Source organism: Plecotus auritus (genome assembly GCF_963455305.1).
Source record: "Plecotus auritus genome assembly, chromosome: 3".
Lineage (NCBI taxonomy): Eukaryota > Metazoa > Chordata > Mammalia > Chiroptera > Vespertilionidae > Plecotus > Plecotus auritus.
Window position 1 is genome coordinate 95,720,295 of NC_137772.1, and position 121,896 is coordinate 95,842,190.

General features: G+C 43.3%; 1 protein-coding gene across 3 annotated transcripts; it reads left to right on the forward strand.

Annotated features, from left to right (window-relative positions):
• The first annotated feature begins 7,391 nt into the window (after positions 1–7,391).
• On the forward strand, positions 7,392–118,549 carry FAM124A (family with sequence similarity 124 member A). 3 transcript variants are annotated; one of them, XM_080659553.1, is made up of 5 exons: positions 7,473–7,682; positions 32,378–32,409; positions 53,516–54,261; positions 117,536–117,632; positions 118,184–118,549. In XM_080659553.1, exons 1-5 carry the CDS (start codon positions 7,618–7,620, stop codon positions 118,243–118,245), a joined length of 1,002 nt encoding a protein of 333 aa, XP_080515679.1. In that variant the 5' UTR covers positions 7,473–7,617; the 3' UTR covers positions 118,246–118,549. The 3 variants fall into 3 exon arrangements, with proteins under 3 accessions (XP_080515678.1, XP_080515677.1, XP_080515679.1); XM_080659551.1 differs by lacking the exons at positions 117,536–117,632; positions 118,184–118,549 and adding an exon at positions 83,035–86,745 and having other exon boundaries at positions 7,446–7,682; XM_080659552.1 differs by lacking the exons at positions 32,378–32,409; positions 117,536–117,632; positions 118,184–118,549 and adding an exon at positions 83,035–86,745 and having other exon boundaries at positions 7,392–7,682.
• The last annotated feature ends 3,347 nt before the right edge of the window (positions 118,550–121,896 follow it).

Sequence of the window (121,896 nt, forward strand, 5' to 3'; positions counted from 1 at the left end):
AGATTTCTGACCTGCCCCTTGCTGTCTGTTTGGTGAACTCTATTTGCTCTTTATGCCTCAACTTTTGTTTTCTCTTTGTTAAATCAATTCCAATCAATTCCTCCTTCCCCCCTCCCCTCTCATCCTACTCAAGATCTATTGTTGCCTCCCTTACACTGGCTCTAACAGCATCTTGTACATGTTTCTAAACTGAATCACAAACACATCTGTCATAACATTAATGACAATGTATTGAGGTTTGGGGTTTACTTGTCTGGATCTTTCACTAATGACTGTTACCATTCAAAGGCAAAGTATCTTATTTGGACCAGATCCAGCCGGATACCCAATATCATGTTGAGGATTGAGGAGTTCATGTAGAAAGGGTCAAGAGCATTTAGATCGTAGATACAGACTTGTGAGAGCACATGAAGAGAGATATAGGTTTGGAAGCTGACTGCAGAGTGAAATGATAATATCCAACACTTCTCACATGCCAAACACTATCTCAGCACTCTATGTATTAACTTCTCAGTCCTCACAAAACCCTTAGAATGCCAATGATACAACCAAAGAAAATGACTCTGAGAGAGGTTGAGTAACTTGTCCCAAAGATCACAAACCTAGTGATGGAAAAAGCGTTTGAATGCAGACAGTCTGGCCAGCATTAAACAATCAGTCTTGTCCATGATACATACTATCCTTCCACTTATGTGAGACTTCTTCAAAGACATTGTTGTGGGCTAAATTGTATGCCTCAAATTCATATATTGAAGTCCTAACCCCCAGTACCTAAGAATGTGATTGTATTTGAATGTAAGTTCTTTCAGGAGGTAATTAAGTTAAAATGAGGCACTTAGGATGGGCCCTAATCCATTATTGGTATCTTTATAAAAAGAAGAAATTTAGACACACAAAGAGACACCAGAGATGTGTTCTCACAGAGGAAAGACAAGCAGAGAGGCCTCAGGAGCAACCAAACCTACCAACACCTTGATCTTGGACTTCCAGCTTCCAGAACTGTAAGAAAATGAAGTTCTGTTGTTGAAGCCACCAGGTCTGTGATGCTTTGTTATGGCAGCTCTAGCAAACTAGTACTGGCAATTAGAGCTGTAGAAGACTGGTCCCTGAAGTCACTGAAGGGAAGTGTGAGAATGAGAGGACAGAGGGTAAGCCCCAAATCTAGAGGAATAATATGATGATAAGAAGGTAACCCGGCCACAATTCCAAGAAGGCATGAGCATCCTCACAGGAGCCTAGAGGGCAGTGTTGTGGGTCTAGGATTTCACTGTATTCTTAAATTTCCACAGCACTTTTCCAGGGTTCTTTCTCATTCCGTCTCATCTTTCTCCCACCACCCTGCAGTTGGGGAGGTAACCATGGGCACATGGTCAGATGTCTGGTCCTGGTCTCCAGATCTCATCCTTTAAACTGCAGGCTGAGAGTTCTTGGATAGGCTCCAAGGCAGGACCACTATCTCTGCTCTCCCTTATCGAAGCAGAGTCATTTATATTTTAATGAGATTATTTTCCAACTCAACAGTTTATCTTTAGTTTCATTTTCCCTTTGCCATCTGGTCCCCTTATGCTTGCATGTAAGGCTAGTGGCTTTCTTTGTCTAAGTAGATTTGTCAATAGTTTATAATTTTTTCTTGTCATGATCATAATATTTATTTTTCACATCAGACAAACTCTTCTGGAGACTTGGAAGAAAAAGGGTTTTTGTTGTTGTTGTTTTATTATGCCTCTATTTAACCTGAAATTTTTCTTTCTAGGAAACATGTTTTTTAAAACAAAGTATTAAATAAAAATGAATGAATAAAACTTCCCAAGCCAACGTATCTTTGAGTTCTAACTGCTGCTAAATACCCTAAACTAGTACTTCATTTAAAGAACTGTAACAGAGCAGGTGGCCTTACAGCAAATGGTTCAGAAAGGTTAAACTCAGGCAGAGGAAGTGGCCTGCCTTCTTCCCTCTAACTTCAAACTAAATCCAGGAAAATCCCATGCCTAGGAGATTTTTATTTTTATCTGTTGTTGTTGTTGTTGTTGTTTTAATCTCTAGGCCTTTAAATTCTTATAAAGCTGCTTATCTTCTGTTATTCAAAACCCTTGGCCCCTTCCCTATTACTTTTGGCCTTCTTGATTACTAATCTTTTTCAACATCAAAATTGATGCTCTTGCCGAAACCGGTTTGGCTCCGTGGATAGAGCGTCGGCCTGGGGACTCAAGGGTCCTAGGTTCGATTCCGGTCAAGGGCATGTACCTTGGTTGCGGGCACATCCCCAGTAGGGGGTGTGCAGGAGGCAGCTGATCGATGTTTCTCTCTCATCGATGTTTCTAGCTCTCTATCCCTCTCCCTTCCTCTCTGTGAAATATCAATAAAATATATTTAAAAAAAAATTGATGCTCTTTATTTACCATCAGATTATCTTGAGATTTGTTTTTTCTTCAGTAAAGGGCTTTGATATTCCAGGTTTACCCTAATGGCCGATGGCACTGTGCACATGACAGGTACCTGGTGGGCCTTAAGGAGCCCTCCCAGGAAGGTTAGGCCTAGTGGGGGGCCAGGCCTGCCCGTGAGACCTAGAACATAATAAACTGACCTCAAAAGCTCCATTTGGGCCCTAAGCAATGTGGCTCAGTTGGTTGGAGTATCATCCCTTACACCAGAAGGTGGCCAGTTTGATTCCTGGACAGGGCACATTCCTAGGTTGTGGATTCAATCTCTGATTCGAGGTGGTCATGTGGGAGGCAACCCATTAATGTTTCTCACTCACATGGATCTCTGTCTCTCTCTCTCTCTCTCTCTCTCTTTTCTTCTTCTCTCTGAAATCAATAATAATAATAAAAAAGGCCAGTCACTGCCTCTGACCTGTTCCCCAATGTGCCCTGGCACCCAGCCACTGCCTGGCACATTGAGTGCTCAATAAGTAAGTGGATGAATGGTCTTGTATTCGTAATACCAACACATGCAATAGCATCAACAAAGACTGAAAATAGTACTGTGGTGAAATAAAATATGAGTGTTGAGACCTGGTTGAGAAAAAGTGATTAAAAAGTCAGTGACATCTTATATTCATACTAGATGCTTGGTGCATGAATTCGTGCATGGGTGGGGTCCCTTGGGGTGGCCTGCAGAGATCAGTCCCCAGCTCGCACCCCCAGCCTCGCAGCCCCGTAGCACCGTCTGGCAACCCGCCTTGGCCTGGCACCACCCCTGCACCTGCTCCATCATCCGCCTGTGGGGCGATTGGTTGGGGCCGGGCCCCCCACACGGCTTCCCCAGCACCTGGGAGCCCAGCGGCGGCCCCACCCCCCCACCGCCGCCACAGCTGGTCACTGTCTGTGGGGCAATAGGCTGAGCGATTGGGCCCCTGCCTGCACCCACCTTGGCCTGGCGCTGCCCGCTCACCTGCTCCACCATCCCACCACGGTCCCGCTCTCATCAGGGCCCATCAGGGCTGGCAGCGCCTCCACTGCTGCCCGCTGCCAACGCTGTGTCGCCAACGCCTGCCATGTTCCGTGCCACGCCCTGGTGGTCAGCACATGTCATAGCGAGCAGTCGAAGTCCTGGTCTCCCAGCCTAACCATCCGTCAAACAACCGTCCTAGGGGACAATTTGCATATTAGGCTTTTATTTACAGGATGTTTCATAGTTTCTAGACAGATTCGAAGACTCCATTTTAAGGATGATGGGAGCCTCAAAGGTATTTTTGAGGATTAAAGAGATCGTGTATGTAAAGCCCCTACCACATGCCTGACATGTAGTAAGAACTTTGAAAACAGCTGATGGTCTACCCTTTTCTTCTAGTGACGTGACAAATTCAGGTCCAGAGGTCAGGTTTCCCATTTTCTGGCCTATCACACTTCCCCGCTTCCTCAGTGTTCCTCCCACACTGTTCTCAGATTCTGATGGGATCATCTTTAGGACAGCAGGCAGGGCACCCTAAGCAGACCAGTGACACTCCTCTGCTGCCATCTTACAGGGGGTGTGGGGAGAGGGCATCGCACCCTCCACCATTAAAGTGATTGATGCTAAATAGCTGTAAGTAGAGCCTGGGAACCATGCAAAGTTTGGACAAGATATCCTACTGTGATCACTACAAAATCCCTGGACTGATTCCCTGCCGACAGCTCTATTTCTGAAAAAATAACAAATAAAGTGAGGCTTCTAAGACTCAATGACTGAAGTGAGAACCCACACAGATCCACGATATGTCTGCTCAGAGGGACAGTAATTACCCTTCAAACTTTTCATCCAAATAATAAATGCATTATGGAGTTGTCGTTAGATGCTGTGCCAATGATAAACAACACTGTGTCCCTGTGGTCCAGGGGATCTGAATCAAGTGCATCATTCTGAGATGTGGCCCAGGCTTTTTGTCTGGATATTTAAAAAAGGGTGAAATAATTTAAGTAGCATCTCATTTTCTACTGTCCTCCTTCTAAGGGCCATGCTAATTTCATTCTTTTCTTCTCTGACCTTTGTCTTAATGCCATCTTGCTGAGGGTGCAGCTGGCCCATCCATAAGCCATCCAGGTAGATGACATGAGCTCCATTGCATTTAAGGGTCACCTGGCTCCTCCTCTCACTCACTGAGTGGCCTGGGGCAGGCCCTTGAATTCAGTGGGGTTTAGTTTCCTCTGCAGAAAAATGGAAAAATATACCTACTTCACAGACCTTTCTTTGACAAATATGAATTACCTATACAGAATAGACAGAGATAGTTTCTTTCGTGGCTATAAGGATAATAAGATGGTAGAATGTTCAATATACTTACCTATTTTCCCACTTTTATCACTCCCGTTCATCTGGTTTCATTGACAATGTATTTGTCCTTCTGTTTTACAAATAGGCTATAATTGTCTATTGATTTCCTGGAGATGTCATGTTTATGTACTAGTAGACATGTCTCACTATCATCTTTGCCATTTTGGGTTCTTCTGGTCACCTAGCTTTCCTTCACTCCCCCTCTAATCAAATGCTCAGTGCCCTCTACCTCTTGCTGGTCTCCACCTGGAACACTCTCCTCATGTCCCACCTTCACCTGGGGGCTGCTTCCCTTTCATTCACTTTTTCAGAAGAGAAGAATAGAAATGCAAACTCATAATTGAGAATTAAAAAACAGGTAAATGTGCCAACCCCAAATCTTAACTGAATTGTCCTTGCTGAGTATTAAATTCCTTTTATACAACACAGAAATGGATATATTTATTTATTGCTCCAGGTGTTGGGTATATAGCAGTGAATAAAACAAAGTCCCCACTCTCATGGAGTTGGCATTTTTGGGGTAGAGTTGGGGATGGAAGAGCAGGTAATTAAAGAAATCTATCATATGCCAGATGCTGGCAGAGTTACAAGAAGGAGTCGAGAGGGGTAAGAGGATTCTGTGGTGTGGGATTAGTTGGGACGGGCTCTCTGGTGTCAGGAGTCTTGCAGGAAATCTGGAAGACAATATCCCAGGGAGAAGGAACAGCTCAAGTGCAAAGGCCCTGATGCAGCAGAAGGCTAAAATATCCCTTTCTGAGAGAGCTCAAATTTAAATTGTGTTCTCTTTTTCTCAGGGCACACTATTCTTTTCCTTCAAAGATTTATCTCCATTTATGTTATACACACACACACACACACACACACACACACACACACACATATATATGTGTATATATATATATATTTAATACATATAATTTACTTAGTCTGGATTATAAGGTCTCTAAGGGCAGGCATCAATATATCTGTTGCTGTTTTCTCTCATTTGTACATTCAGAATTCACCCTCCTGTCTGGTTAAATAGTTATTGAATCAACTGATACCTTTAAAATGGTCATTAATGGCATTGTGTAGTAAATCACTCACCGAGTTTCTTTTGCCTCCTGTGAGAATTTTCTTTTAGAAATCAGTACATGGGGGTGGGAGGAAATCCCCCTTGACTTGCTCCATTATTTCCGCTAATAAGCACAAATTGAGTAGAATATATCCATTTCTGTTTTGTGTAAAAGGAAAATTCAGTTAAGATTTGGAGTTGGCATATTTACCTGATTTTTTCTGATGATAAGATAGCTCTCTATTCTTTCACTAATTGGTTTCTCTTTTGTGTAATTTAAATAAGAGTCAGAAAGGCGTGATCTTTAGGTAGGTACATGGTAAGGAAGAAATAAAGAGAAGGGAGAGGGAAAGAAAATATATTCCTCTTCATCCATATCACTTGTCATCCAGAGTGACACTGCTTTGCAAGTTGAGATTGGGATGTAATGACAGCTGCCTCTGACTAGTGCTTGGCATGTATTAAGGCCAATGCTAAGTATTTTACATATATGAACTCATTAAATTCACAACACACTATAGGGTACATATAACTAGCTCTATCTTAAATTCACAACACACTGTAGGGTACATATAACTAGCTCTATCTTATAAATAAGTAAATTAAGTCTTAAAGATGTTAAATAGCTTGCCTCCAAATAGAAGAAAGTAGTAATGAGTGCCTTTTAATGCTTAGGTCAGAACTGTCAGAATTAAAACCCAATTGTTCTGATCTTCCCTCTCCCCAAGCTTCCATCTGGCCTCACCCTCCAATAGTGATCATTAACTCACCTTGAGTCCTTAAAGTGGTACTTTACAAACATCAATTATTCCCTTACTACAACAATTCCTGACTGAAGTACAGCCCTGGTTTTTTTGTTTGTTTGTTTGTTTGTTTTTTTGTTTTTAAAAGCAAAAGAATGCAAGATGCCAATTGTGAACCGACAAGCTGGATGGTGGGAAGCCACTCAGACCTGTGCTAAGAGAGGTGATAATGAATTCAGTGTAGGCAATTCTGACGAAAATATAAAAAAACACCTAGATGTTCCAGCTGATCACAGAAGTGAAACAGATCCCTCCTTGCTTTCATGGTGCGACCGGGTATTTCTCCATGCTGCTCGCACCAGCGCAGGGCTCAGGAACCGTGAGGCTGGGGAACCGAGGGGGCAATGCCTGGGTGTCTGACTCACGGACTGTGGACCCAGGGGAGAGGGCAGTCCAATGCGCACGCATATACACGCGCACGCATACTTACACTCACACACCACACACGGTTACAAGCGGGCACAAGAGCAAACGCGTTTGACACATACACAGAAGTGTGCACCTACAAATACATACTCACTCGCCCACCCACAACGCACCACAAACACAGGCGCACGCGAACTCACACACCTCTCCCGCTCATGCACGCACACCACACACAGGCGCGTAACACGCGAGCTACAAATGCTCTACGCGCACACGCTTACATCCCGTGCACACACCCTCTTGCGCACGCACACATCACCTTGCACAGGCACGCACCGCGCGCACACGCTCACACCCCGTGCACACGCCCTCTTGCGCACGCACAGACCCTGGCGCGCACACGCTCACGCGGCGAGGGCGGGGCAGGGAGGGAGCGGCCGCCAGTGCCCAAGCCCCGCGTGGCCAGGAGAGGGCGCGGTGCGGAATACCGCGGGCGGTGCCGGAGTTGTTTGCTGGAGCCGGGACGGGGAGACGCTGGCAGCGAGCTTCACCGGGTCCGGCTGCGCTGGGCTGGGCGGCCCGGAGGGAGCGCGTCCTAGGTCACGCTGGTGCCCGCGAGTGGAGCGCGGCGGGGAGCGCGCCATGGACCCCAAGGCGGGCGGCGGCGAGGATGATGATTGTGTGGACTCGGGAGCCGAGACCGGAGGGTGAGCCGGGCCGGGCGGTGGGTGGGGGGCGCTCTGTGAGTTGCGAGGCAGCTCTTCTCTGGCCTGAGACCTTCCGGGACCCCGCGGCAGAGCCGGAGCCGCTTCGGCTGAGCGAGGGGGCCCGCCCTGCCAGTCCCGAGCCCACTTCTACCCCAAAGCCGGAGGGGCATTGGTGAGCCCTGAGGGCACGTGGTTCATGGCTGCCCCGGACAGGACCGGCCCACCCCGGGGGAGGAGGAGAGTGAAAGGTTCAGAGTACCCCACAGCCCTCACACCAGCCCCTCCTGCACTCCGTTATCACTAAGATGATGTGGAGTGCCAGACAAATGTAGTGTCCCCTGTGATCGTCGTTAGAGAGACAAGAGATGCTCTTGCACCTGTTTCGACCTTCCATGAGGACTTTCTTGTGGCTCAGGAGCCCCCTGGAGTCCGGGATGGGGGCTCCTGGATGAGGAAAAGAGGTTAGGACACCTGGCACCTAAAAGTCTTTCAGAAATCGGCTAAGGGGATGGCATTTTTAATTTTATGGCTTTACTGTGCTTGCTGAGACATTCTCCCCTTCCCCCAACTTTTCCACTCTGCCCCCCCCCCCCACACCGCCGCCGAAATTCCTCACCTCTGTGTGTACCTGTCCTACCCGCAACCTTTTGCCTTGGGTACAGGTGGGATGAAGATGGCGGGATGAAGACATATTTAAAGCAATGTCCTCACTTCAACAGACTATTATCCCAAACCTTTGGAGACTAACTAGCCCTCTCCCAACAAAACCGGTTTCCTGAATGTCTTTAAGGAGATAAAAGTCGTTGTAAAGGTTCCCACCCAGCCCCTATCTCTTGAGGATTTCCCTGTGCAGAGTCAGCCCACATCCAATGTCCAGGATGCAGTACAGACCCAGGAGGAAAGGGTGTATTTTCCTATTTGGAGGAACCCTGGGGGAGGGCTGGAGCTGCTCAGACAGCCTTTATCCTGGAGTTTGGGGAGGTTTAGACTAATCTCAGGGGTTGGCAACCAGGTGAGGGCGGGAAGAGAGTCCAAGCCCAGAATGGACATAGGGTTCTGACCTGACCCCAAGAAGGGCTCCCTACTGGCCTCTCCTTCTTTGCAGTCCCCACTGCCATTGCTAGCCCAAATCTGGGATGTTACGCCCTAAAGCAGGGGTCCTCAAACTTTTTAAACAGGGGGCCAGTTCACTATCCCTCAGACCGTTGGAGGGCCGGACTATAGTTTTTTTAAAAAAACTATGAACAAATTCCTATGCGCACTGTGGGCCCGGGACGAGTCCGCTGCTAAGCAGGACAGGCAGCGGCACCTGGCGGGCCGGATAAATGTCCTCGGCGGGCCGCAGTTTGAGGACCCCTGCAAAGCATCTACCCTTCAATGGTCTTCCAAACTTGTGATCATCTATGGTTCACTACAGAACCCAATGACATTCCAGTGTAGTAACCTGAGTCCGAATATTGAACTCCCTTGCTTCCCCCCCACACACACTTTGTATATGTGGCCTTTATCAACTTTAATTGAAGATCCTTGGCTTTTTTCTCCCTAGTGCCTGTAGTTAGATGGACCATGAATAGAAGAAAGCAAGTAAAATTAACCAGTGCATTATCAGCTGGGTTAAATAAAGCACTGACTAGTCCATTTGTTTTCAATTTGCAAAGCTCACCTAAAACATTTTTTCCAAAGGCTCTCTCTTGAGAAGACACTAGAGAGGAGTCTCTAACCCTCTTCACCCATTTAATACCACCCTGGGATCCCAAAAGCAGCATCACAGCCAGGGCTCCTGGGAGGGGCTTGCTGAACACGCTGATACCAGAGCTTCTGTTCTCTGCCTGTCATGAAAGTGTGCAGTTGTAACAGGACATGATTGTTTAAAGAATTCTTATAGCCTCAGTAGCAACCTTAAATTGAAGATACAGGTAAAAATGCCCTGTGTTTAAATAAAATAGTTTCTGTGTACACTGTTTAGTCTAGTATCTGCCTACATATTCACATATCCCTTGAAGTAGTTTAGTTATCAAAAAGCTGTTCATAATTTCCCTGCTTTTCCAGAGCTTGCCCCCTCTTACCCTTTCTAGCTTCTTATAGCTGCCTGTTGAGACTATGTATCAAAAGTTGAGAAAGCACTCAATATGTTTGCTATAGTTGTTTTTGAAGTGCGAATCTGGTCATGTCTCTTTCCCATTCAAACTTTTAGTGGCTCTGTCATCTATAAAAGGCAAAGAGCTCAGCATGCCCTATAAGTCTGATGTTATGGCATTCCTCTCTCTCTGGCCTTGTTTCTTGGCAGGTCTACCCTTATTTTTTTGCTTAGACATTGTCTTTTGCTTGAAATGCTACCTTTGCTGTCTGACCCATCTAATACAGGCCAAAACTAAACGCAAACTATATTCTTCTGTGGTGATTGATGTCATTTTGAAACTCCCATTTTCCTATTGAAAACCAGCCTTGTGCTTTTGTGTACTTTTTGTTAGAAAAAACTGGCAGGTCAGCTGTTGACAGTTGTGAACTATCTTAAGAAATAGAATTCCTTAATAGAGGGACAGGCAATGCTGTAAACCCAAATAAAAGACAGAATAAGCAAGACAGTCTCTCTATATATATGTATGTATATGTGTGTGTGTGCGTGTGTGTGTGTGTGTATATATATATATATATATATATATATATATATATAACTCTAATATGCAAATAGACCGAATGGCGTAACAACCAACCGAACATCCAGTCACTATGACGTGCGCTGACCACCAGAGGGCACGCGCGGAACATGGTGGGCATCGGCAGCAGGCGGCAGAGCGTGGAACATGGTGGGCGTTGGCCATGGTGGGATAGTGGAGCAGATGAGCAGGGGTGCCAGACCAAGGCGGGGTGCCGATCACTGTCATTGGGGTGAGCCTCTGGTGGTTACTAAAAATTCTTTACTCCATGTGCCACGGTCCCGCCTGGCGCTCGCACCCGCTGCTAGCACCAGCTCTAATCGCTAGGCAACATCAGCGAGGGTGAGTGGCGGCTGCAGGCCCTGATAGCCCCTCAGGGCTCCTCTAGCCTCTTTTGCTCCTGAGGGGCGATCGAGGAAGCAGCTGCTGCTCGCACCCCCTGACGGTGTGTGAGAGCGGTGGCGGGAGCGTGGCTGCCGGCAGACAGGGGACCAGGGGCCGTGGTGGGAGGGGCCGGGTGGGGTGTGGGTGATGGGCCAAGACCTACCCCTGTACCCACCACAGCTTTGCAGTCCACAGTTCCTTTCAAGGTGCATGAATTCGTGCACTGGGCCCCTAGTGCTTTATAATGGGTGTTTCATTAGTGATAGTCTCCCAGATTCAGCCTATAAACCACTCTTCCAAATACGACAATACTTGATGGATTACTTTCATTCAAAAGTTTGATCTGACATTAATGAACTTCCACTTAACAGTCAGTTGGCCCCAAGCTTCTGGAAATATATGGCCTGTCAATGAAAGGATATCCAGCCTAGGAAAAGACTTGTAAGAGATTATTTGAGCTAACTGATGACAATTGTCAGGAAGCAAACTCTCAAGGGATTAAAAAAAATGCTCAGGAGAATAGCAGTTTTGTGGCTTATTTTATACATCAAAATCAAAGGAGGACACATAGGAGGGTTACATGAAATCCATTCGGTAGATTTAGGGGGCTGGAGAAAGCAAAGTGGGGAAATCTCTGAGACTGGATAAAAAGCAAAATGGAGAGACACATACTTCTTTTACATTGGTGGGTCAGGATAGTTAACATTTACAGCACATAGAGATGTTATGTGGGGAATAAGATAACAATGTGATCTTGTGCTGGCCTTTGTGCCTTCCAGAGGTTTAGAAAAGAAAATTACTCTGACATTTTAAAGGTATGTTATCTTAGATCAGGGGTGGGGAACTTCCAGATCGCAGGCTGTATAAGGCCCTCGGAATCATTTGATCTGGCTCTGCCCAAGGCACTATGGGTGAGTTGTTTGACCAAATATAGCAGACTAACTTTTAAGTTGATAATTTTGTATGGCCCACAAATGGTGCTATAAATATCCAAATGGCCTTTGGCAGAAAAAAGGTTCCCCACCCCTGTCTTAGACCATAGACAATTTCAAAGGTAAAGATTTACGTTTGACAAGGAAGCTACAGGCCTAGCACATGACTACCTACCATGACCCACTTTTACTTAGGAATTTTTATGTTCAAGCCTGTTACTGTTGTAACTAGCTAGTTGATATTAATAATAGGAAAGGAGCAAAAGGGAGGCCAGATATTATAAGCACAGTCATACTCCACACTCCCCAGGGAACAACCAGTCCCTTCCCTACAGATCACTAGGAGAAAGGGAAAATTGAGGCATGTGCAGTAAAGTTGGGGTGATGTATGGAAGATACTTGCCTGTCAGTCTAGCCTAGAGAACCATGGATTCGCTAGAGGGGATGGAGACACTGCATTTTAATCTTATAAGATTAAATTCCCAAGGACAAAGCAATTCTCTCTTTCATTCCTCTTGCTTCACTCCTGCTTCCTTGCACTTGCCCGTGTGCTAGCCTGCCATGTGGACCCCACACACAATGGACTGCAGCTGGAAATACAAGCTAAGCTAGCCTGATGCTGGACTGGACTGTGCAAATAAGGGACAGAAACTCTGGACAATGGCTTTAACCTTAGCTCTGCTGATAACACACCTGAGCTTCTTCCTTGGCAGAATGGAGGGAGATGGGACCTTGGAAACTCATGGGTTTAATTCCACACAAATAAATGTCACCCATTCTCTTTTGTGAGTCTCAGAAAATTCCTTTTCTCATGACATCACAAGAAGCCCACTTCCATCAGCAACAGGTGGGACACGAGGAGCACCCCACCAATAGCAAGCCCATCCTGTGTGATTACTTTCGGTCTCTTGAGTTTGTAAGGCCTTTCATGTAGGCCTCTGCTGAGCGTGTCAGGTTTGATTTGTTGGTCCTTTTTCGAAAGCCACGGGTAATACAGATGCAGTTGCAATAATCGGGTTATTATCTACAGGAAAGAAGCAAAGGGGAGATCAAATAATATAGACATGCCATTTATACCACTTTGCCAAAAAGCTGCATTTAACACTCTCCAAGTCTGTTCCCTGCTGATTGATGGGGGAAGGTGTTGGAGAGTGGGAATTTTTGAGCACTCCAGAGAGGCTGTGGACTATGCCCAGATAGGGTTGTCAGTGCTGACACCAGGCCAGGCCTTGAGATATGGTCTCATGGCCCCTTTCCCCTTGCACCTCACAAAATAGCCTTGCAAGATAGAACACTGTCAGCTTTCTAAAGAACAGGATAACCCTGTAAATGACATGGTCATCAATAGCATGGCCCTGACATTATTTGGGAAAAACTGTTTTGTCTTGGGTTACTTACTCTGCAAAAACAGGATGTGGTTAATGTGCTTAAAAGTGGTCTTGCACAAAGGGTTGGGGCTGCTCTCTGACCTCCCCCAGGAGAGAGGGCAGTTGCCGGCCGGCAATAAAGGCTCCCTAAATTTTAATTTGGTCTGGACTCCAGTGGTCTTTACTCCCGTTCGCTCCACAACAAAGGAACTGGACAAAGGCAGTTTACCAGCCATGGGCAAACTACGGCCCGCGGGCCGGATCCGGCTGTTCTATCCGGTTCTCTTGCTCTCCCCTCTGCTCCTTTACTTTGAATTTATATTAGTTCACACAAACACTCCATCCATGCTTTTGTTCCGGCCCTCCGGTCCAGTTTAAGAACCCATTGTGGCCCTCGAGTCAAAAAGTTTGCCCACCCCTGGTTTAGACTCATACCCAGTAAGGTCTGAGTGCCATGGGAAGGTGCCTACCTGTCTCCCAGTCACACCTGGGATGGGCGTGGCCTCTGCAAGTAAGCAAAACGTGAATACTTAAACTTCTAATCAAAAGAGCGTTCTCTCTTGTAGGGAGCGGATATAGGGTTAAGCCTCCGACTGACCTGCTGGCAAAGCCGCAAACAAGTTCCAGCTTAGAGGGCACAGCCCTCTTAGCATAATTAAGCTTGATCTTGTGACTGCTCCCTAGATCTTTCCTGGGTAGCTAATGGGCTGTGGTGCTGCCAAAACAAGTGAAACTTATAAGAACATTGTAAATTACCTTGTTTACCTCTGACTATAAAATAAAGCATCAGCTTGCTGTCTGGATCTGTTCTGTGATCTCAGTCAGGCACAGAAGATCCCCCTAGACCAGTGGTCGGCAAACTCATTAGTCAACAGAGCCAAATATCAACAGTACAACGATTGAAATTTCTTTTGAGAGCCAAATTTTTTAAACTTCAACTTCTTCTAATGCCACTTCTTCAAAATAGACTCTCCCAGGCCGTGGTATTTTGTGGAAGAGCCACACTCAAGGGGCCAAAGAGCCACATGTGGCTCACGAGCCGCAGTTTGTCGACCACTGCCCTAGACTCAGCTTATTCTCTTTGTCTTTTCTTCATCCTTCGCCAGCCCTCCCTCAGGCTCGCCGAACCCTTGGCTGTGCTGGCACGGTTCTCTCTCTCTCTCTCTCTCTCTCTCTCTCTCTCACTCTCTCTCTCTTTCTTTCTCTCGGTTCCTCTGACTCATGTGGTCCTGGCCATATGGGACTCCACACAGTGGGCTTAAATGCACTTAGATGCTGCAACATGGAGCAGAAGCTCTGGACACTGGCCTTGCTTTTGGAACCCCAGCTGTACCTCTTTCAGGACTGGTTAAGGGGCATGGGACATTGCAACCCGAGGAATGTCACTCCACACAAATAAAGCCTCTTGACACATATCATTCTCTTGTGGGGGCTTCTGAAAATTCTTATTTCAGGGGTACCCCAAGAACCTTGCTCTCATGAGCAACAGGGATTCTCCAGTAACAATACCCTGCCCTTTATCTTTGGGTGCCCTCTGATTAATACTTACTGTGATTTAAGAGGTAGCAATTCAGGAGTCTAGAGTTTATAAACAGGTGGATGAGCCCTAACTGGTTTGGCTCAGTGGACAGAGCGTCGGCCTGCGGACTCAAGGGTCCCCGGTTCAATTCCAGTCAAGGGCATGTACCTTGGTTGTGGGCACATACCCAGTAGGGAGTGTGCAGGAGGCAGCTGATCGATGTTTCTCTCTCATCGATGTTTCTAACTCTCTGTCCCTCGCCCTTCCTCTCTGTAAAAAATCAACAAAATATATTTAAAAAAAAACAACAGGTGGATGAAACAATAGGGGAAATACATTTTAAAATGGGACAGGTTTAAAGGAGATAAAAAGAAATCTTGTATAGAAGACAAGCTTGACCTATTATCTTTGTGTTCAAGGTGGAGCTAGTTAATTAAATTACCATGGCATCTAATTCAATGGATTGAGTTAACAGATGTGGTCCATGATGCATTGAACTGATGTTTTACAGAAATGTCAAGATCAGTTTTACTGAAATGCCAAAATCAATTCTTATGCCAAGATTTTCCTGGAATAGAGAATTTAGGAAGGTACCCATTATATACATACTAGAGGCTCGGTGCACAAAATTCCTGTATGGGTAGGGTCCCTAGGCTTGGCCAGTGATCAGGGCCAATCGGGGCCTTCTGGCTGCCGGCCGGGGCCTTCCTTCATTCCGTGCCACTCCCTGGTGGTCAGTGCACATCATAGCAAGCAATTGAACTCCTGGTCTCCTGGTCAAACTCCCGAGGGGACACTTTGCATATTAGCCATATATATACATATATATATATATATGGCTGCTAACAGTGGTAAACTATTTTAAGTGCAGATCTTTTTATATATGATTCCTATATGTATAATTATAATTAAAATACAGTCAAGGGATTGCATCTAACTTTCTGTTCATTATTGGCACAGATACTAAAAAAATGTAGTATTTGGAAATCCGTCCACTGTATGTGTCAGGTATGTGAAAATATATAATCCTTGTATTAATATTCTGCTCATCTGTATTATGTGTCTATAAATTTTTCATCCAAAAATTCATAGATTCACCTTTCACGCTTTACTCTGGCAGAGTTGAAGGTGTTATGCAGAGCCAGCTGGGTAAATTCTTAGGATGTTATTCCCAAGATAGGTGCCCTATTGCTGTTCCCTCTTCCTCTAAAAAAGCTTGGGAGTACATAGCCCTCCAGAGATTGAAATTGTTTGAACCTACTTAGTATGCATAAACTTGTTTTAAGTTTTACAGTTTGTCTTTCATTGGCAGTATTTCCAGTAAATAACTTTGTAGGGTATTTGGACTGTATTTTAAGAGCTATACAAGGTTCATGCCTTGATTCAGTCCCTGCTCTGCTTCATGATAATTTTCCTAAGGAAAAGAAGTATCAAGTTGTATTATAAATATCTTATTGCTGGTGTGCTTTGCAAAATGAACAATCAGGGACAATCATATAGCCAACAAGAGAGAAATGGTTGATTAAATTATAGTTAATCACTTTCTCTAAAATTGTAACTACAGGAACTATGCAGCAGCAGCACGCTATAAGAGTGTTCAGTGAAAAGAGCAATTTAAAATTGTATCTCCAGTACTATGGCAACTGCATACAAATTACATGAACAGGACCAGAGGCTGGAAAGCAGCATGAGAGTTTAGGTGACCTTGTGTTGATTTCTGTTTTGATGGTGGACAGGAATGGAAGATGGGGTGATGAGTGAGACTGCAGAGCAGGGCAGGGGCCATCAGTAATGGGAAGAGGGGTTTATGCTATATAATATATCAAGCTTGAACTTCATCCAGAGAGATACGTGATCAAATTTGTACTTTGCAGAGTTTCACTGACCTAAAGGGTGAGAATGACAGTCAAGCGACTGAGCAGTGCCAGGCAGGCCTGACCCAAGCAGTGCCTTTAGACATGAGAAATATGGGAAGGTTCCTAGCAGGGGCATTAGGTATGCTAGCACCTGTTCTAAAATTCTGTTGCACTTTAAGATTCTTGAAATGTGTTTCAAATGTAAATTTCATTCTAAATACATTTCCATCTGTATGCAGATCTTTAAAATGTATGCATATGTGAAACGCATCTGCCTCAGGAGTATTTGGAAATCCTAGCTGAAAATACTGACAAATTTTTAATAATAAGGTAAATAGCCCTATCACACATTCTTATTGAATGTTTTATTTGAGTGATCATGAAATTTCTTTAAAATCTGTCCATCTTAAGATGATCATATTATAATGGGATTGCTTTTCTGTTGTATCTACTACAGTGAATGTTTGTTGTGTATCATTGCATTTATACAGTGTTATATTTCTAAGTATTGTCCTAAAGTTTATTTATAACCTGCCTGATTCCAAAAAACATGCAGTGCACCAATACTGGGGTTCCAGATCCTAGGTTTCAAAAGATTCCTGATCCTTGACTCTCCTTTCTCTTTCATTTCCCTTAGCCACTGTGTTGCCATGCCCTAGCCAATTCCTCTACCTTCTAACTTCTTCCTTCCCACCACCCTGCACACATAGTTCAAGCCCTTATCATTCCTCGCCTCCTGTTCTCCCTACAGATAGTATCCCTTTAGTTTCCTAATCGGTAATATAAAAAATTGGATGAGATCTAGGAGAATGCAGTTAGTAATATATAAAGAGATATGCAAATGTTAGTAGTTTGTTATTCTTTCCAGTTTTAGAATTCAGTGATTCTATGACTAACTGTACTTTTTTTCTTCTATTTTCTTCCTCTACCAGTAAGTCAGTGCATCATTTTGTGTGAGAGATGCAGGTTATTTTAACTAGTAAGGCGCATGCTCCTTATGTTTTTTAAAAGTTTTACATATACTGTGCTTTTTTAATGTGCTAAGAAACTCAGTGGAGTGAAAATTGGATGATTCAAGAAGGACACTATGAGACTAGTAAATAAAAGGAGTGCAAATCTATAGAATGTAACATAACTAATCACTTAATTTGCATAACTATGTCCCCTAGTTACCACTTAGCAGAATAATCCCTGCATGCCTGAGAGATTAATTTTCTACTGAGAACAACTTTGGGATACTGGGGAAAGAAAACTAATAGCTTCTATACCAATAAGTTGCCAGAGAGGGAAGCCTTAACAGCCATATAAGTAGGGCAGAAGTTTAGTAGAGAGTAAGCAGGCAGGTCCTTGGCCAGATGCCCATTTGCACAGAGGCTGAATGCCAGCCGCTGATTTCTTAGCATAGAGACTGATGGCTAATTTCACCCTGGCCCTTAACCCTGCCTTTTCCTTTCCCCAATCACAGCCTATATCCTGTTACTGTACTGTGCAGCACGAATTGTCCTTAGATGGAACTGAAATCAGTCAGACATCATGTGCCTTTGTGTTTCCTGATGGCAGGCCAGACCTTGAACATGGAAGTCCTCACAGCCAGCGTCCCCACTTACACTCCCCAGGGTCCACCATTCCTATGCACAGGAAGATCTGTCCAAGGTGTGGTGATAACATTTGAAGGGTATTATTTGCAGTGGTTTAAACTTCTGGGGAGTCATGACCCCTTTGAGAATCTGTTGAAACTTTGAGGCTTTTCCTTAGTAACATAAGTGTCCATTCAAAAATTTGCCAGGAAATTTAGATGGTCCAGAATCTACCGGATCTCCAGTCTGGGAGAGTCACAAAGCCAGTATGAAGGACCCCTGATATTTTTTCTTTTCATTACAGTTGACATTCAATATCATATTAGTTTCAGGTATATAGCATAGTGGTTAGACAATTGTATAATTCACAAAGAGATCCCCATCCCTCTCCCCCCATAATTCTAGTACCACCTGGCACCATACATAGTTATTACAGTATTATTGACAATAGTCCCTATGTTGTACTTTACTTCCCTGTGACTATTTTGTAACTGCCAATTTGTATTTTGTAATCCCTTCACCTTTTCAATCAAGCTCCTGCCCCACATCTGACCTGGCAACCCTCAGTTTATTCTTTTATCTATAAGTCTGTTTCTATTTTGTTTGTTTATTTTGTTCTTTAGATTCCACATATAAGTGAAATCATATGGTTTTTGCCTTTCTCTGTCTGACTTATTTTACTTAACATAATATTCTCTAGGTCCACCCACATTGTGAATTGTAAGATTTCATTATTTTTTAAAAATATATCTTTTTATTGATTTCAGAGAGGAAAGGCGAGGGAGAGAGAGATGGAAACATCAGTGATGACAGAATTATTATTTCGACTGCCTCCTGCACGCCCTGCACTGGGGATTGAGCCCACACCCGGGCATGTGCCCTGACCGGGAGTCAGCCATGACCTCCTGGTTCATAGGTCGACACTCAACCACTGAACCATGCTGGCTGGGCAAGATTTCATTCTTTTTTATGGCCAAGTTGTATTCCATTGTATATATCTTCTTTCTCCAATCATCTATTGATGAGCACTTGGGTTGCTTTTCAGATTAGTGCTTTTAAAAAAATTTATCTTTATTGTTGAAAGTATTACAGATGTCCCCTTTGTTTTTTTTCCCCATTGACCCCCTCCACCCACACCCACCTTTTGATTTCTTCCAATATATATCCAGAAGTGGAATTGCTGGATCAAAAGGTAGGTCTATTTTTAATTTTTTTAGAAACCTCCATACTGTTTTCTATAGTGGCTATACCAATTTGCAATCTCACCAACAGTGCAGGAGGGTTCCTTTTTCTCTACATCCTCACTAGCACTTGTTGTTTGTTGATTTATTGATGATAGCCATTCTGGCAGGGGTGAGATAATATCTCATTGTGGTTGTAATTTGCACTTCTCTGATGATTACTTGAACATGTTTTCATATGTCTGTTGGCCATCTGTATGTCCTCTTTGGAGAAGTGTCTAGTGAGGTTCTCTACCCATTTTTTAATTGGATTGTTTGTTCTTTTCGTGTTGAGTTGCCAGCAGTGGGTGCGAGTGGCGGTTGCCGACCTCGATTGCCCCTCAGGAGCTGGGGAAGGTGGAGAAACCCTGAGGGGTGATCGGGCCGGCAGCTGCTGCTCGCATCCGCTGACGACGCTGAGTGATCGGGGCTGGTGCCGGGCGCCAGCAACGGGTGTGAGCAGTGGCTCCAGAGCTGGCAGTAGGTGCGAGTGGGGCCAGCGCTGGCAGCAGGTGTGAGCTCCAGGCAGGACCGCGGTGCACAGGAGCAAAGAATTTTCAGTATCCACCAGAGGCTCACCCCGATGACAGCAACCAGCAGCCCGCCTTGGTCTGGCACCCCTGCTCACCTGCTCCACCATCCCGCTGCGGCTGACACCGCCATGTTCCGCACGGGCCCCCTGGTAGTCAGTGCATGTCATAGCGACCGGTGTTCTGTTGTTCTGCCGTTCAGTCTATTTGCATATTAGCCTTTTATTATATAGGATCTTATATTTAAAACTTTAATCAATTTTGAGTTTAATATGATGTAAGAAGGTGATCTAGTTTCATTTTTTGCATGTATCTGTCCAATTTTCCCAACACCATTTCTTGAATAGACTATCTTTATCCCACGGTATGTTTTTGCCTTGTATATCAAATATTAATTGGCCATAAAGGTGTGGGTTCATTTCTGAGCTCTCAATAATGTTCCATTGATCTATATGTCTATTTTTATGCTACTACCATGCTGTTTTGATAACTACAGACTTATAGTGTATTTTAGGTATTAGGTAGCAGGTATTTTTCCTCAGAATTATACTAGTGGCTATTCAGGGTCTTTTTTGGTTCCATATAAATTTTGGAATTATTTGTTCTAGTTCTGTGAAAAATACCATTGGTGTTTTGATAGCGATTGCATTGAATCTATTTAGATTGCTTTGAGTAGTATGGGCATCATAACCATGTTAATTTTTCCTATCCATGAACATGGTACTATATATGCTTCCATTTATTTGTATCTTCTTCAGTTTTTTTTCTTCCATGTTTTATAATTTTCTAAGCACAGGTCTTCTGTCTCCTTGATTAAATTTATTCTTAGGTACCTTTCTGATGCATTTGTAAATTGGATTGTTTTTTAGTTTTCTTTTCCAGTAGTTCCTTATTGGTGTATAAAAATGCAACCAAATTTCTGAATATTAATTTTGAACCCTACTACTTTACTGAATTCACTTATCAGTTCTAGTAGTTTTTGGTGGCATCCTTTGGGTTCTCTACATACAGTATCATGTCATCTGCAAATAAAGACAGACAGTTTTACTTCTTTCTTTCCAATTTGGATGTCTTTTTATTTTTCTAGTTTCATTGCTGTGGCTAAGACTTCCAGTGCTATGTTGAATAAAAGTGGTGAAAGTGGGTATCTTTGTCTTGTTCCTGATTTTAGCTTTTCCTCATTGAGTGTGATGTAAATTGTGGATTTCCATATGTGGCCTTTATTATGTTGAGGTATGATCCCTCTATTCCCATTTTATTTTATTTTTTTATTTTTTATTTTTTTTATTAAGGTATTATATGTGTACATATCTTACCATTGCCCCCCCCACCCCACTCCCATACATGCCTCACCCCCCAATGTTTTGCATCCGTTGGTTACTCTTATATACATGCATATAAGTCCTTCAGTTGATCTCTTATTTCCCCCACCTCTCCCTAACCTTACTGCTGTAATTTGACAGTCTGTTTGATACTTTACTGCTTCTTTATCTATCTTTTTGTTCATCAGTTTATAATGTTTTTCATTATCCCCAAATGAGTGAGATCATGTGGTATTTTTCTTTCATTGACTGGCTTATTTCACTTAGCATAATGTTCTCTAATTCCATCCAGGTGCCTACAAATGGTAGTAATTCCTTCTTTTTTATGGCAGCATAGTATTCCATTGTGTAGATGTACCATAGTTTTCTGATCCAGTCATCTGCTGACGGGCACTTAGGCTGTTTCCAAATCTTAGCTATGGTAAATTGTGCTGCTATGAACATAGGGGTGCATATATCCTTTCTGATTGGTGTTTCTAGTTTCTTAGGATATATTCCAGGAGTGGGATTACTGGGTCAAATGGGAGTTCCATTTTCAGTTTTTTGAGGAAACCCCATACTGTTCTCCACAGTGGCTGCACCAGTCTGCATTCCCACCAGCAGTGCACGAGAGTTCCTTTTTCTCCGCATCCTCGCCAACACTTGTCGTTTGTTGATTTGTTGATGATAGCCATTCTTACAGGTGTGAGATGGTATCGCATTGTCGTTTTGATTTGCATCTCTCGGATAATTGGTGACTTTGAGCATGTTTTCATGTGTCTCTTGGCCCTCCTTCTGTCTTCTTTCGAAAAGATTCTATTTAGGTCTGTTGCCCATTTTTTTATTGGATCATTTATCTTCCTTTTATTAAGTTGTATAAGCTGCCTGTAGATGTTGGAGATTAAACCTTTATCAGTGATAACATTTGCAAATATGTTCTCCCATACAGTGGGGTTTCTTGTTGTTTTGTTGATGGTTTCTTTTGCTGTGCAAAAGCTTTTTATTTTGATGTAGTCCCATTTGTTTATTTTCTCTTTGGCTTCCATTGCCCTAGGGGCAGTATCAATGAAAAAGTTCTTTTGGCATATGTCTGAGATTTTGCTGCCTGTGGATTCCTCCAGTATTTTTATGGTTTCCCATCTTATATTTAAGTCCTGTACCCATTTTGAGTTTATTTTTGTGTATGGTGTAAGTTGGTGATCTAGTTTCATTTTTTTGCATGTATCTGTCCAATTTTCCCAACACCATTTATTAAAGAGACTGTCTTGACTCCATTGTATGCTCATGCCTCCTTTGTCAAATATTAAATGCGCATATTGGTTTGGGTCGATATCTGGATTCTCTATTCTGTTCCATTGATCTATATGTCTGTTCTTGTGCCAGTACCAGGCTGTTTTGAGGACAGTGGCTTTGTAATACAGCTTGAAATCTGGTATTGAGATCCCTCCTACTTTATTCTTCTTTCTCAGGATTGCTGTGGCTATTCGGGGTCTTTTTTTATTCCAGATGAATTTTTGGAGAGTTCTTTCTAGGTCTGTGAAATACGCCGTTGGTATTTTAATGGGGAGTGCATTGAATCTATAGATTGCTTTGGGTAGTATGGACATTTTAATGATGTTGATTCTACCAATCCATGAACATGGTATGTTCTTCCATCTGTTTACATCTTCCTCTATCTCTTTTTTCAGTGTCCTGTAGTTTTCTGCATATAGGTCTTTTACCTCCTTGGTTAGGTTTATTCCTAAGTATCTTAATTTTTTTGGTGCGATGGAAAATGGGATTGCTTTTTTAGTCTCTCTTTCTGTAAGTTCACTGTTGGTGTATAGAAATGCCATAGATTTCTTGGTGTTAATTTTGTATCCTGCTACATTGCCGAATTCATTTATTAAGTCTGTTAGTTTTTTGATGGAGTCTTTCGGGTTTTTTATGTACAATATCATGTCATCTGCAAATAAGGACAGCTTTACTTCTTCCTTTCCAATTTGGATGCCTTTTATTTCTTCTTCTTGTCTAATTGCAGTGGCTAAAACTTCCAGTACTATGTCAAACAGGAGTGGTGAGAGGGGGCATCCCTGTCTTGTTCCTGTTCTTAGGGGAAATGGTTTTAGTTTTTGCCCATTGAGTATGATGTTAGCTGTGGGTTTATCATATATAGCTTTTATTATGTTGAGGTATGATCCTTCTATTCCCACCTTGCTGAGAGTTTTTATCAAGAAAGGGTGTTGGATTTTGTCAAATGCTTTTTCTGCATCAATTGATATGACTATGTGATTTTTATCTCTCAATTTGTTTATGTGATGTATCACATTTATTGATTTGCGAATATTGAACCATCCTTGCATTCCTGGGATAAACCCTACTTGGTCGTGGTGTATGATCTTTCTGATGTACTGCTGGATCCTATTTGCTAGAATTTTGTTGAGGATTTTGGCATCTACATTCATGAGGGATATTGGCCTGTAATTCTCCTTCATTGTGTTGTCTTTATCTGGTTTTGGTATTAGGGTGATGCTGGCTTCATAGAAGGAGCTTGGAAGTGTTCCTTCCTCTTGAATTTTTTGGAATAGCCTGAGGAGGATAGGTTTTAGTTCTTCCTTGAATGTTTGGTAGAACTCTCCTGTGAAGCCGTCTGGCCTCAGGCTTTTGTTTGCCGGAAGCTCTTTGATGACTGCTTCAATTTCTTCCATAGTTACTGGCATGTTGAGCTGTTTAGATTCTTCCTGATGGAGTTTTGGAAAGTTATATTTTTCTAGGAATATGTCCATTTCCTCCAGGTTGTCCAATTTGTTGGAATAGTGTTTTTCGTAGTATTTTTTAACAATCCTTTGTATTTCGGCGGGATCTGTTGTTATTTCACCTCTTTCATTTCTGATCTTGTTTATTTGGGTCCTCTCTCTTTGCTTCTTGGTGAGCCTGGCTAGAGGTTCATCAATCTTGTTTATCCTTTCAAAGAACCAGCTCTTGGTTTTGTTGATCTTTTGTATTGTTTCTTTGGTCTCTATGTCGTTTATCTGTGCTCTGATCTTTATTATTTCCTTCCTTCTGCTTACACTGGGCTTTTCTTGTTGCTCTTTTTCTAACTCTTTGAGTTGTTGGGTTAGGTAATTTATTACCCCTGTTTCTTGTTTTTTGCAGTAGGCTTGTAGAGCTATGAACTTCCCTCTCAAGACTGCTTTCGCTGTGTCCCATAGATTTTGGATTGTAGTGTTTTCATTGTCATTTGTTGTCATGATGTTTTTTATTTCTTCTTTGATCTCTCTGGTAACCCAGTCATGGTTTAATAGCATGCTGTTTAGTCTCCATGTGTTTGATTTCTTTGGGTTGTTTTTATTGTAGTTGATTTCCAGTTTTATGCCACTGTGGTCTGAGAAGATGCTTGATATGATTTCTATCTTCTTGAATTTGAAGAGACTTTGCCTATGTCCCAACATATGGTCTATCTTTGAAAATGACCCATGTGCACTTGAGAAGAATGTATATTCTGTGGCTTTGGGGTGAAATGTTCTGAAGATGTCAATTAATTCCATCTGGTCTAGTGAGTCATTTAGGATTGATGTTTCTTTGCTGATGTTTTGTTTAGAGGATTTGTCCAATGGTGATAGTGGGGTATTAAAGTCTCCTACTATGATTGTATTGCTGTCAATCTCTCCCTTGATATCCTCCAGGAGTTTTTTTTATGTATTTTGGTGCTCCTGTATTGGGTGCATATATGTTTACCAGAGTTATTTCTTCTTGTTGGATTGCTCCCTTTAGTATTATGAAATGGCCTTCCTTATCTCTTGTTATGTCCTTCAGTTTGAGATCTAATTTGTCAGAAATAAGTATTGCTACCCCAGCTTTTTTTTCAGTTCCATTTGCCTGGAAAACCTTTTTCCATCCCTTCACCCTCAGTCTGTGTGCGTCTTTTTTTCTGAGGTGGGTTTCTTGTAGACAGCAGATATATGGGTCGTGTTTTCTTATCCAATCCATTACCCTATGTCTTTTGATTGGGGCATTTAATCCATTTACATTTAAAGTTATTATTGATAGGTACTTATTTGTCTCCATTCCTATTCTTTACCCCTGTGTTACTTCTTCGCTTCCTGTTTCTTTCTTTCTTTTTTTCTTTTTTTTTTTTTTTTACAGCAGACCCTTTAGCATTTCTTGCATTGCTGGTTTGGTGGTAATAAATTCCCTTAGTCCTTTTTTGTCTGTGAAGCTCCTGATTTCACCTTCAATTTTGATTGACAGCCTTGCTGGGTACAGTATTCTTGGATTCAGACCCTTCCTTTGCATGACTTTGTATATTTCATTCCATTCCCTTCTGGCCTGATGAGTTTCTGTTGAGAAATCAGTTGCTAGTCTGATGGGGGTTCCTTTGTATGTAACTTTCTGTCTCTCTCTTGCCGCTTTTAAGATTCTTACTTTGTCGTTGGTGTTTGCCAATTTAATTATAATGTGCCTTGGCGTCGGTCTTTTGGGGTTCATTTTGCTTGGGACTCTGTGAGTTTCTTGGATTTGTGTGGGTTTTTTCTTCCCTATATCAGGGAAATTTTCTGTCATTATTTCTTCAAAGAGGTTTTCTATTCCTTGCTCAGCTTCCTTTCCTTCTGGAACCCCTATTATGCGGATGTTGTTTTGTTTCGTGTTGTCCCAAAGTTCCCTTAGGCTCTCCTCCTGCCTTTTAATTTTTTTTTCTAGAAGTTGCTCTACTTGGGTATTTTTTTCCATCTTGTCTTCTAGCTCACTGATGCGGTCCTCTGCTTCTTCTAGTCTACTCTTGATGCTTTCTATTGAGTTCTTTACAGCAGCGATGTCATTTTTCATTTCTTCTTGGTTCTTCTTCATTTCCTCTTGGTTCTTGCTCATATTGTCGAATTTGTCTTCCATTCTTTTCAGCCACCTTATGACCATTTCTCTGAATTCTTTCTCTGGAAGGTTGCTTGCCTCCATTTCGTTTACTTACTTTTCTGGTGATGCCTGCTTTTCTTTCATATGTGGGCTGCTTCTTTGTCTCCCCATGGTCTCTCTTCTCTGGGTGTCTGGTTATGTAGTTCTCTCTCTCCTGGGTTGATTTAAAGGCACAAACTACAGCACTACCAGGTACAACTCACAAGGCACTGAACAGGAATGTATTCACGATATTAATAACCTCCAATATAGGTGACCACCAGAGAAAGGCAACTTAGGTGATAGGAGAGAAAGAAGAAGAGGAAAAAAGAAAGAAAGAAAGAGAAAAAGAAAAAAGGAGTGTGAAAATGAAATTGGAAAAAGGGAAAGTAAAGAAAAAAAAAGTAAGAGAGACAAGAAAGTGACTAAGAGAGAAAGGGGAACAGACTATATATATTGGGGATAAAACTCCAATAGAATAATCACTAATAACAGCAAATGCCAGCAACATGTGCCTGGGGATTAGTATAAACTACAACACCAACTATTATGGAGTGAGGCAAGGGAAAGCTGAAGCACAAAACAAACAAAAAAATAAACAAAAGAAGAATAAGCAGAACAATCTCACAAAAAAGCATAAAAATTCGATATAATCTACATTCAAGCAAACAACAACAAAAGGACAGAGAGAAGGACAAGTTTATGGATAGCTCAGACAGCGAAGGGAGAGGTGTATGTGGACTTGGAGCAGGGGATTGGAGATTAGATATGTAAGTAGGGTGAAATTTTAACAAGGGGTAAACAGAAAGAATAGGGAAAATCTAAAGCAGTAAAAGGGTAAGATAAACAGGACACTGAAAAGGGGGAGGTTAGGAAGAGAGTGATGGCCTAAAGGTAGAGTTGAGATAGAGTAAAACGATGCTAAAGGAAAGATAAAAATAGAATGTAGAACCCTAATCCCAAAATAAAATGAGGAGAAAATAAAATGACACTTAAAAAAAAAAAAAGATAAAATAGCAGTAGTAATAATACAGATTGAAAATAAAAATGTAATAATTAAAAAGGTAAAGTCAAGTGATGAAAAAAGGAAAAAAAGTTTCTTGATTAATAGATGCAAAAAATGAAAATAAAAAAAATAAAAGGTAAAAATAAAATGTGGAGTAGTGAAGGTCATTCACTTCCTCTGTTTTTCTGTTTGGCACGCCTGTTTCTCAGTCTGGACAATATTGCAGTTCCCTGCGTTCCACTGCTCTTCAGTGTTGTAAGCCAGTCCTGATTTTAAGCAGGCGGTGTGTCTTAATTTCTCATATTCCTTTATTTTTGATTACACAAGAGTCAATTTGTGATTCAGCCCCTGGGTGGCAGTGTTTCTGGATTGACTTCCGGGTCTATCTATGGCCTCTCTAGGCAGTGTTAGAGCCTTCTTTCCCTGTGGCACTCACTACCGGTTTGTGGGAGTGGGCTGCCTCAGAGCTGACTCTCCGATGGTCACTCCCTGCTCCGATCCCCAGGTTCCAGAAAAACAACTTTCCCCTGCAGTCTCCCAGGGTGTCCCCAACTGGGTGATCCTATGTATTGGGCTTAGTAATCAGAAGCAAGAATTTCAAGAGGAAAAAGCCCTGTTGTGCGAACTCCGGGACTGCGCGTAAGCCCAGGCACCCAGGGAACGCAGGGGCTGCGCGTAAGTCTGGACTGCCTGAAATTCTTAGGGTGTCCCTGCACGTCAGATCAAAATGGGTTGCTTTTTAGAGTGCCCTTCTCTTAGCAGCTCTGAGGACCCCTTTCCACAATCACAGATCACGCCAGCCCCTACAGCCACAGATTTTTCTAGGCACAGACTTCCCTGGTCCTCCAGCTCCCGCAAAACGCGCGTTCCTCTCTCGTGCTGGGACCAGAGACCTCACCTTATTCCAGGCGAAATCTGACCTTTCCGTGGTGGAGTGTAGAGCTCCTCTGAACCCGTGTGTTTGCGCCAATTGGGGAGCGTTGTTCTGGGGCTCGCAGTCGTTCCTTGGGTGCCGCAGTTGTGGATTCTCAGGCTTCCAATAAGCTCCACTTTCCGGATCAAGATGGCGCAGACTCCGCGTCCAAGCCAGCAGCTCTGGGAGGGGACCCAGCCGCAGTTGGTGCTGCCAGGTCAGGGGAACCCCGTTTAGCAGTCCCCCACCTCCTTCTGGAATTCAGCTGTCTCCCAGCCAGCCAACAAACACTCCTTGTGCAACCCTCAGCTGTTCTTTCTTTCTGCTCCGGGACAAGGCTCGGAACACGTCTGTCTATTCCGCCGCCATTATTCCCTCCCCTCTATTCCCATTTTACTAAGAGTTTTTATCATAAATGGATGCTGCATTTTGTCAAGTGCTTTGCATGTATTGATATGATCATATTTTTATCTTCCATTTTTATGTGGTATATCATATTAATTAATTGGCTGATATTAAACCCACCTTGCATTCCAGGAATAAATCCCACTTGATTGTGGTATATGATCTTTTTAATGTATATCTGAATTCAATTTGCCAATATTATGTTGAGGATTTTTGCATCTATGTTCATTGGGGATTTAAATCTATAATTTTCTTTCTTTCTAAAGTCTTATGGTTTTGGAATCAGAGTAATGCTGGCCTCTTAAAATGATTGGGAGCCTGTAGTCCTCATGAATTTTTTGAATAGTTTGAGGAGAGTTGTTAATTATTATTTGAATGTTTGGTAAAATTGCCTGGCTAATGTTCAGTGGTTGAGCATCAATCCATGAACCAGGAGGTCAGGGTTCCATTCCTGGTCAGGACACATGCCTGGGTTTCAAGCCAGATCCCTAGTGAGGGGTGTGCAGGAGGCAGCCAGTCACTAATTCTTTCTCATCATTGATGTTTCTCTCTCTCCCTCTTCTTTCCTCTCTCAGAAATAAATTTAAAAAAAATTTTTTTTAATTTATCTGTGAAGTCATCTAGTCTATGACTTTTATTTATTGGGAGTTTTTTTTTTTTTTTTTACTGATTTGATTTCATTGGTAGTAATTGGTCTGTTCAGATTTTCCGTTTCTTCTTTTTTTAAAGTTTATCTTTGTTAAAACTATTACAGATGTCCACTTTTCCCCACATTGACCCCTTCACTCCAAACCCCCCAGGCCTACTGCACTCTTTTCTGTGTCCATGGGTTATGCATATATGCATAAAAGTTTTTTAGTTGATCACTTTCCACCCACCCTCTGCTGTCTTCCCTCTGAGATTCCACAGTTTCTGGATCGTTTTATTCATCGATTTATTTTGTTCATTAGATTCCACATATGAGTGAGATCATGTGATACTTGTCTTTCTCTGACTGGCTTATTTCACTTAGCATGATACTCTCCAGGTCCCTCCATGCTGTCTCAAAGGGTAAGAAATCCTTCTTTTTTTACTGCTGCACAGTACTCCATTGTGTAAATGTACCACAGTTTTTTTAATCTATTCATCTACTAATGGGCACTTGGGCTGCTCCCAAATCTTAGCTATTGTAAATAGCACTGCTATAAACATAGGGGTGCATATGTTCTTTCTGATTGGTGTTTCAGGATTCTTAGAATGTTTTCCTAGAAGTGGGATCACTGGGTCAAATGGCAGTTCCATCTTTAATTTTTTTAGGAAACTATACTGTCTTCCACAGTGGTTGCACCAGTCTGTATTCCCACCTACAGTATACTAGGGTTCTCCTTTCTCCACATCCTCACCAGCACTTGTGATTCATGTTGTTCATGGTCACCATTATGGGAGGTGTAAGATGATACCTAATTGTCCTTTTAATTCGCATTGCTCTGATAATTAGTGACTTAGAGCATTTTTTCATGTGTCTCTTGGCCATCTGTATGCCCTCCTTTTTGTTTTTAAATCTTTATTGTTGAGAATATTACAGATGTGCCCCTTGTTTTCTTCCTTTGCCCCCCACCACCTGGTTTCCATCCCACCCCAGGTCTTCACCATCTTATTGTCTGTGTCCATAGGTTATGCATATATGTATATGAAGTTCCTTGGTTAATCTCTTACCTCCCTCCCCCACACTCCTTCCCTCTGAGATTCGTCAGTCTGTTCCATGTTTCCATGACTCTAGTTCTATTTTATTCATCAGTTTATTTTGTTCATTGGATTCCTTGTTCATTTTTTATTTTAGATTTAATTATTGATAGATATGTATTTTATTCATATTTTTATCTCTTCTTCTTCTTCAACTGCTTTTCTGTTGCTACTTTTAAAATTCTCTCTTTGTCTTTAACCTGTGGCATTTTAATTATGATGTGTCTTGGTGTGGGCCTCTTTATGTTCCTCTTGTTTGGGACTCTGCATGCTTCCTGAACTTGTTAATCTATTTCTTTCACCAGGTAGGGGAAGTTTTCTGTCATTATTTCTTCAAATAGGTTTTCAATATCTTGCTCTGTCTCTTCTCCTTCTGGCACACCCATAATGCAAATGTTGATACACTTGAAGTTGTTCCCAAGGCTCCTTACACTATCTTCATATTTTTGGATTATTATTATTATTTTTTTTTTCTCTTCTGCTTAGGTGTTTTTTGCTTCCTCATATTCCAAACCCTTTATTTGATTCTCAGACTCTTCTACTCTACTAGTGAATCCCTATAAGTCATTCTTTATTTCAGTTAGTGTATCCTTCATTTCTGACTGGTTTTTTTCTATGTCATTGATGTTCTCACTAAGTTCCTTGAAGTTGTCACTAAGTTCCTTGAAGCTCTCATTAAGATCCTTGAGCAATCTTATAACCATTGTTTTGAACTTTGTATCTAGTAGTTTGCTTGCTTCCATTCCATTTAGTTCTTTTTCTGGAGATTTTTTCTGTTCTTTCATTTGTAACATGTTTCTTTGTCTCTGCATTTTGATTACTTCCTAATGTTTGTTTCTATGTATTAGGTAGAGCTGCTATGTCTCCTGGAATTGGTAGAGTGGCCTTGTATAGTAGGTGTCCTGTAGGTCCCAGTGGCTCAGCCTCCCCAGTCACCTGAGCTGGGGCACTCACTCTAGGTGCACCTCTGTGTGGGCTGTGTGCACAGTCATGTTGTAGTTGAGCCTTGATTGCTGTTGGCGTCACTGAGAGAAATTGACCTCTAGACCAATTGGCAATGGGATCCCTTTTTGATTTCTTTTGCTGTGCAGAAGCTTTTAGTTTGATGTAATCCCATTTGTTTATTTTTTCCTTTGTTTCCCTTGCCCTTGGATATGTATCGGCAAACATATGGCTATGATAGATACGTGAGATTTTGCTGCCTATGGTTTCTTCTAGGATTTTTATTATTTCGTGACTTACATTTAAATCTTTTATCCATTTTGAGTTTATTCTTGAGTATATTGTACCTGTCCAGTTTCCCCCTCACCATTTATTGAAGAGATTGTCTTTACTCCATTGTATCCTCTTGCCTCCTTTGTCAAATATTAATTGAGCATAATGGCTTGGGTTGATTTCTGGGTTCTCTGTTCTATTCCACTGATCTATATGCCTGTTCTCGTGCCAGTAGCGGGCTGTTTTGATTACAGTGGCTTTGTAGTATAATTTGATATCTAGTATTGTGATCCCTCCAACTTTGTGCTTCTTTCTCAATATTGCTGCATCTATTCAGGGTCTTGTGCAAATTAGATAGGGGAGTGTCTCAGGAAGTCAGGGTAGAGCTAGTGGAGTTCAACTGGCTAATGTAGATTCAGCTTAGGCTGTGTGCAGGGCGGGCTCAAAATAGGAAGAGTGGCGGTCGTCCCTCCAGCCCTTGCCCTGAAGTCATACAACTAACTTTCTCCCTGTATATCTGTGGCACTCCCCAATATACTGCCCCTTCGTGAAGCCCAAGTTTAGTGCCCTGTGAGTGAGTGAGAGTTTGTGCATTGGCCCTTTAAGAGGACAGCTTTCCATCTCCCTCAAAGAATGGAATCCCTGCTGATTTTCACAGCCAGATGTTATGTGAGCTACTCTTCTGGCACTGGTGTTCCAGGATAGGGACCTGGTGTGGGGCTGAAGCCCCTTGCTTCTAAGGGGGGACCTCTGCAGCTGAAATATCCCTTCAGATTCTCAATCACCACAGATGGGTGCAGGGCCAGCCTGTTTTGCGTCTCTACCCTTCCTACCCGTCTCTATGTGGCTTCTGCTTTATATCCCTAGTTATAGGATTTCTGTTCAGCTCTTCTTCAGGTGATTATACAGATTGACTGTTCTATGATTTGGTTGTAATTTTGATGTGGTCATGAGAGAAAGTGAGTGCAGCATCTACCTATTCCACCATTTGGGCCAAAACCTAAAAGACCCCTGATTTCTAAAGTGCCTTTCAAGTTTTGCTTTCAAATTTAGACTTAAATGTATTTTGCACAAGCAATGCTAGCACTATAGTTTTTAATTTGTGGCATTTCTTTATTAGCTAGATGCTACTTGCCACTGACTTTAAAATTCTAGCTTGGAGAAATTATTTGGGTAAAGAAAATTTTTTTAATCCTACTAATACCAAGGTTTTGTGTTTCAGGTCTGACTACAGCCACATATCCTCCACCAGCAGTAAGTATGGTTTCAATGCCCTTCAGAATTGTTTTCACGGTCCCTCGGGAGTCAGTCCCATCTATGCATGTAGAGAAGGTCATCTGTGTGACCCTTGTTTTAATAGTAGGACTTACCAAAGGTATTCTTAACAATAATACATCCTCTAACTCTAGAAGTGGAGACTTTCTCTGGAGAATTTGTTTTTTTCTTGGTTGCAGGACTAGATATGCCACTACTTTCCCTATGGCAGTGGTCGGCAAACTGCGGTTCGCGAGCCACATGCAGCTCGCGAGCCGCGGTTTGCTGCTCTGTTGACTAATGAGTTTGCCGACCACTGCCCTATGGGAATTCAGCCTGGAGGAACTAGCTCAGGCTTTATTAGCACAAATGCTTCTAAAACATCTCTGAGGAATCTGAGGCAACCCATTCATTTAACAAACATTTATCGAATACCTGCTCAGAGCACATTTATTGGATCCAGGGGGTGGCCCCAACTCATCTGTTGGGCAAATTTCCTCAGATATCATAATTATTATATATGGTTAAAAAATGATTGGGACTTTGTCTATAAATACATTCTGAGTATAGAAAAAGTTGCCTCTGTATTAAATATTAAATCATAAGTGTGAATCTATTCATAGGAAATTAGGCCTTGAACAATTTACAGTGATTAAGATCACTGTATAAAAGACCATAGTCATTCAGACTGATTAAACACTTATTTTAAAATAACAAAAAGGATGTTTTATGGTAAAATCCTGATCTTTTTAATCAGGACAAAACAGTTCAGTATTTATTATCTCACTATCCGGTTAAGCTCTCGATTCTAAATAGTTCCCAACTGAAAACACACTTAATTGGGTTATTCTTTTTACTGATGTTCTGGCTTAGCTTTCCTTTGCAATAAGAGACTGTGCAGAAAGCTGTATATCTGAAATTATATTTAGTGTCAAGTTATATTAGTTATTAGCATGGATACAAGGAGCAATTTTTGATTGTTTCAGCCAACTGGAGACTCAGAATTGCCCCTTAGTTATTAAGAACCATTAGTAATAATGAGAATAATGCTTTGGTGATTTGCATTTACTCCCTGAAGCTTTTGCATTCCTAACATCAGAGAATGCTCTCTTGAACTCTCAGAGACTATATTTTTTTAAAGAATGGTTTGTATAAAACACTTGCCCAAAGCCTTTTCTCAATTCATAGCTCTCAAATCAGTCCTCTGGGTCACAACAAAGCACCTCTCTTGTTAGGGAAACAGGTAATTTGTTTTGGGATGTTTTCCTCTCCGTTATTTTTATTGCGATCTCTGAGCTGAAATTTCTCTTAGTGCAACTGGGATCAATAGCCTTTTATTAATCTTTCTTTTCTCTTTAAATATTCCATTATTTCACTCTCTCAATGTCAGGGCTCCTTGACAAGTGAGGATGTATATTTATGTGTTTCATATTTTAGTTAGGACATGTATCTGGCTACAGATAATAGAGGAAAACAAAGCCTTGAATAAATAGGCGTTTGTTTTCCTCTAACATTAAAAATAAAGAAGTCCAGAGGATGCGGTGCCGGTGTGGTATAGAAGCTCCTTCAATCATTATTCTACACCATCCTTAACTTTTGGCTTCCATCCTCAGGATTGCCTCAGTCACAAAACGGCTGCCTCTAGTATAGCCATCACATCCTTGTTCTGGGCAGGAAGAAGGGGTGAGTGCATACAAGTAGCCCCTGGCTGTTTTTGCCCAGTATGTGGCCTGGCCTGCATTTCCTCCCAGCCAGGAACATAAATCCTGGCCAGACCCATACTCAGAAGGCCCCTTAAGCAGTCAGTGAAAGATAATAGAGTGGACCCTTTCCAAAAAGAAAAAAAAAATTTAAGTCTACAGTTTTAAATCTATCCTTTAAAACATAAGTTCAACAGAGCTGCAATAATAAAAAGTTCCTTCCAAGTAGATTTAAAACATAGCATTTCTCACCCTGGCCAGTGTAGCTCAGTTGGTTAGAGTATCGTCTCGTACACCAAAAGGTTTGATTTCCTTCCCATCAGGGCACATACCTACCCTGTTTCCCCGAAAATAAGACAGTGTCTTATATTAATTTTTGCCCCCAAAGACACGCTAGGTCTTATTTTCAGGGGATGTCTTATTTTTCCATGAAGAAGAATACGGTACACATTTATTGTTAAATGAAAATAAAGGAAATTTATTACCTGTATACGGTACGGTAGTACAGTAGTTGTCAACACAAACCAGACAAACTGTGAATCCTACAGTATCAAGAATTTACTCATTTATTCAATGACAATCATGTCATCATCTTCTGGAACATCATCATAACAATCCAATTCCTGAATTTCCTGGTGAATTTCTTGTGACTCCATTTCTTTCAGAAACAGTGGACCAAATCTCTCATGTTTAGCAATAGCACTGTCTTTAAATGAGTACTTCTTGTCAAGGTAGCCTGCTCGCAGTGCATTTGCAATGCAACTGTCAGTGATTTTCTCCCATGAATTCTTCACCCAAGTCACAACTTCTTGCAGTTTAGGTTTCACAAAGTTTCCATGCTGATTTCTCTCCATTCTATTTTCAATGTAGTCATTATTTTCCATGTGCAAGTTGTCTTTGAATGGCTTGTTTATTGCAATATCAAGAGTCTGGAGATAGGCCGTCATTCCTGCGGGAATCATTATCTGATCTATTTTTCTTTCGTGAAGAAATGTCTTCATGTCTTTAGCGCGGTGAGTGCTGGCTGCATCCCAGACTAGCAGACCTCTTTGGCTCCCTCGCATAACAAGCGGCAGCATTAAATCGACCCACTTCCTTATAACTGCTTGTGTGGCCCAGGCCTTTTCAGTTTCAAGAATAAAAACGCCCAAAACACGTTCAATCTTTTCCTTCTTGCCCTTAGAAATGATTAAAGGTGGGATTTTAGTGCCATCCAGACGAATTGCCAAAATACAGGAAACACGTGCACTTTCGTAAGCAGTGGAGGGAATGTACGCCAAGGAGGCACCCCGCTGTTCAATTGTTGTTTGAGATGATTGGCCCATAAACACTGCAGTTTCATCCATAGCAATCATGTTGGAAAGATTGTATTTAGAGAAGTCAGCATCATCAATAAAGGACTTGAATGCAAGTGCTCGTTTAATAACTTGAGTATCTTCCAACCTAAACAATGTTGTAGATCTTCTTAAAGACAGTTCACTTCGCTGAAGGAAATTATCCAGCCAGTGTTGTGATGCTTTGAAGTCTTCGGGGGCTATGTCAAACTGTGGTGCCATTGCAAGGGCAAATTCTTGAATCTGAGCCCTATTCACAACCAAAGCCTTTGCTCTCCTGTCAACAACCCATTCACAGATCAGGTCTTCCAGCTTGGAAAATAATGGTTGCTGACCTGATCCACACTTGCGCTTTTTAGCATTTCCCTTGTCCACTTGTTCAATGAGGTTACCATACTCTGCTCGCCATTTTCGGACCAATTGGATACTCAACATCTTCTCTTTGCAGAAAGCAGTAAGATTTTGGCCCCAATAGTCTTCCACGATTTCTTTCTTGTACTCCACGGAGTAGCTTTTTCTTTTTGCGCTCATTTCTAGGGGTAAAAAAAAAAGGATTTGGGGTATCAAGGTGCGGGGAGGGGGATCACTCAAAATGACACAGGGGGGATCAGAGGGGGGATTACCATTTTAGTAACACCTTTTGATCCTCCTGTGTCATTTTGATTGCCCCCTCTGATACTCCTGTGTCATTTTAAGTGATCCCCCTCCCCCCACCCCTGTGCCACTGAATACCTTCACCAGTATCCCCCCTACCCCTTTATCAGACATTTACCCCCTGGGGCCTGCCTGGGGACTGTCACTGGGCTTGCTGGGGCCTGGATCTGGGCTGGAGCAGGGTCTGCCACTGACTGAGAACCTTCAGTCATCATAAAGGCGGCCGCGAGCATCAGGTAGTGTCACCAGAGACAGACCAGCACTCACCACCTTCGCCGCGTCCCGTCCACTCTAATCCTCCTGTTCTTCTACACGCATCTGTGAAAGTCTTCTCCTCTCTCCCGCCCTGCGCTCACCGCTCACTCCGACCTCCGCTCCGCCTCCACACAGCAGTGACGTCAGGACTCTGGGTAACGTCACTGGTTGCTAGACGCCAGTTGGGGCGGCCCTAGCGACCAGTTTACGGTAAATTAATTTTCATTCTGAGACAGAGCCTTGGGCCTTATTTTCGGGGGGATGCCTTATATTTCACTCAGAAGGAAACCTGTAAGTAGGTCTTATTTTCGGAGGATGTTTTTTTTTTCGGGGAAACACGGTAGGTTGTGAGTTCGATCCCTGGAGGCAACCGATTGATGTTTCTCTCACATTGATGTTTCTCTCTCTCTCCATTCCTCTCTCTAAAAATCAATAAACACACATAGCATTTCTCCACAAACTATATAATCACACTCAGATGACTAAATAGGGAGAAAATTAATATGTTTAGTATCTATCCTGAATGTTTCCGTTCCAGGGTCACTTTCCCTTCACAGCTGACTTGGTGCCTGTGCCCTGTGTGACCAGTTCCCACTTGTCAGTCCTGTGAGCAGCTCCTGCATCTCATTGTCATTCCACTGTCCCCAGTCAGCCTCTCTCCACCCAATGGCTTGTTTCTGGATAATTCCTGATTCCTGACTGGGATTTGAGCATTGGTTCTGACCATTCACTGTTAAGAAATGAATTTTTCTGTGTCTGCAAGTGGTTCTTACTCAATATTCCCATGATTCCTTTCCCCATTTGTTCCTGAGGTCACAGGGACATAAATGCTTCCTTGGGGAGAGCTAGGGATAGAGTCTGTGTCCCCACAGTTGGTTTTCGTCCTTACCAGAATTGTCAGAAAAGCTTCGTCCAGTAACACCAGTCACTCTTTAGTCGTCTTTTGCTTCAGAATGCAGGGGCTGCTTCCTCATGCTGCCTGCCCCTGGTGGGAAAAGAAGAGAGATCATCACCAAGACAAAGTACAAGAGCAGAGGTGTAGATTTCAGTGTCCTAGGTCTTAGTCCTGGCTCCACCCTGAGTGAGCAGTGTGCTCTCAGACAAGTCAGTTACCTTCTCTGGGCATCTGTTTTCTCCTCTGTGGAATGAGGCTAGATGCCCTCTATGGACAGTTTCAGAAGCTCCAGGATGCTAAGATGTGAATGTCTTAGAAACTCCTCTAAACAGAGAGAAAGAAGAAGAGGAGGGAAGGAGTCAAGAATCGAGGAATCTGTACCTTTTTTCTTTGACCCTGAATAGAGTCTAGGATGTGCACTCTCTCCGATGGCCCTTAGCATTAATATCAAATTGAGGGGCTGTTTAGACTGAACCTGACCTTCTGTACTGTGAGTTGCTTGTAGTTGGTAGCAGTAGAGACATTATGGTGAGGGGCGGTTGCTGCTTTTTAATCCCCCTCCCCTAGAAAAAAATGGACAAGGTATAGGGTTGGGAGGGCACATGGAGAGCCAGGCATCCTGTTTTTCCTCAACCTCATGGATCATGGAATTGCATTACTACTGACTGTGTCTGATTTCACTTCCAACTCGGGGTTGGGGAAGTGGCTGAGGGGGCTTCTTTAATGGATGATTTGTTTTTGTGGGGGTGAATTTTTTTCTAGTTGCAACTGGTCCATTTGCCTTTTTAGATTGATGGGGCAGGCAGGTTTTTCCTTTATGCTTCCTGCAAAACTAAACACACCGTTAGCCCTCAGGAGATCTCAATAAATCATATTTCCCAAGGAAGACGAATTTAATTTAAACTCAGAATTTTAGATTGTTTGTCCAGAATCCTGGTAAGAAGATCATGAAGCCACTATGTACACTTTGCATTCTTTTTTTTTTTTTAGTGATTTAAATAAAAAGGGGAAGTTTTATAAACAGGATAAAAGGAAAAAAATAATTATGCCAGGGGAATAAAATCAACAGTGCCACATAATGCTAATGAAACTACTATCACGTATGACTGACTATTTACATTCAAATAAAGATTGTAATCATACTTGGAGAACTACTCTTAGAAGATGTTGGGAGCTTTAAAATGGTATTTTTAGGAGAGTATAACATTTCTTGAGTCTCTCTAGCCCCAGAGTGATGCCAATAGAAGTGGTCAAAGAATGAATGAGTTCTCTCTATTTGAGACTGCTCTCTATTTGCCCTCCTCATGTATGCCCTAAAACTGTTCCATCTCAAAACTCAGCTTAGTCATTAACCGTACCTGGCCCTTATGAACTTTGGTGCCAGCAGGTATGCCTTGCAGTTTTGTATCCCTTCATACTTTTCAAAGCACAAATGATAAAAAAAATCAGTTGAAGTGGCATAGGGCCCTTGTCATTGCCCTGGGAAATTCTCCCAGCCTGAAACTGTAGAGAAATGGCCATGAAGAGTGTGTTCTGTGGATTTGAATTCAGGAGCACCTACCAACCTGTGCCAGAAGGACACACAACATGCTGTGTGGGAGTCCCTGAATCTTCTTTAACCTGCTCAAGCTCAGATTCCTGCTTTTCTATTTTTTTTTTTAAGAAAGTTGGCTTTTTTTTGGGGGGGGGGAGGCGGCGTTCAGGAACTCGTGGTGGGGCAGGCCCACCTACTCTTCACCATCACGGGCTTCTAGCCTCCCCGGATGGCACTGGCTCTGGGGATGGAGGCCGAGTGCAGGTGACAGCGGTACTTGATCTTGCGGATCGTGTGCAGGATGCTGCCTAGGGTGGCTGGCACCCTGGTTGATGGTGCTTTGCATTAGGAGGTGGCGGCTTTCACTGGCCCATTTCTGCTTCATGACAACCGCCACACCTTGGCTTCTGGCCGCCGGCTCCATGCCCACAGTCTTTCGAGGAAGGAGTTGCGGGCCTTCAGATGATTGGGTTCCGTGTGTACTCGGGTTGTTCCTCTTGATCTCGAAACTGGAGCAGCTCTGAATGACCATCCACTGCAGGTGGGCGGGCACGTGGGCGGCAGCTCCTCTCGCTGCTGTGGCCGAGGACAGAAAGCCCACCTTCCTGTTCCCCCCTAGCTTTCTTTTCCTTGTTTCTTGGCCTGTCTTTCCAGTGACTCAAGTGGCTTCTTCATTTTTTGCCTACTTCTCCCTGCTGGCCCCGAGCTTCCACAGTCCAGAAGTCCAGTGGAGTTCTGTCCCTTCCTTGTTCTTAGGGTCAGCGACCTACCTTTGAGGGCAGCCCAGACTAGGTCCAGCTGGACACACTCTAATATCGAGGTTAAAAGGGTTAGGTGACTTTCAAATAGGAAAGACAGGTGTCTTGGTTAATTATAAGGCCCTGTAGCTGGTCAGAGCCACCATAGGGACTTGTCAGTTCTGCCTTGCTGTCTGTCTGGGAGAACCTCATTGCTTCCTGAAGCTGCCTTTTTTAACAGACATATCTTTCCACATACATGCTGTCTTCTCCCTTTCATTTCTCAGTAGTTTCATCATTTCCTTGCAGTTTCAGGATACTGAAGAAAAATATGTCTTGGTTGTATCTTTGGCCACATCTGTGCTTCCCCTCAGCATGGAGGAAAAGATAAGCCCTTGTGATTTAATTTATAAACAAATGTAAGGAGTTTTAAAAGCAGCACATTGAAAAGATATGATCACATACTGAAGAATATGACTGATGGGGAATATTTGAATATATATGATCTGTGTCTCAATATCTAAGAGCTAAATTCAGATTTGGGATAATGAAATAATATTTTCTTTCTGTTTTTATTAGAGGAGATGATACTTTATTGACAGATATTATTCATTTTAGAGCCAGTATTATCATGTCACTAAAAAAGGAAGATCAGGCCTGGCCAGTGTTGCTCAGTGGTTGAGCGTCAACCTGTGAAACAGGAGGTCACGGTTTGATTCCCGGTCAGGGCACATGCCCGGGTTGCAGGCTCGATCCCCAGTGTGCAGGAGGCAGCTGATCAATGATTCTCTCTCATGATTGATGTTACTATCTCTCTCTACTTCTCCCTTCCTCTCTGAAATAAAAAAAAAATTTTTTAAAGGAAGATCAGTATTTTGGAAGAGGTGGTAGTAGCCAATTAAACTTTGATCCACTTGTAAACTTCATAGTTTACACTTTATTCTTCTGTGTACAGTACCTTCCTCATTATGATTTTTAGGGCAAATACTCTTTCAGAGTCTTACTCCATAAGATTTAGCAAAACTCAAGTCTATTCATTAACCCTTATGAAGAATAATTTTAGCCATTGAGCATGCTTAATTTTGCGATTAGCACATAGTTGGCAACTTAGAATATAGCCTTGTAAACAAAGGTAGCTATGGATAGTAATACAGTCTTTAGGGACAGACTAGACAAGTATTTTAAGTATCTCAGTTCAGGTCCATCACTACTTATATTTTCTACTTCCTCAGTTTTCAAAGGGCTTATTAGTAATACTAACGATGTTGTTTGATATACTCTTGTAAACCCAACAGGCAACATTAAGCAAAGCAAAACATCAGGGAAATGGTATACTTATTTCCAAATGGAGGAAAATTTAGGATTTTGAATTTCCACTCCACCACTCGAGCTGGGAGCACTTGAGTGTGCAACTTCCAGGAAATGAACCCCAAATAAGAACTATTTCCATTTTTGTTATGTTTAATATCATGTTTGGCACAACAGTCATGTTCACATACAGAACTGTTCTCAAAAAAGATTCAGGGTGACTGTGGCACAGCTGGAATGACCCTGCAACCCTAGCAGGCTCTTCAGGATCAGCCTTGTGTGGGATGATGTTGTCACGGACCTTCTTGATGTGCAGCCATAACTGCAGAGATCCATCACAAACCACTAAGATGTTGTACATGTGTATGGATCAACCTGATTTCCTTGTCCGATCTGTCCTCCTTTGTGTATATCAAACAACATCTGCCTTCCAAAGAGACTGTAGGATTAAAGTTTTTACTCAGAAGTACCTTTCCCATTCCCTGGCAGGGGGCTTATGGTACACCTACAGCTGCTGCTCCTTTGGCTGTGTGGGGAAGAACTCTTAGGGCTGCTTCCCTCCTCCTCGGAATGCTCTGGCCTTGTTCCAGCTTTCCCTAACCATGGAGAGACGGCCCTGCTGTCAGTGTCTCTTCCCATGCTCCTAATCATTGAAGCTTTCTGTGGCAAGTAAGGCTTCAGGTTTGAGACTGGTATTCCTGGACCTTCCTCTTAGTGCTGGAGCCATTTAGCTTATAGCTTACAGGTGACACTAATAAAAAGTCCTGAGAGTGTTATTTTGGGTAGGTCTGGGAGGGCTAGTCACAGCCTGAGAACCACAAAATATCAACTGGTGCAAGTTGGGGTACCTGCTCACTCCACATTTCGTCAGCTGCCCGGAAAAGGCACTCCCAGCCTGATAGAGCACATAAAGCTGCTACTGGAAAACTTGCTACTCAGTGTGATCCAGGGACCACCGCATAAACATCAGCCTGGAGCTTGGTAGAAATGCAGGTCCCCAGCCCTGCTCAACACCTCCTGAGTCAGGTGAGCTGCTTGTGCTGCAGTTTTGAGGAGTAAAATTGCTCTTAAATCATCCCTAGTAGATGAGGTTCATCCAGATTTTATACTTTTAGAGTTTAATTTTCAATGGTGTAATTTGTAAACTCTAGGATTTGGATAATGTCTAGAGGAAAAATATATTCACTTGATAAATATTTAAATTGTTCTATTAATAATTTAAAAGAAGAAAATTGTGGTTTATCTTAAAACATGGCAATTGTCCTTTATCAGGCAAGCTAGAGGTATTTGTTCGTTTGGGGCTTTTTTGAGAAGAGGTGTCAGCCTTATGTATAAGATCATGGAAGTAGCAAATGAAACCTCTCATGGAAGTAGCAAATGAAACCTCTGAGATGAATGAAACTACTGAAGCTGAAAGTGTAAGTGCATGTAGACTTGGTGGTTTGGGTTTATAGGTTCAGAATCCTCTGAATGGGAACTTGAAAAACTAAAATATATTGCTGTTTCATAGTTGATAAGAAAAAAGCAATAACCAAAGATACGCATCAGGAAATCAAAGGCTGTGCAAGCATACCACACGGACAACTCCTTCGATGCTTTGCTGCTGTTTCAAAAAAATATATGGTGTAGTCCTTCTAGCTTTAAAGATGGGATTTCATTGTGTGACTTCAACTACATAGAGGGTGTCGATTTCTATCCAGGATATGAAAGAGAAATGAAGGCAGATTTCTTAGACCATATTTTCCCTGAGCAGCTTAAGTGACATGGTCTACCAGGGTTGTAAGGACTCCCCAGAGAGGAACAAAAGCGAGAAGCTGCCACGGCGTATTCCCCTGACAAGCCTGGTTTTTTCTCAATTTCAAATAATAATTATTATCCAAACAATGTATGCTCAATATAGAAAAATCAGAAAATACAGATTAGCAAAAATAAGAAAACTCAGAATCCTACCATCCAGAAAGAACCAGTATTTATAATTTGGTGTCTACCTTTATAGGCTTGTTTTTTCTGAGTATCTATAGTCATATAGACATATATTATTATAAAAATATGGTATGGTAAAGTTTTATAATCTAACTTTCTCTTTTTTAACTAAGTATATTGTGAACATCTTTATGTATCAGTAACTTCTGTAGTAGTTTGAATATCTCAGTACTGCATTAAGATCTTTCTGCACCAGACTTTATTCACCAGTGCCCTATTGTTGGTCCTATAGGTTATGTTCATTTTTTCACTATTAATAAACAGCATTGCCAGGAATATCTTTGTACTAAGTCATTGTGTATATCCTTCATCATTTCCATAGAATAAATTCCTACAAGTAAAATTGCTGATCCCTATGGCCAGGTCATACTCCAAAGGTACCATTTCATGCTCCCACCTCAGGAGGCAACATCAGCCACAGCAAAGTCATCAATGCTCTTCACAGGCTTTGTGGAAAGTATTCCCCACTCCAGTAGACAATTTCTGTGTTTCTTTACCGTCAATATTGTTGCCATTTATCTCTGAGGGGTAACATGTTAGAACAGTGGTCGGCAAACTCATTAATCAACAGAGCAGCAAACCGCAGTTTGCCGACCACTGTGTTAGAAGTATTTGGGGGATTCTGTGAAAAAAAAGTTCATATCCACTAAGGGGTACAATATTCAGAATAGACTAGAAAGATGAAGAGGATCCCATCAGTCTTCCTTCCTTCTTTGTAAACCTCTCCTTCCTCTGCATTTATTAAGTTTGTTTTGTACAATACACTGCATATAGAATGGAAAGTATGTTCCACCTGCTTCCCCTTTTATTTTTAGCTCACCCTTCTATCTTGTGACATTGTTATTGGTACAAAAAGGTAGTGAAGCTAAGCTGTTCCACCTGTGCTTGGAAGACTGATTTTTCCTTCTTTGTAACCAGAATAGTTGTGAGAAATCTTTCCTTTGTCTACTATCAGGAGAATTGGGCTTTCTCTGTAGTTCCATATTTAACATTTCAGGCTTGAACATAGTTTGGCTAAAATATGTGGGGATCACAGATAACCTAGACTCAGAAGTTGGAAGTCTTTCTGTGGAATGGCATGCTTAAGGGATCACCATCAATGGGATTATAACATTTAATGCTATCCATGGAAAACTCTGTAAGAGTCTTCACAGTCACATGCTCAGGTATAAAACTAGAACTGCTATATTTCTCTGTAATTGAGCTGAACTTCAATCTTGAGTAGGCAGCTCACCCCTGGCAAGTGGAGGCCCAGAGCTGCTATGCTTCGGGATCCTACCACTGCAGGGTTCAGCCAGGAGAAGTCCATTGCATGATCATTCCTCAGAAACCTCTGGCACCCAGACTTTGGTCAGGTCCCTTCCAGTCTTCTTCTTGCACCGGAAGCCCAAGGTGGACATCTCCTGAGCTGGAAGAGCTGCCCTTGCAGCATCACACATGATTCTGCATTCCATTCATGGACTGAACCTTCTGCTCCAGGTTTTTGGCTCAGAAAGCCTTTCTGTCTCCCAAACCAAGGCCTTGCAATAGAGAGTCTTCAAGAGTGTTTCTTCCACTCTGATTTTAAAAGTACAGAAACTTGACCAATGGGACTATCTGCCCCCACTCTCCCTGAAGCAGTAAACAGCCCAGACTCAGCGGGTGGAGGGCCACAGGCAATAAGAAAATTGTGGGAAAGGGGAACTTTGGTTATTACCTCTGACATTCATCCACTACATCCTTTAGAACTTAACATCTCCCATTTTACGTTTTTCCTATATTTCTCGGGTGTGAATGAACACCTTGCTTCCTCAGCTAGGCTGTGAGCTCTGGAAGGGACCATGTTTCCTCCTGCTTTGCAGTCCTTGGACTGTCAGCAGGACTAGGCACTTCAGAGCGAGGGGCAGCCCAGGTGCAAAGGGGAGAGCCCCACGTTGGGAGTTGGGAGATGTTCATTCTCTTTCTAGACCTGCCACTAACTGGTTGACATGGGCAAGTAGTCTGACCTCATCTGTAAAATGAGGAGCTGGACTAAATTCCTTCCTAGTCATGTTCAGTAAGCTTGTTCTTCAAATAGGCTGCATGGTACATATATTCTATGGAAACAAGGACCAGGGACTTGTCAGTGTCATATTCAAACTGGCAAAGCATTTGAATATTTTGTTGAATTTTAGCTCCTCCCCCCAAAATGAGCCCAGGGACTCCAGTCCCTCCATTGCTAGCACTGATTACTCTGCATTCCAGGTATGCTTTATAAGCATATATGGTGTTTTTTTCCTAGGAGGGTTGTAATAGCGAATCATTGTTAATCTGATGTCTCAACATCCTGCCAGAATAAATCCCATTTAAAAATAAATGTTAATTACTGTAATTGTGAGGATTCCTCCTGCTAGTTCTAGTGTAAGACTGAAAAGTCTGGAGCTCCTTGGTGAGCAAATCCTTGGAACAGGTTTTGGCTAACATCCTCCTCTTGTGTCTGTTTTGCTTTGATAAATGCACTTTACTTCTTAAAACAAGATGGAAATTCTAATCCTGTTGTTCAAAAGCCCTGCTGCCTCATGTCCAAATCTACAGAATTTTATTGAAGTCCTGGCTCTCTTAGGATGCTTTGCTGCTGATGAAAATGACAAGATATAACGTGGTTTAGAAAGATGCACAATTACGGAGTAGAAGAAAGAATTCTGTGTAAAATACTAGATACTTTAGTCATTTTGAACCCTTTAGCTTTTATACACAAAGAGTCTTAGAACATTATTAAGCACTGGGCATTGGTGTGTGTCGGGCCTGTGTCACCTTCTCATAAATTTTCAAAATCGTTATATTCCTAAATACTTAAATAACTATGGTAGGTATGTTTAGTGTTTCTAGCTGCATTTATATATTCTCCAACTAATAACCTGTCAAACTCCTGGTCCTCCTCCATAATTCAGGTCTAGCTGTCTCAGGATTTAAAGTGTCTTTGTCACTACTCTCTGATTCATGCTTCCTTCCCCTTCCTCTTCTCACCAGAGGTTTGTTTCTGAATGAAGCTTGGAAATACATTTAAAGTAAAATGAATGTCTCATTTCTAAATGGGAGAAAATGCAGAGTATCTGAAGTGTCTGCCTTCATTTCTATAGTATTTTGTTCTTAAAGTGTCCTGGATCCAGAATGAGCTCAAGAAAATCTAGATCCCTGACATTGTTTCCACAATGGTGATGGAAATTGAGAGGGAAGTCCAATAACCACAGTTACAGCAAAGCCATGCTTTTTCCAGTAGCTTGAGAGGGGGGCCAAGGAGCAGAAAGATTTCCATATTCTCCTCTGTCAAATGAAGATACAGGTTTGGGTCTAACCATGTCAGCTGATATTCCATTCTTCAATTAGAAAAAAGTTCTGTGAATTCAGACTGGGAGAAGAGAACCTTATTTTCTACATGACGAACACAGTTTGGATCCATTATATTAAAAACTCTGCATATCACCTTATTGCCCCAAGATTCCCACTATTTCCAACCCTGCATCTAACTTGGACTTCACATTGGAGCTAGCACTGGGACTTTCACAGCCCAAAGTTGCAGGCCAACCAACAGCCTTGTCCAAGATATAAAATTACTAAGAATTAAGGAAGTCTGAGATTTCATTTAAGTATTGGCAGGGGCAAAGGGGATTGCTTCATCCCCACTGCGCCCCCTTCCCCCCCCCCCCCCCACCAATTAGTCCAGAGGTTCAAGGAACTGGCTTTTAAAAAACTGCAAAGAAAGAGATGAAGGCAGGTTATTCATTATATTCCAGATGAAGACTCTTGGGAAGAATTTGAGAGCCCCTTTCAGAGAGCATTTATTTCGGGCATTCTGGGAAGGCAGCTTCATGGGGGAGGTTGGCCCTCTTAAGGCATCTCACAAAGCAGTGGGTTTGTGTTCATTGTCATTCTGAGGTCCCTCTCCCTCCTGCTTTCTAACCTAATCATTCTTCACTGTGTCAGCCTGTGCCCTGGGCATGTCTGTGTTGCATATCTGATCCTCCATCTCACCTGGGTTTACAGCCAGTGGGTCTGGCTGACAGGCCAAGTATCCAAGCCTCTGAACTGTTCAGTGCCACAGAGTGGGGTATCTTTATAAATGCAAATAATTTTATTCAACCTCTAAGGAGTTTGTTAGACCTCATGCATATGAGCTTCCAGGGTCTCAAGCCAGGCTCCAGGGCCAAATTCCCCAAACCAAGCATCCTGCAGCAGCTGGAAGTACCCTTGTTCAGACTCTGTTAGCTTCCTTAGGGGACACCAAAGGTGCTGGCGGTACTTATGGCACTGAAATGCTACTTAGGAATGTATTTAGTTGACAGTAAATGGTTATGTCTGCTGCCTTGGAAACCTCTTATTACGCCCATATTGAACATGGGTCCATCTAGTAAAGTGTCTCTTGCACTCAGCTCCCTACTTCATTTTATATATTTGTTTGTTTATTGTCCATCTTCTCCACTAGATTATACGTTTTAGGAAGGCAGAGATTCTTTTATTCATCACTGTATCCTACAGTGCCCAGCACATAGTAGGTTTACAATAAACATTCCTTGATTAAATAAACCATTGCATCTGAACTGCAAATTCTCAGTGATAATATTATGGATAAAATGACAATGACATCAGTCATTGCCCAAAAATTCTAGAAAGAGGTATCTGAGCTTGTCCTATGCTGAGACTTGGTGAGGCATTCCCTTTGGAATGAGAGATTTGGACCTTGGATTAGCTATGCCTGCTGTTTGGAAGGAAGTGTGTTTGGGGATATACCAGTTTGCCAATTCTTGGAGGAGGGCCAGTCTGGCAGGCACCAGACAGCTAGAGACAGCATTGTAGGCAAGGATGGTGTGAAGCCCCAGGATGCAAGAGTGATGGCGAGGGGTTCCGGTGCAGGCAGCATTGAGATGCTCAGTGCAGATCCAGCATCAGGATGGCAACAGGCAGAAGGACCTCAGTCTCCTACACCATACTCAAGCTTAGGATGTCCATGTAGGCCAGGGATTTCGAACTGCCCAGGCATAATTGTCAGTCCATTCACAGCAGAATCTCCCTCCCACATTGCCTGAAAGAGTTAAGTCACAATTTCAGAGCCCAACCAAGCAGCCTGAGGTTCAGGTCAGGATGGATATAAAGAGGGCAGACTTGAGAGGTGGGAAAGCACACTGGTGCAGAGAGAGACCCCAAATGGCCTTTGGCAAATCAGTTTAACATTTCACCTGCATCATGGTGTGTGTGTGTGTGTGTGTGTGTGTGTGTGTGTGTGTGTGTGTGTGTGTGTTTGTGTGTGTGTGTGTTTGTGTGTTTTAATATATTTTTATTGATTTCAGAGAGGAAGGAAGAGGGAGAGGGAAAGAGAAACATCAATGTTGAGAGAGAATCATTGATCTGCTGCGTCCTGCATGCCCCCAACTGGGGACCAAGCCCACAACCCTAGCATGTGCCCTTTGACCGGAATCAAACCCAGGACCCTTCAGTCTGCAGGCTATTGCTTTATCCACTGAGCCAGGGCTCATGGTGTTGTTTTAAAGATTAAGTGAGATAATACATGTATTAGAATGGTGTCTGGCAAATAATAAGAGCTTAATACATGGTTGTTATTGTCTAAATTATTTTCTGCTAGACTTAAGAGACCAAAATAAAGGATATATAGGAAAAGTGAAATATTAGCGGGGCGGGGAGAGGGGGGAGTAACAAATACTCAGATTGACAGTACACTTTCTACCTCATAGAAGGCCTGAACTCGTGCAGTACTTAAAGTTGTTTTTGTTTTACATTATGAAAGGAAAATCTAATTATGTATAATCACATGGGAAAGTCTCTTTCTTGTCCTCTGGGGAAGCGCAATCTAATTTGAAAGCTTTTTAAATATTGTGTGGCCAGCTCTTGTCCTCTAACCAGCCCTGAAGAGGTCTGTCTGTTGCCCAGTCATTTTTGGTCTGTCTTGCTCTAACTGAACATGTGCTCCCTGAGGGCCCTTGAGAAGACATGTAATAGATATGATAAAGGCAGAGCACATCCCACAGTCATGGAGTCTCTTCTTCTCCAAGGAAGCGGAGAGGCTTTGCATGACAATTAATTATTCACATTTTCTCTCCTTCTCCTCAAATGCTTGGTTTCCTATCGAGCTCCACGGAGGCCAATTTTCTCTGGGGCGCGTGTAACCTAGCACCAGTGACAGTTTGGTGCTGCGTTCTGTGGCTCTTAGAGCCTGTTTATTTTAGGCTCACATGCATTGGGCACATGCTGGCGATGGCTAGGGCATACCAATGCCACTACTCATTCTCCTTCTTCTGGGGCCGGGTTTTAGCCACTGACACGTCCCTGGTTCTTACCATGCAAAGGCAGGAGCTCTGGAGTCGGGTCAGTTGGCTGCACCTGGAACTGACCAGGCTAGAGCTTGAGCTGGTGCTTGGCCCAGTGCCTTTCAGCCCCACCCTCTGCTCTGAGGCTGGGCATCCTGCCCTTTAGTAAAGCTGTGAACATTCACTCATCCGTGCAGGCTCAGTGAGGCCTTTGTTACCATTCTCTGGGAAACCTTTGTGCAGCTGATAGAGGCAGTGCGGCACTGAGCTCCCTGACAACTCTTGGAGACTCAGAGGCTACCTTACTTACCCCGGGTCTCTTCACACCCAGGCCGCTCACACCCGTCTGCAGACTTGCTCTGTGTCACTCTTCTGCTTTCCTTTCACTGTTACACCCACCTGCAATGCTAGCCTGTTTCAGTTTCCCTCAAGGGCAGTGTTCAGATCTGAACACTTAGGCATGTGCCATCGGGGAGGTGGTTTCTGGATAATCTTTCTCAGAAACCCAGGGCCAGAAGAAAGAGATGTAAATGGCTGTCCAAGGCATGAAGTTATTGGCTGGTAGCCAAGAAGCCAACTGGTTAGAAGGAAGTAGGGGAGCAGTAGAGAGAGGTGAAGTAGTAGCAGTGTGGCCAGAGATGGCGGGAGAGTGACAATGGCTCATTCTGCTGTGAAATGAATACCGCAGAGAGCATGAGCATACCTCTCTGCAGAGCTGTGGGGTGACTGTGCACACAAAGTCAGATGCTGGGTGACTGGGAAAGGTTACTCTACATCTTTGAGCCTCAACTTCCTGCTCTCTAAAATGGGGAGAATAATTGATCCCCCCTCTTTAGGGTTATTGTGAAGATTAAATAAGTTCATACATGTAGAACACTAAAAAAGTGCCAGCCCACCCACAGTGAATGTCATACAAGTGTTAGCAAATAGTGTCACCACAGGTACATGGCCACATGCACCCCTGAGTGTGGGGCAGGATCTTTTTTTTGGGGGGGGGGGGGGTGGGCAGGGGCAGGATCTTAATAGGACTGCCTGACTGCTCTGACAGCCTCTTTTCCTAAACATTCTTTCTGCAACATGTATCCTTTTTTCCCCTCACAGAAATCATCTAATTTTCTCAAATAAATTTCATCCTCAAATTGTTCTAGGCCTTTCTGCCCCTTTCCATCTATATTGAGCATTCAGTAATGTTTGGCATAGTCAGTGTCTCCGCTGTTGGGAGATCAAGGCACCATGGGAAAGTGAAATGTGCATTTAGATGATTACTGGAGTTACTGACTGATGGAAAATTTCAGTGGTTTGCATTTCACTACTTTTGTTTCTACTGCAGTTCTGCTGATAGCGATGCTAATAAAGTTCAATGAAACAGAAAGTAGCCAGGTGAGCAGAAAGAGCAAGCAAAATAAAGAACCATAATAATTCATGAATTTAGATTGTTTTTTAAGCCATCATGATGAATTTTTCCTGATTCAAATGAATTTGGGGGCACACACTTATGACTTAACTGCATAAAAATAGGAATTTATACTAAAGGCAACTGGCCCATCTTTAAATTCATCCCATTACCTCAGCAAAACACAGGTCCAGTTACCAACAAGACATTTCTCCTAGAAGTCATTCAGACATCTCAAGCCGACATGGGCAAAGTGGAACTTATTATCCTTCCCCACAAACCTACCCTGCTTCTAAATATTTCTTAGTTCAGTTAAACATCAACATCAGACCACTTGCTCAAGTTGGAAGTATCAAGGTATACACTTCTGCTTTTCCTGCTCCCCACCCCCATGCACATATGCCTCCTAAATAGCTTCTGAATCCATGCCCTTCCGTACACCCAATGACTCTGCCTGCATTTATAATATTCCTGTGTAACAATCAACCCAAACGGTGGCTTAAAACAGCAGTCATTTATTATTTTCCATGTGTTTTGGGTCAGCTCATACTATGTGTCTTTGACCAAGCTTAGCTGGTGGCTCATACTATGTGTCTTTGTTGTCTGAGGTTGGCTAATGTAGGTGGGCTCAGCTGGGGTGCCTTTGCTCCACGTATCTCTCATCCTTCTTTCTGGCACCAGTGGGGTGGCTTGAGTATGTTTTTCTCATGGAAATGTCAGAAGCACAAGAAGGCAAGCCAAAACATGTCACTCTTGACTCTTTCTGTTGGCCAACCTAGATATATGGTCTAATCCAAAATCAAAGGGTGAAGAATCACACTTCACCCACTTAGTGGGAGGAACTACAGAGTCACATGGCAGAGAGCAAAGGGACAGGGCAGGATAAAGAAAATGTTTTTTAGAGGACTACTGCCTGTGCTTGTGCAGATCATGCACTGTACAATTCTGAGGGTGCTCTGTTCACACCACAGTCTATGTAAGTGGACTTCCATAGTACTCAGTGGCACCAGCTTCCTTATCTCCCCAGTGCCTAGTACATATAAATTGCTCAAGAAATGTGTGAATGAATGAGTAAATGAGAAAGAAGGTAACAACAAATTGAACTAACTATTCCCAAGTGAGATATCTGATAGTCAAAGTTGGGATTAAAATTCAGATAGCTTTTGATCCAACAAAATTAAAACCATGTTATTACAGGTGCATATGATAGAATGTATCTGTAAGCTAACTTGGAATGTCTTGTTTACCTACAACAACAAAAAATTACCTTTCATTTTGTGAACTAATCAAGATTATGGTTCCTTAAAGCACATCACACTTCTTAAATGCTATTGACTGCATAAATGCCCTATGCATAACACCCTAGGGGACATTGTGAGACGTGTATGAAAACTGGTCTTGTTCTACATGACTCTAACCCCCCAAGTCACAATAGAACTAAAGATTTCTTTAAAAAAAAGATTTCTTGATTGTCCTTGGATGAGTCATAAAGCTTATATAAATGCAAATAGAACCCATATTTTAAAAGAACAAGACTTTTATCAGGTAATTTGATAAAATATGCTGAATATTTGTGAATTATAATTATGCCAGTGTGGCCAGCAAACTGTTCACCCTGTGGGAAAGTGTTGCCACGTTAAACAGTCAACTTCATACTTAGAATCTGAAATTTCCCAATGTTCTGCCAGAGGACATAGGGAGGGTAACTGACCCAGTTAGGATGTATGGGCTTCTGGGTGGACATGGCATGAGGAGAGGCCCAAAAGAAAGCATTACACGGGCAGTAATGGTCCTACCTCTAGTCCCCCACTCCTAACCGTAGCCCCAGGAAGCTCCAACAGAGGACTCTGTGCTTGTCCCTGGATTGCTCTTCCCTGGGTTTACAGCAGCAAAGTGATCATGACCAGGCCACCGTCAGGACACTGTTGGCAGGATGCCTCAGTTAGAGTAGGTGCTTAGCACAGCACCCAGCATAGGGCATGAAGAAAGGATTCCATAAATGTTTGTTAAATGAGTGAACAAAATAAACCAATGAAATAAGCAAACAAAGGGAGTATCCTATCTAATAAAGAGGGAATATGCTAATTGACTGTTACACCCTCACAAAGATGGCAGCGCCCACAGCCAATAAGGAGGGAATATGCTAATTGACTGACACGCCCTCAAAGATGGCGGCGCCCATAGCCACAAGATGGCAGCTACCAGTCCCCTCAGCCCCCCAGCTGCCCAGGGTCAGCCCAAGGTGCAGGCAAGCTTCGAATGGCGGCTGCACAGCCACCCAGGGCCGGCCCGAGGTGCAGGCAAGCCTTGGATGGTGGCTGCCCAACCAATGCCCGAGGCACAGACAAGCCTTGGATGGCAGCTGCCCAGCTGATGCCCGAAGTGCAGTAAAGCCCTTGGATGGCAGCTGCCCAGCCGCGCAGGGCTGCCCGAGGCTCAGTTAACCAGGGCCAGCTGAGGCTTGTGCTGCGGACAGTGGCAGCATCAGAAGTGTGATGGGGGCGTCGCCTTCTCCTGATCGCGGGGTCGCCTCCCGCCCCTGAGAGCTCCTGGACTATGAGAGGGGGCAGGCCGGGCTGAGGGACCCCCTCTCCAGTGCATGAATTTTCATGCACCGGACCTTTAGTAATGGTATAAGGAACATTTGTGGGGTAAGGTACTGCAATCAGTTCAGGAAATACTAAATGGTATACACTTAAGGCTACTGGGCCTGTTATCCCTTCCAGGTCAATGGGGACTTGACTTGCTACTGCCTAATACATTTAACCTGACTAAGTACAGCACCACAGTTCTCCTAGTACTGCCCAGCTGGGGAACCATTCACAGCGATAAGTTCTTCAGCTTTTGGCAGCTAGGGTATTGCAACAGTGGTTTTTGCACATGAACCTGGGATCAGAAAACCATAACTATTGTGGAGTCAGTTCAGTTAGAACTTAGCGTCTCTTCCTGCCAAGGCTTTGTATGTCATCATTGCAGGACACCAGGAAATAGTCACAATTTGGGGATTTCTTTTGTTTTTCTTTTTGTGCTCCCAGGTGAGCTCTCCGTAGAGGAGGCACAGGACCCTTTCCTGGTTAGCATCCACATAATCGCAGACCCAGGGGAATCCCAGCCCCTGCAGGAGGCCATCGACAGGGTCTTGGCTTGGATCCACCCAGACCTGCAGCTGTTCCGGGTCTCCGAAAGGAGGGCTTCCCGGCGGCGGAGGAAGGCCCCGAAGGCGAAAGCGAAGGCAGCGCAGCCCGCCCTCGCGGTGGTTCTCTTTCTGCAGGAGGGGTATGGCGACGAGCCCATCCTGCAGCTGCATCAAGCGCTGCAGCGGCCACCCTGGCGCCACCACCACACGGAGCGCGTGCCCGGCAGGCTCCTGCCCTACCTGCCCTGCAGCCAGGACTTCTTCACGCTGGCGCCCGGGACTCCGCTGTGGGCCATCCGGCCTGTGCACTATGGCAGGGAAATCGTGCGCTTCACCATCTACTGCCGCCATGACAACTACGCCGACATCCTCAAGTTCTATGAGCTGATCCTCAGGCGGAGCCCCAGCCAAAGGAAGGTGGACTTCTGCATCTTTCCCGTGTTCTCCAGCCTGGATGTGGACATCCAGTTCTCCCTCAAGAGGCTGCCCTGTGACCAGAACCCCGTCCCCACCGACAACTCGGTGCTGGAGTTCCGAGTCAAGGACATCGGCGAGCTCGTGCCCCTCTTGCCCAACCCTTGCAGCCCCATCAGTGAGGGGCGCTGGCAGACGGAGGACCACGACGGGAACAAGGTCCTTCTGCAGGTACCTTGGGGGAAGTCTGTCTGTGTCTGTGTCCCTGTCTGTGTGGGGGGCACAGAGAAAAAGTGGGTCGGCCCTGCCAGAAACCCTATCTGTTACAGAGCAACGAGTTAAGAAAAAGGAGGGATCAGTGACCCTCTGTCTGGCCTCAGACTGTGTCAAGGAGTTCATACAATACCTAAGCAAGAGGAGGGCTCTTTCTGGTGGTTCTTTTCATTTTACTGTTGTGGCCATGTGCCTCAGGCAAGCAATGCCAATTCCTGCCCTGCTGCTTCACCCACCTGCATTTGAGCACCCACTGAGTGCTTGTGGCTCCTGGGGATTTCAGGTGTGCTTATATCCCAGGGAACTTGTTAGTAAAGATTCCGGAATCTGCTCCCTCACATTTAGGGAGTTTTACCAATGTATTCTTCAGTCCCACAAAGGAACTTAAGGAAAACCCATCTATTGTGAAATATGTTACATTCAATAGAGAAACTATGTTTTCTTCTCCACTCTGGCGCCACCTCACCCAGCCTTCCACTGCTGGGCAGTAGGTTGTTAAAATTTAGTGATCACTTGAAAAATGACTTTCTTATACACATTTTAATGAGTGAGTGATGCCTTTAGACCAGGGGTGCGCAAACTTTTTGACTCGAGGGCCACAATGGGTTCTTAAACTGGACTGGAGGGCCGGAACAAAAGCATGGATGGAGTGTTTGTGTGAACTAATATAAATTCAAAGTAAAGGAGCGGAGGGGAGAGCAAGAGAACCGGATAGAACAGCCGGATCCGGCCCGTGGGCCGTAGTTTGCCCAAGGCTGCTTTAGACCTTGTGGTTTCATTAAGCTTGGGAAAGAATGAGTGAATGCCTTTTAAGGAAATGGATGCAGGAGACTCTCCTGTTCCTTCCACGGTCTGTGTCTTTGCTCAGTTACTGGACCCCTTTCTCCTCTCCACCTTCTGATGGGTGTCCAGCGCTCTTTCAAGATCATTAGTTATACCCTAGAATTCAAAATTCAACATACAGTTTTAAGAATGTCCTACACCTGGCCCTGCCTGATAAATGCTTTCCAAACCTAGGCTTTCTTGAATCAACATGTAAATCAGTTCAAGGAATATAGGAATTTGTTTTTCTGAAAATCCTCTTCTGTCTCAGTTTTCACTTTTGGTTACCTGCAAGGAGAAAGTTGATAGTAAATTAGGGGCCATTGTCTTGAAAGGTGCTGTTTGTAGTTACTTGAATCACAGGAAAAGTTTCAGTTTTTGTTGGTTTTGGTATTAAACTGTAATCCACATATCACAAAATGAAGTGAGAACTTGGCATGTGTCCGATAACTGATTCAAACGACAGCCAGGACACCATTGCTCAAGTTGGAAAGGTCACCTTGAGATAGTTACTATTTATAGAAAATAGAGAATTTTCAGAATTTCCTTTGAACTGTACAGATAAGTAAATAATATTGCTCTTTTATTTGGTGAACTAAAAGCTGGCTAACATTTTCTCTATAATCCCTTTTGAAATGTTAGAAAAAATTTTCTTCTGTTTTGAAGACTTCCAATTCTTTATGCAGAATATAATGCAATTGAATAAGTAAAAGTTAAAGGAAAGTTTTGCTTATACAAAAAAAAACACAAACACGAATTTTGATTGTTTCTGAAGGACCTCTTGCTTTTTATAATCATTAGGATGTTTTTTCTCTTGATCCCTATAATAACATAAGTGACAGAACAAAGTGTGGAAGCTTGGCCTGGACTCTGCTCAAAGGAACCATTGAAAGAATATTTCAAAGAGGATCCACACATTTAAATGGTAATAAAATTGTACAGGTACAGGCTTTTGAAGTTACATCATCAGAGTGTGAAAAGGGTAAGAAAAAAGATTTGTATCTTGGGCCTCAGGAATGCAGGCCTTTATTCAAAATAGTAGTGTATTGAGGAGTTAAATTAATGTGGGCAGAAATGACTAATAGCCCCCTCATAAATTTTGATTATGGCCATTTGAACAGGTTACTATTACTCCATCACTACAGAAAGCAACCTTCTGCTCTAGCATGAAATACACACCTGCCCATCTCTTTAAGTAACTTTTTAAAGTAAAAATTTATGTTTCAGTCTTTAGCAAAATTAAGATATTTAGATCATGGGGGAGGGGTGAAGTTGAGAGAGCTCATTTTTATCTACATTTTCATTAATGTATATATTTCCCGAATTCCATGTTTAACTATAATTTTAATTAAATGCTTTTGTTTGATTGGGTAGAATTATACATTGAAGAAAAATCTTTGTTGGGTAGTTTTTAATTACTTCCTTAAAATATAAATTGTGTTTTATTTCCTCATCCTGCCTCACTGATTTAACATTCCATATTTCAGAGACTTCTTCCTCCCATTTAATTCCCCTGGAGGAGAAAAGCTGAAAGGTGATTTTCTGGGAGCTACTCACCCTCTTACAAGAATTTGGAAATGTTTTTACTGAGATATGATAAGATAGAAAGCAAGCCTTCCTCCTCCTGAAACTCATCTCTCCATCTTTCTTGGCATTGCTGGTTCAGAGGAATAGGCAGGAGGTGGCAACAGAAGTTGTCTGAGATCCCTCTGAAAAAGGCATCTTAGAAATTTGCATTAATACCTGATGATACTAAACTGTAGTTTTCTAGAATCAAGGTCTGTGTTTGTGAATCCACATCTCCTAGAACTAAAATAACATTGACTATAAACATAATAGGTTCTCTTTATATGTTTTTCTTTACTTTTTATTGAAGGGTAATATAAATTTTATCATATAGAAAGTGTACATATCATAAATATACAGCTCAGTGAATTTTCACAAATTAAACATTTGTGTGAGCAGAATCCAGATGAAGAAACAGAACAGGCACAGAGACACTCCTGGGACTCCCTTCCCTTAAATCAGGGGTGGGATACATCCGACCTGAGGACCATATAAGGCCCTCAAAATTGTTTGGTCTGGCTCTGCCAAGGTATTAGGGGTGAGTTAATTAAATGTACTATCAAATGTCGCAGGCTAATTTTTAAGTTGATAATTTTGTATAGCCGGTGGATGATGATATGAATATCCAAATGACCCTTGGAAGAAAAAAGGTTCCCTACCCCTGCCTTAAATGAACATATTAATTTATGTTGCATTAAAGGTGGGGAGAAGAACCTAGTCTAAAAAGTTGGGAATATGGGTATGTTTTAATTTTTTTTTGTACTTGTAAGTAGATCTCACATTCTTAAAACAAGATTTAAGATGGCTGACAAAGATATAAACCACATAAGAAGTTTAGTAAAAATTATTAGATACCCAAGGGATTTGAAGTAGAGGAAAATATTGATAGGAAAGTAAGATAAACCCAGTGTGACATCCAAAATGCATGTCATTTTCTATATGCTGTCTAAGGCTGTGCTGTAAGTTGGTAGTCACTAGCCATGTGTGGCCATTTAAATTTAAATTTTAAGCTAATTAAAAGTAATAAAACTTAAAATTCACCAGACACATTGTAAGTACTCAGTAGCTGCATGTGGTTACTGGCTAGCATATTGGATAACACAAATATAGAAAATTTCCATCATGAAAGAAAGTCCTCTTGGACTATGTGATTCCAGAAATAAGCCCCAAATTTGAGTTTTATAGCAGCAAAAGCAAAATGGAAAATCATCAGTGATATGATTTAGAGTCTGTGAGGTAAAAATAAACATGGATGCACAAGTATCCCTGGTTCTGAGTGCTGGAGTAGTATTCCCACAGCTTCTCATGTTCGTAGTGGTGTCAACAGCCAACCATCAACCATACCTCTACAACTACAGCAATACTCACAAGGCTTTTCCTTGGATAGTGCCTGCAGTGTGGGCCAGGGTGCCCAGCCAGGGGTTAGTGCAGAAGAGCCACTGCCCTGAAGGAGGCTGGGCAAAACAAGATGGTCCCTCCTGCAGCTCCTAGGGGCTTAGCTTAATCCTAGAGCGAGGGATAATCTCCCAAAATTTGTTTCTCTCAGTCAAGCTTTCGGTAGATAGTGAATAACAGTGAGCTTGGCTTTTTCATTCCGAGCCGAGGACCTGCGGTAGACCTGTTCCATGTAGCTGGTAAAGAACAGAGTCATATGTCCTGTGACTCAGCCAAGTTGGACTATATGCTGACATCTTCTTCGTCCTGAGGAGCCTGATAAGTACAAGGGCCTGAATGGAAGGCCACTCTCCTTTGGAGAATTGCCATGGGAGTGTCAATTTAAAAAAGCTGTTCCATTTTCATTTTTTGAGGAAACTCCATACTGCTTTCCATAGTGGCTGCACAAATCTGCATTCCCACCAACAGTGCACAAGGGCTCCCTTTTCCCCACATCCTTATCAACACTTGTTATGGATTTAATGATGGTAGCCATTCTGACAGGTGTGAGGTGATATCTTATTATAGTTTTAATTTGCATCTCTCTGATGATTAGTGACTTAGAGCATTTTTTCATATGTCTGTTAGCCATCTGTATGTCCTCTTTGGAGCAGTGTCTATTCAGGTCCTTTGTCCATTTTTTAATTTGATTGTTTTGTTTTTCTGACCCCACCCTGACTGTGCTGCCCTCTGTCCTTTTCCAATGAACCCAGTAGTGACCTGGGCAGTGCTTCTCAAACTTCAGCAGGTATAAAAATCACAGGTTCCCGCCAAAACCGGTTTGGCTCAGTGGATAGAGCGTCGGCCTGCGGACTGAAGGGTCCCGGGTTCGATTCCGGTCAAGGGCATGTACCTTGGTTGCGGGCACATCCCCAGTGGGAGGTGTGCAGGAGGCAGCTGATCGATGTTTCTCTCTCATCGATGTTTCTAGCTCTCTATCCCTCTCCCTTCCTCTCTGTAAAATACCAATAAAATATATTTAAAAAAACAAAAATCACAGGTTCCTGGGGCCCACCTTCAGAGACTGATCCGGGAGGTGCGGGGCCAGGCCTGAGACCCTGCATTTGTAGCCAGCTCCCTGGTGCTGCGACCTGAAGCACACTTTCTGCATGTGCATCAGGCACAGGATATGCTAAGGCAGGACTACCCAGTCATTGCTTCATGTTTTATACCAATGTCTAGGGCAAGTTCACTTTTAAAGTATATTACAGTTGTACTTAGTAGAAGGTTTAGGACAGAGCATCAAGAGTACAAGTCACAATATTGTAGTGATCATAATACTATATATATATAAACGTTGTACACTAAAACTAAAAAGTTTAATGTCAATTACTTTCAATTAAAATAAGATAAGAGTACAAGTTGTAAGAGGATGAGCAGACCTTCCTGAAACTGTTTTACCCTGTTCCCAGTTTCAAGCCTGATGTCCATTGCACAGCACCTACTCAACAGACATTAGCTTGTCCTTCCTCCCCCTTGGGCTCTGGTATCGCAGGGCAGGGTCCAGTGACCATGGGTTAGGGCATCCACACATGGAAGCAGGAAGATACTACATGAGCAGGAGGCCACTGGACATAGCAGCTTGCTCCACCTGCCCAGGGTTTGTGGCTCCCAGTACAGAATGAAGAAAATGGTTGTTTCCCGTAGATCGCATTGCACACGCTGGGCTAGTTTACCTGTACAGATTACCCAGGTGCTTGAAAGTCGCCCCCAGGAAATCATTTCCCAAAACATTATCTGGGTCTGATATTCTTGCAGAATGTGTGTAAGTGACATTATAGCCCTTTCAGGCCTGAAAGGAAGAGGCATCTTCTTTTAGGAAGACAAAGAGAACTGTTTTTATAAGCCTTGGTGGGACCTGGAATCAGACCTTGAGGCAAAGGGAGGAAAGTGAGGAATTTTAAGCAATATTTTCTGCTCTCAGTTCTGAGAGCATCTTCTCCCCTGGGCCTGCCTGTCTCATTCAGCTTACTTAGTATGGTCTGAATAGGGCTCTACTTCCGAAGAGGTCATGTTGGCGGTAGATCTGGAAGGAAGTGTTGCTGTGTCTGATTGTGGCAGGTGGCTCCCAGCAACCTGGGCCTGTCTCCTGCAGACTAGCCAAACTATGCCTGTGAATAAACTGCAACAGAAATAGACAGTCCAGCGCTTTCGGGAGCCATTACAGTCAGCAAAAACTGAATATCTCCTCTCAGCCAGACATAGTACTGGAGTGTGACAAAGATGGACAACAGAGTCCCTGTGCTCCAAGTCCAAGCTGGTTTAGATCATTCCATGGGTTATGACATGTGCGAGCCATGGTACAGGAGAATGGGGTGCAGTGGGTGTGCTCCAGAGGGACCCCTCCCTCCAGGGATGGGAAACCAGGAGACTAAAGCAGAAACTTTCTGGAAGCCAGCAGATGGGAGTTTGGACCTTAGGTCCCACAGATCCAGATCAAATCCTGTTTGGTGACCTAACAGCTCTATCAGGTTGGCCTAAACTTAAAACATCTGGCGAAATAACTCAACTTTAATTTCCATTGAGTTTTCCTCCCATGTTAATATATTTTTAGAGAAAGAAAGAACAGCTGAGGGACGCACAAGGAGTGTTTGTTGGCTGGTTGGGAGACAGCTGAATTCCAGAAGGAGGTGGGGGACTGCTGAACGGGGTTCCCCTGACCTGGCAGCACCAACTGCGGCTGGGTCCCCTCCCGGAGCTGCGGGCTTGGACGCGGAGTCTGCGCCATCTTGATCCGGAAAGTGGAGCTTATCTGAAGCCTGAGAATCCACAACTGCGGCACCCCAGGAACAGCTGCGAGCCCCAGAACAACGCTCCCCAACTGGCGCAAGCACACGGGTTCAGAGGAGCTCTACACTCCACCACGGAAAGGTCAGATTTCGCCTGGGATAAGGTGAGGTCTCTGGTCCCGGCGGGAGAGAGGAACGCGCGTTTTGCGGGAGCTGGAGGACCAGGGAAGTCTGTGCCTAGAAAAATCCGTGGCTGTAGGGGCTGGCGTGATCTGTGATTGTGGAAAGGGGTCCTCAGAGCTGCTAAGAGAAGGGCACTCTAAAAAGCAACCCATTTTGATCTGAAGTGCAGGGACACCCTAAGAATTTCAGGCTGTCCAGACTTACGCGCAGCCCGTGCGCTCCCTTTGTGCCTGGGTTTACTCGCAGTCCTGGAGTTCGCACACTTGGGCTTTTTCCTCTTCAAATCCTTGCTTCTGATTACTAAGCCCAATACATAGGATCACCCAGTTGGGGACACCCTGGGAGACTGCAGGGGAAAGTTGTTTTTCTGAAACCTGGGGATCGGAGCGGGGAGTGACCATCAGAGAGTCAGCTCTGAGGCAGACCACGCCCACAGGCCGGTGGCAGTGCCACAGGGAAAGAAGGCTCTAACACTGCCTAGAGAGGCCATAGATAGACCCGGAAGTCAATCCAGAAACACTGCCACCCAGGGGCTGAATCACAAATTGACTCTTGCGTAATCAAAAATAAAGGAATACGAGAAATTAAGACACACCGCCTGCTTAAAATCAGGACTGGCTTACAACACCGAAGAGCAGTGGATCGCAGGGAACTGCAATACTGTCTGGACTGAGAAACAGGCGTGCCAAACAGAAAAACAGAGGAAGTGAATGTCCTTCACTACTTCACATTTTATTTTTACCTTTTATTTTTTTATTTTTTTATTTTTTTTTATTTTCATTTTTTGCATCCTTTAATCAAGAAACTTTTTTTTCTTTTTTCATCACTTGATTTTACCTTTTTAATGATTACATTTTTATTTTCAATCCGTATTATTACTACTGCTATTTTATCTTTTTTTTTTTTTTTTAAAGTGTCATTTTATTTTCTCTTCATTTTATTTTGGGATTAGGGTTCTACATTCTATTTTTTATCTTTCCTTTAGCATCGTTTTACTCTATCTCAACTCTACCTTTAGGCCATCACTCTCTTCCTAACCTCCCCCTTTTCAGTGTCCTGTTTGTCTTACCCTTTTACTGCTTTAGATTTTCCCTATTCTTTCTGTTTACCCCTTGTTAAAATTTCACCCTACTTACATATCTAATCTCTAATCCCCTGCTCCAAGTCCACATACACCTCTCCCTTCGCTGTCTGAGCTATCCATAAACTTGTCCTTCTCTCTGTCCTTTTGTTGTTGTTTGCTTGAATGTAGATTATATCCAATTTTTATGCTGTTTTTGTGAGATTGTTTTGCTTATTCTTCTTTTGTTTATTTTTTTTGTTTGTTTTGTGCTTCAGCTTTCCCTTGCCTCAATCCATATTAGTTGGTGTTGTAGTTTGTATTAATCCCCAGGCACTTGTTGCTGGCATTTGCTGGGATTAGTGATTGTTCTATTGGAGTTTTATCCCCAATATATATAGTCTGTTCCCCTTTCTCTCTTAGTCACTTTCTTGTCTCTCTTACTTTTTTTTTTCTCTTTACTTTCCCTTTTCCCAATTTCATTTTCACACTCCTTTTTTCTTTTTTTCTTTCTTTCTTTCTTTTTTCCTCTTCTTCTTTCTCTCCTATCACCTAATTTGCCTTTCTCTGGTGGTCACCTTTATTGGAGGTTATTAATATCGTGAATACATTTCTGTTCAGTGCCTTGTGAGTTGTACCTGGTAGTGCTGTATTTTGTGCCTTTAAATCAACCCAGGAGAGAGAGAACTACATAACCAGACACCCAGAGAAGAGAGACCATGGGGAGACAAAGAAGCAGCCCGCATATGAAAGAAAAGCAGGCATCACCAGAAAAGGAAGTAAACGAAATGGAGGCAAGCAACCTTCCAGAAAAAGAATTCAGAGAAATGGTCATAAGGTGGCTGAAAAGAATGGAAGACAAATTTGACAATATGAGCAAGAACCAAGAGGAAATGAAGAAGAACCAAGAAGAAATGAAAAATGACATCGCTGCTGTAAAGAACTCAATAGAAAGCATCAAGAGTAGACTAGAAGAAGCAGAGGACCGCATCAGTGAGCTAGAAGACAAGATGGAAAAAAATACCCAAGAAAAGCAACTTCTAGAAAAAAAAATTAAAAGGCAGGAGGAGAGCCTAAGGGAACTTTGGGACAACACGAAACAAAACAACATCCGCATAATAGGGGTTCCAGAAGGAAAGGAAGCTGAGCAAGGAATAGAAAACCTCTTTGAAGAAATAATGACAGAAAATTTCCCTGATATAGGGAAGAAAAAACCCACACAAATCCAAGAAGCTCACAGAGTCCCAAGCAAAATGAACCCCAAAAGACCGACGCCAAGGCACATTATAATTAAATTGGCAAACACCAACGACAAAGTAAGAATCTTAAAAGCAGCAAGAGAGAGACAGAAAGTTACATACAAAGGAACCCCCATCAGACTAGCAACTGATTTCTCAACAGAAACTCATCAGGCCAGAAGGGAATGGAATGAAATATACAAAGTCATGCAAAGGAAGGGGCTGAATCCAAGAATACTGTACCCAGCAAGGCTGTCAATCAAAATTGAAGGTGAAATCAGGAGCTTCACAGACAAAAAAGGACTAAGGGAATTTATTACCACCAAACCAGCAATGCAAGAAATGCTAAAGGGTCTACTGTAAAAAAAAAAAAAAGAAAGAAAGAAACAGGAAGCGAAGAAGTAACACAGGGGTAAAGAATAGGAATGGCGACAAATAAGTACCTATCAATAATAACTTTAAATGTAAATGGATTAAATGCCCCAATCAAAAGACATAGGGTAACAGATTGGATAAGAAAACACGACCCATATATCTGCTGTCTACAAGAAACCCACCTCAGAAAAAAAGACACACACAGACTGAGGGTGAAGGGATGGAAAAAGGTTTTCCAGGCAAATTGAACTGAAAAAAAAGCTGGGGTAGCAATACTTATTTCTGACAAATTAGATCTCAAACTGAAGGACATAACAAGAGATAAGGAAGGCCATTTCATAATACTAAAGGGAGCAATCTAACAAGAAGAAATAACTCTGGTAAACATATATGCACCCAATACAGGAGCACCCAAATACATAAAAAAACTCCTGGAGGATATTAAGGGAGACATTGACAGCAATACAATCATAGTAGGAGACTTTAATACCCCACTATCACCATTGGACAAATCCTCTAAACAAAACATCAGCAAAGAAACATCAATCCTAAATGACTCACTAGACCAGATGGAATTAATTGACATCTTCAGAACATTTCACCCCAAAGCCACAGAATATACATTCTTCTCAAGCGCACATGGGTCATTTTCAAAGATAGACCATATGTTGGGACATAGGCAAAGTCTCTTCAAATTCAAGAAGATAGAAATCATATCAAGCATCTTCTCAGACCACAGTGGCATAAAACTGGAAATCAACTACAATAAAAACAACCCAAAGAAATCAAACACATGGAGACTAAACAGCATGCTATTAAACCATGACTGGGTTACCAGAGAGATCAAAGAAGAAATAAAAAACATCATGACAACAAATGACAATGAAAACACTACAATCCAAAATCTATGGGACACAGCGAAAGCAGTCTTGAGAGGGAAGTTCATAGCTCTACAAGCCTACTGCAAAAAACAAGAAACAGGGGTAATAAATTACCTAACCCAACAACTCAAAGAGTTAGAAAAAGAGCAACAAGAAAAGCCCAGTGTAAGCAGAAGGAAGGAAATAATAAAGATCAGAGCACAGATAAACGACATAGAGACCAAAGAAACAATACAAAAGATCAACAAAACCAAGAGCTGGTTCTTTGAAAGGATAAACAAGATTGATGAACCTCTAGCCAGGCTCACCAAGAAGCAAAGGGAGAGGACCCAAATAAACAAGATCAGAAATGAAAGAGGTGAAATAACAACAGATCCTGCCGAAATACAAAGGATTGTTAAAAAATACTACGAACAACTCTATTCCAAAAAACTGGACAACCTGGAGGAAATGGACATATTCCTAGAAAAATATAACCTTCCAAAACTCAATCAGGAAGAATCTAAACAGCTCAACATGCCAGTAACTATGGAAGAAATTGAAGCAGTCATCAAAGAGCTTCCAGCAAACAAAAGCCCGGGGCCAGACGGCTTCACAGGAGAGTTCTACCAAACATTCAAGGAAGAACTAAAACCTATCCTCCTCAGGCTATTCCAAAAAATTCAAGAGGAAGGAACACTTCCAAGCTCCTTCTATGAAGCCAGCATCACCCTAATACAAAAACCAGATAAAGACAACACAATGAAGGAGAATTACAGGCCAATATCCCTCATGAATGTAGATGCCAAAATCCTCAATAAAATTCTAGCAAATAGGATCCAGCAGTACATCAGAAAGATCATACACCATGACCAAGTAGGATTTATCCCAGGAATGCAAGGATGGTTCAATATCCGCAAATCAATAAATGTGATACATCACATAAACAAATTGAGAGATAAAAATCACATAGTCATATCAATTGATGCAGAAAAAGCATTTGACAAAATCCAACACCCTTTCTTGATAAAAACTCTCAACAAGGTGGGAATAGAAGGATCATACCTCAACATCATAAAAGCTATATATGATAAACCCACAGCTAACATCATACTCAATGGGCAAAAACTAAAACCATTTCCCCTAAGAACAGGAACAAGACAGGGATGCCCCCTCTCACCACTCCTGTTTGACATAGTACTGGAAGTTTTAGCCACTGCAATTAGACAAGAAGAAGAAATAAAAGGCATCCAAATTGGAAAGGAAGAAGTAAAGCTGTCCTTATTTGCAGATGACATGATATTGTACATAAAAAACCCGAAAGACTCCATCAAAAAACTAACAGACTTAATAAATGAATTCGGCAATGTAGCAGGATACAAAATTAACACCAAGAAATCTATGGCATTTCTATACACCAACAATGAACTTACAGAAAGAGAGACTAAAAAAGCAATCCCATTTTCCATCGCACCAAAAAAATTAAGATACTTAGGAATAAACCTAACCAAAGACCTATATGCGGAAAACTACAGGACACTGAAAAAAGAGATAGAGGAAGATGTAAACAGATGGAAGAACATACCATGTTCATGGATTGGTAGAATCAACATCATTAAAATGTCCATACTACCCAAAGCAATCTATAGATTCAATGCACTCCCCATTAAAATACCAACGGCGTATTTCACAGACCTAGAAAGAACTCTCCAAAAATTCATCTGGAATAAAAAAAGACCCCGAATAGCCACAGCAATCCTGAGAAAGAAGAATAAAGTAGGAGGGATCTCAATACCAGATTTCAAGCTGTATTACAAAGCCACTGTCCTCAAAACAGCCTGGTACTGGCACAAGAACAGACATATAGATCAATGGAACAGAATAGAGAATCCAGATATCGACCCAAACCAATATGCGCATTTAATATTTGACAAAGGAGGAATGAGCATACAATGGAGTCAAGACAGTCTCTTTAATAAATGGTGTTGGGAAAATTGGACAGATACATGCAAAAAAATGAAACTAGATCACCAACTTACACCATACACAAAAATAAACTCAAAATGGGTACAGGACTTAAATATAAGACGGGAAACCATAAAAATACTAGAGGAATCCACAGGCAGCAAAATCTCAGACATATGCCAAAAGAACTTTTTCAGTGATACTGCCCCTAGGGTAATGGAAGCCAAACAGAAAATAAACAAATGGGACTACATCAAAATAAAAAGCTTTTGCACAGCAAAAGAAACCATCAACAAAACAACAAGAAACCCCACTGTATGGGAGAACATATTTGCAAATGGTATCACTGATAAAGGTTTAATTTCCAACATCTACAGGCAGCTTATACAACTTAATAAAAGGAAGATAAATGATCCAATAAAAAAATGGGCAACGGACCTAAATAGAAGCTTTTCGAAAGAAGACAGAAGGAAGGCCAAGAGACACATGAAAACATGCTCAAAGTCACTAATTATCCGAGAGATGCAAATCAAAACAACAATGCGATACCATCTCACACCTGTCAGAATGGCTATCATCAACAAATCAACAAACGACAAGTGTTGGCGAGGATGCGGAGAAAAAGGAACCCTCGTGCACTGCTGGTGGGAATGCAGACTGGTGCAGCCACTGTGGAGAACAGTATGGAGTTTCCTCAAAAAACTGAAAATGGAACTCCCATTTGACCCAGTAATCCCACTCCTAGGAATATATCCTAAGAAACCAGAAACACCAATCAGAAAGGATATATGCACCCCTATGTTCATAGCAGCACAATTTACAATAGCTAAGATTTGGAAACAGCCTAAATGCCCATCAGCAGATGACTGGATCAGAAAACTATGGTACATCTACACAATGGAACACTATGCTGCCGTAAAAAAGAAGGAATTACTACCATTTGTAGGCACTTGGATGGAATTAGAGAACATTATGCTAAGTGAAATAAGCCAGTCAATGAAAGAAAAATACCACATGATCCCACTCATTTGGGGATAATGAAAAACATTATAAACTGATGAACAAAAAGATAGTTACAGAGGCAGTAAAGCATCAAACAGACTGTCAAATTACAGTGGTAAGGTTAGGGAGAGGTGGGGGAAATAAGAGATCAACTGAAGGACTTATATGCATGTATATACGAGTAACCAACGGATGCAAAACATTGGGGGGTGAGGGCATATATGGGAGTGGGGTGGGGGTCGGGGGCAATGATAAGATATGTACACATATAATACCTTAATAAAAATTTGAAAAAAAAATATATATATATATATATTTATTAGAAAGAAAACCAAAGTACCCCAAAATTTTTTGGCAATTAGAATTTTTTTTAAATCACTCTACTACTACCACCGTAACAGCAGTTTAGTACATTTTCTTCCACTGTTTTTGTCATATAAATGTATATGTCAGTTTTCTTAAAAATTTTTTTTCACTTTTTCTTCCTCATTTATCCCCAAAAAATGTACCAAAGGAAACTTTTCCTAAATGGGCTTCAGACTTTTGATCAGTTTTCTCTTTCCCATCACCAGCCTTCCACCCTCCCAAATGGAAGGCCAAACATTACTTTGACTTTAAGGAAATTTTCACCTGACTTTTGGCTTCATGCTGAGAGAATGAGCCCCGGACCCTCTGGAACATTATGTAAAGGGGTTCTGTCCCCCACATTGTACTCAGATATAGCTGTGCCCCCCCCCAAAAAAAAAAGTCTAGGTTCCACTAGTTTGGACAAATTGGAACCCATGGGGACAAATTGGAACCCAGGTTTGTCTGTCACCACCTCACCTTCCTGCAATATGGTGACCTGAAGAGAAGCTGGCATCCTTTGGCATAGACCTAAAGCGCACCTACCCAGGTTCACTTTGCAGAGACAGTTTTTCACCAGTCCAACTGGCTTGGTGTTCTGGATGTTTCACCTGATAATGTTCTCGGGCAGATGGGGCTTGCAGTCAAGGTCTATTTTGGGGTGGGGCCACTTCCTGGACTCTGAGGTTGGGGGTTAGGGGTGGTGACAGTGGCTGAGAATAGTTGGATAGGACTGTTGGCTTGGTTCCCTGTCCAAATGAGGCTGTAGGATTTGTTTCATGGTTGTCTAGAGTCTCTGGTCAGGCTTCGTAGACATTGGTGCCTAGGTACTATACTCAGCAGTAGGCAGGGCAGGAAGGAGCTCCTCTGCACTGGTGGTTCAGCAGAATGTCCTTCCAGACCAGATGGGCCACCAGTTTTGCTCTGCAGATGGGAAACCCCATGCTGTGATCTCTGTTCAGTGCCACTGCCACAGCAGCTGCAAGATGGGCTGCACAGCTTCCTGTGTGCTCCCGTAGGTCTTCAGGATGGGCAGGCTAGAGATTGTCTTCATCAGTGGTGGGGCTGCAAATTAGTTTCCAAATTGGTTTTTGCCCACATGGGCCCCAGACAGGCCCCAAGGCTGACAAGGCTCTTGTTTGAGGACCAAATTAGGCAAAACTATGCACCAAATTCCCAGGCCTGACAGGTGAGTAGGGCTGCTGGCTGGGTTTTCCACTTGTGTTCCACTATTGCAAATGGGCTCCCGGAAGCTCTGGTTAGGTTTCCAGGTCAGATTGGGCTGGAGGATGTATTGAGCCTTGGGTATAATAATAGATTACCTTCCCTGCATGGTTAGAGCTGCAGAACAGAACCCAGGGCCAGCAAAGCTCTTTATTTCACTATCAAGTCAGACAAACATGCACACTAAAAGCTCCCTCCTGGACAGACAGGGCAACCATCTTGGCTCTGCAGACACAGAGCCACTGATCAGGTTCTCCATTCAAATGCTGCTGTAATCAGTGCTGCACGGTGGGCTACCAGGATGCCCATGAGTTCTGGTTTGATTTCTTGCTTAGCAGGGTTAGAGACTATATTCAGCAGTGGGTAGAGCTATGGATTAGCTTCCCAGCCGTGGGGTCTTGCACACATAGGAGGCCCCAAAGCTGACAAGAACTCTTACTTGGGGAGCTAATCAGGTAGACCTGTGCACCAATCTCTGTCCAGACAGTCACCAGCTTGTCTCTGAAGATGAGCAGAGTGACAGTAGATCTAACAATGGAGATGGCTACTAAGTGTGGATATACTGGACGAAGGGATGACTCATGTCCGGGAGGGAGGGAGCTGGATAGCACGAGAATTCATCATGCTACTCAGAATGGAACACAATTTAAAACTTATGAATTGTTTATTGAATTATTTATTTTTGGAATTTTCCATTTAATATTTTTGGACGACAGTTGAGCACAGGTAACTGAAACCATGAAAAGCGAAATCGTGAATAACTGGAATACTGTAGTTGTTAGATGTTCTCCTTGTGAGGGAAGCGAAATCAGGGAAGACCTGTGTCCTCATCTTGGTGACATCATTCCAAGAGACAGGATCTAGAATAGTAAATCCTAGCACATAATAAGGTTATTAAGTGCTGTTTGCTGTTGCCCTTGTTATCATCATTACCATTATCATCACCACCACCATCATCACTACAGCTACTATACCACTTGCCCCAGGCCACAAAGCTAATAAATGAACCAGTAAGGGTTCAAATGCACAGAGGTGGCTCTACTATTAGCTAAATTTGGTGACTGCTAAGGGCATCCCAACTTCAGGGGCCTCTCTCCAGACCACAACAAAGCACCTTTGTGCCTGAAACCAGAATTCATGGTGCTTGGTTGGTACATGTAAGCGTGTGCCTATCTCATCCACATAGGATTTATTAAATTATTCTTAGGAAATGCAGGTTGAAATATGGAGGAGTAAAATGTTAGGAAAGCCACAAATTGCTTTCAGGTGGTTCAGCAAAAAACTATATATCGATTCTATTACATATAAGCACTATTATACATATATGTATACATATAAATAAATGAAATTATTTAAAATGGTATAAATGTATAAAATATATCTATACATATGTAGATAAAGGAAGTAAGACAAAATAATTGTGTCTAAGCTGATCCTTGTACTATTCTTTCAACTTTTTTATATTTAAAAAGTTTCATAATAAAACATTGGAGAAAGGTATACATATTTCCAGCCATTTTCAGTGTTAGGTACCTTTCATCAGTAGAGTCCATTGCATAGATATTGTCAGATTTTTACCTAGAATACTAGAGGCCCGGTGCACGCATTTGTGCACCAGTGGGGACCCTGGCCTGGCTTGTGGGATCGGGCCAAAACCGGCTCTCCAACATCCCCTGAGGGGTCCTGGATTGCGAGAGGGTGCAGGCCAGGATGAGGGACCCCACCAGTGCACAATCAGGGCCCGGGGAGCAACTGTAGGAGGGCTCCAGGGAATGTCCAGCCCATCTCAGTCCCGATTGGGCAGACCCAGCAGTAAGCTAAACTACCAGTCGACTATCTGCCCTCTGGTAATCAGTGCACATCATAGCAACTGGTCGACTGTCTGCCCCCTGGTGATCATAGTGAGTGGTTAAGCGGCCTTAGCATATCATTAGCATATTACACTTTGATTGGTTGAACAGCCCACCAGCTGACCAGACACTTAACATTAGGCTTTTATTATATAGGATATAAAAACTATCATACACTAGGTAAAATAGAAAACAAAAACAATGCTCTCTACTCCTAAATTGGGTATCTACAGCTGCATTTTAATATGCATTAGTGACCAGGAGTCCTCCCATCTGACCCCAAAGCCCATTGAGTTGGGGGGCTCAGTAATGCTCCAAGGAAGCACGTACAGTTTTTTGTTTACGGCAGAACTTGGCAACTAAACTTTAGAAGAAGGTGTTAAGGCCCTTATGGGCCATGTGGAGTAAAGATTTGCAATGCTGTAAGTTTAAGGCCATAGTAAAATGTCTGCAAGTAGGAATGAAAGTGGTATGGGCAGAAACTTGAGTATTATCATGCTAAAAGACAGGGCCACCTACTTGGGAATAGTACGGCCTGCCCCCTGTGTTACCCATTCCTTGGCCTCTGCTCACACAGGCGCTCCGGCTTCCATCATATGCCGCTGTCCTCATACTGGCACTGGGAATAAGAAAAGTCCTTCAACAGCATTTGCTACTATAATTAGTCCTTCCGGCAGTTGTTGACATCAACACGCACCTATAATCTTTAGGTAATGGGGAATTTATATCATGCCTAAATTTAACCAGTTGTTCATTCAGGCAATTTATAGAGTGCTCATAATACAGCCAGCAGCAAGCAACACAGACAGAAATCCTGCCCTCGTGAAATTTATATTCTAGCAGGAAAAGTCATATAATAAATAATAGATGTAAAAGTATTATATAGTATATTAGGCAGTTCTATGAGGAAGATGAAAAATTGGTTCAACCTGCTTTTTTAAATCTTGGACTATGAGGCTAAATCTGATTCTCAGAGTACTTTTTATTAAATCTTCAAAACCTAAGGATTTTCAGTTACTTTAGTTAAGCATGTGCTAAGACACACAGACGAAAAACATCTAGAAACATGTAGATAAACCTTGTATGGAAGAAATCTTACTAGTTTTTTAAGTGCATTCCTCTACTTTTGCATAATATATATTATAAAAAATATGTATAGGGTTTTTTTTTCTGAACCATCTGCATGAGAACCACTTATACAGCAGCCCCTCCTTGTCTGTGGAATAATGTTCCAAGACCCAGTGGACCCTTGAAACTGTAAATAGTATTGAGCCCTTTAATAAGTTTTTTTCTGTACATACTTAACCTATGATCATGTTTAATTTATAAATTAGGCACAATAAGATTAACAACAATAACTAATAATACAATAGGACAATTATGTATAACAATATACTGTGGTGGGAACCGATCACATGTCATGAACACACCCAACTGGGACCTCGGGAGGCAGAGACCTGGAGGCCTGTGGACCCACCAGTGGCCACAGAAGGATGCCTTGTGGTAGGGCCCTTGAAGCCAGTACATGGGGTTGCTTTCCAAGGTCCCTTTAGGTCTAATGATTTTGATAGTTATGAGCAGTTCAGCACCTCTTTGCTGAACCTACCTCTCTTCAGTTGCCCAGCTGCTTTGTAATCACTCCTTTAACACCAGATTCACATGGGACTTTTCAAATAGCTTGGCTAGCTGCTCTCTTCCATGAACCTAAGAAACACCTGGTTATCAGAGGACTGCAGAGGCACAAAGCCTTGGAAGATGCAGATTCCAGTGAGGTAACATGTAAATGTCTTAAGCTAAACAAAAACATGAAGAGCTAATGAAACAGTGATGGAAGTTAGCCACAATTTGAGAGAAGGTTTCAGAAGTCGGTTAGTGGAGAGGAATAATATAATGATTTGACTTAATCCAGGGAGATGGTCCATGTGAACAATTCCTTTAAGTTTGGGAATGCTTGTTATAGCAACTACAAAAGAGGGCACTACTTGTCCCTCCTGGTTGGGATACCTCCTGACCGAAATAGCTGTCCACATGTAACCTCAGTCAGCTAGAAAACAACCCCAAATTGTTTGAAATGACATAAGTATCTCCTTAGTGGATGTTTTTGTTTTAATCCCAGAAAAAAATTAAAATTATGTATAGAAATAATAAAGTAAAACCTATAATATGTATTAAACATTTTGTGTTAAATTTAGAAATAATTTGTTCATGTTTGATATTTTAAGAATTTGTTGTGTTTTAGAGACATTGGTCAACCTGAGCTTCCAATTTAAAATGTAGTTTAGAATTTATTTGCAGTTTTAAGTTGAGGAATATAAGGTTAAGTTTTAGTAGATTTGTAACATTGAAACATTTAAGAGGATTCAATATTTGCCACGTTGATATTTTAACTAATTAGATTTACGAAAGTTACTTAAGTGCTTAAAGATTTTGTTTATCAAACTACTGAATGACTTAAAGAAAATCAATGATTAAATGCATAAATGCAGTTTAAGATGTTAAAGGAAATTAGCTAATTAAGCAGAAAGAGCCCTTTTAAATGTGTTAATTGCTAGATTAGTTAGTGGAGTAATAAGATTTGAGAGTTGAACTTAAATTAGTAAGTTTAGAAAAAATGGGCTTGAAATTGGTAACTATGTAATTGGTATTAATTTTTCAAAAGTAGCTTTTGGATATTTTTCTGTGCAAAAAGCAGAGCAGAAACCTACATTGGTACTCATATTTTAACTGAGTAACTAATGGAAGGTTTATTTAATTCCAGCCAGAACTCATCCACATATAAGCCAGGTCTGGTCCTCAAGATAGTGGAGGGTCCAAGGAGCCAGCTATTGAACTGGGTGAGCTCAGGACCAGTGAGACAGTTCTGAGGGCTCACTCTCACCCATGGTGTTCCAAGATAGGTCCTCTTTACTCAGAGCTCTCCCAGATCCCATGGAAATGGGGGTCTGTCCCATCACCTCAGTGGTCGTCTGCACCTCCAGGGTGAGCCCCACCTAAAGCAGTGACGCCAGACCCATATTCCTCCTTCTCCCGATACTGCAGCCAATTAAAGTGGTTAGTAATTCTTTAGGCAAATGGCCAACTGACTACTTGTCAGGTTGTTTCCACATCTGAAAATGCAAACGTGTAATGACTCATTCTTTACAGCATATATATTGCATCCAATCCAGTGAAAATGCTTACTTAATTGATGTATTTATTGTGCATCCATCAGTTGTCCTATCTTTAGGTCCTTCTGTTTCTGCATCTGTCTTTTGAATAGTAAGCACTTCAAAGACAGGATTTTTTTTTTAATTTAATATTTTTACTTTCTTTTCAACCACCCAAGAAAGCCCACACAGGATTCTGGCCAGGGGAGCACCTGAGGACATAATGAGTAGCCATAGTGAGTTCTTGACATACTCCTGGCATGCTTCTTACTAACCCAAACTTTGAGGTGCTGTCCTAAATTCCATTTGCTAAGTAGAGGCATTGTTATGACAAAACTAATCTCAACAGCCAGCATTTTTCCCCAGTGAGGAAGATTTATGGAGAAGATTAGATCCATCTTTGCTGTTTAGAATCTACAATGACGATGACGTCCATGTGTTCTAAGGACGGCTGGATGGAGAGTTTGTTCAGCCTGGGTCTTTGTTTTGTGGGCCAGTTAGTTGATCTCTTCTGAGGTAGGCAGCCTTGTTTCTGGCATAAGCATTACAAATATATTCAATAGTTCTCTGTGTAAATGTGTTAGCAGGTAATACTGTAAGAAGAAACTTATGTAAGCCATAGCAATGGTTAGAACTGATGAGAATTCAAATAAAAAGCAAGTTTTGTTATTAAAACAGATTTTCAGATAAGAACAAAGTAAAAAATTATTGAGAGAGGAACGTGGCAATAGAAACTCATTCTTCAAAATTTCCATTATCCAGACAAAGGTCAATTGAAAGGGAAATTCAGTGTATTTTGGCCAAAATAATTGTATAAAACAAGGTGGGGGGAAGTGAATGCTAATCTAATTAACACAGTGGGGAGTTAGAGAAAGGAATATTCCTATGTGCTAGCTCTGCCTCTCCCACTACTTTTCTCAGTGCAAATTTTACAATGCACAATTTTCTGAGTTTCAGTTTTCACAGTTTTTTTTTCAGAATCACAGATACTTGGAGCTAGACTTGCAAGAGTTTTTACATCACAGAGAGTAAGAAAGAGGGTTTTTAAGGTTTTGAAGAGTATATAGTCATGAAAAGATATACTGTCTGGTCATTCAGAATGTCACTTTTAGTAGCCATAAAAATAGGTACACGCCTCAGGCACAAGAGAAGTAAAGCCTAGGCATATGAGCAAATCAGGAAGTTGGCATAAAACAGCTGTCCCTGTTCTGCCTACCCATTAAAAACACCTGGGAAGCTTTTCAACTGATGCCTGGGACCCACCTGGAAATTGTTTCAATTGCCGTGAAGTGGGCTCTCTTTTAAAGCTTCCAGGTGATTCTTATGTGCAGCCAGGATTGAAAATTAATGGCCTACATAATACGGTAAGTTCTGTTCTCATTTCTGCTCCTCTTGGCATGATTTCATGACAGCATCAGTCTTGAGGACTCCGCCAGCATCTGTCCTGGCAAATACATTTATTCACTGGTCCTGAAGAGGGTGTGGGGGGCTGCAGTTGAGGGCAGCCAGGAGAGGACCATGATGACTGGCGGTAATGTAACCTTTGCCAAGTCCACTAGAAGGTTTTGAAGATGTTTAGTAGACTGGACCCATTGGCATTGCCTCATATTAAGTACTAGTGGCCCAGTGCACGAAATTCGTGCACATTAAAAGGGGATTAATTAGAGGAAATAATTTAATATTACTATTTGCCCTTTCTCTATAATAGAAGTGTCAGAGATGAGAGAAAATTAGTAAAATGTATATGAAAACCTTCCTCCTATCAGAGTCTGGGGCAAACCACAGGACCCAGAGTCAAGTCCTGGCCCACCCACATGGGTCTCAAAATCGCATGAGACCCAGACCCAGCCAGCCCCTGCCCCCATTGGGCTAGATCCAGACCTGGCCAGTCCCACCCTTGTCAAGCCCTGCCAGGCAGGGGACGTAGCCTCAGGTCCCCTGGCTTGGTGCTGGGGTGGGGGGCGCAGTCTGAGTTCCCCCGACCCAGCACTGGGGATGCACCTTGAGGTCCCCTGTCAAGCCCTGCTGGGTGGGGGGCACGGCCTGAGGTCTCCTGTCAAGCCCAGCCAGGCAGAGGGGTGCAGCCTCAGGTCCCCTGGCCTGGTGCTGAGGCAGGGGGTGCGGCCTGAGGTCTCCCATCAAGCCCCGCTGGGCGGGGGATGCAGTCTGAGGTCCCCTAGCCCAGCACCAGAACAGGAAGCACACCTTGAGGTCCCCTGTCAAGCCCTACGGGGGCAGGGGAGGGCTTAGCCTCAGGTCCCTGCTGATTGCTCGTTAAGGCTCCTTATGGGAACTTGGCTTCAGCTGTGGGTGCAGCCATCTTTGGGACAGAGGATGGTCAATTAGCATATTCCCTCTTTATTAGATAGGATGGTTCCTTTTCTGATATGGGAAGCTAGCTCAGCCTAGCAATAGCACTGCCTTTGAGTTTTGATAATCCACTTTTGTTTACTTTATAATATCATGTCATCTGCTTCCTATACTTGGAAGGCCATACCTCTCCCCAGATTTGGGAAGTTTTCAGCCATTAGTTCTTTAAATTAGATTTCTGGCTCTTTCTCTCTCTTTCTTTTCTCCTTCTGAGACTCCCTAAATAAAGATAATGAGGTTTCTAAAACATGTTTCACTGTTCAGATAGGCTTTCCTCGTTCTTTTGCATTCTAATTTCAAAACTGGTATTCTTGCTTAAGTTGTTGCTAATTATTTGTCAGCTATTTCTAAGATTTATTCATTGAACTATGTCAAGGAATATTTGTCTTTTGAAATTCTTAAATTAGTGATATTTAATCAACTTCTGATGATCCTTTGTTAATATAAACAACAGTTCAGTCTACCCCTGTGTTTTACAGTCAATGACAGGGTGTTTCATAAATTATACTGAAAATAGATATTCAGGGGGAAATGCAGAACTTATACATGAAAGTATAAATCTCACTGGTAAAGGTAAATATATAGCAAAATTCAGAGTAACATAATGTCATAAAGGTGATGAGTTAATCACTTATAAAGTTAGTATGGAAGCTAAAAATCAATGGAAAAATATCCTCAGGTGAGGTTTTACCAAAAAAAAAAGTTTTTGTAAGCCTCATGGTCTCGCAAAGCCAACACCTATAGCATATACACAAAGAGAAATAGAAAGGAATCTTAAGCATACTACTGTCAGCCAAAGGTCATCTTCATCAATTCAACACCAGTGAGTCTCCAATTCGGGGTGTGAGGAAGGGGGAGACAGACTTTATACAATGCAAACAGCTCAACTGTGTAACAGCACGGCTGTAGAACAGGTCAGCTTTAGAGTTCAATTGTGATATAGCACAGCTGTGGAAGGCATCCTGGGCAAGGTGGCCCTGGTGTTACAGCTCCACTCAGGTCCAGAGAGACAGTTCCAGCTGCAATGCTACAGCTCAGGTGATGGTGCAGCCGGGGAAATGCAGTCTTTAATGGAAACTGAACATATGCTCCACCAAGACAGAGGGGAAGCTGGCTTGTATAGAGAATAGTGCCTGCCCCAGGCCCTGATTGGTCTACTCCCATGCAAATGAGGACTCCAAATCCTCACAAAAGCACTCCACAAAAAGCAATGTCCTAATTGGTCAGTGAAGATTCAAATGAAGATATAGCTGCTCAGTCCCAACTGGCTGCAGCAGGTTTTTAGTTCAGTGATTGATTCTTTATAAGGGTCCGCTCAAATGTCAGGAACACAGTGCCAGAAGACAGGCAGCACAGTGCAGTTTTCCTCTGAGGTGCAGAGAACATGAAGTCCCCTGCTTAGCAATAACTAATAGACTGTTTATAAATTTGAGCCAAATAGCCACCAGGAATCCTTCTTAACAGGCTTCCATGGGAGGAGGGCACAGCGCGTTGTTTCACTCTGTAAAGGTCCACTGGGGAAGAATTTCCTGAAACATCCACCATGATTCTTTCTCAGCATCTAGTTAGTGTTCCTGGTCAAGTCAGACAAGCAGACAAGAGAGGCTGGGAACAGCCACAGCCAGGGGTAGGACACAGAAAGAAACCCCATCCTTTACATGTGCAGGTTGTCTTTCTGCCTCAGGGCAAAACTGGAGAATACTACCAGATGCCTCCCACATCAGCCCACATCAGCCCTGGGCCCAGATTGGGATGGGGGGTGGGTGCGGTGTGGAGTCTCTTCAGCCACCCTCCTCCAACTCCCTGGCCCAGGCTCTTGCCGTTACACCAGCCATCTCTGTGCCAGCTGGAATCCTTCCCGCCCAGCAGCTACCTCCATGGTGCACATGGGCACCTCTATGTTGAAAAAACACCAGGTGCCACCTCTCTTCAAAGCAGCAGAATTTAGGGTTTATTTGGACTCTTGATGTGGTCAAAATAAGACAGAGCAGAGGCAGCTTTCTGTTAAACAAGCACACTGATAAAAATCTGCAAAACCACCAACTACTCATCCTCAGCCAGTTGTTCCTGATTTAAAGTCACACCACTCTGTCCCTGGCAGTGGGAACACTCAGATGTCCCTTAGCAGTTCCTTGCATGGGAAGCTTGGCTTTTTGCTTCTCATGAGGCAATACCCACAGAGGTTCCTTTTTCAGGCAGATTGAGACTGCACAGCTGCTCACCGAGGGCGTGCTCCTTGAATAAGACTCTAAAGCAGGGGTCTTCAAACTTTTTAAACAGGGGGCCAGTTCACTGTCCCTCAGACCGTTGGAGGGCCGGACTATAGTTTAAAAAAAAACTATCAACAAATTCCTATGCGCACTGCGGGCCCGGGACGAGTCAGCTGCTAAGCAGGACAGGCAGCGGCACCCGGCGGCCGGATAAATGTCCTCGGCGGGCCGCATGTGGCCGGCGGGCCGTAGTTGGAGGACACCTGCAAGTCACAGGCTGACATACTTAAAAAGTCAGAAAACGACTTTGGAGCACCCAGGCCCAGGGGGAAAATAAGATAAGACATTTAACTACCAAACATTGTCCCTCTGGAACATCCTTCTCTAAGAGCTGCATGTCATATTTTTCTCTTTTGTTTAGCCCACTTAATCCTTTCTCCTTCAATCCACTGCCACAACTTTGGCCATGCAACCATCTTACTTTTAAACCTTTCCAGGTGTTAAAGTTTAGGTGCTTCTATTTGCATGGGATTCAGGCCCCCCACCCCCCCTCCCGTGACATGACTCCTCTCACTTCTCAGGGCTTTCCTCCTGGTTCATGCCTGCAGCCTCTGCTCAGGCTGCTTCTGTGCCTGACTGCCCTTCATGCTGTCCCCACTGCCCTCCAGCTGACAAACACCTCTTCCACTTCTGCGGTTTTATCGAAGCATGACTTTTCAGTGCAGACTTTTTCTACCTTTCCCCATGCTGCCTTACTCCTCTGTAAAATCAACCACTTCCTTCTTTGTGCCCCAGCATGCCTCATATAATGCTACTCACTTTATCATCATGGCTCACTTTATCATCATGGCTCACTTTACTACACTTCAGCATTGTACTGTTCATTGTTGGGGGCTAAGACCATGTCTTATTCAAAATTATCTGTGCCTGGCCCTCTGGACCTTTTTCATATCAAAGAGCACACCGAAAATGATAATCATAATATTTATGAGGTTAACGAGGCTGCTAGTTTAAAAGATTAATATCCACACCTTTAATAACCCATTCAAAGCTTAAACACACCAGTTGAGAAGTTCTGCGTACAAGACCTGCAGTTAATGTTTGTTGAAAGAATGAGTCAATCAGTCTGTTTATAGGATTAAGAGATATCTGGAATTAGGCAAATAAAGATCTTAGAAATCAATGAAAGGAATGGTCATATAGAAGAGACATAATTAAGACTGAATATGGCCCAGCTGGCATGGCTCAGTGGTTGAGTCTCGACCTATGAACCAGGAGATCGTGGTTCGATTTCTGGTCAGGGCACATGCCTGGCTTGTGGCTTGGTCTCCAGTGGAGGGCGTGCAGGAAGCAGCCAATCAATCATTCTATCTCATCATTGATGTTTCTATTTATCCCTCCCTCTCCCTTCCTCTCTGAAATCAATGAAAACATATTTTTTTTAAAAAAAGTTTAAGACTGAATATGATCCCAGCAGTAGGGAAGATATTTTATCTGTTCCTCTCCTAGAAATCTTGAATTTCCCATCAAGATAAGCTTCCCATTCATTCAATTTAATTTTAGAACCAGCTTTTTCAAATTGAGCATACAGAATAATCAATTTGGAGGTGTCATAAGTTCCCCACTTTGCCCATTTCAAGCTGGTATCATTTTAAATTAAATTTTCCCATTTTTATAGGTACTTGCAAGTTGAAATTCCATACAAACTGTACACGTATCCTGTGGGAGTATTAACGGGGGGCTGGGATTCTTGACGTTTCGACCTTAGAGGTACAATTTCCCATTTTATTTTTAGTCTTTCTTTGGATATCTGCAGATTCTGAGCAAGTTTTCTAGGGATGTTATGTAGTGGGTCAAAGTGTGCTGCTTATGGGTTGAGCTCCACAAGGCTCTCACCCCTCGAGTTATATTGAACCCTCTTACATGCCTCAGTTTCTCTCCCAGCTGTCCAAAACAATTGGAAGGGCACCAGGAGCTGTCAAACTGGGCGTTATGGGTACTACCCTGGATGAGCCTGTTAGTTTAATTACAATTGAGTTGGAAATTCCCTATGGGGCTCCTGCATGTCCTGAGGAATGACCTCTGACACCTCCACAAAGGTTCTTAGTACCCTAAGAACACCTGAGACTTGGGCTGGAGGGCGGATGTGCCCCTTTATCTTCAGAGCTGAATGAGTTCAGCTCTCATTTATACAGCGAAGGGTTTTTGCTCAGACTCTCAGAAAGCAATTCCAATTGAAAAGCCCAATCAAAACCTGCCACAGGTTTCAACTCCTATCCTTTAGTGCCACCTCTAGGAATTTCTAAGAGCAGCTCAAATGAAAGTCAGACCCTCTACCAAAAGCACAGGAAGGTCCTGGATCCAAGAGACCACTCACCTGAGTTCACCCAATGCAGCTGGGAGCCAGTGGGGTTCAGCGGGCCCTTTCTGGATCCAAGCACGGGGTCTGGGTCTGCAGAATGGTCTTGGGTGAGCTTCTTTGGAATCCTGCCAACTATACAAAGTAATAACGTAAGAAACATTCAAACCTGTGAAGAATTTTTGTGAGTTTATTTTAACCAAACTGTCAACAAATGCCAGGAAGCAGAATCTCCATGGACTGAGATAATGCTCCGGAGAATGGCAGTTTTTGCACCTTGTACAAAATTACAATCAAAGGAGGAGATGTAAGTGGGTTACATGAAATCATTGGTGATAGATTAGGGAGGCGGGAGAAAGCAAAGGGGGGAAACCTCTGGGATTGGATTACTAGGTAAAAGTAAAATGATAGACACACACTCTTTTTACTTAAGTAGGTGCAGGATAGTTAACAGTCAACAATTAACTCAATAACAATGAGGGGATTTGTAGTCTCCACAGAGCAGTGCCTGTGCTTTGAGGGGTTCGGAAAAAGGGAAATTACTTTGACATTCCAAAGATATGTTATTGTAGATGCAAAAAGACAACAGATTAAGTTAGGGTAAAGATTGACCTAGAACAGTAGTCCGAGAGCCACAGTTTGCTGCTCTGTTGACTATTGAGTTTGCCGACCACTGTCATATACTACCCTTTACCTCTTTGCACACAATATGCCACAATTGCCTAATCCTCACAGCTTCCAACTAAACGGTAACATTTAGCCTAGAACATGACTACCCACTGTAAACTGCCTTTAGTTTTTTTTAAAAAAAGGTTTAATTTCAGACCATCCTTTGTGGTTATTTTAGGTCTCTGAGTTTGTAAGGCTGCCACGCAGGCCTCCCCTGAGCTTGTCAGGTTTAGTTTGTGGCCCCTTTTCATCCTAAGTATATTACATTGAACTAAATTTCCCAAGTGGCTGTGGGAAAACCAGGTTCCTGCTGAACAGGGAGGCAGGGGTGTTTGATGTCTAGTGAGGGCTAGTATGTTAGCCTGCTGGGTGCCAGGAAATATCCCTTTTAGTAAACTGCAGTCAGAACCCTTTTCTTATATCAGGGCTTCATCAATCAGATCCTATACTAAATAGAACCAGATACACTATCCCTAAATCTACTATTAAATTGAAACTTTGCATTGTAAGGTTGCCCTGTAGGCTTGGGCTTTGAGCCAGACCAGAGGAAGAATCTGAGAGAAGCAGACCCAGGTAGAATGGAGGTCCCCAGATTTGTGCAACAGAAATGTTTCTGCTGAGCTGCAGGGAGGGTGGAAGAATAGGAGGACAGGGGTGAGGCATTAAGGGTGCAACTGCTTGTCTACACCCTACGGGGCATCCAAGGGATTAGTCAGTAGTCACAGCTCCCTTTCCTGTGCAGTCTCTGAAAGGCAAAATATACAGTAAGTGATTCCTAATAGCAAGTAAATAAATGCTAACCTCCTGATAGCCCCTTACTCACTGAAGGTTTACCACCCTGACATGGCCAGCCCTAGGGTGTGTCCTGTGATCACACGGGTACTGAAGTCAAACCCATGTCCATCTGATCTGAGATTGTCTGTGCTTATCCCATCCTGAATGCTTCCATCCTCTCAGCATTAACACTCCCAAGCAGTGCTGTGGTCAGAGGGAAGGAACCTTCAACCATCCTTTGTGCATTTAATGGTAATTCTTATCTCCTCTCAGCCAGGCCCTCATTTTGTGGCTAATCTGTTGAGCCCCTTTCATGTGTACTTGAAGTGTTACCCACCATTGTGACAAGGGGCTGTGTCTCCTCCTAGGTCCTGATTGGTACCACCCTAAGCCCTGCTACCCCTGTCTTTGCTTTAGAGTTTGGAGAATTAAATTGATTGCTACGACATTGCTAGAAGTTTCCAATTATGAGGAAGTGTGTTTCAGGATGTATTTAACAATGAATCCCCTTCCCAGGTGACTAGTGGGATATGCCCTCTTCCCCCTACAGGCACAAAGGGTACACAGGAAGTTTCCTAAACCCAACAGAGCTCACCACTCCTCGGAGCAGAAACCGCACTCCACGCCTTCCCCGAGCTGCACCACACCGAGCCGTACTCCTGGCAGCGGCCAGCAACCCCGACTGGACAGTCCACGCCTGGGGCCCAGCCAGGCGATCCTGCTAGCTGGGCACCAGCAGGAATTTGCCACACGAGCCAGCAGCACTCCCAGCCTTCCCTGGTCTTTCCAGAGAAGCAAGTCCTTGTTTTGTTTGCCCACAGAAGACCCCGACCCAGCCTCCTCCGCTGTACCACAGTGTTTTTCAAACACAGGTGCCCCAGGGCACCGGGCATCGGAGTGGAGACACGGCCACCTCCTCTCCATTGATGACTTAGAGGGTTCCCAGGAGACAGATGTGGACACAGGCCTGCGGCTGTCCTCCTCGGACCTGTCCGTGGTCTCTGCGTATTCTGCGCCCAGTAGATTCTTTAGCACCTTGGAAGCACCCTTCCCCTCCGAAAGATGTGGCAGCCACTGCTCCAAGCACAAAGGTTCCAGAGAAGGACCACTACCCACTGGGAGTGGGGTGACCATGGAGACCTCCTGGGCTTCCCTCCCTCTCTTCACTGAAGGGCCTACCGGCTCCTTGGCAACAGCGGTTGCTACTCCCCCAGCTTCTGGTGCCACCACCCTCACAGAGTCATCCTCCACGCTCCCTGGTGATGCTCCCAACACCGAGCAAGCTGGCAGACACATCACACCATCCCCAGCATTGGCTGGGCCCGGGGACAGTGACACAGAGGAATTCTATATCTGAACACCCTCGACTCTGTTTTTTTCAGACGGGCAAGCTCAGCTTCCCAAGGTCTTTCTGGAACCTAGTTATCTATCCCAGCCCCCGTTCGCCATGCCACCCATTCTAGGGCTAGGTGGAAAAATACTGGCGTTTTTATGCCAATAACTTAAGTCGTAAAATATATTTTTTTAATTACTCAGTTCCATTTGAGATATGGTTTAGTGCATTTACACACTTTAAATGCTTCATACAATTACAGTAGGTCCTTGGGTTACATCGGAGATCCGTTCCTACGGTGCGAGATAACGCGATTTTCGCCGTAAGTCGGAACCCACCTACATAAGCACCTACATCACTCACATGGAGCACACACAAAGCAGTAATGAAGTGAAACAGTAAAAAAATTTAAAAGAAAGATAACAATTCCTGACCTTTACTTGTGGTAAATAAATAATAAAAAAATAAAGCACATATGTACATACGTCAAAATGACGTAACTTTTTTTTAAAATAAATAAATGGGAGATGGTGACGTAACCATGAAATGACGTACGTCAAATCCGACATAACCCGAGGTCTGTCTGTACTTGAAATGAAAAGAAAACCTAGTCAGCCAGAGCTGATTTGGCCATTTTTCATGCTGTGAAGAACGAACAATTAAAGCCAAAATGTTAACTGTAGGAAAGATACTGAGTGATTTGTGTGAGAAATTAGTGCACAATAACAATGTACAACCCTGGATTTCCCAGATAGATTTATATTACCAGGGAGCAGTGACCCTAATAATTTCCAAGTAGTGCTTAGGATGAAAAAGTCAGCTTGATAAGACAGCTGTAAACATCAATCAGACTACAGTCATACCACACTTAAATGTCTTGCAACATCCAAAAATCTGGATTTACACTAAAGTGGCTAATATGCTTTATAAGGATTTAGCATGAGTAGCAGACTCTTGGTGCATTTAAAATCTGATTTCAGTTCTAAAATCTAGATTTGTATTCACCTTTCTACAATACTAATGCATTCACTGTAACAAGTGAGGGCTACAGAAGTCCACTCCCCCACCTGGATTTATTTGGCTCACTGAGGATGAATCGTTCATTGGAATTACAGAATAATAGGATGTTGACTGGGTAGGTAATCTTAGGATTTTTCAGTTTTAAAACCTGCAGTCTAAGGGCTGTCTATGTATATATCTATATAAATGACAGGACCCACATTGTATACCACTTTCTCTAGCAAGTATGCATTGTCACCTTGTCTTTTTCATTTTTAAATAACTTGTAACATTTTAACCAGCATTTCGGTTGCACACTAGGAAGCTTTACGGCAGTGCTGGCCTTGCAGGAGTGCCAGGCGCCCTAATTGAAGCTGGAGCTTCCTCCAACCTTGGCCCTTCCGGACTGCTGTCAGCTTCTGAAATCGTGTGAATTGTATTTAAATCTCACCTCTCTCCCACTCCAGGAAGGGCACCTTTACAGTTTCAACCTCAGCAATGCCAAGTGCGGCCGAGCTGTCGCTGGTTGCTGTTTACCTTTGGGGAAGAAGAGCATGTATTTCCCTTGTTTATTTCTCAGTCTGGTGCTCCTTGCCTACATTAGCACAGCCCATTTTCACCTCTCTGGAAGCGCCCACACCAGTCCAGACACAGCCTTGGGATCCTTCTCCACAAAGCCTTCCAGGCAGCTGTAGCCAGTCATCAGACTTGCACTGAAACCTCGATCTTTGCCATCCCTGTCAATGAAAGCCTTAGATCTTCCCCCAAACATCCTGGATATCCCAGGACTCCGATATATAACATTCTGCTCCAGCTTAAGTAAAGAAAAATATGGTCTCTTAAAATTCTAGACCAGGAGTGAGCAAAGTTTTTCTGGAAAGATAATAAGTATAGTAAGCTTTGCTAGCCAAATGCTCTCAATTATAACTACTCAACTCTGCCATTATAGCATGAAAGCAGCCATGGGTAATATGTAAATGAGTGGGAGTGGCTGAGTTCCAATAAAACTTTTATTTCCAAGAACAGGTGGAGGGTCAGATTTGGCTCAAGAGTTATAGTTTGCCAATCCTTGTGCTATACTGAGGTTGATTTAAGACCCCAGCCACAGTCAACAGCAAGAATCTAGGTCTGCAGTCTTCTACTGCTGTGGTGCATGAGGCCAAGAAAGCGGGCTCCTCAGGCCACGGTGATGGCTGCAGAACCACAGGGCGCAGAGTCGTGAGGGACTTCTTTCTGCTAGCTGATTCCTAGACAGCCACTAGCTGTCCAGCTCCTGCCCAGAAATGTGACTCACAATCAGTAGCTGATGATGAAGAGCAACAGGCTAACCTTAGGGAGGAGGAGAAAAACAACATAGAGGTGTTGACTCAGCCTACAAGGAACAGTGGGCCAGCTCAGGAGTAGCAAAAATCAATGAGGCCAACTGCCAAGTGCTGGCTTCTCCTATCTTCATCCTGAATTGGTACCCTTAGTTTAGTGTACTTGCATGCATCCCTAGAATTGCCTGAGAGCCCAACTCTGATGCTCTCTGGTCCCACCCTTCTTCAGTGACCCACCCTCAGCACAGTCCATTCAACCAAACTGACCCCAAGGGATGTCAGCAGCACCGTTCAAGAACAGAAAATGCAAGGTGCCCCCATAACAGAGAGAAGGAAGGGGAAGCCCACCACAGACCATATTCAGACCTCCCTCCTGCTCCCCTCCAGTGCTATGGTCAGAAACAGCAGTCACTGTGTGGAGAAGGGGACACAGAGACTCTACTGACAGAGCCCTAGCTTCCATTTCTGGTCATACACTAACCTTTCCTCACCTGGGGGGTGGGGGGGGGAGGCCTGACACCCACTGGTGGATCCGACTCTTGGATTATTATTGTTGTGATAGATGCTGGCATATTGTAGGTGCTCAATAAATTTGTTCAATTTAATAACATTGAGGTTGCCTCATAAGTTATTTCTCTTCTGAATTAAGTTCTGTGATACAGGAAATCTAGATCTGATTCCTAATTTTTTGGTCATTTAATGGAACCCAGTTTCTTCTTGTTGGCCTTGCACTTTCCCCAGCTTGCCCTGGAGGGCAGTGTTAGTAAGTGCCCTTGTCTGGTTCACAGCCCATCCCTTATTTGCCTCTTTTCCTAATAAGATTCCCCAAAATTACTGCTGACGGTCACACTATGGCCTACCCTAAACACCACCTAGTACCTGCATTAAAGATCAAACGTCTCTCAGGTCAGTCTTTGACTGACCTGTTGAGCCCTACAGAACTCATCTTGGGTCACTCCATTTGGCTCACCATGCAGGTGGGTGGGGAGCCACCAAAGAGGCTTTTGTGATGGTGGGAGGGCTGATGTGTGGCTACACTAAATGGGCTGTAGTGCTGGATGCTTCTTGAGCTGAGGGACTCAACAGCAGAGGAACAGTCACATGGGAGTCTATTGGACTATCCAGTGCATTCCAGGTGAGAACAAACGTTTACCTTCAGCAGGAAGACATTTGAGTTCACAGCTGATGTCTTTGGCTCCAAGGAAATCGGAAGAAATGTAGGTATCTTCTTATCCCCCTACAGGGCTTTCTGTAGGTGAACGAATTCTCTAATCCATCAGGTAAGGGGTGCCTGAGTAGACTCAGAATTCCTGGAAGAAAACTCTTAAAGGCAATTTAACTGGAGAGTTTTTCCCTCCCAAACAGAGCAGTATCAGTGACCAGTTCTGGCCAGTGATCCCAGGACTGAATTTCAGGAGAGCAGAGTGAATAGCTGAATAGTCACCTTCCATCTCTCTGCCCAAGGCCACATTGCTCCCTGTGCCTGATTTGGACACAAATGCCTCCTTCTTACTAGTAGGGTTCCACTGCTCTTTAATCCTCTGGAAATACAAATGATGAGGTCCTGCAGAGGCTTGAGAAAATAACAAGAGAAATCAACAGGAATAAACATGGATTCTCAAAGGAAACACCTTTTGTCACAATTATAACAAATCAATTCATGAGGGGTCAAGAACCAGAGTTTAAAGATTTTCATATAATTACATTCTTCCAACTTCTACTGAAGGCTTTTATCTCATCTTGGGCACAGAGGCCTAAATACAAATGACTTCAAATAACAATTTATCGGAGTGAATAACGGAGCCAAAAATGGATGGTAATATCAGCACAGCTGGGTCTTTTTATCAGTCAGTTTCTATTTTAAAAGGGTGCTAACTGTTGTCCAGTTATGTGGCCACTATTACGAACAATATATTCATTTCAGACAGAAGTCACCAGGACATTTGGTGAAGCTGAAAAGGCCCCTTCCTCTCCCTTTCCCCTATGACACCCTTCCTAAACTCTCCGTTTGTAACGAGGTCCCACTTCTAGTTGCCTCAAATGGTGTAGAAAAACAGCTGCTTCCGAGAAGTGGCATAGCCCCCACTGGCCTGATCTGGTTGGGAGTCGCCCTGCCCCATTTGAACCATTGATCTTATAAGCTGAACGTCTGAAAGAAGCCAGCTAGACTTAGGTCAGCTCTGCTCAGTCACCAGTGCATTTTGGTCAGGAGCCACTTGGAATGCATGTGGCACAAGGCTCAAGAAACAAACACTTTCAGGCCAAATCGCCTCGCTGAAGATGGCTGTGGGAAAGCTTTGGTGCCACCTGGTGGCCACCATGCCCAGGAGGGTCAGCAACTGCCCTCCCTTTTCATGGAAGATTCCACCTGGATGAACAGGAGGGAGGTACTTCTGTTCATTATTCTGCATCGAGCTGTTTCTACAAGGCATTGAGGCAACTGATACTGCAATGACATAAGATAATAGAAACAGAAAATCAGAGCTAAGAAAAATGTTCATAAATAGGCCAACCATAAAGAAAAATGTAACTGCTATGGATGAATTTCCTAAAAGCCAAAGCAAAAAGGGAAACACAAGTAGTTCAGTAGTTTCCATTTGTGACTGGAGAATCTAGCAGCATCTTACTTCATTGTAATTGAAGTTGCCTCAATGCCTTTTCTCAATGGAAACCAAGTTTTTCTTAGTGCAGAGTTCTAAAATCTCTTTCTGAAAAGGGGATTTTCCTAAAGGATTTTCTCTTAATAGAGTCCAAGTTGGTAGCTTTCTAGATTGGAGGATGAATTTGAAAGACCTGGAGGAATGGACACAGCCGTGCACTTTGGACAAGCCTCCCTGGACATCTCCGGCAGCACCATTGGTAGAAAGAAATTTCACCCTCATCAGAAGCCCAGGGGCTGGCTTCTTCTGATCTCTTGAGGCCAACTCTGAATCATCTGGCAAGGCGGTAAGGCTGACATCCTACTGGGAAACTAGAGGCTCCTCCGGAGAGTCCACATGGACGAGCGCTCCGTCTGCATCCGCATCCACTCACTCCCTGCCTGGATGTCAACTCCAGTTCCCTAACCTCCCCAGGTAAGAGGCTTCAGGGACTTGGAAGCTCTTTCAAATCCCCTCCTTCCACCTCTCACTGACATTCTTGAAACATATTAGGAATTTGGGTCCCTGCACCTCTTTCTTCATTGCCCTGAGTATATTTGCTTATATCATTCATTCAACAAGCATATTGAGTCCCACTGTGTGTGAGGCAGTAGACTAGGTGCTGAGAACCTAGGATTGAATGGGAGAGACAATCCCTCCCTCATGGAACTACCCTCCTATAATCATCATTGCTGTTTCCCACTTACCTGTAGATTTTATAATCCTACTGGTGGATCTGCTGAGATTAACCTCTGCTACACTTACATGGAGTCTCAGGTTTTGGCATCAAATAGACCTGGCTTCCAATTCTGACTCCACTCACTGTGTGAACCTGGGGTAAGTTATTTCACTTCTCTGAGCTTCTGTTGTTGTTTTTTGTTTGTTTGTTTTGTTTTGTTTTTTTAATCTTTATTGTTGAAAGTATTACAGGTGCCCCCCTGTCTCCCACATTGATCTCCTCCACCTCGCCCCACCCCTCCCAGTGAGCCTCTGTTTTATCATGTGTAAAATATGGACAACATTCAAGGGTCATTACAAAAATTAAATTATATCACTTGTGCAAAAGTTCCTATACTGCCTGCAACATGGCAGGTATTTAATAAAGGTTGATGGTTTTCCTTCCCTCGGGCTGTGGGACAGCACATGCTCTGCCCAGCAGGCTCTCTGTGCAGGTGGCAGACAGGTTTGGCTTCATCGTGCTCTTTACAGCTAGCTATTCCACCACCACCTCTCAACCGTCTGTCTGGACAGAACTTCACCCAACAGGGAATCATCTTTCCAACATCACACCCTCAACCTCCCTGGGTGTTTTCTTTCCTCCATTTCAAGCCCCCGCCAGCAAAGCCAGACCTGAGTGCTTGTTACCACCCAGTGCTGCTCCTCCTCGCTCTCCAACTCTGAGCTGCCCTTCCCTAACCACCCCGCCTCCCCACCAATCCCTCCACCCAGGAAACCTGCTCCACCTTCTCTCAGCCATCCCCTGCCCCCCTACTCCCCATACCCTCTCCTCTGGCTTCTAGATCTGCCCGCCCCACCTGGAGCACCGGCTGGCCATTTCACCTGCCTCTGTCACCTCTGCACCTCGTTCCCTCTGGCCTTCTGTTGCCTCCTCACCAGGCACCGAGCCCTCTGGGGCAGTAGCCCAGTTTCCACCCATAGCTGTTAGGCATCCTGTGCTGAGTCACTCCCATTCACTCCCCCAATCCACGGCTATTTGGGCAATTTTCATCCACTCTCAAAGGCTTCACCTGTCCAAACCAGTTTCAACTTCACCAATGCCCCCTAAACCTTGGTTTGCACTACTCTTAGCAGCTGGTCTTGCCCCCTATTCAACCAGGGCCAGACTGTCCATTATCCCTTCAGGCTCCCTCCTTATCACATAAGATGTGTCTGACTCTAATGAGGTAAGAAACAAAAAAAGGCTAGCGAGTAGAATGGATTGACTGCCAAGTCCTCTGCCCTTGGAAATGGTCTGACAACTGAAAATGCACCTGGCACAACAGAGGACACTGATTTGTGCAGCAGGGAGACTCCTCGTCCTATTTCCACTCTAAGAATTATGTTCCACTTCTGCAAAATGAGCCTCCTATGCCCAATACAAGTAATTCACCCCAAGCCCCGGGCTCCAAATCCTGGGCCATAAAGCTCAGTGGCAGTCTGGGCCTGTGTTCGTCGCCTGAGCTGGCTCTGCAGACCCAGAGTGACCCCTGCGCTCCTCCAGTCAGCGTCAGAGCCCCCAGCTCTGGCCTGGGCTCCCCAGGAGTGCTCCCCACCAGCTCTGTCCTTGCTGGTGCAGTGAACTGGCAGCACCTGTGGACACCTGGCAGCAGGCTCGGGATTGTGACCCAACCACCTGTGACCATCCCGGGAACTCTGCCTGATCACATTTTTGTTCCGGGTCCATCCCAGCCTTCGCTATCCAGTTTGGTAAACATTGGAGCTTTCAAAATGGGTATGTACTGGCCTTCCTTTCCCTCCTTCCTGCAGGCCAGGCCTGAATTTTCAGCGCGCCCCCCCCCCCCGCCCCCCGCCACATATCCCACACTGCACAGGCCTGGCTTCCCTCTGTCCCTCTGCCCCCAAATCATGACCCACAACAAGTTACCCCCACACACGAGAAAGGACCAGCTCCTGCTCCTCTGGGCTTCTCAGTTATGTTAATGGTGTATTCTCTTTCATCATTCACATTCACTTACTATTCTACACTCCAGCCAAACGGGCTCTTAATTCTCCACTAAACATACCCACCTTCCCAGCCATGTGCCAAAGCTCAGGTATTTCTCCAACTCTCCACCCATCAAAACCCCACTGTCCACCGAAGCCCCATGCACACCGCCTCCCTCAGGAAGCCTGCCTGGCTACCCTTCCCCCACTGCAATGTGCGAGCACTAGGTTGTCCCTGTCTCGGGACAGGTCACAGGCTACTGAGTCTGGGCGTTGTTTGGGAACAAGGCTTATCTATCCAGGCAGATTGTAAACTAGTCCTTAGTCCAAGGCAGTACCTTGATAGATAAGATTTAAATAAGTGAGTGCAGGAGGGATGTAGTTGCCTTCGGCACAATTATTCCATCCCAACGTCCTGGCGGGTGAGAGGGAGTTGTGTGGAGGGAAGAAACCTCCAGGCCCTTGCTGAGCAAGTCCGTATTTACCTGAACCGTTTGTGTTTTATTTTCTTTACAAACATCTAGGGCTAAACATTAGGGCACTTGCTCACAAAACCTTCTGCCCACCTAGAATTCATCCACATTTCCCTGTAGATATCCTATGTATACACAGTTATTTTTAAACTTTATACCCACAAAACTCTTGGCAAAAATGGATTTCAAACACAACTGGCTTAAATCCACGTGTTTGAAAAGGAATGTTGAAATGACGTGAACACTCTTACTTGCTTTCTTTCATGTTTGCCAGGCTAGAATTAAGTCTTTCAGCATTGGGCTAGGAGTGCAGGTGTTTGACCTGTTTCTTTGCCTAAGACTGAAAATCCTTCCCACTGTCAGCTTCCAAAATTTCCCTCGGGGCTGGCCTTCTGTCCCTCCAAAACCACATGAACCATATATATATGGTTAGCATGAACCAGCAAACAGTCCTCCTGGATCGGGCTGTGCCCTGAAAACCTCTCTCATAGCTGCAGCCATTGCCTAGAGCTGCAGATCCCTAACTCTGTCATTTGCTTTGTATTTTCACCATATCTGTGGACTGACTGTGCAATAGTTACTTATTTTTAAAATCAAGTGGAAAACTAGCAGACTCTGCAGCACCAGGTAACTGGGAGATGTGTGCAAACACAGCAGTGTGACCATAGGGTGACAGAGGGGGTTCAAGGGCTCCTGCCACCTCTGCTCAAAGCTCTGGGCTTCCCTAGCAGCACACCTGCAGCTCTGAAGTCCCTGAAAGCATGCAGTGAGGAGCCTCCCTCCTACAAGACAAATGCTGCAGGAGCTGGCGATGCATTCACAGCCCCGTAGAAGGTGATGAAATCTGTGCATTGCATCATGTCACTGCCCCCTTAAAGTCCTACAGTGGCTTCCCATTGCATTTGAACTGAAAATACAATGGCCTGTCCCCAGGCTTCAGAGCCCTGTATGATCTGGCCCCTCTGTCTTTACCCCTCACCCCCGCCGCCTCACTCACTGTACTCCAATCCCACCAGACTCCCTGCATATAGTCAAACACTCCACACAATCTTTGCACCTGCAGTCCCTTCAGCCTGGGACACTCTTCTCCCTACTTTTTGCTCCCGTATCTCCTTCTTATCCTTTTGGTCTCAGTTTCAGTGCCATCTACTCTAAAAGGCCTTCCTGGACCATCTATCAATATCCAAAGTATCCCTATAAAAGGCATGCTATCACAGGACCACCAGCATAATATATATGCACTTGATAAGGGACTTGATCATCTTGTTCGTTGATTAAATTTTTAATGACATTGAGTTGTATTTTTATGAGCTAAATGTATGTTTGAGAGTACATTGGGCCCTTCTGGAATCCTGTCCATTATTGCATATAGAACTTGCAGCATTATTTTAGCAGTTGAAGTTACTTTAGCTTTATTGCTGTTACTTTGCTTTTATGAGGTACTGTTGATTATCTCCATCCTTCATTTAACACTATGTCCCTGATCAGAAAGAAACCACCCTGCCTCAAAGAACCTACTGAAAAATACAGTCCATGTTACTAGCATTAAAATCAACAGCTGACATTTATCGAGAACTCAATGTGCCAGGCTTTGGGCTAAGTACTGACACACATGATCTCATTTAATCTTAAATGTGTAAGATCGCAGTTGTCACCATTTTATACATGAAGAAACAAGCACAAAGATTATAAGATGTTGCCTAAGATCACACAACTAGCAAATAATAGAGTGTCCTCATTCCTTCTTTCTTTTTTTTTTTTTTTAATAAATATACTGAGTATTGTTAAGTTGCAACAGAACAGGTAAAATTGTATGTAAGGAGTTTATGAGACAGCAGGTAAAGTGAAACCACACACAGATGTCTAGAAAGAAGAGCATGGTGTGACATGTGACATGAGAGCTTTCTTGAAGAGAAGCACACAGTCACTCCTATGAAAGTAACAACTGAGCTGTGTTTAAAGAGGGAAAAAATTTTAAGAACAAATGTGAGAAAGTTCTTCCAAGCAGACACATTTTTAAGCTAAGCTCCCCTCAAAGAGGAATTATTAAACCAGCAATATCCACTGTAGCCCGTGTTGTTAATATTTCATCATCATTGTTTTCTTAATAAAATATTAATGCATCTTATTTACTTATTCACATATTCCTTTGTCAGCACAATTCATAGTACTGTTCGTCTCAAACACAATACCTGAATGAATCTGGCTGAAAAACCTGATAAGAGTAGCATAAAATTGTTTGGAACTAAATTCAGATTTCAGAAGTTATAAGCAGATTCTATTAAAATTCTATTCCTATGACTTAATTACGGTCATTAAGAAGACTAGCTATACACAGTCTCCTTTTAAATAGGAAAGTCCTGCTTGTCTGAGAGGGAAGCAGGAGTGTGCCTGTTTAAGAGCATGACTGCCTTCTGTGATAACAAATGAAAGACCTGGTTCTATGAAGGTCACTTCCACAAAAGTTTAGGCCAGGCATGGTCAGTCAGTACCCTGAGGGCCGCAGAGTCCCATTTGAAATGTCTTTGTCATACTTGTGATTTGACAAGTAGACCAGCTTTTCCTTCTGCAACCAAGGGCCCTGAGCAAGGGGACTGAAGGGCTCCTTGCCTTCCTGATTTGGAGTGAGAAAAAGAAGGAACAGGAATGCATCTCTGCCTTCTCTCCACCCCCAATCAAGAGCTGAATTCTTCCCAACACTTTGATATTTGGAGCAGATGGAGAGAAGAAAGAGAAATAACTAGAGGATAAGAAGAAGGTCAAGAAGGATGGAAGAAATCGAAAGCTCCTCAGAGCTCCTCATTGCTGTGGCCTCAGAAAGCGGAGTGATGCCTTGTTAGGGACCCCAATCTTCCTGAGAGGCCTTGACTCCTGTGCCGTCAACACTCTTAAAGCACTCTACACCCTTTGTTTTAAAGTGGAGAGAAAGGATTTACATGTCCACGGTACCCTATGGAGGTTCACAAAGCACAGGTGTTTTAAAACTCATCACAGATCAGGCAGTTTATAAAGTTAGATCTGTGACATTTTCAAACAGGTCAAAGAATGTTATAAAATTTTAAAACAAAATTAATATTAATTTGCTCTATTTGGGAAGATATATTACCTCTGGAATTAGGAAGGGCTGGAAGGATGAGGTTGAACCCAGGAATCATTAGAACAGATGAGGCAATAAGAATGAGGTATGTGGAGCATGCAGGCAAACAAGTCCTCTAACCCCACATGTGATTTCACTCTTAAGTGAGGCAATTTGCACAGTCAAAGCTTGTCAGAGTTCCCTCAAGTCATCTGAATTGGTCTACTTTTTCCCCAGCTAAGTACAATCAATTTTTGAATGTATTATTTTTTTTCTATAACCAACATAGGGTGTTCAAAACAATCACCCTGCCTGTCTGGATTTTTCTTTCTTTTCATTACATAGTCTGAGATTCCTTCCTGCATCGTATCACCTTCAGACAGCAGAAAGATGGCACCATAGTTAAGACCATTCTGCTGATTGCAAATGTTTCCTATTGCATCTGGCAGCTCACTTCCCTACCATATATCGCTGCAAAGGCACCATATATTAGCATGTTCTAAACAGCTGAACCAGAAATAACCAAGAGGATATTTGGACCAAATGGAGTGGGAGGCCAGCATGAAAAATGGAAACACCAAGGAAAAATGTATGATGAAAGAACAAAGAGATGAATTAAGCAGAGGCTGTTTGCATATTACATGAAATAAAGTGATATCTTTGCAAAAAGTCTCACTGAAATCATGTCTGATACTATTTTTTTTATTCTTCCACCCCTGTTCATCCAAATCACTGTCTTCAGGTTCACTGTAGCATTAACCATTCAGAGCCAGTGACAAAGTCCAAGGTCAGTGTAGAAAGACCATCTCACTCTGGGGAGACAGTGCTTGACCCCCTGTGGGCTTCCAGAGGATTCCCAATGTCTCCTGGTAGAGGACAGGTAGGAAAATCCCTCTCCAGGAGGAGCTTTTACCTCCAGCCATTCCCAGCCTCTTAGTTTGCATCTTTATGACAGAAAAAAAAAACTTGGAAATAACCTAACAGGTTAAGGAAAAATACATGCATATCTCTCTGGAATAATTGCCCTTTCATTTACTGAGTGCCAACTATATGCCAGGAATTGTGCTAAATCCTTTCCTAACATTTTCTTTTCAATCTTCTGAACAACCCAATGTGATAGATTTTATTTATCCTTGTGAGAACTGAGACTTGGTGACATTAAGTAAATTGTTCAAGGCATACGGCTAGCTAACAGTGAGGTCAAGTTTCAGACCCAGGTCTATCTGAATTCAGAGACTGCTCTTAATCTGACACTGCCTCATCACCACTGGGTGGAAGTAGTTCTTGAAATAGACAATAGAATTGAGTCCCCTAGTTGAATCTATAAAGAAAGTTATTAAAGGACTAGAGGCCCGGTGCATGAAAATTCATGCACTGGAGTGGGGGTCCCTCAGCCCGGCCTGCCCCCTCTCACAGTCCGGGAGCCCTCAGGGGCAGGAGGCGACCCGGTGATCAGGGGAAGGTGGCGCCCCCATCACACCTCTGCTTGCCACTGCCGGCAGCGCAACTCTCAGCTGGCCCTGGTTACCTGAGCCTCTGGCATCCCTGGGCGGCTGGGGAGCTGAGGGAACTGGGGGACTCTGGAGGCAGGCACACGGAGTGGCCAGACCCGCCTTGGGGATGGGCCCAGCCATGCTGCACCTGCCGCCCCAGCAGGATTGAGGGGACTGGGCGCCGCCATCTTTGAGGGCATGGCAGTCAATTAGCATATTCCCTCCTTATTGGCTGTGAGCGCCGCCATCTTTGTGAGGGTGTGATGGTCAATTAGCATATTCCCTCTTTATTAGATAGTATGTCAGGCAGATCCCAGAGTCTCTGTTAGGTGTAGAAACCCATGCCTCACTGTCATACAGCCAGGAATGATTCCAAACTCTTCTGGGGATTTTTTTTTTTTTTTTTTTTTACTGAATTTATTAGGGTGACATTGGTTAATAAAATTTTATAAGTTTCAGGTGTATAATTCTATAATACATCATCTGTATATTGTATGTTCATCACCCCAAGTCAAGTCTCCTTCCATCACCATTTCTCTCCCCTTTACCCTCTTCTACCTCCCCCCACCATCCTTCCTCTTTGGTAATCACCATGCTGTTGTTTGTGCCTATGAGTTTTTTTGTTGTTTGTTTGTTTTGCTTAACCCCTTCACCTTTTCAACCAGCCCTTCCATCCCCTTCCCCTCTGATAGCTGTCAGCCTGCTCTCTATCTGTGAGTCTGTTATGAGTCTCTTGTTTGTTAGTTTATTTGTTCATTAGATTCCACATATGAGTGAAGTCATATGGTACGTGTCTTTCTCTGACTGGCTTATTTCACCGAGCATAATGCTCTCTTCACGTCCATCCATGCTGTTGCAAGGGTAAGATTTCCTTTTTTACAGCTGAGTAGTATTCCATTGTATAAATATACCACAGCTTCTTCTGCTTTTTTTTTTTTTTTTTTTAATTCACTTATCTACTGATGGACACTTAGGCTGCTTCCAAATCTTGGCTATTGTAAATAATGCTCCAATGAACATAGGGGTGTATATATTCTTTTGAATTAGTGTTTCAGATTTCTTCAGATATAGTCCCAGAAGTGGAATCACTGGGTCATAAGGCAGTTTTATTTTAATTTTTTGAGGTAACTTCATACTTCTTTCCACAGTGGCTGCACAAGTCTGCATTTCTACCGACAATGCATGATGGTTCCCTTTTCTCCACATCCTGGCCAACACTTGTTATTTGTTAATTTATTGAGGACAGGTGGGAAGTGATATTTCATTGTGGTTTTAATGTGCAGCTCTCTGATGATTAATGATGTTGACCATTTTTTCATGTCTATTGGCCATCTGTATGTCCTCTTTGGAGAAGTGTCAATTCAGGTCCTTTGCCCGTTTTTTTAATTGGATTGTTTGGTGTTTTTAAGTACTTTATAAATTTTGGATAGTAACCCCTTATCAGATTATCATTGGTAAATATGTTTTCCCATTCAGTGGGTTGTCTTTTCATTTTGTTGATGATTTCCTTTGCTGTGCAAAAACTTTTTAGTTTTATATAGTCCCATTTGTTTGTTTTTTTTTCTTTTGTTTCCCTTGCCTGAGGCAATATATCAGGAAAAACATATTGCTAGGAGAAATGTCTAAGATTTTGCTGTCTATGTTTTCTTCTAAGATTTTCATGATTTTGAGTCTAACATTTAAGTCATGTTGGAGGGGGAGGAAAGGGGGAAGATGGGGGTGTGCTCCTGGGAGAGAGAGCACCCCTAACATTAAGTCTTTAATACATTTTGAGTTTATTCTTGTGTATGTCATAAGAAGATGGACTAGTTTCATTTTTTTTTATATGTATCTGCCCAATTTTCCCAACACCATTTATTGAACAGATTGTCTTTATCCCATTGTATGTTTTTGCCTCCTTTGCCAAATATTTATTGACTATAAAGGCATGGGTTTATTTCTGGGCCTTGTATTCTGTTCCATTGAATATAAGTCTGTTTCTATGCCAGTACCATGCTGTTTTGATTATTATGGGATAGTTTGATATCAGTAAGTGTGATACCTCCAACTTTGTTCTTTCTAAAAATTGCTAAAGCGTTTTTGTGTCTTTTGTAGTTCCATAAAAATGTTTGGAATATTTGTTCTAGATCTGTGAGATGTGCCATTGGTAGTTTAATAAGGATTGCATTGAATCTGCAGATTGCTTTGAGTAGTATAGACATTTTAATGATGTTAATTCTTCCTATTTATGAACATGATATATGCTTCCACTTATTTGTATCTTCAATTTCTTTCTTCTGTATCTGATTATTTTCGGGGTACAGATCTTTTACCTCCTTGGTTAAATTTATTCCTAGGTATTTCATTCTTTTTAAAGCAATTATGAATGGGATCGTTTTCTTAGTTTCCTTCCTGATAGTTCATTATTAGTGTATAAAAATGCAACTGATTTCTGGATGTTTATTTTGTATTCAGCTACTTGACTGAATTTATTTAACAGTTCTAGCAGGTTTTTTTTGGTGAAATCTTTAGGGTTCTCTATATAAAGTATCATGTCATCTTCAAATAATGACAGTTTTACTTCTTCCTTTCCGATATGGATGCTTTTTATTTCTTCTTGTTTGATTGCTGTGGCTATTACTTCCAGTATTATGTTGAATAAAAGTGGTGAAAGTGGACGTCCCTGTATTGTTCCTGATTTTAATGGAAACCCTTGTAGCTTTTGCCTATTGTATCTGATGTTGGCTGTGGCTTTGTTATATATAGCCTTTATTACGTTGAGGTATGTTCCCTCTATTCCTACTTTGCTGACAGTTTTTATCATAAATGGATGCTTGATTTTATCAAATGCATCTATGGATATGATCATGTAGTTTTTGGTTTATGTGATGTGTGCCGGGCCAGCTCAGCCAAGGGTTTGGCGAGCCTGAGGGGCATGCGTCGAAGGATTGAAGAAAAAACAGACAAAGAGAATAAGCTGGGTCTAGGTGGATCTCCGGTGCCTGGCTAAGGCCACAGAGAAAAGATCCAGACGGCAAGCTGAGCCTTTATTTTATAGCCAGAGGTAAACAAGGTAGTGATCACCATAGTTACAATGTTCTTGTGAGTTTCACTTGTTTTGGCAGCACTTGCTGCACCTCCCACAGCCCATTAGCTACCTAGGAAAGATCTGGGGAGCAGTCACAAGATCAAGCTTAATTATGCTAAGAGGGCTGTGCCCTCCAAGCTGGGACTTGTTTGTGGCTTTGCCAACAGGTCAGTCCAAGGCTTAACCCTATAGCCACTCCCTACAGTGATGTATCACATTTTTTTATTTGTAGGTCTAGTACCAACCTTGCAACCTTAGAATAAATCCCACTTGATCATTGTATATGATCTTTATAATAATATATTTATATTTTGTTGAGGATTTTAGCATCTATGTTTACTAGGGATATTGGCCTATAATTTTCTTGCTTTGTAGTGTCTTTATCTGGTTTTTGAATTAGAATAATGTTGGCCTCAAAAATGAGCTTGGGAGTCTTCCCTCCTCTTGAATTTTTTGGAATAGTTTAAGAATAGATGTTAGTTCTTTAAATGTTTGGTAAAATTCACCTGTGAAGCCATCCAGTACAGGACTTTTGCTTGTTGGGAGGTGTTAGTTTCTTTTTCTGCTTTAATTTCACTAGTTGTAATCTTCCTATTCAGATTCTCTGATACTTGCTGATTCAGTTTTGGAAGATTACATATTTCTAGGAATCTATGCATTTCTTCCAGATTTTTCTACAGAAAATTCTGCTACTCTGAGCCATTGTTGGCACAGATAATGCCTAGGACTGGACACCAGATTCTCCACTAAAATTGCAGCAGAAGACCCAGAGGCCTCTGCCACCATGCTTGCTAGGAGACCTTTCTCCCTGCATTGCCTGCCATCATTCACTTTCCACTGATGTCTGTGTGAATGCTTCTAATTAGGTGACTTTAAATCACATGGCTGCACCTAGTTGGAAAGGAAGTCTGGGAGATGTATTTTGGAGGTGTTTTCCTTGGGAAAGTGAGACTCACGATATGAAAACTATGAAAATAAGAAGAGGGTGAACAAAAAGATTTATGGGTACTAAAAATATTAAATAAGTGTTTACTAAGGGCCTACTAAGTGCCAAACATGGTGATAGACTCAAGACTTTCAAGTATGAGGATATATGGTCCCAGGACTGGTCCTCGGAGGAGTAAAGTCTGACTGGATAAAACAAGTGATCAACCCACAGGAGGCAGCCACCCCTGGAGGGCAAACTAAGCAGTCAGGGGTGCGTGTGCAGTCCTGCAAACTAAGGTCAAATGGTCAGGTTAGGGGTTATGTAGCCAGGAGCCACACCCAGACTCCAACCTGGGACAAGTCAGCCCTGCGGCCCCTCACACTTTACAGTGCTGCCCCCAAGGCCAGACCCCATCCTTTCCGGAAAATGGATTCCACAGCTGCCATTTCCTCACTTTTCTCTGGTAGAGGAGCCTCCCCTCCTTGGTGCCTTGTCACATGCCTATGCCCTAGCTTCTGGGGAAGCCTGGGGAAATGACTCTGCCTCCTCCCCAAGGAAGCTGACAAATATTGTAAGAATGTTGTTCAAGGATCTGATGGCCACACTGATAACAAATGTTCATGACAGAGGTATGGTGTGAACTTGTGTCTTATGTAAGCGAAGGGACAGTGACATCGGACTTGGCTGTGCATCTCCTGACCAGAAGGCAGCGTCTCCTACAGCCACAGAGAGGCTCAAATTCCCAGACTTTAGGGAAGGGGAGGAAAGGAGCTTCTGGGCAAATGGACTTTGAGGAAAACCAAAAATATATAATAAGCTTACTCATGTTGAGGCATAAATGACCAACAAGGCTTGTGTGTTACCTTCCCAGGGATACTGCATTTTAACAGAAAACAAAGCTTTAAGTAAAAGGGATTTTACTTTTGGCCAATTTTTGGTATCAGGCAGTCAGTGGGGCAAATATTTTCTAGTTGGTGGAAGGGAAGGCTGTGGCAAACACTACAGATTGTCTATCCAATATCCACTCTCTCTTTCTTTCTTATTAACAGTATTGCAATTTGGGTGGGAGGGGACAACCATGTGCTATTTACAAATAGTAACTCCCCTTGGAATAAATAACACAGGGAGGAAAACAAAAGGAACAATCAAAACAGACCCACCAAAAATGCAGCAGGGCATCGGGAACCCCCCCCCCCCCCTTTAAATGACTTCAATGAAGACTAGCTAAGCACCTGGAAAACTAAATACTTTAGAATAATTTTTTTAAAGAACAAGTTTGAAAGCAGAATGAATGATGCCAATGCACCGTGATTGTGGAAACATTCTAAAAAGATTTTGCATACAGACCAAATCTGGAAGGGGATGTACATAAATGAAAATGATGGTGAGACCAGGATGATTTGTAATGAGAATAAAAAGCACTTACTGAGGAAAAACAAAAACAAAAAACAAAACAGTTACTACCAACAATGAATTATCTGAAAAAGAAAGAAAGCAATCCCATTTAAAATAGCATAAAAAAAAAAACACAATAAATTTAACCAAGGAGGTGAAAGATCTCTACACTGAAAAGTACAAAACATTGGTGAAAGAAATTAAAGACAACACAAATAGCCCTAATCGGTTTGGCTCAGTGGACAGAGCGTCAGCCTGCAGACTCAAGGGTCCCAGGTTCGATTCCGGTCAAGGGCATGTACCTTGGTTGCAGGCACATCCCCAATAGGGGGTGTGCAGAAGGCAGCTGATTGATGTTTCTCTCTCATCGATGTTTCTAACTCTCTCTCCCTCTCCCTTCCTCTCTGTAAAAAAAATCAAAATATATTTTTTTAAAAAGACAACACAAATAAATGGAACGATACCTCATGTTCATGGACTGGAAGAATTAACATTGTTAAAACTGTTCACATCACCAAATGCCATCCATAAATTTGATGCAATCCCTATGAAGATTATAATAGCATTTTTTACAAAAATAGAAAAAAAATAAGATTCATATAGAACCACAAAGGACCCCAGAGAGCTAAAGCAAAATTGAGAAAAAAAATAACAAAATGAGGCATCACACTACCTGATTTCAAATTAAATTACAAAGTTATAGTAATAAAAATAGTATGGTACTGGCATAAAACTATACATAGACCGATGGAACAGAATAGAGAACCCAGCAATAAATCCATACAAATATGGTCAACTAATATTTGACAAGGGAACCAAGAATACTTAAAAGATATTCTCTTCAATAAATGGTGCTGAGATATTCACATGTAAAAGAATGAAATTAGACTCCTAATTTACACCACTCACAAAAATTAACTCAAAATAGATAAAAGATTTAAATGTAAGGACTAAATCATAAAACTCCTAGAAGAAAACATAGGGGTTGGCATAGGTGTGGGGACACAAAAAATAACTTTCACCTTCTATGTTCTTCTAGCTAGGTTAATAATCAAAATAACAAGAGACAAATTAACAGGAGAAAATGTCCAAAATTTATTTTATGGATGTACATTCAGGGGTGCCATAAGATATGAGATTTAACGTATTGGACGATGGGGTTTATAAGCCATTTTGAACAAAAGAAAAGGAGGGTAGGGGTCCCCAACCTCAAAGGGAAAGCAGGCAATTCACAGGTATATGAGAAAGAGTAAATGTGAGGCAAACACATTCCAGCTAGGCACCCAGAAACAATGGGATACAGAGGGGAATTCAGTGAACAGACCCCTATCTGGATCTTTCCTGTCCATCATATCTAATTCAAATAGGCTAAGGTAAATACCCTAAGTGAACCTGCCAACATGAATGTGCTGATGGCCTTCCTGAAACAGGCCTTTCCATCTGAGTTCCCTTAGGCAGGGAAGGGAAAGGGTCAAAAGTTCTTTCTGAGTCTATTTTATTTTTAATGTAAATTCTTTATTGTTTAAAGTATTACATAAGTCTCCTTTTTTCCCCATTGACCTCTCCCCGGCCGCTCCCAACCCCAGCACATGCCCTCACCCCCTTATTGTCTGTGTCCATTGGTTATGCTCATATGCAAGCATACAAATCCTTGGATTGATCTCTCACATCCCCTCGCCATTCCTTGCCTTCCCTCTGAGGTTGGGTGGTCTGTTCGATGCTTCTATGTCTCTGGCTCTATTTTGGTTCATTAGTTTATATTGTTCATTATATTCCACAAATGAGTGAGATCATGTGATATTTATCTTTCTCTGATTGGCTTATTTTGCTTAGCATAATGCTCTCCAGGACCATTCATGCTGTTACAAATGGTAAGAGTTCCTTCTTTTTTTACAGCAGTGTAGTATTCCATACAACTTAACAAAAGGAAGATAAACAATCCAATCAAACAATGGGCAAAAGACTTAAAAAGACACATTTCAAAAGAGGACAAATGGAAGACCAAGAGGCATATGAAAACATGCTCAAAGTCACTAATCATCCGAGAGATGCAAATAAATCAAAACGACAATGCGGTACCATCTCACACCGGTCAGAATGGTTATCATCAACAAATCAACGACAAGTGCTGGCCAGGATGTGGAGAAAAAGGAACACTGATACACTGCTGGTGGGAATGCAGACTGGGGCAGCCACTGTGGAAGACAATATGGAGTTTCCTCAAAAAGTTAAAAATGGAACTCCCGTTTGACCCAGTAATTCCACTTCTAGGAATATATCCCAAGAAATCAGGACCACCAATCAGAAAGGATATATACACCCCTATGTTTATAGCAGCCCAATTTACAATAGCTAAGATTTGGAAACAGCCTAAGTGCCTGTCAGCAGATGAGTGGATTAAAAAATTGTGGTACATCTACACAATGGAATACTACACTGCTCTATTATTTCTTAATAGCCGGCTTAAAATCAATATTTTAAAAGGCATATATTGGAGTGGCAAAACTTTGGTCTCCTTCAATGTCTTGGCAATGATTTTTTTAATTTGATACCTAAAGCGCAAACATCAAAAGCAAAAATAACTAATTACATCTAACTAAATTATATCTAACGAAAAAGCTTCTGTACAGCAAAAGAAACCATCAATACTATGAAAAAGCAACCTATGGAATGGGAAAAGTATTTGCAAATCATATATCTGATAAGGGGTTAATGCCCAAATATACAAAGAACTCATGCAACTCAATAGCTAAAAACCAACTAACCTATTTTAAAAAATGAACAAAAGACCTGAACATATATTTTTCCAAAGAACATATTCAAATGTCCAATAGGCACATGAAGAGGTGTCCGACATCACTAATCACTAGGGAAATGCAATCAAAGCCACAATGAGATGTCATCTCACACCTATTACAATGACTAGCATCAAAAAGACAAGCGATAACCAATGCTCAGGAGGAGGTGGGAGTGTAAATTTGTATAGCCACTATGGAAAAAATAGGGAGTGTCTCAAAAAAATTAAAAATAGAACTACCATATAATTCAGCAATTCTGGGTATATATCCAAAGGAAACTAAATCACTATGTTGAACAGATATCGGCCTGTGTTGACTGAAGCATTATTTACAATAGTGAAGACATGGAAATGACCTAGGTGTTTATTAATAAATGGAGATAGATAGATAGATAGATATAGATAGAGATATGGATATAGAGATAGAGATAGAGATAGATATACACAGAATGAAATACTATTCAGTCATAAAAAGGAGGAAATCCTGCCATTTACAACAACATGGGTGGGCCCTGAGGATATTATGCTAAGTAAAATAAGTCAGACAGAGAAAGATAAATACTGTATGAAATCCCTTATATGTGGAATAAAAAAAAAACAAAACACACAACCAAACTCATAGAAAAAAAAAGAGATTTATGGTCACCAAAGACAGAATTAGGGGGGTGGGAATTGATGACAGTGGTTAAAAAGTACAAACTCCCAGCCTTATAAGATAAGTAAGTATGGGGATGCAATGCACAAAGTAATAATTATAGCTAACAATGCTATGTGATATATTTGAAAGTTGCTAAAAAGTATATTCTAAAAGTTCTCATCCCAAGGAAAGAAAATTTTTGTTACTATATACGAGATGGATCTTAACTAAACTTATAGTGGGTCTCACTATAAATTCACATACGTCAAGTCCTGCAGTACACCTTCACTCACACAGAGCTGTGTGTCAATTATCTCAGTAAAACTGGAAGGGAAAAAAAAAAAAACTGGAAGGGAAAAAAGTACCAGAAAGAAAGCCACTCCCTTGTAGCCTGGGGTTGTCGTGTGACCAGTTTTGGCAAATGAGGTACAAGCAGAAGTCTACTAGATGGGATTTTTAGGGAAGTTATTACAAATAGATACATTCAAGGTCCATAAATAGATATAAGTATATATTATAAAATAAATAGATTTTGTTTTTAGAGCAGTTTTAGGTTCACAACAAAACTGAGTAGAAAGTGGAGTTCCCATTAACCCCCTTCCCTCACGCAGGAACAGCCTCCCTATTACTGATTCAGGTTGTTTTGTTGAGCAGGATGCAAGGGTGCTTTCTTTCCCAGGTTCTTGTCCAGATGGATTCAAAGAATGAAGCCACAGACAAAAGATGGTAGGTGACAAGTACAGAAACTTTATTGTAAGCATATACTACCTCTAAACCCTTACTTCTAAATTCTAAGCCTAAGACTCTGTCGCCCTTGGCACAGGGGGCAGAGGGGTCACCTAAGAAAGATGTCCTCTGCTTTCTCTGTCTGTAGCCTGATTTATTCTGGAGACCCTCCTTCTCTACCATGGGATCTTAGCCCTGTAATCAGCTCCCACGACCCCCACACTTTTCCTCCATTTGGTCATCTTATCTGTTTAGGTTGGAGTCACTTTGGATTTTATCTTACAGATTTTTCCCAGTTGTGCTGGCCTGGGGATGTGTTACTTTATAGCTCTCCCAGTTGCTCAGGTCAGAGCTACTTTTCATCTAACTTATGGTCATTTTAATTGCTCAGGCCAGAAATGTTTCCATCTGCCTGAACCCCTCCATCCTAAGGCATTTCTCTCTCCTCTGTGCAAGTAAGATACGCACCCTGGCGCCTTCTAGTCCACATCTATGCACTCCTCTCCCATGGACCTAATTAAGCTAGCTAGCCCTTTCACTATCAACATCCCACCCAGAGTGATACATTTGTTACAATTGAGTAACCTACATAGACGCATCACTATCACCTGAAGTCTATAGTTTATATTAGGGTTCACTCTTGGTGGAGCATCCACCCGTGGATTTTTACAAATGTATCCACCATCCTATATAATAAAAGCCTAATATGCAAATTGACCAAACAGCGGAACAACTGGTTGCTATGACGCACACTGACCACCAGGAGGCAGACGCTTAATGCAGAAGCTATCCCCAGCCCGCAGGCCCCGACCTGCGGTGGTGGTTGGGGGTGGGGCTGGCGAGTGGATGGCGCCAGGCCAGCCAAGGTGGGTGACAGCGGGGGCTCCCTGATTGCCCTGCTGGTTGCCCCATAGAGGGAGGCAACCAGCGGCCATGGCAGGGGGTGGGGCCAGTGAGTGGGCACCATCAGGCCACCAGCCAAGGCAGGTGCCAGTAGGGACCCTGATTGCCCTGCCAGTTGCCCCACAGAAGGAGGCAACCAGCGACGGCGGCTGGGAGGCGGGGGCGGTGGGCAGCACCAGGCCAGCCAAGGTGGGTGCAAGCGGGGGCCCTGATCACCCTGCTGGTCGCCCCACAGATCACCAGCCAAGCCTAGGGACCCTACCCGTCCACAAATTTTGTGCACCGGGCCTCTAGTTATAATAATTTTCGGTGCACGAAAATTTATGCACTCAGGGGAGTCCCTCAGCTCGGCCTGTGCCTTCTCGCAGTCTGGGACTCCTTTTTGGATGTCCACCTGCTGGCTTAGGCCCACTTCCTGGGGGATCGGCCCTAAGCTGGAAGTCAAACATCCCTCTGGCAGCCCGGGAGCCCTCGGGGGATGTCCAACTGGGGAGCGGGCCTACGCAGTTAGTTGGACATCCCTAGCGCTGCCGCGGAGGCGGGAGAGGTTCCCACCACCACCACTGCATTGGCCAGCCATGAGCCTGCTTCTGGCTGAGCGGCGCTCCCCCTGTGGAAGCACACTGACCACTAGGGGGCAGCTCCTGCATTGAGCATCTTCCCCCTGGTGGTCAGTGTGCATCATAGCGATGGGTCATTCCTGCTCGTTCTGCTGTTAGGGTCAATTTGCATATTACCCTTTTATTAGATAGGATTTCACTACCCTAAAAATCATCTATGCTCCACTTATTTATCCCTCCCTTCCTTCGATCCCCTGGTAATCACTGATCTTTTAACTGTCTCCATAGTTTTGCCTTTTCCAGGCGGTCATAAAATTGGAATCACACAGTTCAGATTGGCTTCTTTCACTTAACAATATGCAGTTAAGGTTCCTCCTTGTCTTTTCATGGCTTAAGAACTCACTTCTTTTAAGCACCGAATAATATTCCAGTGTCCGGATGTACCACAGTTTATGTATCCATTCACCTACTGAAGGTCATCTTGTTTGTTTCCAATTGGCAATTATGAACAAAGCTGCCATAAAAACCTGTGTTCACTTTTTGTGTGGACATATGTTTTTAATTCATTTAAGCAAATAGCAAGACACAGGAATCCTGGATTGTGACCCATCACTTTTCTACTTTGCCTGTTGCCCTTCTTCCTGCCTGCAACTCGGGGCAATGCCTGGAGGAAGAGCAGCCGTCCTCCAACTCCAAGCAAAGGCACTCCACACAAAGGAAGGAGCTGGAAGCCACAGGGACCTGGGTCCACAGCAGCTTTGTGGAGTAGCTACACCAGCCTGGACTGACCCAGACCCTGTGTTACATGAGAAAGGAGGTCCCATTCTGGTTATGCTACTGTTTCAGCCCAGCTCAGCCCCCCATGTTTCCGAAATCACATGGAATTGGCAGCATATGGACAAGGCTTGATTCTCAAAATACTGTTAACCTGGAAACAATGTAGTGTTTTTCCTTGATTTAAATTCCATCTAAATAAATCTTAAAAATTTTACTTTGTTTAAAATAGATTCCCCCCACTCCATCCCCCACAGTCAATCTCTGAGAACAGAGAAGTGCATTGCCAGTTCTCATGGTGAGGAGAGGAGTGGAGAGGGGAGAGGAGGGGATGGGAAGGGAGAAGAGGAGGGGAGGGGAGGGGAGGGGTAGGGAGGGGAGGGGAGGGGAAGGGAGGGGAGTAGAACAGGGGAGGGGAGGGGAGGAGAACAGGGGAGAGGAGAGGAGGAGAGAGGGGAGGGGAATGGGAGGAAGGAGAGGGGAGAAGAGGGGAGGGGAGGAGAGGAGAGGAGAAGGGAGGGGACTGGAGGGGAGGGAAAAGGAGGGGAGAGGAGAGGAGAGGAGAGGAGACAGAAGGGGAGGGAAAGGGAGGGGACAGGAGGGGAGGGAAAGGGAGGGGAGAGGAGAGGGGAAGGGGTAGGAGAGGAGAGGAGAGAGGGGAGGGGAGGGGAGAGGAGAGGAGAGGGGAGAGGGGAGGGGAGGAGAGGAGAGCTAGACCCTTCTCCTTTCTCATCATATAACCAGCTGGGAATGTAAAAACACCATCTACAATTTGGTACCTTCTGGACAGAAGATGTGCATTCTGAGTACAGAATCCATTTGCTTTTATGAGAGGTTTTTGTCCCCTTCCTGTGAAAGACCTATTATAAAAACAATTAGTCTCATTGAAGGATTCTGCTTTGCAAAAAAACTAATTCTCTGCACAGCTGTTCATCCTTAGAAATGGCCTAAGTACTGGAGGGAGGGTGATCCTGTCACTTCTGCAGAATCTGCCTCTGCAACCAGGACCAGCTTGGCCAAGGCAGAGTCCACCTTGCCCCATCTGCCCCACCCCGCACCAGAGGACTGAGCGCTGGCACCCGCCAAGAGCTGAGCCCGCTCTCCTGTCCAGGCAAGGAGGAGGGCTCTTGCTGGAGACAAAATAAAGCCTCCAACCCCACTGCTTGGTGGGCAGAGGCCACAGCAGCGAGACCCAAGGGGAGGAAAAGCCCTGAGGCCAACTGGGTCATGTCAAGAACAGCTGTAAGACCGCAACACTGTACTGTGTTCAGCACCTCTTGATTGAAACGGACCCTTTTCAATGCCTGTGGTTGTGTTGAGGTATGCAGTTTGAGTGAGGTGTTTCAATTTATGAAATATAGATAGGACACATTATTTTTCTAATATACCATTTTGCTTTGCCAAATCCTACTGCTCTGCAGGGTGTAGACTCCCTTAAAGATACTAGTATTTTAGTGCCATTTAACAGCTTTTCAACCACTTCCTATTGTTCACATAGTTTCATTTTGGTAACTCAGCCTTAGCTTTGTCCATTTTTTTCATCTCAGTCACCTATTTGACTCACATTCTTCCCCACCACCACATGCCAGGCTCCTGGTCCCAGGGACTTGGAGTCAATGCTGGCATATGTCAGACACCCTAGTGTCCATCTCAACTTAGAAGGGAGGGGGAAGCATTGTTTTGTAACTTATGCTGATTCTTGTGGTGTAAAATGTCCCACCAGGTATATTTCAGGTTACCAAGGTGATGTCACTGAATAATAGCAGAGCAGTGCTGAGTAGGGGGGCCTCTAGCCAGCATTCCCATCTCCTTTCCTGGGAGGGGTTGGCTCAGGGAGGAGGTGAGAGGGCCAAAGGACATTTACAACCTTAGCAATTACATGGTAGCAACACTGGTCATCATCACCCATCTAACTTATAGTCCCCAATCCCTGCTGGCAGAGAACACATCCCCAGGCAGCTTTCCAACCGTTGCATAGCCAGGATGCCCCGAGCTGCTGACTTCACACCATCAGGCAAGCCTTTTGCCTTACTCTGCAGCATGGAAACCCTACAGCTCCCTTCTGTTCAGCCTCTTGGGCCTGAGCAGTGGGCAGATTACAGCTTCTATATGTGCTAGAATGGGAGCCTGAAGGAGGTGCTAGTAGCTCCCACCAGCGCCTTCCCACTCTTACGTAGACCAGACCTGGCCAGCAAATGCCGTGGTAACACAGACAGCACAGGGACCGCACACCCTCTCCCAAGCACCTGCCCAACCTCCCCACCTTCTCCAACTCCACTCAATACTCCCCAGAAAAGGTGACCTCTTGCTCCCTTCCTTCAACCTTCTTTAATTTTTTTGTTAATTTTCACCTGAGGATATTTTTCCCATTGATTTTTTTTAGAGAGAATGGAAGGAAAGGGGAGAGGAGAGAGGGATAGAGAGAGACATCAGTTAGTTGCCTCCTGAACTCGCCCCACTGAACCTGTAATCCAGGTATCCAACCTTGACAGGAATCAAACCCGCAACCCTTCAGTCTATGGGCCAATGCTCTACCCAGTGAACACAGGTCAAGGCTTTCAGGATGTAGAGCATTAAGTACTTAGAGCCTTTTGTGTGGGGGGGAGGGAGGGGGGGTGGCTATAGTCACAATTTTGAAAAAAAACAAAGCATGCAGTAGGGATTACATTATTATTAATGACATTTGTAACATTCTTTATAACAAACAAAAGGTTTTTGTGTATGTTATCTCATTTAATCTGCCAGTGGTCTTTGAACTGGGGTACATATATCACTGTGGGGAGCGGGGTTTCCAGCCTTGCTAATAAAAACAGGAAGCATGGAGGGAATCAGTGTTCAGCTCCCCACTCTCTGCTGCCATCTTCCTACAACTGACCTGCTGAGCATGTGCATGCCCTTTGACAAGGTGTGATGAGAACCCCCTATGCCTTCTCCTGCTTTTACAAGAGAAGGGCATGCCTCTCGCCCAAGCTGAACTTTATTAATTTTTAGTGTAGATCACCATATGTATTTTAGCACAAAACTTAGATCTGTCCAAAGAACTGATCAAACTTACATTTATAGAATGTTTTCCATTTCCATCAACTTATTTTTGTGAGCAAATTACTGAACACCTAAATTTACAAACATAAAAATTAGAATGCAATGGAGCTAAACCTTATCCCATTCCAACAATAAATAATATTCTTTCACTATATGTATTTTAATACCATTAATTAATATATTGCCAATAAAATAAAACTTGTTTTATTTCATAATTTATCAAAATTTGAATTATATATTGTTTTGGTCAGTTATGTTCTGACCAATAAATCATAACAATAACAATTAAAAAGAAAAAATTGTGATGGGCCTTATGGTCACAGGAAATAATTTTTTTTCTATTTCGGTTTATAGTCATACATTGTTTTACTCTAGGGAAGTATATGAGGCTCTTGGAGCACACACGTGACTGTGTATCATAAGTAGCCCTTCTAGGAGAAACCAAGATGGCGGCATAGGTAAGCACCTAAACTGCTGCCTCACACAACAATTTCAAAACTACAACTAAAAGACAGAACGGACACCATCCAGAACCACAGGAAAGCTGGCTGAGTGAAAATTCTACAACTAGAAGGAAAGAGAAAAGCTCACAGAGAATTGGAGGTACGGCAAAGGGTCTTTGTGTGCACAGAGAGGAAGGGTGGCTGAGAGCCTGGCTGACTTTCTCTGGCGGAAGGGGGAAGGAAGCCCCCGAACGCACTGAACCCCAGTTCTGACTGCACTGAACCCCAGTCCCGGGCGAAACCCCGTGGACCCAGGCTCATACAGGGGGAGTCTGGACTGTCAGGTAGAGAGAAAGGCACCTCGAGACTCGGAGACCCGGAGGAGACCCAGGGGAGCCCCGGCAGGCAGGGTTCTGGAGGCGCGTGCACCAGTGTGCACAAAGGCTGCGGAGGTTGCCACAGGCTTTCCCTAGCAGAAGGGAGTCGGAAGCACCTGACTGCACTGTACCCCAGTTCTGACTGCACTGAACCCCAGTTCCAGGCGAGCCCCTGGGGACCCACGCTCTTACAGGAGGGAATCTGGACTCTCGGGCAGAGACTCGGGAGCCAGGGAAGGCAGAGGTCTGCAGGCACGCACACGCGCAAGGGCAAGGCTGACTGGAAGCCAAGACTGTCTGCTCTGCCCTGAGACTCCACCCCATCCATGCTGAGCACAGAGGCTATTGCAATTTGGCAAGTCTAATCCTATAAGGCTGTCTCCAGCACCGAACTTCTCCCAGCATAGACACAGCTGATCCTTACAGCCAACTGGCCTGGAGGTCAATTCCTCCCAGTGATACCAACAACAATCAAGACTTAACTACAACAAGGCTGTACACACAGTCCACAAAGGGATGCACCAAGAGTGTCCACCTCAGGTTAACTGGGGAGGCTGACCCACTGGGCCATATAGGAAACCTAGCACACAAATCTACCCTACCAACTCAGGGAAGCAGTGAAAATGCAGCGTCAAAGAAACAGATCACAAACAAAAGAAATGGAGGAAAACAAATGACTGGATATAGAATTCAAAACCACGGTTATAAGGCTTTTCAAGAATATCCTAGAAAAGGCCAATAAATATAATGAGACCCTCAAAGATATGAAAAAGGACCAACTAGAAATTAAACATACACTGACTGAAATAAAAAATATTATACAGAGACCCAACAACAGACTAGAGGAACACAAGAATCAAGTCAAAGAATTGAAATACAAAGAAGCAAAAAACACTCAACCAAAAAAGCAAAAAGAAAAAAAAAATCCAAAAAGCTGAAGATAGTGTAAGAAGACTCTGGGACAACTTCAAGCGTACCAACATCAGAATTATGGGGGTGCCAGAAGAAGAGAGAGAGCAAGATACTGAAAACCTATTTGAAGAAATAATGACCGAAAACTTCCCCCACCTGGTGAAAGAAATAGACTTACAAGTCCAGGAAGCGCACAGAACCCCAAACAAAAGGAATCCAAAGAGGACCACACCAAGACACATCATAATTAAAATGCCAAGAGCAAAAGACAAAGAGAGAATATTAAAAGCAGCAAGAGAAAAACAGTTAGTTACCTACAAGGGAGCACCCATACGATTGTCAGCTGATTTCTCAACAGAAACTATGCAGGCCAGACGGGAGTGGCAAGAAATATTCAAAGTGATAAATAGCAAGAACCTACAACCAAGATTACTCTACCCAGCAAAGCTATCATTCAGAATTGAAGGGCAGATAAAGAGCTTCACAGATAAGAAAAAGCTAAAGGAGTTCATCACCACCAAACCAGTATTATATGAAATGCTGAAAGGTATTCTTAAAGAAGAGGAAGAAGAAAAAAGTAAAAATAAAAATTATGAACAACAAATACATATCTATCAACAAGTGAACCTAAAAATCAAGTGAATTAAAAACCTGAGGAACAGAATAATCTGGTGAATATAATAGAATCAGGGGCATAGAAAGAGAGTGGACTGATAATTCTCAGGGGGAAAGGGGTATGGGGGGGTTCAGGAAGAGACTGGACAAAAATCATATACCCATGGATGAGGACAGTGGGGGGGAGGTAAGGGCAGAAGGTGGGGTGGGAACTGGATGGAGGGGAGCTATGGGGGGAAAAAGGAGAAACAGTTGTAATAATCTGAATAAAGATTTATTTAAAAAAAAAAAAGTAGCCCTTCCACAGTAGACTAATTTTCCCTGCCCACTTGCAGCTAAGGCATAGCATGTGATTTGGTCTGGCCAAAGTAACCTGAGGGAAGTCTTCCAGGGGGTTCTGGGAAAGATTTTCCTCCCTTATAAAAAGAAAATTAAAAAAAAAAGAGTTCCCTTTTCCTTCCTGCATTTGGATGGGTGAGAGGGTGTGAAGCCTGGAGCCACTGCAGCCATCTTATAACTACACTGAGTGGCCAGATTATTATGATCTCTGAACACATAATAATCTGGCCACTCAGTGTGTATATATATTAGAGGCCCGGTACATGAATTCGTGCATGGGTGGGGTCCAGCCAGCCTGGTCAGGGGGAGGGGACATGGGCGGTTGGCCAGCCTGCCTGCTGGTCGAACTCCTGGTCAAGGAGACAATTTGCATATTAGCCTTTTATTATATAGGATATACACTGAGTGGCCAGATTATTATGCGTTCAGAGATCATAATAATCTGGCCACTCAGTGTATGAGGGAAAAGCCAAGAGAACTGAAGCCAAGGCAAGCCAGAGTCCTGACCTCACTGAGATGCTAAACCAACCCTGGAAACACCTCCCTCCAGATTTCCTATTATGATAGAGATCTTCATGTAGACTCCTCAAGATCACAGGCAAATTGAACAATCCAAGATAATCAAGTGTGACAACATACTATTATTATTTCTTTCCATGTATAGCCAGGGACCCCATCCACCACCACCAAAGCTGTGAAATAAAAGGAAAGAGAAGGAAAAAGTCTAGAAAACGTGTAATACATCATGTAAAGCACATTGTCACCAAATTGTCTCAGAAGTGACAGAGATGTTTAGATGAAGAAGTAGTGTAGGTTCAAAGCATTGCTATCCAGTCTTTACCACAAAAACAATTATAATAAAAATCTCCAGTAGCAAAAAAGATCAACTTTGGCCAGTAGTTCATTCATGTCAAGCAATATAATCTATATGTATAAAAGCCCAGCAACCAGAATGGCGAAATGACCAGAATGACCAGTGGCTATGATGTGCACTATGCCAGCCAACCAGCCTGATCTGGGCCCTGATCAGCCCTCTTCACCCCAATCAGGGGTGAGGCTGGCCACCAACTGGCCACAGCCCCTCCCCCTGGCTGGCCCAGACCCCAATCAGCCCCCAACCCCCCGATCAGGGGTGGGGCCAGCTGGCCAACTGCCCGAAGTTCCTCCCACCCACTGGCCCCGCCCAATGGGCCCCCACTGGGGTGTGCCAGCCGGACCCCACCCATGCACAAATTTGTGCACTGGGCCTCTAGTACTATAATAAAAATAATCTTTACATTATTTTTAGTCAGCAAATGCTTATATGCTAAAGGTTTGGGATTTTAGGTACCTGGGAAGCCAGAAGAAGATTTTAAGAAATTGAGCAGCAGAGTGGCTTTTCTGTAACAGCCATCTTGGAGAATGGATCAGAAAAAGGAGAGAACAAAGGCTGGAGCCCAGTTGCATTGTAACCCCTATCTTCACATGCAGAGCTTTCACTGACATGCAGTGTATCCTCAACAGTTTAACTAAAACTCACATAGCTCTGTTACTGAAAGGGAGAAAGCAGAATGGATATCAGAGGACACTTGAAGACTATCCACAAATATAGTGAAAGTAGATCTTGAGATTGGGTATCAGATTTCCTTAAAATTAGCCAATTTTTTAAAGAGTAGATGATGTAAGACTCTGAAAGGTATAGATTTGAAATAATTCTTCTTTCCATGAATGATCACTATTATCACTAAATCAATAGCATACAGATTGAATTGGCCTCTGAATGTAGAGAATGTGTCAGAAAGACACAGATGCCTAGTCAAAACATAAGTTCTCTTTTGTTAGGAATACACTCAATAATACAATATATATACTTACAAATATACCCCACATGTTTTCCTGTAGAAATTACACAAAATAAAATTTATCAAAATTCCTGATCAACCTACAGCAATTTCACAATACTTTGTACTTCAGTATGTGAAGTCACATTTCATACATCCCAACTACCAATTTAATTTTTTTATCTTATATGTAAATTACATCTCAATAAAACTGGGGGGAAATTTTATCAACCCTACTGGAAGAAAGTCTGTGTTACCTTTCTAGTCTCTCTATAGAAAGATATGATTTGGTATGATATTATAAGATGATCATTATAAGAGGAGGTGAACAAAAAGTATACAACCAGAAAGTGTAGAGAAAAGGTATTAAAAAGGTCTATCAGGTACTCATCTACTTAAAATGTTGGGTTATTTTTCTGGATTGTATGATTTTTGTGTTGTCAGATATTTTTTGCTATTTGTCAGTTTGTAATTTGTTGTGATTTCTTTCCTCATTCTAAGTACCTAATATTTTAAATGTTTCTATCCTTTTTTAAAAGAAATGTCCCCCAAATTCTGTAAACTTCAGACCCCAGAAAACTTAGATGCACACCTGGGATGTATGATCAACTTAAAATTTGAATTTGCCGATCTCTCCTGGGAAGATCAGAACTGGCACAGAGTCATTCCTGGTTTTATACTAAAGACTCGGACATCCATAATAGGCAGGAAGTTGAACCAGTGAAGACACTGGACACAAAGCCCAGGTCTCTAACTCCCCCACTACCTCTCTTTCTAACCTTTGTCTCTCCAGGGCATGGAAAACAAAAATAGGTTTTCCACCAAAATCTTCTGCGTCTCAGTCAGCTAATCCTCTCCCCACATGCCCGAGGCTTCAGTGCACTTCTCATCTCATATCTTAAAAGCAGAGAATTCATTATAAGACTTAATTCTCTCAGTGACAGAATCTTCGCATAGTGACACACTTTACAGTCTCATCTCTAGGTTTTGGCATTAACCCCGCGTGTGCCCAGCACCCTGCATTCCCAGGCTACTGTGCTGCTTTGAATTTTATTGCGTGGAGACTTTTCCACCTATTGGCTATTATGCAAAATCTAATCTTTCCTAGCAGGACTGTGTTCTGTTCAGCTATTAAAGGTTTGGATTAAGCTATAACCTGAAATCTATGAGAAACCGTCAACAGACTTTTTTTCCTGTGTGTTTTTCTGGGCATTTGTGGGGGGAAGGGGGAGGGGGAAAAAAGGAGGGGGGAGGGGGGAGGGGAGGGGGGGGAAAGGAGGGGGGAGGGGAGAGGGGGGAGGGAGGAGGGGGAGGGGGAAGGGGAGGGGGGAGGGAATATCCCCTGTATACCCAGCAACTATGAGAATGTACCATTCAATTCTTCCTTCCATAGAGCTGCTGCTGCAGGCAAGGTAGTTGTCAGCTGCTGGACCTTTAGGATGCAAAGCAGGTCACAGAAGGCAATGCTCCCCATGGGCTGCTTCCAGACAAAGCCTGTGCAGTGTGCCAGGGCCCTCCTCCCACGCGGGATCCTCTACTGGACAACCTTGGCTCTAGGGCTCCTAGTGGACTGGCCAAGACTTCCTCAGAGCTGCACCAAACTTTTAAGCTCTACCTACCCAACTGTTTCTCCTTCCCTCTCTCCTCTCCCCGGTGTCATACCAATACCAGAGGCAGAAGGCTCACCCACCTCCTGCTCCTTCTCCCCTTTATTCTTCAGATACTTCCTCCAATGAATCTCCTGCGCATCCAATCTCATCCTCGCATCTGCTTCTCAAGGACTCAGACTAATACACTACCCTGGAGCATTCCATCATGTGAGTAAAAAGGGAAAATTAATGCTACTTTTGTTTTTGCAAAGAAAGAAGAAAAGTAAGATTTATAGGACATCTAAGTATCAGTATTGTTAGGTGTTTTGAAATGCTTTATCCCATCTAATTCATAAAAGTAAGCACTATTATTCCCAGATTTTAAAACATCTAAGTGAATTCTAATTGGCAAAATGACTGCTGGCACCCTGTCTTTACAGAACTGCCAGCTCTGCTTAGCTCTCTAGAGAAATCCTAGGTTTGGAGTCAAGATGCAGTTCATGTCCTGTGGACAAAAGGGGCCACATGCTGACCTGACAAGCTCAGGGGAGGCCTGCATGACAGTCTTGCAAACTCAGAGACCTAAAGTGACCACAAAAGATGGTCTGAAATTAAACTTTAACTACAAACAGGTTATAGTGGGTAGTCATGTCCTAGGCCAGTATTTTCCTGACAAAGATCAACTTAGATCTTTACTGAGCCCATTTGTCTTTTTGCATCTAAGAAAACATATCTATGAAATGTCTGGGTAACTTGTAACCTCCCTTTTTTTTTTCCAGACTCCTCAGGGCACAACAAATGGCACCAGGACATTCCCTCATTGTTGTTGTTATCAAGTTAATCTTCAACTGTCAACTGTTAATTATGTTAAACTATCCTGTATCCATCTATGTGAAAGAAGCACATGTCCATCATTTCACTTTTTACCCTATCCCAGAGGTTTCCCTGCTTTGCTTTATCCCACCTCCTTAATCTATCACCAATGAATTTCATGTAACCCACTTACGTATTTTCCTTTTGATGGTAATTTATAAAAACAACTTATGAACTCCCTATTCTCTGGAGCATTATCTCAATTCGTTGAGGTTCTGCTTCCCTGCATATGTCGACAGTTTGGCTCAAATAAACTCACAAAAATTCTTTACAGGTTTCAATGGTTTTTATGTTGACATACCATTTTCATGAGCCTAAGATTATGGGTTGAATGGAACAAAGACTATTACCTGCAGTGGTCACATATCCTTCCTTCACCCAGCCCCTCTCAAATAGGAAATCTGCCAGTGGGCCTTCTCTCATTGATATGCCCTCCAGACTCTGTTGCTAAAGGCTCGGCCCATGTTCAGACCAAGCCTGAATCTATGTGGAGGAGTTTCAGTCTTCAAATCTAACAGCAAAAATCGTATCAGATGGTACCTATAGACTATCATGAAATGGGTTTTTAAAACGTTACATATATTAAAACTCCATGACCTTTTCATTTTAAAAAGAATATACAATCAAATTATATATATATATCTCCTATCTAATAAAAGAGTAATATGCAGATTGACCATCACTCTAACACACAAGATGGCTGCCCCCATGTGGTCAAAGATCCTGCCCCCATGTGGACACAAGAGGGCCACCACAAGATGGCCAGCAGGGGAGGGCCGTTGGGAGGGACCAGGCCTGCAAGGGAGGGCAGTTGGGGGCGATCAAGCCTGCAGGGGAGGGCAGTTAAGGGTGACCAAGCCAGCAGAGGAGGGAAGTTGGGGGTGACCGGGCCTGCAGGGAAAGGCAGTTGGGAGGGACCGGGCTTGCAGGGAAAGGCAGTTGGGAGGGACCCAGGCCTGCAGGGGAGAGCAGTTGGGGGGGACCAGGCCTGCAGGGGAGGGCAGTTGGGGGGGACCAGGCCTGCAGGGGAGGGCAGTTAGGGGCAAACAGGCTGGCAGGGGAGCAGTTAAGCATCAATCAGGCTGGCAGGGGATTGGTTAGGGGGTGATCAGGCTGGCAGGCAGAAGTGGTTAGAGGCAATCAGGCAGGCAGGCAGGCAGGCAGGCAGGCGAGCAGTTGGGAGCCAGCAGTCCTGGATTGTGAGAGGGATGTCCGACTGCCCGTTTAGGCCCGATCCTACCTGGATCAGGCCTAAACGGGCAGTCGGACATCCCTCAAGGGGTCCCAGATTGGAGAGGGTGCAGGCTTGGCTGAGGGACAACCCCACCCCCGTGCACGAATTTCGTGCACCGGGCCTCTAATATATATATATATATATATATATATCCTATCTAATAAAAGAGTAATATGCAAATTGACCATCACTCCAAGACACAAGATGGCCACCCCAATGTGGTCAAAGATGGCTGCCCCCATGTGGACACAAGATGACCACCACAAGATGGCCTGCAGGGGAGGGCAGTTGTGGCCAATTAGGGGTGACCAGGCCAGCAGAGGAGGGCAGTTGGGGGTGACCAAGCCAGCAGGGGAGGGCACTTTTGGGGGACCAGGCCTGCAGGGGAGGGCAGTTGTGGGCAATCAGGCCAGGGGAGGGCAGTTAGGGGTGACCGGGCCAACAGAGGATGGTAGTTGGGGGAGACCAGGTTTGCAGGGGAGGGCAGTTATGGGCAATCAGGCCAGCAGGGAGGGCAGTTAGGGGCCAGCAGAGGAGGGCAGTTGGGGGAGACCAGATCTGCAGGGGAGGGCAGTTGTGGGCAATCAGGCCAGCAGGGAGGGCAGTTAGGGGTGACTGGGCCAGCAGAAGAAGGCAGTTGGGGAGACCAGGCTAGCAGGGGAGGGCAGTTGGGGGGGGACCAGGCCTGAAGGGGAGGACAGTTGGTGGGTGGGACCCAGGCCTGTAGGGGAGGGCAGTTGGGGGGAGCAGGCCTGCAGGGGAGGGCAGTTAGGGGTGAACAGGCCAGCAGGGGAGGGCAGTTAGGGGTGACCAGGCTGGCAGGGGAGGGCAGTTAGGGGCAATCAGGCTGGCCGGGGAGCAGTTAGGCATCAATCAAGCTGGCAGGGGAGTGGTTAGGGGGTGATCTGGCTGTCAGGCAGAAGCGGTTAGGGGCAATCAGGCAGGCAGGCAGGTGAGCAGTTGGGAGCCAGCAGTCCTGGATTGTGAGAGGGATCCCAGATTGGAGAGGGTGCAGGCTGGGCTGAGGGACACCCCCCCCCCCCATGCATAGATTTTGTGCACTGTGCCTCTAGTCCTATATAATAAAGAGCTAATATGCAAATGGTCATCACACCCTGGCGCCCTCACGCCCTCGCACCCTTGCGCCAGGGCCAGGGGATCTGAGATCAGGCTGGGGGACCTGAGGCTGTGTCCCCCACCTGTCAGGGCTTGAGGGGGACCTGAGGCTGTGTCCTCCACCTGTCAGGGCTTGAGGGGGACCTGAGGCTGCACCCCCTGCCCGGTGCTGGGCTGGCAGACCTGAGGCTGCACCCCCTGCCCTGCGGGGTTTGACAGGGGTGGGGCCAGCCGGGTCTGGGTCTTGTGTGATTTTGAGGCATGCACGGGTGGGCGGGGACTTGACTCTGGGTCCCACAGTGAGCCTCAGACTCTGACAGGAGGGAGATTTTCATATACATTTTACTAATTTCCTTTCATCTCTGACACTTCTATTATAGAGAAAGGGAAAACAGCAATATTAAAATATTTTCTCTAATTAATTCCATTTTAATGTGCAGGAAATTCGTCCACCAGGCCACTACCACTAGTGTGTATGTGTGTGTGTATATATATATATATATATATATATATATATATATATATTGCTTAAAAAGTTGGCTATGATAGCACCAACTGCTGGAATCTGACACCTTACTGGCTTCACTCAGTAGAAGTTTGTGTCCTACTTGTATAAAGCCCCATGGCAGTGGTGGTGAAAGGAGTTTAGAGAGAGCAAAGGCTGTTCTAGGGAAAGGGGATCCATGGGGGAGGAAGACATATATAACAGGTGGAGATAGCTCCAAGCCAGATTGCTTATCTTACATTCACAGAGGACGGAGGAATGTTACAAGATAAGGGGAAGGAAGGGGGGGGGGGCGGCACCAGGCGAGCTTTGGAACTTTGAAACTGATACCATGCAGGAAAGTAGCCAATTAAGAGAGCACAGAGGTCATAAAATGAGGAAGGGTCCAATTAGAAAGGGTCATGAAGAAACAAAGAGCTCCCAGCATTTATAAACCCAGAGACAAAGAGACTCTAAGAGTTAGTTTTTTTCCCATTTAGAGAAGAGAGAGCAGGTTTTTACTGGGGACCCCTCCCCAGGTGGAGTTTATATATGCTTGCAATAAACTTCCATACTTTTGCCTACAAATCTTTTAGTCCATGAATTTTATTCTTCAGACTTCATAGGACAAGAACCTACAATGAGACAGTAGGGGGTGAGGACATGGGCTGGGGGTGGGAGAACCTGGGGAGAGATCAATGGGGAGAAAAGGAGACCTATGTAATACTTTAAACAATAAAGAATTAAAAAAAAAAAAAAAAAACACAATGAGAAAGTCCGAATGC

What these genes read in the sequence shown, in the direction of transcription:
- FAM124A (XM_080659551.1), top strand. Translation starts at nt 7,618, where the DNA reads ATGGACCCCAAGGCGGGCGGCGGCGAGGATGATGATTGTGTGGACTCG. An exon ending in TCGGGAGCCGAGACCGGAGG is followed by an intron (nt 7,683 to 32,377) that starts GTGAGCCGGGCC and finishes TTTGTGTTTCAG; the next exon opens with GTCTGACTACAGCCACATAT. An exon ending in GGAACAAGGTCCTTCTGCAG is followed by an intron (nt 54,262 to 83,034) that starts GTACCTTGGGGG and finishes TTCCCCCTACAG; the next exon opens with GCACAAAGGGTACACAGGAA.